This window comes from Ostrea edulis, chromosome 9 (genome assembly GCF_947568905.1).
Source record: "Ostrea edulis chromosome 9, xbOstEdul1.1, whole genome shotgun sequence".
NCBI classification, from domain to species: Eukaryota; Metazoa; Mollusca; class Bivalvia; order Ostreida; family Ostreidae; genus Ostrea; species Ostrea edulis.
Genome location: NC_079172.1, coordinates 43,764,606 through 43,908,784, shown reverse-complemented (window position 1 = coordinate 43,908,784; position 144,179 = coordinate 43,764,606). Strand labels below are relative to the sequence as shown.

Below are 144,179 nucleotides of genomic sequence, written 5' to 3'. Positions count from 1 at the left end.
GGGTGTGACCGGTCGACAAGGGTTGCTTACTCCTTCTTGGAACCTGATCCCACCTCTGGTGTGTCCAGGGGTCCGTGTTTGTCCAACTATCGATTTTGTATTTCTTACAAGAGTTATGAGATTGATCACTGTTCGTTATCTTCACCTTTCACAAAGTCGAGTTGTAGTTTGCCGTTATTCATTTATGAACTCTCTGGACAATGTAGATTCAAGATCCGACAATTTTTGATTTTACGACACTCTTGGGTTAGGGTAAATTGATGGAATTCCAAACTTTTTTGACTTGATGCAAGTAAATCTGACTCAAAACTGTCTAACTCTGGGGTTAGAATATCTCAATCCCTGAGGGTGCGATAGAAATATGGAGTGAAATATTAAGTTAAATTAGACTAAAACTAAAACTTCAACCTTCCATATCGTACCACAGCTCTTCAACATGCTAGCAATAAGAACACAGGATATTAGTTTTTCAATTTCAACCGAACAAATAGTGCACGATGGATAGTCTTTTCTTTTTAGTTGAGATAAATGATGATTGCTTGCAAGTATCTTATGGTGGATTTGACTGAAATATTACAATAATCATTTATTCATTTTTTCCCCGCTTTCATGTGTTCTCTTGAGATCGGCAAATGAATAAAATATTCATATACAAGAATAATTTTTCTTCGACCGCTAAAACTCAATTATGGCTTTATTATAATGTGTTTAAAGAATGTCATATATATATGGACCCTGGATTTCCATTCATGTTACGGTACGTTTTGTAAAGGTAAGGGTTATGCTACATCTATTGTTCTAAGGATTCTGAGTTTCTCAGTCATTGATTTTTTTAATTAAGTGATTAATTGATGATGAGGAAATACATATTCTCTTGTTGTTGGCATTGCTAAATTATGAAATATATCTATGTATCTGTTCTGATACTTACAAACTTAACTGTCAAAATGCATGGGGATATTAAACTTGTTTAATTTCATTCTTCAATGCCGTAAACTTCATTCTTCCAATTTCGTAGCTCCCGTGAGGATCCAGGTTAAAATAAGTCCCCAGTACCCCCATGATTGTCGTAAGAAGCGACGGGAAAAAAAACAAGTTTCCGTGTCACAACAGTTGTGACACGATAAAGATCCTTTACTACTCAATGGCCATAAGCGCCGAGCATAGGCCTAATTTTGCAGCCCTTCGCCGACAATGGTAACGTCTCCAAATGAGTGAAATATGCTCGAGAAGGACGTTAGACAATATTCAACCAATCAATACATGCCGTACCAAAGCTCTTTCATATATCATTTTTTTAAAATGCAGGTGGTTATATCGTTTCAATTTCTACCCATAAAAAGTGCACGATTGGGAATCTTTCATTCTTAGTTGAGATAAATGATTGTTGGATGGTTAGATAAAGTAAACAAAACTTACAGGTTCAAAGCAATACCTTTCAAGCTTACCAAAGACTGAAAGAAAAATTCTTTTTTTAATTTCTCTAAAACGTTTCAAAAAAGCAAAATTAGAGAAGCTCATTTCTTGAGTTGTAACTATCTTACACGGCTGATTTTCGTCTTCTTACCCACTGACATTTTCTTTTGAGTACAAAATACCGAAATAAAATTAAGTGAAGATGACCAACAGTGATCAATGACTTGACGTGAAAAGCAGTAACAGCTAGACTTGGAAAAAAAACCCATCTACACATGTAAACGCTTACCAGTTTCTTGACAAGGTGCAATATCCCAACCGCAATTCTTACTCTACAGAAACGGCTCTATTACGGGTTTACCATTATGATATTAAGTCTGAATTGGACAGAAATTCATCTCTTTCAGCCGCATTTGATGGCATAGACCATAATATTCTGAACAGGCGTATGGAGTATGCTTTTGATATCACGGGATCGGGCCTGTCAGGGGTGAAGTCTTATCTCTTTGGTCAAAGTTAACAAATTGCTGTTGGATCTACAGTATCCAAAGAGTTCCTACTCCACTTTGGTGTTCCACAGGGTTCTGTATTAGGACCTCGTCTATATTTTATGTTCTCCAAACCAATCGGAGAAATTTGCCGGATGCATAACGTAGTATCATTGCTACGCGGATGACACTCAGGTATACTTGATGATAAATCCGAAGGACCGCCCGATTTAGTCGCCTCTTATGACAAACAAGGGGGTACTGAGGACCTATTCTAACCCGGATCTCCATGGAACCCTTCGGATGAGACCGCAAAAACCGAGGTCCCGTGTCACAGCAGGTGTGGCACGATAATGATCCATCCCTGCTCAAAGGCTGTAAGCGCCGAGCATAGGCCTAAATTTTTTAAAGACTTTCACCAGTAATGGTGATGTATCCAAATGAGTTAAAGATTTTCGAGAGGGACGTTAAACAATATTTAATCAATCAATCAACCAAAGTGGAGGTTTCCAGTTTCGATAACACCTTCTTCAAATTATTGAGATGTTCCTCAGTCGTGAAACCAGTGATTGTCATATCGTCCATTATGCAGTGTACTCCATCAATGCCTTGAAGAACCTGGTAGGTAGTGGGTACTGGTCTAAATTGATACACTGGTTCAATGTCACCTTAAAATCACCACATATCCTAACTGTTTTGTCCTTTTTTGCACTACAACAATCGGGGTTTCCTACTCACTGCGATCGACAGGTTTTAGGATTCCTAAATTCAGGGAGTCTATCCGGCTCATTGTCCATCGCTGGTTTAATCGAGTGTGGAACAGGTTCATCTTCCCAAGTCAAGGGTTATTGATTCGTTCCCTCGCACTAACCCTTGACATCAGTCGCTATATAAAAGTTGGGCTCATTAGACAATTACGCAATCCATTATAATCAAAACATCCAATGTAATCTGTCGGCGCGGGTTCGAATCCCGCTCGCGCCGGTAAGTGAGAAAGTTTCCCAGTTTACTTTCGGAAGGTCGGTGGTCTCTTCCCAGGTACATTGTATCTGGGTTCTCTCTTCCACCAATAAAAACTGGGCGCTACCAGATAACTGAAATATTGTTGAGTGTGGCGGAAAACATCAATCAATCAATCCAATTTTATCATTGCATCTTGTTATGGTGTACATGGATACAAATGACGCGATCTCATACTGCTGTATTGATAATCACCCGCAATTGTCATATTTACACCGCTAATTACGTTTATTGAGAGTAGATCAAGTTTGGAAACCTTTTTGCTTAAGTCAATATTGCTTAAACGATTGAAATAACCATAACTGTAGGTATCAACACACGTGTTTTTATTTGAATCTCTCGCTTCGTGTTGTTATAAATAGAACCGCATTTTCATTGGTTTCCACTCTTGTGGAAACCATCAGAACGAGCCCAACTGTTTGATAGTTACTGATGTCAAGGGTTAGTGCGAGGTAACGAATCAATAACCCTTGACTTATAAAGATGGAACAGGTCGAGCTTTACAAAACTTAGGCTTATCATCTGGTTTAACCAGAATTTGGCCTTAATATCATTCAAGGTTCCAAGATCCTCCTCGAATACTGTCTTATACTAATATTTCTCAAGAATACCCTAAATTGCTTCTTGCTGTTAGATTGAATTAATGTGATTCATCGATAGTCTTTGAATCCACTGCTTTCCAAACAAGGTGTTCATCCACTGTCATCCTTGTAATGGTGGACCCCCTACGTATAAGGGCAACATTTCTTCTGTTCCCTTTAACATAACAGGTACTTAAACTCGACCTAGAGGGTTTATGACTTCTCCCGAGTATATCTTTAATGTAATGTCACTCTTCTCCCTCTTCAGTCCTTAGAAATACTGTAAGAAATCTTCCTTGCTAATGACAGACTTTGCGGATCCTTATCCGACTCCATCTTTAAATGCTTTCCATTCACTTTGGGTTCTATACAAATAATTTCTTTGGAGTTTTCACTCAGTTCATAAATTTCCATACTGGCGATGTAATCATCTTCTATAAGGATATATGCTTTCTTCTGTTTTTGTCCAGAATCACTAACCTTCTTGCCATGAAATACACATTCAATGTGGCCCTTTTTCCACACTTTCTACAGTCTGCATTTTGAAATGACAATCCTGCTGATGATGACCCTCCTTTCCACAACGATAACACTTTGACTGTGGTTTCTTCCCTTGGCGTTTCTGATTCACAGTTTTAGCTTGGATTTTGAAAATCCATGGTGGACAAGTTGACAATGGAGAAGCTGAATTCATCCCGTTTGTCATAAAGTTGAGTTGTTAGTTTGCCGTTAATATCTACTTTCAATAAAATAATTCAGTATGAAGCAGAAGTGGACGACTCTGTGATGTCTTTCATTTCGGACTCACAGGAACTATGAGATTGATCAATGTTATCTTCACCTTTCATACAAAACTATCATAATAGCACATTTTTACAACAAAATAAAATGTTCACTTCTGATATTATTAATATTACTTAAAGAATAATTTACAAATTGGAGATAAACTATATGATTGAAGATTTAATTTTCTTCAAGAGTTCTTTTTCAATTACAAAGCATGGCCATTTGCTAGCATGCAAAAATCTAGGAGATAATTTCAGTAATCTGCAGTACCTTTTTGGAGAACTTTGTAAATTTCCGTGAAGTCTGCTTGTGACTGTATCACATTAAGTGTGTCGTTGTTCATTTCAATAGTAAAAGCGCCAAGACTGTCGTTTTCCAGTTGGGAACATACGTTATTGATTATTCCTGTAATTATATCAAAGTTGTTGATTATCAAGCATCAGTTGTCATAAAACAGTAAATATTGTTTTCAGATAGAATTTTTTTTATTAAATATAGTTTGTCAGCGTTTATATTACAGAGTAAACGCCTCTATATTGCATTCCACCATACCCCTATTGATTTTAATCTTTAATAGGCAATCAGTGCTCTGTTAGAATCTTAATATCTAAACTGAGGAATAATTAAATTTTACCAATGTTTAATTTTCATGGGTACCCATCATCCCATTACGAAATATAAAATTTCCCGTATGATTCAATGGACAAAAATCATGTCAACGAAACTACAGTGTATATTATAAGTGGAACTTGTAACAATTCATAGCAATTAATAGCTATATTAATGTATACTTTTCAAATCCTTAGATTTTTCCATGGGATTCCAGATTAGCATTTCCGGGGGGATTCAGGTTAGAATTGGTCCTCAATACCTCAGTACCCTTGGTTGCAAATTTCTCGAGAGACACGTTAAACAATATAAAATCAATCAATCCAGGTTAGTATAGATGCCCAGTACCCCTTGCTTATCGTTAGAGGCAACTAAATGGAGCGGTCCATCGGATGAGACCGCAAAAAAATCGAAGTATTGTGTCACAGCAGGTGTGGCACGACAAAAATACCTAACTGCTCAGAGTCTGTAAGCGCCGAGCACAGGCCTAAACGTTAAAAAGTATAAAACCTAGAAACCATCCTCTTACATTCAGAGTATGTTCTTGGAATAGAACCCATGATAAGGATCGGAATTATAAACAATCAAACATTTTTGTTTAAAAAGATATGAAATAATAACTAAAAAATACGAAGACAACAGATAGAATGATTAAAAACCTCGTCAGGCAAGACTGAAACATATTTTCGGGCGGGGAAGGGGTGCATATAGACCTAGATATCGTATTAGCCAATCATTAAGAGCCTGTCACCTTGGATAAGAAGGGAAAATACAAAACAATTAAAACAATCGAAATATGGTTGAAATAGATTGAGAAATAAATCAAATATATAAATGAAACAAATATCGACTAACTACAGTAACATATTCTTCTAATATGTTGTACGGTGTGACCGTTGAGACGAGCGAAGCCCATTAACATCTTGCAACACGACTTTTATCCGCCTCTTCATTTAACGCGGGAAATATAACGCGCTTGGTGTAAACAGTTACAAATTGTGACGTCATATTAGCTGCAATGTTTTTTCTTTTCTCAAACCAAGCAAAAACAAAACTTTTGAAGCTATGAGAAAGCTTGTCTGGAATTTAAAAACATTAATTGTACTTTCTAAACAATCTAATTATTTTAATTGAAGTATACCACAGTGACGGCGACATTTTTCCGGAGGCATTTATGGGTAGTCCCCATCATTTTTCAGCTGATGAAGAGCAAACCACGTGACTCAATTGCGTAATCATTGGAGCTATTATGCATGCGAAGATGCGAACGAATCTAATATCTGATTTTAATTATACATTGTAATGTAGATTTCATTTTTGAGAGACAAAAATTATAAACACCTCTGTCATATTTCAGTTGCATCTGCCGATTTTCAAAACCTTCTGTACAAATGTTAATTTCAAATACCCAGATTAGCTGACCTCTATTGTGTTGAAGAAATAACCTTGGGATTAACGTTGATGAGACAAGTTATACACAAATCGGTCTTTGCATTATGCAGACAGTTCCGATATACAATTTTGATGAAAAATGTTTATTCATGAAAATAAACTTGATCAAACAAGTGTAACAAGACAAATTATTTCTATGTATACAACACAGGCACTTGTTTCTGTAAATAACTTACGACCTCTGTATATTAATAATAACTGTTTCGTTAGGAAATAAGAAAAGTCAGTGGGTAAATTCAACACGTGCTTTATCTAGCCATTACTATAAACTACAACATAAAACATGACGTAATACACACGTTACCAGTGTTGTATAAAACTAGGAACGAAGGGTTGGGTAAACATAGGCGTGTCCTTATACTAAACATCTCCCCTTTTAAGTAAAGCAAGTCAAACCTAATAAGTCAGATTACTAATGCATACATTGAGAGAGTTCATCTTGAAATGGAACTACACCAGTCAAATGAAATTTGATAAAATTTAACACAATTAATACATATTAAAGTCCTCAAATCTCTTTGGTTTGATGACACATCGTCCCGAACGCGTTTGATTTGGATTATATATACATTCTGGCCCACCAGATGACAGTTTTGGCGCTGTTTGCAAATCAGAATAATCGACGTTTTGAGCGACTGATTCTGACGGCAGTTCACAATTAACTGGTTTGTTGACAGCAGGTGAATTTAAATCATTGGTAAGTTGCAAGTGTCTCCTATTTCTGCGGTACACTCCCTTAGGTGTTTCGACCACGTACGAGCGATTATCATAATCACATTGACGAACTGTCCCAGTAGTGACCATGATTTTTCCTGATCAGTTTTCATCCTTACTTGATTTCCCTCTTCCATTTCTGTCAACGGACGAGTATTGAAATGATGATCATAAGAATTCTTTGTGCGATCCTTGTACAATGCATCGCGAAGACGAATATCATCAGTTTCTGGCCAGGCAGGATCCAAGGTTTCTGGCAAAGCAGGTAACAGAGTACGGATTTTCCTTCCCATAAGCATCTCTGCTGGGCTCATCCCTGTAGCTTCAATGGGTGTTGCTCTGTATGACATCAAAGCAAGGAAGATGTCATCTTGTCGCAATATCTTCTTAGCAATTTTCACTGCACTTTCTGCTGCTCCGTTAGATTGCGGATAGTATGGGCTTGAAAATGTCTGTGCAATATGGTACCTCTCTGCGAATGAATGAAACTCAGCTGAGGTGAACTGTCTTCCATTATCTGAGACTAGCTCCTCTGGGATACCCCAACGTGAGAACATATTCCTGAGTCTTCCGATAACTTCTGAACTGGTTAAGTTTGACAGGTAAGCAATTTCAAGGAATCTGGAATAATAGTCAGTCACAATGAGGTACTGTTTCCCGTCTAGGTCACATATGTCTGCTGCGATCTTCTGCCAAGGCCTTGCTGGTAGTGGGGTAGTCTTCAGTGGTTCCCTTGGCTGAGAGGGTCTATGTTCCTGGCAAAAGTTACATGAAGCGACTTTGCTCTTAATATCATTTGAGATTCCTGGCCACCATACTGATGCTTGTGCTCTAGCTCGACACTTATTCAATCCAAGATGTCCCTCATGAATACCTTCGAGAGTTTCTCGTCTAAGATGGACTGGAATAACAATGCGGTTACGATATAACAATAACCCTTGGGAAATGGACAATTCACCACGAGATGAATAGAAGTCTCTCAGTTCATTTCTTACTGAGGTCACATGACTTGGCCATCCAAACCTGGTGTAGTTCATAGCTTCCTGTAGGATAGGATCACATTCTGATGCTGTACGAATCTTTCCCAATAGTCGGTCAGATATTGGACGTAATGAATCAACTGCAACGGAGTAACACTCAATTTCCTCCACTATGCTGGACTTTTTTGTGTCCTCACTGCTCACTGGGCTCCTTGATAATGTATCTGGTACAATGAGTAGCTTCCCAGGCACATGCTCTGCTTTAAGGTTGTATCCTCGCAATCGCATCAACATCCTTTGACATCTAAGTGGTGCTCTGTCAAGATCTTGGGTGTTGATTAAAGGCACTAATGGTTTATGGTCAGTGAAAAGTCTAAACGAGGGAAGACCCACCAAGTAACGTGAAAACTTTTCACAGGCCCAGAGTCCAGCTAAACACTCTTTTTCTATCTGAGCATATCTCTCCTCAGCTGCTGTAAGCTTGCGGGAACAATATGCTATTGGTTTGAGTTCTCCATTCTCCTCCTGAAATAATGCAGCCCCAAGTCCGTAGCTGCTGGCGTCAGCACTTACAACTATCGGTTTCGATTGGTCATAGAAGGTAAGAACAGGTGTGTTGGTGAGTAGTTCTTTCACTCTGTTGAATGCTTCTTCTTGAGCATAGTCCCATGTCCATGCAATATGTGTCTTAAGCAAATCTGTCATCGGACTAATAACAGTGGCTAGGTTAGGTAGAAATCTGCCCAAATAGTTTATCATCCCTACGACACGGCGTAACTCAGCAACATTGTTTGGTGATGGCATATCTTTGATAGCCTTTATTCTGTCGGCACTAGGTTGGATACCCTTAGCACTGATAATATGTCCAAAATATTCGATTTCTGGTTTACAGAATTCACATTTGTCACGGTTTAGCTTTAAACCACTGTGATAAATTGTCTGCAATACTGAATCTAGGCGAGCATCATGTTCCTCTTTACTGGTGCCATAAATTTGAATGTCATCAATTATGACTTCTGTTCCTTTAAGATTTTTAAGAAGTTCGGTCATTTTCCTCTGAAAGATCTCGGGAGCACTCGTAATTCCAAATGGAACTCTTTTAAAACAATAACGCCCCATTGGAGTTATAAAAGTGGTAAGTTCACAACTGTCCGGATCAAGTGGTATTTGGTAAAAGCCACTGGATGCATCTAACTTTGAGAAATATTGTGCTCCTGTAAGCTTCGGTGCTATGTCGTCCAGGTTGGGTAACATATAGTGTTCTCTCTTTACTGCATCGTTCAGCCTTTTTAAATCAACACATATTCGTACGTTTCCATTTTTCTTGACAACCGGAACCATTGGTGAACACCAGTCTGTAGGTTTCTCCACTTTCTCTATGATTCCTTCACTCTCCAGACGACGGAGTTCAGCTTCTACTTTGGTTAATAAGGGGGAATGCAACCCTTCGAGCTGTAGTAATGCAATACGGTTTATAATCTCTTTTGAGTGTAATTTTAACTGGGTCACACTTGACTAGTCCAAAGCTCCCAAACACTGGTATATTAGTCTGTACATTATTAACTTTCAGAATCAGACCCATGGTACTAGCTGTACATCTTCCTAGCAGGTTACTGTTACCTCTGATGACGTGCACAGGAAATGAGTAATGTTTATCCTTATGGGTAGTTTCAGCATTGAACTTCCCTAAACATTGAAGTCTTCCTCCTGGTCCACTGATTACTGAGGTGTCAGCCCCTGTGTCTATTTTGAAAGTTACAACTTTGTCACACAGTTTCAGGTTTACGTTCCAGGGCTCATCATCATCCTTACAACCGGTCACTGCTCCTAGGAAAAGTGGATCCCCTGCTGCAGGTGAGTGGTGCACATCGTCCACGGCCTGTCGAGTACAACAAACTGCGAAGTGGTTGTAACCATGGCAGCGGCGACATTGCTTCCCTTTGGCGAAACATTTATCTTTGTTGTGTCGCAAGTTGCACTTTGAACATCGGTTCTGTGATTGGAACTGGTCTGTGCTGTTGTTTGTACTACGAGGGTGACGTGTGTTTTTGGGTGGACCACGACGTCTCCGATTTTGTTGTTGACTGTGATTGTTATGGCTAGTACCATCTGTGCTTTTATGGACTCCTTCTACGTGTTTGTGTAATAAGGACTTATCCTTAATTTGTGATTTTACCATCTCGCTCTGTCTCGCTCTCTCAATAGCGCCTTCAAGCTTTAAATCTGCTGTTAGCTGAAGTTTCTCGGAGAGGCCCCGATCTAGAATCCCTAGTACTATTCTGTCTCTGATTTGGTCATCCCTATCTTTAAAATCACAATGTTCAGCAATCTCATATAGATTCCTAACGAAAGTTTCAACGTTCTCACCTGGATTCTGTCTACACTGATGAAACTTAGCACGTTCATGAATTATGTTGCGCTTTGGCACAAAATAGTCATCAAATTTCTTGAGGACTGGTGCAAACTTTTTAGCATCCTCTTCATCATCGAATACGAACGATTTAAATACATGCTCAGCCTCTTTGCCCATCACATAAATCAAGGTACTTATCTGTACACCTTCAGCTTCTTTCCCTAACTTGGTAGCTTCTTGGAATCGTAGAAATCGCTGCTTCCATTCGGGCCACTCCGAAGGATTTCCAAAGTTGAAGCTTTCCGGTGGATTAAATCGCAATGCCATGATGCTGAACTAACTAGGTATGTGTATAAGTCCTAGATCGTTTTGATCACACTGAAGGATCCCACTTCTGACACCATGTTTCGTTAGGAAATAAGAAAAGTCAGTGGGTAAATTCAACACGTGCTTTATCTAGCCATTACTATAAACTACAACATAAAACATGACGTAATACACAATACACACGTTACCAGTGTTGTATAAAACTAGGAACGAAGGGTTGGGTAAACATAGGCGTGTCCTTATACTAAACAATAACACAAGGTACCTAGCTTCAAATGACACCGAATGGCACCCCCTGAGAATGTCGGCCTGCTGAGCTTCCAGGGAATATGCTATGTAAATGTACTTACCACCGTTCTCTTGTACAATCATTCAACTAAAACACCATGTATGGCATGACTGCATTTATTGCCTATTATCTCCGAAAACTGCAACAAAACATGGGTTTACAGCTCGATCTTCCGTTTTATACCACGAAGTGCTATTTGTTTAACGTCCCTCTCAAACGTATAAACGTAATCTTGTTCTTCGTCTTCTTTCAGCTGGATATGTCATTACTGGTGAAGTTGATATTGTTGAAAATGAGGACCCCCTCAGGCAATTAGTTGCGGAGGGGATATAGCATTACTAAGGATTTATTTACCAAACTTTTCAAACTTCTGTGGCATTGTAAGAGGACGAACCCTATTTTTTTTTCAAGTAAATTGGTGAAGTAAGGTTTGAAATATCGCGTCATTACACCTTTAAAAAACTGAAATTTTATGTACGAGTTAACAATAGAGACTTCCTGATAAAGTGAAAGTAAAATTAAAATAGGAAGATAATGGGAATTGAGAGTATCAATTTATTATGAATTCCAGTATATTGACAGCGTGCACGAATTCAATTAAGTTTGTGAGTTAACTTTGTATGTTGTCCTATTACTGACAGCTGCACAAATCTTGATACGTTGTATATGAATTAAAGCTTACATGAATTAATAAATACGTGCACATTCCTCATCTTATCCGCCATCTTTCAGGTAGCTTAATTTACGCTACCTGTACCCCAAATGTGATTGTCACACCTGAGTGATTTTTTCTAGATGGACTCGACCAGTGAACATATTCGATAGTAATATACACTGAAAAGGGAATGAGAAACAAATAAAATCATATTTCAAAACATTATGCTTTACTCAAAATTACAAAATATTTATTGTATACCAATGCAACATTCTGGAAATTTAGATAAGTTAGACAAAAATGCAAACAAACAAAAATGTATAGGGAATGAGAAATAAACTCACGTTTTGAAACATCATGTATTGCTCAAACTTACAAAATATACATTGTATATCAGGGAAACATTCTGAAAGTTTAGATAATTTAGACCAAAAAGTGAGAGAAAAAGATGTCCTTGTATACTTGCAAGTTTTTGTATATTTTGCAAAATACAGGTGCATGTGCACAATATGTAATGCACATAGCATACTCGCCAAAAATGCGGATATCTATTCAACAGGTACCGGAGATGTGCTCTTACCGAAAATTTACATTCTCTTTATTCTGATAGATCCACGAAACAAAACTCCATTTGTATCTCGACAGAACTTTATAACATGTTATCATTCCATTATACAGACTGCAACACGCTTCGCCCGTGCCGACGAGGATGTCTTCAATCAGGGGATATTTCAGAATCTAATATTTTTCCTGTATTGAAGGCTTGACTCATGGTCAGGGGTTTTACAGTTTATAGAAATCAGGAATCTGATCATGTACGTACATATACACTGAGTATCTGGTAGGATACATTGCGCCCACAATTCAAAATTTACCGATGATCACATACAAACGTAGATACATGTATATGAATAAGGGGATTATGATCGGAAATATACATCTGGGTGAAAATACGGGTATTACATTCGCAATTCAAAATAAACAGTTGATTACACAACTATATATGTATAAGGGAATATATAAACAAAAATATAGTGCAACTTTCAAGATTCAAAGATTCGTTGTCTCTTTGGAAATCACACAAGTAATTACGGTCACTTTGCATGTACGTAGTCATTGATTGAACATATGAGAGAGAGAGAGAGAGAGAGAGAGAGAGAGAGAGAGAGAGCATTAAAAATTTCAACTATTTCAAAAGTGATTGACAATACTCGTATTTTGGAAACCAACAGGAGTTGCTTCGGTGCTTATTCATGTACATGTAATTGAATTCATCGTTAGAAATTTAAAAGAAATAATTATATTAGTTTGAATTTACATGTAGAAAACTTCTAACTTTGTATGTTAGAATTATTTTGTCTGCAAGATTCGTCCCCGTTGATATTGTAATCCGGAAGTGACATGCCCTACAAATTACATTCAACGCGCGATAAAAGTCAGAGTGGATCCGTATCTCGAAAGTCCCGTATTTAGAAACATATACTTTCTGTCAGAGCAGAAATGAATTCAGTTTGAAGTGTAGCTACATGTAGATTGAATGCAAATGCGGGTTTCTTTCTTTTAATTTCATCAGACTCATTAGAAAAAATCCATAATTATGCAGCTAAGTTTTTATTGATATCTAACTCAGTATATAAATCTGTATATTATTATGTAATGTTTTTTCATGACCATATAGATGTTGATACTACTAATAAAAATATATGTTTATACTTTTGCCTTTTGCAAATACCACTGATGCATAATAGTATACTGACTATGGTTGGCCATCCTACCCACAATTATTCATTTATACTACCAATAAAATTGATTTTACTACCAGTAAAAATAATTTCACTACCATGCAGTAAAAATAAAACACTGGCCAAAGCTACCCACAATTAATCATTTATACCAGTAGTAAAAATAATTTTACCGGTAGTAAAATCAATTTTACTGGTAGTATAATTATTTATACTACTAGTAAAAATAAATAATATTTTTACTACAATAAGAATTCATGAGTGGTCATCCTACCCACAATTATTTATTCATACTACCTGTAAAATTAATTTTACTACCAGTAAAAATAAAACACTGGCCAAAGCTACCCACAATTAAATATTTATACAAGTAGTAAAAATAATTTTTGCTGCAGTAAAACAAATCGACCAATCACAGACTATGTATTTTATAAGAAATATGTCTTGGTTCTATTTAAATTCAACTAATAAACATTTAGTACTTATCTACATTAAAAGGAAAATCTTGAGTGGACATAGAATTTGTTTAAAAGAAAAAATTACTGCACTATTTGTCCAAAATAAAATGTGCGCGTGATGTTAGATAACAGAGAATATAACAATTGGAAAGCGAGTGTGCCAAATTACAGGTGTATGCCATGCAGGAAAAAGACAGCTTCCGAATTCAAGTCGGGAATTTCCAGTGGGGGATAGCTACGGTAGGCTTATGAATTCATTTCCCCGTAGTAGTACCCACCATAAAAAGTAGGGAGCAGCCCCCCCCCCCCTCCTCTTTAACCCCACGTTCCTGCTGTGTTTATATCTACGTTTGTAACCGAATTCCCATATAACAGATCAAGGAAAGAATTTTTATACTTGAATGTATCCCCACCATAAGTTCAAAAACAGTCATTGATACTTAGTCGAAGGAATAGTTCTGAACGGGATGTCCCCCTCTTGATATGGAGGAAAAAAATTCAAATGATATTTCATGCAAACTTCAATACATAAAAGAGGTATAGCGCACTTGGTATGCAATTTCGCCTACATAAATACCTTTTTCTTGAATATCATTTTTTACAAATATTCTTCTATACAATGTCAGTTTATACTTGTGTTTACCCAAATTACTTGAGTAAGACTACATAAGTCCATTTGAGGAAATTTGGTTTAAGGTGGCCCTCTTGTTGAAAATGGATAAAATATGAAAAAATCGTTCTCAAAATTTACCTTGAGATTTAGCAGCCTGTCAAAAGTTAAACCTTTAAACTTACAAGCCTGGGTGGCCTAGTGGCTTAGGTGCTCGGTAATCTTACACTTAAACCATACATTCCCCGAGTTCAAGTCCAATATTTTTCCAATCTATTTTTTTTTGTGTTTTTTGTTTGCTTTTCATTTTTTTGGGGTCGTTTTCTTGAGGGGGGGGGGGTTAATGTGATACATATATTATAACAAATATTAGTCATTTTCATCATAACTTCTAATATTTGCAAGCTACGACTTAAAGAAAGGGAATTTATTCCGAGATCACTGTTGTTGCGCTTGTTTACACTAACATGTTCCTGTGTGCACAGGAATTTCAAACCGTAATGTGGCTGACGAAAAGCTAAACAAACGCTACAAGAAAAAGGACACAAATGCACAGCATGTAATAAGTAAAAATAAGTCAAGGGAGGAAAAGAACTGTTATACAGTTTGACTTAAAAAAAAACAACCAAAAAAACTCATGTAGCAACTGTCATATGATATTTAGGCAAAGATAAACACTCGAATTATCAACCAAAGGCAAATGAACTGATGACATCTATTAAAGGCGCTGCAATCATGTCAGAACAGTGAGTTAAGTAATGTCATATGTAAAAGGGTTGTTGTGTAATATGAATGCACAGGTCTATGAAAATATTGTACTGTTCATCATTCCAAATAGGGAAATGGTTTATTAAGTAAAGAACGACTCATATAAATGTCAGTAATGCTAAACTGCGGCAGTTATTTATTTTGGTTAACGAAACATCAAAAACGTTGGCCTTATATTTAAATATAACACGCCAGTCTATTATTGGAAACCGGTGTTTTCCATTTAGATTTCTGAGTCGGCCGTATCGTCAGCAAATGCGCTATACCTCTTTCTTACCATATGATATAGAGGGTCATCTGAAGTTGATGAGGTCATTCTAACTACTTAGGAACATTCTTATTGCTTTACATTTATGATACACATAATATTTCTGAAATATTTCAAATTAAACAATTAAAATCTAGACACATACTGCTAGAGAAAAGAAAGACATAAATTATTCAAATCAATATTCTTGATATAGGCCGGAATACCATACAATCAATATAAGTATGTTCTAGACTATAACGTGAACTGGCATTCTATCATATGAAATAAAACCTCAACACGAATTTCACTGATTTATAAATACTAATACCTTATCGAATACATTTGAATTTAAAATTTCGACGTACATTGGTATGCCTATTTTCAGTATATACCCAATGAGCCAGATCTGCGAAATGAAAATATTTATGCATAAATTACACTCAAGCCTGAAAGTAATAATCATTGTGGCAAGTTACAGAAACGTTAAAACGCACATATGCTATAGTCCTGCAATGCATGCATGCGATTTTTCTGAATACATGCATTTATACATGTATATTCGTGAATGAAGTTCCTACGCTTACAAATAATTTTGGTCTTTATGCAGTTTGTTTTGTGATTTTGTGATTTGGTTCACCATTCCTTACACTGTGTAAATGAAGCAATTCTACTCAATAATCAATATACAAGTTTAGTAACGCAAAATATAATAACCTGGCATGTATCCTCATTTTTTTCAAAGGGAGGGTTGCCCCAACCGGAATTTAAAAAATTGGAAAATTGGATTCTTCAAAAAAATTTGCCATGCAAATGATAATGATAATTTAAAAAAAAAAGATAAACAACAACAATAAAACGAAATTAAAAAACCCAAACAAACCAAGATGTTTCGTCCGATGTTCAAAGTCCTAATCCGTGGGAGGAAAGGGTGTGAGTGAAAAAAACCTTTTAGTTTTAATGCCTCAATAATCTCCACACTTCATCTTTCTTAATTGTTGGAGGTTGGGGGTGGGATGGGGTGGTTAAAATCCTCTACTACGAGGGCCTCCTATTTTTACCCAATCTTCATTGGCTGAATTGATGGTAGTGGTGGACGTTTTTTTTACCATTATATCAGAAATTGCAAGCTGGGGTAAAGTGGGGGTTACTCAATATATCTTTTATTTGCATTACAAAATAACAAATAAAAATTGTTAATAAAGGTGGGGCCAGGCCGCCTTGTCCCCTCCCCTTGGTTCTATGTACCTAATAACGATGCAGAATATGATAAACTCAATTATTACATTTGGCATTTGTACAATATGATTGAGCGCCTTAGCATAAACTGAAGTAATTGAAAATAATAATAGTTTATAACATTTTTCTTCGTTATTACATTTTGTGTTGTTCTTATAAAATGGCATAACGCTCGTGGATTTTATATCTATTTTACTAAGAAATATTTTCTTTTTAATATAAAGTGATAGAACACAGCTTCGCACTTTTATTCAGTTTGTGAGTAAAATGTCCGGAGTTTACACATCTTATAATTCCAATTCATTCACTTTATTGACAATTGCAAAAATTTGAATAGTTTCCCCGCACTATGTTATTTGTTTTCAGGCGTGTTTGAATACATCGCGATTTCGGATTTATTGATGTGTAAACTCTTGTTCAGCTTTATTTTTGTCCAATCAAAACAAATTGTAATAGATAACATTGGAATTATTTTTTTTATCAAATCAGTTTGTGAGTAAAATGTCCGGAGTTTACACATCGATAAATTCTTCAAAAATAATGTTTAATCCTGTAACAAATTATTTCAGTGAGAATGAAATACTTTGAATGCACAAAAAGTGCGTCACAATGCATGTTGAGTATGACGCAATATGAGGTGAAAGTGTGACGTCAGCATTGATACTGATTGAGATTAGAAAATGATTTAGATATTTCTGTTAGGCGGATCTTTTTTTTTTCTTTTCTTTTTTTTTTAAAGAGAAACAAGTGTTCTACAATAGATATACTGTACTTCGAATCTTATTTACCGGTGTTTACTATTAATTTACTATCTGTCATTGAGACAGTTTGTATGAATTTGGAATGATTACATGGATTCTAACTTCACTATTTTAAACTAACATATAAAATTTAATTTACAGAAAAATAGGCAAATCTCTACATCGATCACCTTTTAAATTCCCTGTTAAATGAAGTCCTCAATGACCATCCAGAATTTTATATGATGTCTGCTAAGTGATATTCATTAATTTCTTCCTTTAATTCTAGAGAGTTCGCATCAAGGGGGATAATAATTGTGTAAAATAGTAGGCACTAGTGTAGAGTTTTGAGGGGTTTTACAAAAAAAGGGTAAATTGTTTAACTGTTTTTATTTACTATATTGGTAGTATAAATAGCTGTTTTAAAAACAGCATGTAGAATTAATGTCAGCCCTGCTGCGTTTCAGAGAAACTAGTGTCTGAAAAGAAGTCATAAATGGTCTTTTTTACCTTAATTTATGACTTATTATTAAGAATAAGCAAAAAATACACGTTTTTTTAATCACAGGTACAATAATCCAAGTGCTTTCTTGAATTTCCATTCACTGTACATTGTTGGGAAATTGTTTTATTATAAATATTTGTCAAAAGATTAAAAACTCAACATCCAATGATTTAACTGTGGGTACGGTCCGTTGCCATGGAAACACGATGCATGGTTCCAGCAATTTTCACATTTTTAACATGAACTATCACCATACACAAAAGTGTGAGAGTTTCGTTCAGATTTGTGATTTCTGCACTTTCCACTTTTCTAAAAACAATTCTCAATGGTTACTGACAGCTTCTCTTTAAAATAACATAGTTTGTTAGCATGGCTCATTTTTGGTGTGCAGGCACACAAATTGTCAAAATTCTACGTATTTTTGCTAGATTTAAATAATATTATTTAAAGCAAATACCCAATTGGGATTGAAATCGAATACCCCAAGTGAGCGGTTGCTCCTTTGATTTTAGATGCAGTTTGTATTTTATGTTGCACAAAACAGTTTCTTCGATATTAAATCCTCCACTTCATCATTTGCATTATGATGTAAAAACATAGAGCATGACGTCACGTGTCATTATTGATTGTGTGGAGATTGAACTCTATTTGAAACCCGTGTCAAAATATGGCTGTGGTATCCTAAAAAGTGTTCTTGAAGGTGAAAATATGGGAAATTTCCACAGTGAACTGATTACGTGTTTTTGGAAACTTATAGCCTAGCGTTCAATGAGTTCTAGATTTGTTTAAGTGTGAGAACTTCGCTTCTGTCGCTAAAAATTTCAACGAGGACGCAGAGGCTTGTTTTCATTTTGTCTCAAAATGCTCTGGAACATCGAACAGCATGAGGGCAGACATTTTGTTAGTTGACAAATAACTTACGAAAAAATATTAACTTAAGATAGGTCATAGGCTGTCGTGGAGTTACGATGATTTTTTTTAACGTAACTTAAGTTAAGAAGTTCAACAAGACGGATATTTATCGTAAATTAAGGTTAAGATGAAATCTTGAACTTATAAAGTTTAGTAAAACTCAGCCCTGAAATTCAAACAAACCCTTACATAGATACATCGTTGGATCCATTAAATGTTTACCAATTCCCTATCTTTGCTCCTCATGAAATTATTAAAAACTGTGAAGGAAAACGGTGATACGTACTGTGCTACAATCCCTAAGCTTTTCTCAAATCAACAACATCAAAACATTTGACTTTTCAACAATTTACACGACCATTCCTCCCGAAAAATTAAGGACTAGACTTTTTGATACTATAGACAGTTGCGTCATCAACTAAAATGGAAAACGAAAATATTCATATCTAGTGACCAGTCACCCAAAAAATTACTTTGTTAAATACCACTCTGATTCAACGCACAAGTAATCTGAAGTTTAAATTTAAAAAAAATCTGCTGGAGTTCCTCATTGACAATATCTTCGTGGACTTTGGTGATCAGGTCTAACAACAGTCTATTGGAATTCCCATGGGCACGAATTGTGCCCCTTTGGTAGCTGAACTGTTTTTAGCTCACCTGAGCTGAAAGCTCAAGTGAACTTTTCTGATCACCCGTATTCCGGCGTCCGTCCGTCCGTCTGTCCGTCCGTCTGTAAACTTTTCACATTTTCAACTTCTTCTCAACAACCACTGGGCCAATTTCAACCAAAGTTGGCACAAAACATCCTTAGGTAAAGGGAATTCTAAATTGTTAAAATAAAGGGCCAGGCCACCTTCCAAGGGGAGATAATCAAGAAAAGGTAAAAATAGGGTAGGGTCATTAAAAAATCTTCTTCTCAAGAACCACTGGGACAGAAAAGATGAAATTTATAGATAAGCTTTATTAGGTAGTGCAAATTCTAAATTGTTAAAATCATGGCCCCCGGGGATCGGATGGGGCCACAATAGGGGGTCAAAGTTTTACATACAAATATATAGGGAAAATCTTTAAAAATCTTCTTCTCAAGAACCACTGAGCCAGAAAAACTGATATTTATATGAAAGCTTCCTTATATAATGCAGATTCTAAATTGTTAAAATCACGGCCCCCGGGGGTCGGATGGGGCCACAATAGGGGGTCAAAGTTTTACATACAAATATATAGGGAAAATCTTTAAAAATCTTCTTCTCAAGAACCACTGAGCCAGAAAAGTTGAGATTTATATGAAAGCTTCCTTATATAATACAAATTCTAAATTGTTAAAATCATGGCCCCCGGGGGTCGGATGGGGCCACAATAGGGGGTCAAAGTTTTACATACAAATATATAGGGAAAATCTTTAAAAATCTTCTTCTCAAGAACCACTGAGCCAGAAAAGTTGAGATTTATATGAAAGCTTCCTTATATAATACAAATTCTAAATTGTTAAAATCATGGCCACCGGGGGTCGGATGGGGCCACAATAGGGGGTCAAAATTTTACATACAAATATATAGGGAAAATCTTTAAAAATCTTCTTCTCAAGAACCACTGAGCCAGAAAAGTTGAGATTTATATGAAAGCTTCCTTATATAATACAAATTCTAAATTGTTAAAATCATGGCCACCGGGGGTCGGATGGGGCCACAATAGGGGGTCAAAATTTTACATACAAATATATAGGGAAAATCTTTAAAAATCTTCTTCTCAAGAACCACTGAGCCAGAAAAACTGAGATTTATATGAAAGCTTCCTGATATAATGCAGATTCTAAATTGTTAAAATCATGGCCCCCGGGGGTCGGATGGGGCCACAATAGGGGATCAAAGTTTTACATACAAATATATAGGGAAAATCTTTAAAAATCTTCTTCTCAAGAACCACTGAGCCAGAATAACTGAGATTTATATGAAAGCTTCCTTATATAATACAGATTCTAAATTATTAAAATCATGGCCCCCGGGGGTCGGATGGGGCCACAATAGGGGGTCAAAGTTTTTTGTTTTTTGTTTTGTTGTTGTTGTTTTTTTGTTTGTTGTTGTTGTTTTTTTTGATATAGTGCAGATTCAAGTTCGTTAAAATCATGGACCCCGGAGATTGAATGGGGCCTCAAGGGGGGCATAAAAGTTTTAACTACAAATTTATAGGAAAAATCTTTTAAATTCAACTTCTCAAGAACCACTGAGCCAGAAAAGCTGAGATTTATATGAAAGCTTCCTGATATAGTGCAGATTATAAATTGCTAAGATCATGCCCCCCCCCGCGGGGGGTTCGTATGGGGGCCACAATAGGGGGTCAAAGTTTTACATACAAATATATAGGAAAAATCTTTAAAAATCTTCTTCCCAGAACCACTAAGCCAGAAAAGCTGAGATTTATATGAAAGATTTCTGATATAGTGCAGATTCAGGTTTGTTGAAATCATGCCCCCCTGGAGTAGGATGGGGCCACAATAGGGGATCAAAGTTTTACATACAAATATATAGGGAAAATCTTTAAAAATCTTCTTCTCAAGAACCATTGGGTCAAAGAAGTTCATATTTACATGAAAGCTTTCTGACATAGTGTAGATTCAAGTTTGCAAAAACCATGGCCTCCAGGGGTAGGTTTGGGGCCATAATAGGGACTACGGTTTTACATGCAAATAGATATGGAAAATCTTCTGATATGGACCAAGGTGACTCAGGTGAGCGATGTGGCCCATGGGCCTCTTGTTATATTCTTATAAAGCCTAGTATTCAAAGACTTCTGCATGAGAAGAAAAAAATCTCTTGCTGTAGCCTTCAACTCAGCATTTAGATTGATTGATTTGTTGTATAATTTTAACGTACTTCTTGAGAATTTTTCACTCATATGGAGACGTCACCATTGCCGGTGAAGGGCTGCAAAATTTAAGCGTATGCTCTGCGCTTACGACCTTTGATCAGGGAGGGATCTTTATCGTGCCACACCTGCTGTGACACATTTTGGATATACCAATGACATCTGGGCTACTTTTGTCATGTCATGTGATTAGTCATATTTGTGTCATGTGACTAGTCAGCATGTTTTTGGTTGTATGTTTTACACTTTAACTAGTCAATTTGTAGTATTGCTATATTTTGTTTTTTAAGCCCAGCCAATTAATTGTCATGTAAATGTAGTTTAGTTTTTGTCATTTGTTAGATTTAATAAATGACATTGTCTCATGATTTGAGTCCTTTTCTTCATTGATATGAAATATGCAGTATATGAAATTTGATCAAAAACAAGCTGCGATTAGCCAGAATTATTTTCCTATTATTGCAGAAAATTTGTGGATATAAATGACATTTTATCTATCAGTGGAGATTAAATATTAACGGCAAACTAACAACTCAACTGTATGACAAACGGGATGATTTCAGCTTATCCATTGTGAACGTAGCAATATTCCACTATCATCTGCATATGGTTATACAATGTGTGTCTATCAACTGATTCGATACGGAAAAAAAACCATGTATACAGGACGGGGCAAATTTAATTTTGTTCTGCGTCAAACAAATCTATCTATCTCTCTTTTATCTTATAACTGCAATTAATTGGTTTAATACCTTGTAAATTTTATATTTTCAAGGGTAAATAAAAACCTCGAAAAAACCCTGCTCAACATTTTCAATTTCGTTTTACATGTACATACGTCACAGTAAGTATATAATTCATCACTTTTATTATACTGTCAAAATATGAAGCTGTTTTTTATCTACAATTCACGAGTTTTCCGTGAATACACCCCAGAAATCAGAATTTGTTTTTGGAATTCTGGAATACTATCATCTAAAAACACATCATTTGCATTCTGATGAAAGAAGCCCAACTTCAAAGGTTATTGTATTCAGTTGAAATTATTGTATTCTGATGATTTAGTAGAGAAGAGATAAAGATTGGGAAAGAACTTACCTATTTTTTTCTGAAAATAATTCACTTCTGTCGTTTTTTGTAAAACCAGAAAAAGCAGGATAAGTTTTAGAACGCACATGATGCATTTCAAAGCAAGCGACAAATACAGTTACAAAATGTCCCGCAATCGCGAACCCGATAACATCAACTCTATTGATTTTGTAACGTTAACAAAACTTCATTGTTGCATTAAAATTGCGAATTTCTTAATGACTGTACGGTTCAGTGAGAAAATGGTGTTTGTTAATAGTATGAATACAATAATCAGATCGACCTAGTTCTATGGGTAGTATAATTAATCTATAAACCAATACAACATGTCAGTGGGTAAAATGCTGTCTGACATGTTTCAAAACAATTGAGGTCGGTCTACTCCTACTACTACCTGATCGAGATGTAGGGCTCACGGCGGATGTGACCGGCCTACAGGGGATGCTTACTCCCCCCAGGTACATGATCCAACCTCTGGTATGTCCAGGTGTCCTTGTTTGCCCAACTCTTAATTTTTTGTATCACTGCTCGTTATTTTCATCTATCACACAACATAGATTTATGTTCCCAGGTTATCGAGGAGCTTGGGCTCGTTTTTTGTTACAACAGAACACATAAATCGCCATTCAAGATTGAAAAACTGAAGAAAAGTCGCACACAATTACAGAGATAATGATAATAGACAAAACATACAGATCAAATACTAATGTGTGTGACCCTTAAGGTAGCTCATTACACTAAAATTTTATTTAATGGCTCGTTAATACACTTCTTATGAAGTATGATTTCACCATCGAAAAAGTGATACGTACAAGCCCTCAAGTATTTTATATGGATTTCCCCGGAATGATAAAAAGGGTGTTTTGCTTGCAAATAAGAGATTCTTGAGTCCACATTTTGCTGTGATTTGGTGCATGATATGAATATCTAATAAAACATGCCTAAAAGATTTAAGGAATGACTTTAATTCTGGGGCAAGTTATACGAGTATAACCTGGTTTGGGTCAGTTTACGCTTTATAATCCGTGAAGCGGATTATAAAAAAGCGTAAACTGACCCAAACCAGGTTATACTCGTATAACTTGCCCTAGAATTAAAGTCATTCCTTATAATTTAATGCAAGAGACAAAGATGCTAACCTTCGTTTATCAAAATGTACATAAACTCGGAAAACTACAAGTCAACCAAGCTGCGCAATGATTTACTTAGCAACAGCGACACCAAGCGTCTAGCTGCGAAGCCAAAGGTCGCCATCTTTAATCTTAGTTCTACGGAGCCTCGCCATTTATCAAAATATTGTATCGAAAGTGAAGTTTATCATGATGGAAAATATGTGTAGACTATCCATGTAATGCGTATTTCGCTGCCCTTTAAAGATAGAGATCGACTTTGAAGTCGCTCATCTCCGACAGATTGAGAAAATACGGGAAATTGCATTGTTTAAGCCTACCCAAAATAAATCTTCAAATATCAGAAAATGCAAATAATTTACGGCTTTCAACTCTGTGAAAACTTCTACTAAACGAAAACTTACCCTTGTATGCAATGTTGTCGCTAATAGTAAATCCGACACAAGAAAATATGTAAGCAAGTAACAAATAGCGATCAACATGTCAATGTGTCTGACGTCATGTGATAAAATGTGACGTATGAATTTTTGTTTGCTTTGTTGAAAAACGGATCAAGGAATGAAATAACGCACCCCCTCCTTTTCCCCAGTGAGAAATGTATTTCAAAATGAACAGGGTAATGGTTACTTGGCAAATCATTAATTCGTATATAATATCTTTGTTTTAATCTATTAATAATATTATTCGACCATACATACAGAGAAAGATGTTTTAAAAAAGTGATTTGCGTACAAGTATAGGCCTAGATGCTAATATTGACAACGAAAAAAACCAACATGTGTATCAAACCGAAGTATCTTATTTGCGCACGTTGACTTTCTATTCCATAGAAGGCTGAAAACAGTGCTGCGATGTAAATTTAGAGAGAGAAAAAAAAATAGTTCCGACATCTGGTTGTCAAGGGGGTGTGTCCCCATACCAAACCAGGTTATACAAAAATAACTTGCGTTCCTCAATTGGAATTTGACCAATCAGAGACAAGGATACAATAAGAATTAAATTATTCAGATATAAACATTTTAATTTTTTAGAAAAAGATATTTATGAAAGTTGAAAAAAGTATTTGCTAATAGTTTTGAAATCTACGAATAAAATCTTCAAAATATCAGTTAGAAAAGATATATATCGAAGAAATATATTATAAAAAGAAATTTAAACGAAATGATCAAATTTTCGATATAATCATTATATTTAAACTGGAGAAAAAAGTACCAATCCCGATCAAAATTGTTAGAAATCACTAAAATAATCGTATTGTTGTTAATTGTATGCACTATAATCATCAAGAAATTAGTTTCCTTTATAAAGTTGTTTAATTTGTAAACCATTTCACACTAAGGGAATGTAGTTTTCTGATTACAATCCTCTCCATGACAACTTTTTAATAATTCCGTTCGGGCTTGGCTAAAATTAGAAAAATCATAATATTTCTGAATTTTGACTATTGCATTTCAATTTCTTTTTAAAATATATTTCTCTGATATATCTTTTTTTTTCCAAATTGACATGTTTTTAGAACATTTTATCCGTAGTTTAAAAAAATATTAGCAAATAACGTTTTCGATTTTCATGAAAAAATTATTTAAAAAATTACAATATCTATCTGGGTTGTTTAGACATGTTTTCTTAGATATTCAGATTATGCATCAAATCACTGCGAAATTTGAACTCTAGAGTGTTTCATTTGCAAATAAAGTACCTTTTTTATCATTCCAGGATAAATAACAAAAAATCATATGAAATACAATGAACTTTCGATGGTGAAACCATACTTCATAAGAGACGTTTTAACGAGCCATTAAATACAAATTTAGTGTAGTGAGCTACCTTAAACACATACACATATACACTATCAATATAAGGATAGACATTTCTACACCACCTACTGACCCAGAAATTCTAGAAAAAATCAGATCAGCGTGTAATATCGGTTGACTTCCATAGCAAGTTAAAAAGTTTCATTTCAGCATTGATGACATTTTGTCTCTCGCTCTCTCTCTCTCTCTCTCTCATAACAAAACCTATGTAACCTGTAACCTGACCTTTGAAAACCATGAAAATATTTGCAAAAAACACAGTATGACAGAGGATAAGTACATTATGGGGTTGGGGAGCGCTCTGACCTTTAGGGTCACATGTTCTGCGTCTCGAGGTACGCTATTGATAAATAAATGTTACAGGGGTTTCAACAGCCCCATTTCAAGTCAGCGTTGTGCAAATCCTATAGTCGGTATTATGATTTTATGATGTCATAAGGTCGAATGCAGTCTGACGTGTTTCATATCGAGTGGAAGACCGTCCTTTTTGTACTGATTTTGTTTAGGAATTAATCAAGAGAGAGGACTCACAGCGGGTGTGGCGTATCAACCTGGGATGCTTATTTCTCCAAGCACCTGATTCAACCTCTGTTGTTTCTAGAGAACCGTGCTAGCTCTTCACTAGTACTTAATTTTGTATTATTTTCTATAGCATATTTAGATTAAACGCTGTTCGATTTCTTTTTATATGATTGTCCCCTGATGCAACGAATTATGGTACAGTGATATATATGTATATATTCTCTTTGGTTATTGATTGTATTAAACTATATCAAGTGGAAATCAATACGTTTTTCTAGTTTGAACCCATAAAAAGGGAAAGTCGCATGAGGGTAGCTACCTTAAGTGATTTTCAGGATGTAGTACTCCAGTGTACTGTTAGATATAGAATCTACGTGTTGAATTAGTATTTAGCTGTTTATAAATATATTTTGTGGAGAAAAGAGGATTCTATTTGAAGAAAAAAAAAAAAAGCAAATTCCTGACGTTCATTGATTTTCACGGATCCCAGTTCAAGATGTGACTTTAATGTACGATAAGATACAACGCATGTAGTCTGAAAATTTATTGCTATTAAAGTTGTGGGACATTATTAAATTCTAACCTTTTAGAAATATGTGTTGTATGCAGTTCAATAGTACTATTAGTGCAAGTTCTAAGTTTAAGAAAGAAATAAACTTGTCCAAAGAACATTATGTTAAAGTGTATGGTCCTCATTCTCCTTGGTATTTTGATCTCATTTTACGTACAGAAAAATGCTCAAAATGTATTTATAGTTGTATAAATTCTTCAAGCAACATACCATCATCTGTTGAAAAATGGAACTCAAAAGCCATTTAATGAGCATCATGAAGTTAATGTAAATGACATTTTAAGGATTTGTTTTAAGGTATCTAACGGTTCCAGAGTCCAATGTCTACAATGTAGAATATTACATAGAATTCTGCCAGTCAAATATTACTTGTAAAAATTAGAAAAATTGATAACGATGTGTGTTCTTTTTCCGACTGTGAAAGTGAAACTATTGAGCATGTTTTCTTACAGTGTACAAAGGTCATACATGTATCTCTGTGAAATCATCTTAGTTTTCAAGTATACAACGCCACTTCAAAGAGGGTATTTTTTTTTTTATACAAACAATGTAATTTTTGGTGAATCACCATTTCAGAATTCCAATGCAGTCATTAACTTATTGTATGTATCAAACACTACATTTTTATTGTTTGAAAAATGATAAGATCCAAGTATTAAGGGTTTGTTGAACCACTTGAAAAATTTAATAACTTCGAAATTCTTGGATGAACCAATTTGATACTAAAATGGGCAGAGTGGAGCAATTAATTTGAAGTGAAGAAAGCAGTAAATAGTAAAGAAGAAAACATTAATAGTAGTATGGACACATTTTTTGCAAAGCTTTTCATTAAAATTGTGAGTCTGATAATGAATGTTGTCAGTATGAAAGATGGTATGAATGTGGGAGGGAGTGAAAAAAAAAGTGTGTGCACAATTATTATATTTAAGTAACTTTAAATTTGTCATCAGATAGATTGATATGCACAGACATAAAGTATTAAAAACTTATAGAAATAGCAAATCTATTCCCTGAATGTTTTATATAGATTGAATTACATGCATAATATAGACATGTAATGATTTAGATTTTAGGGACTTATCACCATGGTTTTGGTAAAAAGTTTGACATTGCGACAAATATTATGAGATGCTCCAATTCATGAAATTACCCGTGAGGAGCCCCTCAATGTTCGACAAGTGTGTACGGAGGTAAATTTGCATGCTTAAAAACTCATTTCCAGGCACAGGTTTGACTTGGAACTTGTCTGCATTCTGTATTTCCCCCCAAACTATGTGAATTTTTGAACAATTTTGTTGGATATCTATTAGATTTGTGGTTTTTGCATATTTCCGTTTTGATGAACAGTTTGTTTACTTGCTATAAATTCACCCAAGTGAATCGAAAACCTTCTAATGTGATTTCTTTCGTTTGAGGAACGAATTAGACACAAATCGATTTCTACTTGGTAATTATAATGAATGGATTATTCTGGATATTTCAAGTTTTCAATTCGAATACCTGTATAGGTATGTTCAGTCATGCGGTTCAATAGAACCGGTTTTAATCGAGTAACGATGTAAAATTAGTGTTTAGGACGACACGTTTAAATGTTATACTAATCCAACTTGTATTATTATACATGTTATGCAATTATAGTACGTTGTATTGTTACAACATTAAAGCTGCTGCGTGTCGTTGCTAGTCCATTTAGTGTGTTATATTGTTTTTATTACTGATCTTATATCAGAAATGAATGGGTTTTAAAGGGGAATAGAAACAGGGTCACTCTCGAGGAATCAAGAGGCACAGTTTTTTCCAAAAGTTATGTGTAATGTGAGCCATAGATTATTGTTCTGTGTCTACACTTCAACAAGAACAAAATGAGTGAAATGAACGAAAACGATTGTGAGAACATGTACAGCAGACAACCAGTTGATACAGAAATATATGACGAAATAAAAATCCAGTTAGGTCAATATGACAAAGAAACATTCATACAAAATCTCGTGGAGAAATACAATGATGACCCGGATCAAATTAATGAAATTCGTCAAAGTATGTATGATTATGCAAAATCAACATATGAAGAATTTCCCGGTGGATACCTGACTGAGTGTCGATAACTAGGAAGAACCGGTAAAACTATTGGCGAGAAGTACGCTACTGGTGTCTACTATATCTTTGCTTTTGTGAGGGCATTGTGACAACGTCCGAACTTGAAAGAGAAGTTATGTTTGTTTGTTTTGCTGTTTTCCGCCACACTCAACAATTTTTCAGTTATCTGGTGGCGCCCAGTTTTTATTGGTGGAAGAGATAACCCAGATACAATGTACCTGGGAAGAAACCACCGACCTTCCGAAAGTAAACTGGGAAACTTTCTCACTTACCGGCGCGAGCGGTATTCGAACCCGCGCCGACCAAAGAGAAGTTATGAGGAAACACAAAATGAAATATACAAGCGCTTCTTGACAATTTCAGATAGATGACCAAAATTGCGTTGATGCTGAGAAAGTTTTACAAGGTAGTCTTTACGCAGCTATTATGGAGAGCCTGCATAGTGAACTTCTTCCAATCCAAGAACAGTTATCAGAAATAAAATATGCTTTTCAGGGTGATTTGCGTTGCAAAAGTAACGAAATTCGGTCATTTCGGTGTGAAAATGAACGACTAAATAACTGTAGTGCTGAAAAAAGCAGGCATGTAAATTTAGAGGCACAACTGAAATCAGAGAAACGATTCCTGAATCACAAAATAGAATCGTACGACGACGAATACGATGCAAGAACACAAATAAGAGTCCAGAAGCTTCTCCCAATCTACTCTTGTACAGGATCCAATATCGACTGAGGAAATACGGCAACATATTACTGCAATATCAAAGAGGAAAGCAGCGGGTCCAGACTTTCTTACAAATGAACACATCATATACGGCGGAAACAAACTCGTAGATCATTTAAGTATTCTTTTGAACCACATATTGCAATGCATATATGTTCCTGAAATATTCAAGGTTGGTAAAGTAATCTCTAAATAAAGATAAACGTAAGCTTACAAACTACAGAAGTATTCCATTGAATTCTGCAATACGAAAACTATTTGAAAAGGCTATTCCATCTCGCATTGAAAATTAATTAACTGAAAACGCATCTATTTCACATGTAAAACTTATACGGTACCAATTTTGATGCACCAGATGCGCATTTCGACAAATAATGTCTCTTCAGTGATGCTCAACCGAAATGTTTGAAATCCGAAATAACGATAAACTTGCTAGACCTATTTTAGGGAAAAGCAGAGTGCCAATAAAGTGCACCGCCACGGCACATGATACGGCCGTCACATATTGTTAACAGTATAGATTGTACCCATTAAAACATTTTTTTTATATCACCTTAATTAAATGTCACAGTGACCTTAAAGTAGGATGCGACACACCTTTTACCTAAGATGCATTAGTTGACCAATTTCGGTGATTCTAGGTCTAATAGTTTTCAAGTTATGAGCCGGACAAGTTTTTGCCATATATGGCCATATCTTCTTAATGAAAAGTCACAGTGACCTGGTTTTAATGTGAGACACACCTTCTACCCAAGATGTATCTACAGACAAAGTTTGATGATTCTAGGCCTTGTAGTATTTAAGTTACGGGTCGGACACGAAAAAACTAACAGACGGACGGACAGACGGATATCTTCTTAATGAAAAGTCACAGTGACCTGGTTTTAATGTGCGACACACCTTCTACCCAAGATGTATCTACAGACAAAGTTTGATGATTCTAGGCCTTGTAGTATTTAAGTTACGGGTCGGACACGAAAAAGCTAACAGACGGACGGACAGACAGATATCTTCTTAATGAAAAGTCACAGTGACCTGGTTTTAATGTGCGACACACCTCCTACCCAAGATGTATCTACAGACAAAGTTTGATGATTCTAGGCCTTGTAGTATTTAAGTTACGAGTCGGACACGAAAAAGCTAACAGACGGACGGACAGACAGATATCTTCTTAATGAAAAGTCACAGTGACCTGGTTTTAATGTGCGACACACCTTCTACCCAAGATGTATCTACAGACAAAGTTTGATGATTCTAGGCCTTGTAGTATTTAAGTTACGGGTCGGACACGAAAAAGCTAACAGACGGACGGACATGAACGCCATACCATAATACGTCCCGTCTTAAGACGGGCGTATAAAAAGTGGAGTCAAATTCGTCTATGGATAAGAGCTATGTATGAGGGAGATAATCCTTAATTTTGAAATTAATTTCTAAATTTTATCACAGCAATTAAATATACATCCATATTTTCAAGCTAGTAACGAAGTACTTAGCTACTGGACTGTAGAGACCCTTGGGGACTAACAGTCCACCAGCAGAGGCCTCGACCCAGGGGTCATAATTGAAAACTTATACGGTACCAATTTTGATGCACCAGATGCGCATTTTCGACAAATAATGTCTCTTCAGTGGTGCTCAACGGAAATGTTTGAAATCCGAAATAAATGTAATGTACATATATAACTTGGTCCTGTCATTGTTCAGCTGTTGTGATTTTAAAGGTTTTTTTTTATCAACCTTTATTCCCATGAAAAGTTTTGACTCCATATTGTGGCCACAACCTAGTTCAAAAGGACCACAACATAACTAAGATGAATTCACATGACACAGAGATGCCTAACACCAATGAGACTAACATGATCTTGCTGTTTTGGATAAGGTCATTGATGATATAATATGAAGACCTTGTTATAAGAAACCTATATACAAAATTTGAAAGCTAAAATAGTTCATAAGATATTAAATAGGTAAATTTTTCATTAAAGTAGGTAAAACTTCCAGGTCAAGGTCAAGCTTCACAAAATATTAAGGTCTTAACTTTCAAAGAAAACCCATATACATTGTGAAAACACACCTTAAATAGTTCAGGAAATATATAAATCCTGCATTGGTGATCAGATCTTTCAACAGTCTGTTGGGATTTCCTATGAGCACGAATTGTGCTCCCTTGTTAGCTGACCTGTTTCTATATTCATAAGAAGTAGAATCTATTCAAAACCTTCTAATTGAGAAGAAAAAATCTCTTGCTGCGGTCTTCAATTCGACATTTAGATATATCGACGTTTTGTCTATTAACTTTCAGTCATATGTCAATTCGATATATTTTGTTTGTTTTGCTGTTTTCCGCCACACTCAACACTTTTTCAGTTATCTGGTGACACCCAGTTTTTATTGGAAGAGAGAACCCAGATATAATGTACCTGGGGAGAGACCACCGACCTTCCGAAAATAAACTGAGAAACCTCACTTACCGGCGCGATTGGATTCGAACGCGCGCCGACCATAGGTGGGAGGCCATGTAATTTTGAGGACAATGCTCTAACCACTCGGCCACGGAGGCCCTCCGATTCGATATACCCATGTGAGCTCGAAATAAAAGACATCACAGAGTCGTCCACTTCTACTTCATATTTAGATATCTTATTTTAGATATTTTAATGAAAGTAGACATTAATGGCAAACTAACAACTCAACTGTATGACAATGGGGATGATTTCAGCTTCTCCATCGTCAACTTCCCATATTTATGTAGCAATATTCCAATATCACCTGCATATGGTGTTATAGCTCTTAACTGATTCGATACACAAGAGCTTGTTCTGCGTATGGTCAGTTTTTAAATCAAGGCAAGTTACTGACAAACAAGTTGATGGTACAGGGGTTTCAATAGTCTCAATTGAAGTCAGTATTCCGCAAATTATATGGTCGTTATAATGATCTAGCTCGTCAATACAACCTATCATTGGGTCAAATGTTATCTGACGTGTTTCATACAGATTGTCAGGCCCTTCTTGGGACACTGGTTTTGACTACGGATAACTCCGTTTACTTGATCAAGATATAGGGTTCACGGCGGATGTGACCGGTCGACAGGGAATGCTTACTCCTCCTAAGCACATTATCGCATCCCAGGGGTCCGTGTTTATCCAACTCTCTATTTTGTATTGCTTATAGAAGTTATGCGATTGATCACTGTTCGTTATCTTCCCCTTTCATGATATGATATGAAAGATACCTTAAATAGTTCAGAAGATATCAAATACGTAAGATTTTAATCACAATTAGGTCAAACTTCCAGATCTAGGTCACAAATCACAAGAAAGGTCTTTTTTGTAAAAAAAAAAAAAAAATGTATATGCAAAATACGAAGGCCTTAGCTTAAATGCAAAAGATGTTATAAAAGATTACCCCCAGATATCAGCATATAACACCTTGATCTCCCATTTTAGTTACACCCTACCATGACGATAATAAATTGCACAAACTTGGATATGCTCTATCAGAAAGCTTTCATGTAAATTTGAACTTTTAAACTATTTTCCCTATACACGCAAAGGTAAAAAAAATTGATTCCCTATTGTGACCCCACTCCATCCCCTGGGGTCATGATTTGAACAAACCTGAATTTGCATTATGTCAGAAAACTTTCGTGTAAATTTCAACTTCTCTGGTACATTGGTTCTTGAGAAGATTTCTAGGTCTTCTGAGCCGAAGGCTCAAAGAGCTAATCATATGGTCATGTGTGGCGTGCAGTGTGCCTCAACTTTTTGGAAAAAGGGCTATATCTCAAGAACACCTTGGCCAATTTTTGTCAAATTTGTCAATGGGTATCCTTAGCCCAAGGCGTTTTTCATTTATGGCTAATCATTTATGAATACATTTTAGGTTGTTATTTCAGATACCGAGAGGTTTAGAATCATTCAACCTTGTAAGCTGATGCGTCTAGAGGCCTCGAAACATATTTATTAAAAAAAAAGTAGGTCACAGTGACCTACTTTTTTAATTTTGCAGACATTCAATTTCACATTTTCAATTTTAGATGCATATTTTTGACACTATGAAAGCTAGGATCATCAAACTTTGTCAGTTGATGCATCTTGAGTCTTCATAGTTTGTGGACCAAAAAGTAGGCCACCGTGACCTACTTTTGGAATTTGACGGCTATATTTTAATATTTCAGATAATATTTGACTTACAATCATCAAACTTTGTCAGTTGATGGGTCTTGAGTCTTCAGAGTGTGTCGACTAAAAATAGGTCACTGTGACCTACTTTTGGAATTTAACGTTTTTATCTGAATATTTCAAATACTATTTGACTTCAATAATCAAACTTTGTCAGTTGATGCATCTTGAGTCTTCGGAGTGTGTCGACCAAAAAGTACTTTGAGTAATTTACTTTTACAGGTACTTTGATGTAGAATGTATTAGCTGATTTACCCCCAAATCTGATGTTGAAGATTTCTTTCGTCATTTGGTATTGTAATAAATGACAATTTTTCAATCTCAATCACTCTTTTGTTCAGATTTTAATGACAGCAAAAACGAGCTACGGTGAGTAGAGTTTGGGTAATAGAAGCTGATAAACATTAAATCAATAATTTGGAACATAATAACATTTATGTTTAAAGCGTATATATGTGTCTTTACCCTATTGAGGACCTCGCAGAACTTTACCCCGTTGGGGGCCTCAAGTTTGGGAGCCAATCACTGGCTTGGATAAGCATGCGATAGCTTGTGTTTTGCACACAAATTGTAAAGTGGATCAAAGTTTTTTCATTTTGTTCAACCCTCCACCACCCCAACTTTCCGTCCTCAATGTGGAAGTTTACTCCGGTGCTATGCAACTTTTTATAGGGCCTTATTTGTTCGCCATCTTTTTGCTCTTCGGTTGTTTTGATGAATTTTTATGTCATCTTATAGCGTAGCATTATTTAAGTTATTTTGTCTTCTTTGGGGGAAATCAGACTTTGATTCATTTAGCTTTGCAGGTACTTTGATGTAGAATGTATTAGCTGATTTCCCCCAAAATCTTATGTTGAGGATTTCTTTCATCATTTTGTATTGTAATAAATGACAATTTTTCAATCTCAATCACTCTTTTGTTCAGATTTTTAATGACAGCAAAAACGAGCTACGATGAGCAGAGTTTGGGTAATAGAAGCTGATAAACATAAAGTAGGTCACTATGACCTTCTTTTGGAATTTGATGGCTATATTTGAATACTATTTGACTTGTCAGTTGGTGCATCTTGAGTCTACAGTGTGTGGACTTCAGTGCGTGGACAAGATGTGGACTTGATGATGAACATTTCCTATATCATAAACAATACTCTTGTCAAAAGTAGTGTTCAAGTTTTTTTGGTTTTTTTTTTATATACGATGCAGACTTGATGATGGGCATTTCTTGTACCGTAACCAGTACTCTTGTCAGAAATAGTATTTAAGTTTTTCTTAGATCACATTGTAGAGGAGATATATATAGATTGCATTGGCGACATTTTTGTCTTATTCATTGCAGCATTATTTTCAACTACTGTACTTACACTTTAAACTTAAAATTTCCTGTATAATTTGTTTATAACTGTACACATTTTTAAAACCAGCTTGTCATGTAAATTTGTGTTTCAGACAATCATTAATAAAACATATTGCCAAATCTTTGAAAAATATAGAAACATTCATTTAAAATGCTATCCTGTCACTTAACTCACTCTTTGTTTTTTATTTCAACAGAGCTGAAAAAGTTAAAAGGCAATTTTGTTGATATTGGTTTTAAGAACGGTTACCATTCTCCAACAATGGCATGGAATGTAATTGCATTAAAATCGGACAAAATACAATGCGACCCCTTGTTCTAATTGTATGCATAGTAAATTCGGTATTTAACACCCCAACCATCTCTAAGTCCCTTGAAAAAATTCATGTAGAAGAGAAATATGTACTACCCAGATATGCACGTAGGTTAAGTAACTTCATTTTGTAATTATTTTGATTGCCTAATCTAATAGTGTACTCTACGATATCCCCTTCATACACTATCATGTGATAGGTCTTTAAAACCTTGTTAATTGATGAATCTTGGTTAGTTATAATTTTTGCCTGTTCTACAATGTATCAGAAGAGCGATTCTAGGCCCATGGGCCTCTTGTTAAATGACCCCACCCTATTTTTGCATTTTTGTGATTATCTCCCATTTGAAGGGGACATGGCCCTTTATTTGAACAAACTTGAAAGCCCTTAACCTAAGGATGCTTTTGTTAAGAAGATGTTTAAGGATTTCCCCTATATACTCGCGTCTTAAACTTTGATCCCCTATTGTAGCCCCACCATACTCCCGGACACTTGAATTTGCTCTATATCAGGAAGATTTCATGTAAGTTTTCACCGTTCTGGCTTAGTAGTTCTTGATGTTTTTTTTAAAGATTTTCCCTATATATTCGCATGTAAACCTTGATCCCCTATCTTGACCCCACCCTACCTCTGGGGATCATGATTTGAACAAACTTAAATTTGCAATATGTAAAGAAACTTTCGTGTAAACTTTTCTGGCCCAGTGGTTTTTAAGAATTTTTTTAAATGACTCCACCCTATTTTGCATTTTCGTGATTATCTCCCCTTTGAAGGGGGCGCGGCCCTTCATTTGAATAAATTTTAATACCCTTGACAAATGAGTGATGTGTACCAAGTATAATTAAAATTGGCTCAGTGGTTCTGTAGATGAAAATGTGACAAGTTTACAGACAGACGGCGGACAACCGATGATCAGAATAGCCCACTTGAGCTTTCAGCTCAGGTGAGGTACATGTAATAAAAACCAATGGAAGCAAAACAAAGACATGATATCAAAAAGTCATAGATAGTAGTCAATAGCATATGTCCTTAGGGATTGTAGAAGAAATAAACAAATATCATGTATCAATTATAGACATAAGAATATATGAGTAACCAATGTATGGTACTTTTTTGGTCGAAAACATAATGAATACATGCATGTCAAAATGCAGAATAGGAATGTAAATCGATCACGTCTATTTCATTGTATCCCTTTCATGTCCATATATGACGAAAGTACGTCATGAACAAATCCAGATAGAAGTAGTTGTAAAGCGTGATTTTTTTCCTAATGAACTATAAAATGCATGCTATACTAAATATATTATGTACGAATTTCCTGTTTTTATTATTTCTCCCACTACAAGATGGAAATGACTGAAATTCACATTGATTGAAGAATGTTGAGTTTACAGGATTGTAAATAGTCATTGTTATATTCCCTATATCTATTCAATATGAAATGCTGGTAGAAAGACTCCGATACGTATGTGTCTATGAAGGCCGTTTTAATCCATATCAGAGACAGGTCTAGGCTGGCTATCAAGACATATACTCCTTTTTGGAACTGTGCCAATACGCTCACAATCACCGTGGTCTTTTTTCACACAAAAGCCATCTGATAAATGTTTACTACCTTTTTCAAAGAAGAGTACAATGATACCAAACGTTATACCAACACCAATTACAATGAAGGCGGCTTGAACATCGATCAACCTGATCTTTTTAGCCTCTGTCACCACAGATCCTTGGCATTTATCTGCAAAAGGCCAATGTTTCTGCTTGAAGGTCTGTAATATTCCACCTTCTTCTAGGGAGAGAATTCTGTGAATAAAACAATGTAAATCTATTTTTCTTACGGTACACAAGAAAACGTGCACAAAATGAAAAGATGAAGATAACGAACAGTGATCAATCTCATAACTCTTATAAAGAAAATATAGTTGAGAGTAGGCAAACAGGGACCTTGGATGTACTAGCAGCGGAAATTGGTGTCTAGGAAAAAGCATCCCCTGTCGACCGGTCACACCCACCGTTAGCCCTATAACTGGATCAGGCAAACAAAGCCATCCGTAGTAAAAAAAAAATCAGCGTACAAAAATTGGTCGTCATAACAACCATAAAAGTTTCGAAACAATCAACTTATTTGTAACTATTTTGTCTCGATTAAACTCATCATAAGTAGAACAAGTTCTTGCGTATCGAATCAGTTGAGAGAGATAAACATCATATGCATGTGATGATGAAATATGGGAAGTTGAAGATGGAGAATTGTTTATATATCTAAACTGCTTCGATACGCAAGAGCTTGTTCCGCGTATGATCAGTTTTTAAATCGGGGCAGGGTACTGACAAACAAGTTGATGGTACAGGGGTTTCAACATTCTCGTTTAAAGTCAGCATTTCGCAAATTCTATGGTCGTTATAGCGATCTAGTTTGCCAATACAACCTATCATTGTGTCAAACGTCTGACGTTTTTCATACCGATTATAGGCTGTTCTTGGCACACTGATTTTGACTACGAATAACTCCATTTACCCGATCAAGATATAGGGCTCACGGCGGGTGTGACTGATCGACAGGGAATGCCTACTCCTCCTAGGCACCTGATCCCACCTCTTGTACATGTATATCCAGGGGTCCGTGTTTGTCCAACTCTCCATTTAGTTTTGCTTATAAGAGTTATGAGATTGATCACTGTTCGTTAACTTCACTTTCATAAGGGATGAAAAGCAATTAGTATTAGCTGTAATGTTTACTGATATTGTTGAGCTGCTTACTTGTCCGAGAACATTTTCGTGTACAGAGAGTTGTTAGGAAGGCCAACACCGTAGGACATATTCGGAATTTCTTGTGCCGCTGTTACGAGTTCACAATTATTTGCCATTTTTATTTCCATGAAAGTTTTGTCTCCTATGTACGCATACTTTTCGTTGTACAGTTTGTCAATATGTGCTTCCGGATCAAGATTTAAAACATCTGTATCGGTTTTGTTAAATGTTACCACTCCAGCCCAGACCTTCTGTAGAACTTCAAAAGGGGACTCCTGCAAATGAAAATATAGGAACAGGAAAATTGAAATAGCCTTGCACCCTTGGGTAAAATTTGAAATTTAAAACTAAGAGGTATGCTGTGGTAGTTACATTGTATATGATTCGCTAGCCTTTTAAAAATAATATATTTATATTAACTTAAATAGATTATACTTTTTCAGTGGTGTGACAATAGAAAATAGAAACTGATTTCGTGAGCGAACAATCACATTCAATATACATAATGTCAAAGTATCACTATTTTGTTTTAGAATTTGATGAAGATGAAATATTACTGTGTTTCTTTTTTTTCATTTTTCTTATCAAATCATACTGTAGAACAGTTGTTTCAAAAATGACGTCATGTTTTCATTAGATAGTTCCGACATCGTTTCAAAACAGTATGGTTTGTTCTACTAATGATGTATTTAGAGTTTTTAAATCAATTATTGGAACATAGATGTTGGTTGTGTAATGTTTAGCGTCCCACTCTAGAACTTTTTAATCATATGGAGACTTCACCATTGCAGGTGAAGGGCTGCAAAATTTAGGCCTATGCTTCGCGCTTATGGCCTTTGAGCAAGGAGGGATCTTTATCAAGTCACACCTGCTGTGACACGGGACCTCGGTTTTGCTGTTTCATCCAAAGGAGCCACATTTATTCGCCTCCTACGACAAGGAAGAGACACTGAGCGCCTATTCTAACCCGGATCCCCACGGGCCTGGAACATAGATATTAATTCCCTAGCCCAGAATGTACTACATGGATGGTGATGTAGACATCTGACATTAAAACAAACTCTAAAACTCTATCAGTCCATAGTTATTAAAATATCAGTTAGAGATGAAAAAGAATCTAGAACTATATACGATTTTCTCACATTATCACCAGTGTGAGATCGACTTTACCCATGTGAGACAGCCATGTGAGATTTTTCTTTCATATCTACGTATGTAAGATACAGATATTCTATGAAAGAAAGGTATGTAAGATATTTCTATTTTTCGTATCACGTGACGTTTATCTTACATAGCCCGTGACGTCATAATCAATACGCAACTAGCTTGCAACTTACCTCGCCTCGATTGACGAACTGCAAAGCTCTTGTACAAAAAATTACAGATTGTAATGTCCCTGATAATCTCCAGGTGTATGTTACCGGACACAAAAATACACATTCCTTGAACAATTACCGTACACTCAACAACAGTCACAAATTCCTCAATACACCTATGTCATCCGGTGTATTATGCCAGTTCACAGAAACCCAGACCACACGGTCTATTACTCTGTCAATGTCTACTGTCTGTGTCTAAGGTGAAATAAGTGCCTTCAATGTCCATGAGATTCCAGTCCTTGCACGCGTGGAAAACGAAAGTCTAGCCATGCCCATATTCACCAACAAAAACCACTTGGAATCTCTCTTCAAACACTCCTCATTAAATAACTGCTCAATTAATTTCAATACCAACGCTCCTCTAAGAACAAAAACGTGCAGTTGTGAATTCATATTCTGATTAGGTCTGTGAAAATGTTTCGCGCTGATGGACTGTTGAGTTACGTCACGCATCACCCTGATTATTGCCAAAATGAAGGTCGTAGAATTCGATTCTGGTGTTATTTTTAATGTACAGCGAAATATTAATTAATTGGAAAATTCTAAAAAATGGCGTCGCTAGGCACAAGGAAAACGGAAAACTCTAGAAATATGAGAGAAAAATACTCTCTTATCAGTTGCCACGAAATATTAAGGTGATTCCACCCTCGGGGTTGCAAAAAAGCGGTAAAACCCTCGGCAAAGCCTCGGGTTTCACAGCTTTTTTGCAACCCCCGGGTGGAATAACCTTATATTTCATGACTACTTTATATATCTCAACTGATTCGATATGCAAGAGCTTGTTCTGGATATAGTCAGTTTTTAAATCGAGGTAAGCTACGACAAACAAGTTGATGGTACAGGGATTTCAACAGTCTCGATTGAAGTCAGCATTTCGCAAATTCTATGGTCGTTATAACGATCTAGTTCGTCAATACAACCTCGCATTGGGTCAAATGCTGTCTGACGTGTTTCATACCGATTGTTAAGCCGTTCTTGGCACACTGATTTTGACTGCGGATAACTCCGTTTACCTGATCAAGATATGGGGCTCACGGCGGGTGTGACCGGTCAACAGGGGATGCTTACTCCTCCTAGGCACCTGATTCCACCTCTGGTGTGTCCAGGGGTCCGTGTTTGCCCAACTATCTATTTTGTATTGCTTGTAGGAGTTATGAGATTGGTCACTGTTCGTTATCTTCACCTTGCATAAGAGTCTTATATTCTCACATTATCACCAGTGTGAGATCGACTTTACCCATGCGAGACAGCCATGTGAGATTTTTCTGTCTCACACTGCTGCGACGTCATTTGATTGTGACGTCATATATTTTCTATGATTTACGTTACACGGTGAAGATTTACGTTACACGGTGAAGTAAAATATTTTGCATTGTTTTCTTTAAATTTTAATGTAGTATAATTTCTGATGGACAACCTTGGGTTTTTTAGTTTACACTTACAGTGTAAACCATTTTCGGGTATGATCTTTCTGCCTATCTAATTAGTTTTTGCATTGAAGTTCAAATGAGGATTTTCATAATTTAAAATTTTCTCATAGCTCATAAATATATGCACTAAACTGTAGGTAAAATGTGAGAAAAATAATCCTTCATTATTTACTTGTGTGGGATAGGGAAATCCCACCTCTGGAACAAGATTTGCCGTCTAGGACTCGGCACAGCCTCGTCCTAGACTGCGAATCTTGTCCCCTCGGTGGGATTTCCCTATCCCACACTCGTACTAATGAAGGATTCTATTAGTCTCACATTGCTGCGACGTCATTTAATTGTGACGTCATATATTTTCTATGATTTACGTTACACGGTGAAGATTTACGTTACACAGTGAAGTAAAAATATTTTGCATTGTTATCTTTCAATTTTAATGTAGTATAGCTTTCTGGTGAACATCCATTTTCGGGTATGCTCTTTCTGCCTATCTAATTAGTTTTAGCATCGAAGTTCAAGTGAGAATTTTGATAATCTAGAATTTTCTAAAAGCTCCTAATTTTATGCACTAGACTGTAGTTAAAATATGAGAAAAATAACCCTTCATTATTTACTCGTGTGGGATAGGGAAATTCCACCTCTGGAACAAGATTCGCTGTCTAGGACTCGGCAAAGCCTCGTCCAAGACTGCTAATCTTGTGCCCTCGGTGGAATTTCCCAATCTCACACTTGTACTAATGAAGGATTCTATTAATCTTATTAACACAGCATAATATAGACCAATATGTGAATCAAAATGGAAACTTGACCTAGATCTACCATCTACATTTAATTGGAAAAAAGAACATAGAAATATTGTTTAAGCATTTTGTCACAATCATTTTTATCCGTGCGACGTCCGTTTATGCTATCCGGTAAGCTATAGGTACGAATAACTATCCGCATAAGATAAAAATATAGATAACAAAGCTTGCTCCATCTGTTCCTAAGAAACAAAGACACCTATTTGTTTACTGTCCATTTCATGCAAGAATTTGGCCATGCCTGTCCTTTTGGATATTGCAAAAGACAAAAAAGAGTGCATTTTGATTCACAAACAATAATTTAAGCATATTGACTGAAAACGAAAATATTATTCTTATTACTGGGCCATTATCAAATTTCGTAGATTTTCAGTCACTCTAAAGTCTTCTTCATATCCTATGTAAGTGAGAAAAAATAGGACACCGCTAAACCGGTACATGATACACCCGTATACATTATTGACCCAGGAATTTGAACAAGTAAGAAAGGATTATCTACAAAACAATTTCGTCGGAGTTGCAATAAAAATGTATTTTGCATTAAATAAATCTAAGTCCAAGGGCTGTAACTCCTTCAAAAATAGTGGTGCAACATTCCCCTTGTAATATGCACATTTACACATTGTGTACTTCCTTTGTACTAAGTTTCCTTTAAATCCCCCAAATGGTTAAGAGGAGTTGCGAAGACAAGTTACTTACATAAAATAAATATATGTCCAAGGGCCCTAACTCTTTCAAAAATAGTGGTGCCGCATTCCCCTTGTAATATGCACATCTCCATACTGTGATCTTTCTTTGTACCACGTTTCATAAAAAAAAAAACCCAAAGGATTTAGGAGAAGTTGCAAAGACAAGGTATATTGAATAGGAAAAAAAAACCAATTCCAAGGGTCGTCACGAAACATTGGACAGCATTCCCCTTGCAGTATACAAACCTCCACATTGCGATCTTTCTTTGTATCAAAATTCATTAAAACCCCTAAAGGGTTTAGGAGACGTTGTGAAGACAGTATTCTGAATAGAAAAAATTTTAAGTCCAAGGGCAACAATTCCTTTAAACAAGAGTTGTTTGTAAAACACATATGCCCCCCCATGGTGAAAAATTGAAAGGTTTATACACACATCATTTAATTGGTAGCAGTATCATCAATTCAAAATATCGAGCAGAAAATATCTTTCTATGTCAAGAGTGGATTGACCATGTGACCTAAAAATCAATCGGGGTCAACGTATACGTCATTGCCCAACTCTCTATTTTGTATTGCTTATAGGAATTATGAGATTGATTACTACTGTTCGTTATCTCCCCCTTTCGTGCACATGTAATCACTATATCCATTTTGACCCACCTTGTTACATGTACCAAACCCCTATCCCATTCAAAATTTAGGTAAAAGACCCTAATCTGCTCCTTCTAAATATCCAGTTAATTTCACGTTTCTATCAATAGCATTAAAGAAAATGCTACTTAAATTTTATACACGGACACGGGGCCTCCGTGGCGGAGTGGTTAGAGCATCGCGCTCTAAATCACACGGCCTCTCGCCTCTGCTCGACTCGGGTTCGAATCCCGCTCGCGCCGGTAAGTGAGAAAGTTTCCCAGTTTACTTGCGGAAAGTCGGTGGTCTCTTCCCAGATACATTGTATCTGGGTTCTCTCCTCCACCAATAAAAACCTGGGCGCCACCAGATAACTGAAAAATCGTTGAGTGTGGCGGAAAACATCAATCAATCAATCAATCAATGCATATACACATACATACTATATTCGAAGTTTTTGCTCCACCCTGGATTCAGAATCTCTGCCTAAGGGGCGATAAAATGTTAAATTGTGGCAGAGGACTTCCTGCTCTACATGACTCTCCATTGAATTTTCCTTATGAATTTGTGTTTGAAGGGAAAAAATTTGCAAAATGGTCAATTTTGTTCCTCCCCTGAAGCCCCAGGGGTGACGGAGTTCTGGAATTTACCATTTATTCCCCCTCCTCCCTGGAATGCATCATACCAAAAAATTTAAAAGAATTGGAATGGTAGTTATCAAGAAGTTATAAGTGTTCAATTGTTAATGCACAACGGAATTTTCAGGATGAATTTGTGTTTGAAGAGAAGAATTTTGCAAAATGGCCAATTTTTGTTTCTCCCCTGAAGCCCCAGGGGTGACGGAGTACTGAAATTTATCATGTATTTCCCTCTTCTCCGAAAAATACTTCATACCAAATCTTTGGAAAAAAATTGGAATGTTAGTTATCAATAAGAAGTTAAAAGTGTTCAATTGTTTATGCACAACGCATACCGATGGACACATATCAATAGCAATAGGTCACTTGGATGGCTCAGGTGACCTAATAAAGATGAATGCTTGAAATCTGTATTTGGAACAAGTACATGTATGTTGACACTTTTAATGATTGCCTTTATCATGACATCATTTATTATTACATTCATAATGTAACACAAAAACTATTATCTGTGGAGTGCTATAAAGCGATAAGTACATACTCACCAAAATAAGTTACTTGAGCATATGAAATATGGGTTACATCATTGATACAGATTTCTTTAAATGCAAAATACATAGCTCTTACATATGAATAGGTGATGTTACGCTTTTTAAAACTTCTTTATCCTAATTTTTTTTTTTTATTAAAATACTTCATTTTCTGAATTTTAAAAAAAAAATCTATTGTGCACAAATTTTCAACTTGAAACCATATCAAATTGATTACTAATACATATTGTTGTGTATTTAATGTGTACTTTTACAAGAACCTTTGATTTTGCACAGTAAACAAGCATTCTTAGAGTATTGCATGGCAATACATAGTCCCCTACCGGTTGCAAAAATCACTGTACCACAACAATATTCAAAGTTCATTATGTAGGTTATGGTAAAAGGAAAAATTGGGGAACCAGGATAGGAATGATTGGAAATCAACTACTATTCGAGTAGAGACTACACCAAGAAAAAAGACAAATTTATAATTAGGTTTAGGCATTTAACCAAGTCAATAAACTGTAACATGTAGATAATCATGAATAATTTAAATATATTGTAGTATTACTATGCTAGAAGTTTTAATGAGTGTAGTATATTCTTAATTCTTATCGACAGAGATAAGAAACTTGGATATAAACTAACAATTCATGCTATTTTTCTACGTCCAAGGGCTAAGTGAAAATCAGCGGACCGAGACGAAGTTCGAACTTGATCTGTAACTTGTTATGGCAAAGCAATGTACCAAATATCAAAGAATATCTGCAAGCATAACCAAAAATAGTCTGGAAAACTGATAATTCATATTATTTTTCTAAATCCAAGGGCCATAACTAAGTGAAAAATCAACGGACCGAGACGAAGTTCGAACTTGATCTGTAACTTGTTATGGCAAAGCAATGTACCAAATATCAAAGAATATCTGCAAGCATAACCAAAAATAGTCTGGAAAACTGATAATTCATGCTATTTTTCTACGTCCAAGGGCCATAACTAAGTGAAAAATCAACAGACCGAGACGAAGTTCGAAGTTGATCTGTAACTTGTTATGGAAAAGCCACATACCAAATATAAAATAAATATTTGCAAGAACAGAGAAAACAAGAGGTACTGTGAGCAATGCTCACTAAGAATACCCCCGCTTACCCCAATATCCGAAAGGGTGTTGGTAATAGGTATAAACTACCTCTTTTCTGAGTGTAAAAAACAAATGGCATGACAAACCGAACCATACTGCTACTTCGATGTCCAGTGCGCGTGACTTTTGACCTTTTGACCCCAAAATCGATAGGGAACATCTTCATCCCATGGGTAGCCCGTATGTATGATATGGTAACTGTAGGTGGAAAGGATAACGCTTTAGAGCCCGGAAACCATATTGCTACTTCGATGTCCAGTGCACTTGACCTTTGACCTTTTGAGCCCAAAATCGATAGGGAACATCTTCATCCCATGGGTATTCCATATTATGTATGATATGGTGACTGTAGGTGGAAAGGATAACGCTTTAGAGCCCGGAAACCATATTGCTACTTCGATGTCTAGTGCACTTGACCTTTGACCTTTTGACCCCAAAATCGATAGGGAATATCTTCATCCCATGGGTAGTCCATATGTATGATATGGTGACTGTAGGTGGAAAGGATAACAATTTACAGCTCGGAAACCATATTGCTACTTCGATGTCCAGTGCGCTTGACCTTTGACCCCAAAATCGATAGGGAACAACTTCATCCCATGGGTAGTCCATATATATGATATGGTGACGGTAGGTGGAAAGGATAATGCTTTAGAGCCCGGAAACCATTGCATCTACAGACGGACGGACGGACAGACAGACGGACAACCCGATTCCAGTATACCCCCCCCCCCCCCACAACTTGTTGCGGGGGTATAAAAAGTGCGGAAAACTGGACTGACGGATAGACAGACGGAGCGCAAACCTAAAGTCCCCTCGACTTCGTCGGTAGGGGACTAATGACTAATAAACCAATATCATAATTTAACAGACTTCGCAAAAATCATTGAATGTCCATTAATGTTTCAAATATATTGAAGTTGTACCCTTAACTGATTATTTTACTGGGATAAATTGAAAGTTATACACAGTGAATTCAGTTCTCTTTTATTATATTGAATATATTTCATGCCAAAATGTGTAAAAAGCTTATGTGTATACAGTATACTTATTTATGGTGGGTAGTGTATCTTCATCATTTGTACCTACAAGATCCCGTGGGGATCCGGGTTAGAATAGCTCCTCAGTACCCTTGCTTGTCGTAAGAGGCGACTAAATGGGCGGTCCTTCGGATAATACCGCAAAAACCGACGTCCCGTGTCACAGCAGGTGTGGCACGATAAAGATCCCTCCCTGCTCAAAGGCCGTAAGCGCCAAGCATAGGCCTAAATCTTGCAGCCCTTCACCGACAGTGGTGACGACGTCTCCATATGAGTGAAAGATTCTCAAGAGGGACGTTAAACAACATTCAATCAACCAATGTACCTACAAGCAAAACTATTCGTGCCCAATGTTTTTTTTCTTTCAACGGAAATGTGTGAAATTATTCAAAGGATTTGCGTTAATTTATTTTTAGCTTTAAATGGTTTGGGTCCACTTTTGTTAATTTTGTGTCACCAGTGTAGTTTGATTGTCAGTGGTAAAACACATTTGTCACTGGAGTTCAATGAATATTTTTCGTGATAGCAGACAAATATGGTTATCAAACTTTTCTTAAAATAGAATTTAGATAAATTTCTTTAATATGTACTTTATTTTTTTGTGCCATGTAGTAATAAGGTAAGTGTCATGTGAAAAAGAGGTTTAGGTGTATATTTTCATTCTCTAGGAAAGGATTACCTTTCAAGTTTAATGACATTTTAGCTTATTTACAATTATACTATTCACATGAAAAACGTCTTTTCGACACAAATGTCTTTATGAAAAGGTGTTAAAAATGGAAATGTCTTTTTGAATGACTTAATTTTTCAAATAATGTAATTGCTGTTATTTCAAAATGCTACTCATGTTATTTCTCTCAACTGTGTGAATGCAAGGATGAAAGTTGTTTTGTATGTTTACTTATGTTTTAAAAGGCTATAAAATTTTAAAAAAGAATACATTTCTATACAATTCTAAAGATCAGTACGCAATTTTCAAGTTATACCACTCAAACCAACAAACGATAATTCAATGAAATAAACCAGTACATATGTTATAGAAACCAAGGAAAAGCAAGTCTAATATTTCTTTTCAAATTTTTCACTGATCAAACAATTCTATGAAAATATTTATTTGCATACAAGCATCACGTAGGAAATTTGTCAAATTCAATAACAACATTGTGAAAAGCCTTACTTGGAACCATGTCACAAAATATGTTCCCGATACAATCCCCCATTTGTATTCATCTTGCTCTACCAGTTCTTCCAGGGAATCAAATGGGCGTGTTTCCTTTGTCACTGTCAAGAAGGCTATTAAATTCCCACAGTATGTAGCAACCAAAATGATGGAGAATACCCAGAAGAAAGTTATCATTGTGCGGCCGCTCGGTGAATTGGGCAGACTCTCTCCACCTTAAACATATATACAGAACGAATACAATATATATGATCCTTTAGATAGAACCATGAATGACACACTGCTGCAAAACGCAGATCATTTACCCAGATGCACAAAGGTTAGTTAAAGCTGTGCGGTCCGATGTTCATGTATTATTTTTGTACATAATTACTTCAAATCAGATTAATTATTTTATAAAGTTATTAACTTTCCCTTAATTACAGGCTTGAAAACATATGCATGTAAAAAAAAAAAACCAGTGAGAATATTATTTAGAAAGTAAATATAGTGTGGTACATATATAAATCACCTGGAAAACCTCGGGCCTTTCACTCAAATCACGGTGTTTTCGGTAAAAGGCCCGAGGTGTTCCGGAAAACGCATAAATTATACAGTGATAGACATCTATAAATACCCCGCGCGCTTCAGGGGAATCCCAACATGATGTATTAACTCAGACGCAACTGTCTAGTTTTAAGGCTGAAAGAACGTAAAACAACGAATTACAAAGAGGTAATTGATATTTTTATTTCTATTAAGCTTATGGCACGGTACTGTTGTAACAAAATACAGCTTTACACAGAAAAGACCACCGATGATCTGAAAGTTTGAACTGGTCACGTGACTGTCACTTGAAATGGCAGAGTGACGCGGTTGTTTGTAAACACCGATTTAAAATCAAATAATTTTGGTTAAACAAGTGAAATAATATATGACATGTCATACAGCCTCATAACTACATACGTGCGATGATTTAATTGCGTTTTTACGAGATGGAAAAGAAATGTTGTAATTCGGACCATACAACTGTAAGTTTAACTAAACTAACACAGACAGGCAGACAATAGTCAAGAAATTCAAAGGTATTTATAGGTATAAAAGATATTGAAATTAAAAAAAACCAAGAGACCCATGGGCCTTATCAGTAACCCGAGTAGTACTTAAAAGTATCACTAGACCCAAGGGCTATGGAATCTATAATAATTTTCCTTTTCTGAATATCTAAGCTAAATTCTAATATTCAGCACAAGTATTCTTAAAGCACGAATGCCCCGAAAGTGTCTATACTCATGGAAGACTTTATATAAAAATATATGTGGTATTAAAGGACACATCTCGTGTGTTCAAAGTATACATAATTATATGCATTTTGTCTTCTTTATGCTTATAGCAATTAATTGTAATAGTTCGTTCACTGAAGTATTGCGATAATTAGCCACAATACGAACTTAAATCTAAGCCCCTATTTTAAAAAGCCTAGTTAATTAGATCGGTAGTCACGTGGTACAGTGACGTCATATGCGACCTTCGTCGATCAACTTGTTGTAAAAGTAGTGTTAGATATTTTTAAAAACTCAGGTTTTAGGGGCCTAATTTATTTACCATGGATAACATTTATTTCGATGTTGACAAATTTCCCGAGTCATATCTTTTAGCTACCAGTGCATACAAATAGCAACCCAAAAATAGCGAGGAATCTGCATAAATTTGCGAATAAATAATGTTTACATGGGATCACTGTCTAAACACTATTTGGTAATGCCATTTGTGTAAACAACTGTAATTATCGTTGTTGCTTTTCTAAGATAAACAGTGCAATTATTATTAAATTTATTTTTGGAGAAGTTAAATAGGCCTAAATTATGATACGATTATGTATCATGGACAACTAGGCCTATTGTCACGGGTGCATTTCGAAAAAAAAAAAATAATAAAAATGATCAAACTTATTGTGAAAATCACAATACTTTTAAAAAAATTTATTCAAGCAATTTTATTAATCATTATTTTTTGTTATCTACACGTTGTTACTTAGGAAGTGGGAGCGCGGCGTGCTGTTGTAAACACGTACGCGTGGTTATAAAAAAAAAAATGAAAGCATTATAATTCAATTCAAAGTTGGGAAATATCATATTTTATTATTTATAATTGAAAGTTCAATTATCTTTTATCTTTAAATTTCTTTTTTAAAACTACCAGTTGGTAGACACTGCTAGCAAAGTTCTGCCTATATATTGTTACAAGGTGAAGGTCAGTTGGTGCTAGTGTGTATTGAATTTGAGAGCAGAACGGAAAGCATATATGTAATAGTGCGTAGCTTCGATAGAACCTTTTTCTCGCAGTTTATTTACGTCTTTGTCCAAGTGTTTGTTTGAAAAAGTACAGGGACAAATTCTACTGGTTTTTTTAAGGCAAAGTCGTTGTGTCGACAAAAAATATTCACGGCTTGTCCCTCATACCTTCCTTCGAAAATTGAAAAACCCAGTCCAAATCCTCTCTACTGATAGCAAGTACACCCTTAAACGGCACAAAACACCCTAATGCAGTGTTATTTACAAGCCGTTAATGTGATAATTGTTTGTTTGTCAATTAAATATAATCTGTTTATGAAATGGCTAACAGCTGTTTTCAAATCTTCTCGCTCGAGGTCGCATATGACGTCACATATAATGGCGCGTAAATATCGGAAGAAAATATGTATATCGCAAGATTTGAATTCCATCGCTTTCAAACTCAAAAATTACGCAAAACTGTTTAATTTAAAACACAAGTAAAGTAGTTTTAGGCATGAAATGAATTAATTTTGCTGAAAAAATTAAAAAAGTTTAAAAACATGCGATGTGTCCTTTAACACTATATGACTATCTGGGACCAGCCCTAGATTGAGAACCCTGTGGCTGTAAGATTCAGAGTTTTGGTAATCCCTTTCTGCTTTTCTTAATTACGCATTTAGTTTTTATACAGTATCAGCAATAGTAAGGGAGTTTTTCAAATGATAAAGACAATTAATACAACTTTGGTCCCACTCTGGAACCAAAATCCTTACCACTGGAATCATGAAATTTAATGTATAATTTTGGTAAAGGTCAACTTGCTTATTTTAAATATCTATTAGGATTTAGTTTTGCATCAAAAGCAATAATTGACTGCTAAATGGTTGATTGACTGTTTGTCAAGAATTTTTACCTCTATTAAAGCATGGATGAAAAAAGTCAAGTTTGATAAAAAAAAATTAATTAAATTAATAAACCCTCTGATTATGTCGAGTATATACACTCTTCTACGATGCAAAAAATCAAGACAATTTTATACTCTTCTCAATCAAAACTGCACAGAACCTACTGGTAAAAGAAAGTGGAATGAAATATTTGAATTAAATGACACAGAATGGAAAATGATCTTCAGATTGCCTTTTAAAGTTACAAGTAATTGTAAACTGCAGTGGTTTCAATACAGAATTCTGAACAAAATTTTAGCTTCAAACTCATACTTATTCAAAATCAAAATTAGAGATGATAAGAATTGTACATTCTGTCAGATAGAAGAAGAAACAATTGAACATTTGTTTTGGGAATGTGATAGTGTTCAGCATTTCTTAAGAGAATTTGAAGTTTGTTTTGAACATAAGACCAATCTTCAAATATCAATAACAAAAAATAATTTTATTTTTGAATTTTTGGATGAAAAGAAAACTATACAAAATCATCTTGTTCTTTGGCTGAAATATTATATCTATACTATGAGGTGTAAAGGGAAGACACTGAATGTAAATGTTGCGATATCGCTAATGAATACATTTTATGAAACTCAAAGACATATTGCATATAAAAATGGTGAAAAAGATTTGTTTGACACCTGCTGGAATCAATTATTTCATTGAGTGTTTGTTTGTTGTTGTTGTTTATTTTTTTTTTTTTTGGTTTAAATTTTTTTTTATAAATTTCAATATATATGTACCTTTTTAAAATATATTAAATAATGACTGAATTCATCTCTCTCTCTCTCTCTCTCTCTCTCTCTCTCTCTCTCTCAAAATAATGTATACATATACCTTTGATAGTTTCTTATAAACATTTTGTACAAGTTTCTTTGCAGAATGTATGTATATATATATATATACTGTATGTATGTTTAAAAAAATAAATATAAAAAAAAGAAAGAATTTTTACCTCATTGAGACGTCAACAGCTGTAGGCAGGTACTACAAATTTAGACCTATGGTTGGTGCTCAGGGCCATAGCAGTGAGGGTGTTTTTTTTTTTTTTATCGTTTCAACGCCTGTCACGACAAGATTATATCCGAAAGACCCGTGATTCTCACTTCTAAATGCCGATTGGTTGGCGAAGGAGCAATCAATCACTACATAATTTAATATCATGGCACGAGCGGGATTTGAATTCACGACCTCCCTGTTACGACGACCTGAACGCTCTACCATTGAGCTACCGCGACCAGTTCAAAAGCAATAAAGATATTATTTAAATGTTTAACACATAAATACTACAATGTATATACCAAGATTGATCCTACCTTGAAGCCAGGACTTTAACCCGGGGATCATGAAATTTACAATTTTCGTAAAGGTCTTCCTGCTAGACGTGACTATGCATTTAGTTTTTCTTACAGATGTGCGCTTGTAGAGAATACGATGTTTGAAAATTGGTAAATGTTTGGCAACTTTCCCCGCCCCTAAGGCTCCGGTGATGCTGGAGTCGGGTAATGTACATATGTTCCCCTTGTCCCAAAGGTGCTTCAAATCGAATTTGAAGAGAATTGCGGTTATGAAGACGTTTAAAATGTTAAATTGTTAACGGACGATGACGGACAAAGACCAATAGCAAGCTTGACTCGAGTGACCTAAAAATAATTTAGAGATGTTGGGATACAAATTGAGAACTTTATGAAGTCATAGTGGATGTAAAATGCATGCTGGTATATCTCTCGAGGCATTTTAAATCCACTCCGATTTGAGAATTCAAAGAAAAATGTTATTTTCACACAAACCTTGCGTGAGTAGTGCACCAAACATATACCAGAATGACATCTGGTAGTTCTGCCTGCCGTCTGGTCCATGCACTTGATAGTACGGGGACGATTTCTCAATAATGAACAGTAAGAATGCCGAAACTGGAAGTACGAAAATAATGCAGACTATGACTTCTATCCTGAGAGGTTTCGCCAAAGTAAATATTTTGTTCTCATCAGGTCGCTTTATCAGAATCGTGGTGGTGTCGTAATAAAATGGATGGGTATAATCCATTACTTGCTCTCTGGGGCCTTGTATAGAGGATGCTGCGACCATTAGATCCACTTCCTATCAAATGTTAAACAATGGTATAAAAGAATTCGTTAACATTTATATATATCATAAAACAAGGAAGTAAAGCTGTCGAAATGGTTGCAGATGCAATGCAGTAACATGGCTGGTTACCGGAAACTTACACAAATTAGAATGATGTCAAATTAAGCCGTTTAAGATATTTTGAATTTCGAATCATTACAATACATTCCTTATCAGTTTTCCAGGTACCCGTCATACTTCTATTTCAACGCTTACCAGAAGTGTCTCAATTAAAACGAGAATTTGAACAATCCATAAGTATCAGGTTTGATTTTAAATCAGCATTCCATACCGATTCACACCCACAGTGAATTCTTATATCATGAAAGGTGAAAATAACGAACAGGGATCAATCTCATAACTCCTGTAAGGAATACAAAATATAGAGTTGGGCAAACACGGACCCCTGGATATACCAGTGGTGGGATCAGGTACCTAGGAGGAGTAAGCATCCCCTGTCGACCGATCACACTCGCCGTTAGCTCCCTCAATATATTGCCAATTTTTGTTCAAGAACAATTTCGGCAATAAAGTGGGGGTGGCAATATAAAGAATTCACCGTTACAGTTAATGGAACAGTCAAAAGAAATCAAAGTCTGTAAATTTCTATGGGCTGCATTCAGTATAAACATTTAAATAACCTTGAGTTTAATTCAGCAATTATTTGTAATTAACCTGACCACCCGATTACCTTGGCCAACCTGTCATACTTCACTGCACTGCTTGCAAAGTACAGGTGTGATTATTGATGGGTTTTAGGTAATTGTCATGATTATTGAGGATAAACCCTATGAGATTTGACCTTTTGTTTGTGAAAATCAGCGGCATATGGCATTATGCGGGATTGGCATTATAACGGGGTTTTAACACAGGGGGAAATCTTTTCTTTGGAATTTTCAGGCAATAAGCGAGGGTGGCATTATAACGGGAGGGGGCAATATATCGAGGGAGCACTGTATATTGATCAGGTAAACGGAGTAATCCGTTGTCACAATCAGTGTGCCAAGAATGACCAATCAATTAAACACATCAGACGCATAACCCTATTGTAGGTTGTATTGGTAAACTATATTATTATGAAGCGTAACCGAGAGTATATATTAGGTTCTCTATGGCACATGTGCACAGCATCATCTTATGTGATCGGTGTCCGTGAGGATTGTGTTCCTATTAGTACGCCATGATATGTTTACATTCATTCTATGATGTCAAAAATGAAAGATATGAGTCTAATCAACAATCGTTTTACTGTCTCAGCCTAAATGCATTGGCAAACCAAAATACATATTTCAAAAGACTTGCATAAAATTATATCTTACTTCCTGCAAATTACATATATTATCAGTGTTTTTACATCGATAACATGAAGACCACGCATATTCCATATGCATGTACTGTCAGTATACACGGTTAATTGACGAGATATAGCATTAACAAATATATTTTGATTTCAACGTGGCGGACTTGGTATTGCAGTAACACAAATTAATCTGTCACCGTAGTGTGACATTGAGGTAAATGTCGGTACTTCCTATTCTCAAGATGAATTAAGTGCATAAAAATGTTTATTTAAAAGTGTTTTGAAAAAAATATCTTTTGTATTACTGATTATATTTTTGACTATATCACAAAATCTGAGAATATACTGAAAAACTATTGAAAGAGTATCCATTCCCAATAGTGTGTGTGAATTTAAGACTGATACTTCGAACAGGTTTAGGAGGTAATGTTAATCAGTTTTCACTGTTTTTCAGGGAAGGTACCTCTTTTTTGTCCCTTCAATAACAAGAACCTTCACATGATTTGGACACATTAGTATTAAGGGTGCCCTATACTACTTTCTTATAAAGTATGAAGAAAATTCATTAACTAAGATATTTTAATGCCACTGTCTTGTCCATCTTTACTTTTGTATTCTTTATTGGATTTATAAGATTGGTTACTACTGTTCGTCATCTTCAGTTTCTAACACAGTTGGTGATATATCAGTGAACAATTTTCGTATAGGACGGTAAACAACACCCACACAATACAACACTTACTCTCCTCTCCAACTGTCCAACCATTCCACTCCAAGATCGGTTTGAGTATATACGGCCAAACTCCCCATCCAGTGGTTCAGTGTATGTATACCTAATAATGTACATTAAATTCAAGTGTTTGTTATCAATATACTACAAGTTAAAGCACAGTTCACTTTACAGCAACTGTCTTGCTGGGATTTAAAATGTAAAATATTGAAGCAGTACCCAAATTTTATTGCATGATGGTGAGGGAGATTTCTTCACCTAAGAAAAATCATATTCCCCGAGGGCAACGTCCGAGGGGAATATGATTTTCTTGGGTGGAGAAATCTTCATGTCTTCCAACCATTCATGCAATAGATTGTTTATTATACCGAAACAAAGCAAAATTACAAAAAAGCATTTGAAATTGGAGTCCGCTCACCTATGCATTGTGTTGAGCTGAGATGGCCCTAACCGTAACACCGCGCCGCCAACGTATTAGACGGTACAAACAACGAAATACAGTCATATGACAACCAGGTTTTGTATTTTCATTCATCTTGAATGCTGATTTACTTGCTTGTTTTTGTATCAACCAAAATCTGACGATTTAAGTGTGTATCAGAGACCCGCATATTGTCCCTTACGAACTATGAAAGTACAATGACTCGGACTTATTGTGACGTCACAATAAACTTCATCTACCTTGACGTTAAATTGATGGAAAGTGCACGAGGCTGCCCAAGGGGTGAAATATGATGGGGAGATGGGATGTTTGAGAGGGAGATATGAAGTTTTATCTTCCCTGGCACGTGACTGTCTAGATCAATCAGATTACGCGTTGCATAGAATTCTCATACTGATGTTTTATAATATTTAGTTTTATAGGTGTGGGGGTCTTGGTGAAAACTATGTGAATTTAGTTTTTTGTCAGACATTGAAATTTTGATCTCGACCCTTAAACGTAAAATGATTTGAAATACAAATATGTCATAGGCAGAGATGGTGCCGAACTTTATCATTAGTGCAAAGAAAAATTATTCTTTGACAATAAAGTTGGGAGGTATTTGAAACAGGTTGTGAACAACATTTGTTGCTGGCCTTAAATGATCCTTCTTTTATTCAGGAATCCCAAAGCTTCCCATATTGACTAACAATTGAATGTGGGTGATCCCAATTGATAGTCTGTCTTCGAAAAGTGGTTTCAGGGTCAAATGTGATTTTCTTTTTACCTATAGCTACCAACATCCACACATACATTTGTTATAGCATCATGGCAACCCCTACTGATTTTGGAATCAAAAAGGTCAAGTTTACTGGACATTAATATACGAAAATGGTTTTCTGGGCTTTGTGTGATTTCCATCTCAAGTTCCTATCTTATTGATAAAATCTTGCTATGGAATGCCCCATTTCGAGACCAAAGGACCGATGTCAGACGAAGTGAACATTGGTTTAGAGATATGGTATCTGGGTCTTTTATGATTCCCCTGCTTGAAATTACCATAGCATGACGAAGACCTACATATGAAGGCGAGTCAATGAGTAACCAGCCTATCTCATTTCCGATTGACCGAGACGGTCATGATTTTCATGCCTTGGTTTCAATACTGTAACATGTTTTATACCTGAGTACAAAATTGCACGCGTATCGAGTCATTCTTTAATAAGATATTGAATGTCAAACATGGGTAGTGATGCTAAGGCATGCTTTTCATCTAAAGTTGAGCACTGTGCTATGAATCGGTACTTGTATCTAAAAGGTAAGATAGGCAAGGAAAAACACGGCGAGTTAGCCGATGTTTATGGGTCTTCTACACCATCTTATGCTCATGTTCAATTATGGTATTCAAACGCTGTAGAACGTCTTTATAAGATGAAGCCAGGTCTGGATGCCAACGACGATGAAATGTGTAAGAAAATTCGGGATCTGGTATACTCTTATAGGCGAATTTAGATGGACGAAATAGTGCAGGAATTAGCCACTTCACATGGTAAGCGTTTCAACAATCTTACATGATCGTTTAGGTATGCGCAACCTGACAGCCCGTTGGGTCCCCAAATCCCTTAGCCATGAGCAAATGGCAACCAGAGCACCAATATGCAGCGCCTTGTTGAAGCTTTTTAGGTCAAAAGACGATTTTGTTTTTGCGTCTGGTGACTGTAGATGAGACTTGGGTTCATAATTATGAGCCAGAGAATAAAGCTAGTCGTCAGTGGGTAGGGCCTGGGTCCCCGAGGCCAAAGAAGTTCAAGACGCAACCATCTGTTGGCAAGGCGATGACCACAGTATTTTGGTTCGCAAAAGGCATTATGTTAGACCTTTTACCCAAGAGAAGTACAATAACTGGAGTGTCAAACTTGCTAGACCAGCTGAGAACCGCCATCTGTAAAACTCTCTAAGGTGTCTTGCTGCAACAGGACAACGCGAGAATCCACACTTTGCAAAATTGCAATGGATGCAGTAGAGCGAAACGGGTATGAATGAATACCACATCCTGCCAATTCGCCTGAGGTGCTCCTAGTGAGTTTTTCCAATTCCCAAACTTGACAGAGGATACCCGTGGACGTCATTTCCGGTCTGACGAAGGAGTCGTGACTGCAGTTGAGGAGTGGGTCAATGGAGAGGACCCCGACGTTTTCAGTTCTGGTCTCATGGCATTTGAACACCGTTGGTCTAAGTGCATCACACTAGAGGGCAATTGTATCGAAAAAGAAGAGGTGGATCTCAACCGGAAATAATTTAGGCTGGTTACTGAATGACTCGCCCTCGCATATTGACCTCGGATCTAAATTACTTTGTAGTCTGTGATAAGAAATTTTCTCTAGGTACTAATAGTTTCCCCTTTTACATAACTGTTAAAGAAACATGATACCCATTTCTTCCATTTACTACTTTGATCTTTCCCCGATTGCAACTTTGTACGGCGGGAGCATAATAGTCCTTTGAAGGACATATGCATGTGCTAAACGATTTTAGAAAAATTAATTCTTTGCATGCCAAAATGACTTTAAATGTGTTTTAAATGAAATAATTAGTGAAATGAAATAATAAGTGAAATAATAAAATGAAATAGTAGTTGATGATTTTACTTGATTCGTCATTTATTTAGTAATTAATGACCATTCAATTCCAACCTTGTGTTTTTTCTTGGCATTGGTGTCAAACAGAGCACCGCTTTATCAGGTACCCATAACAGTAATTTTGGAGTTTAAGGAGGTACGCTTTACTAGAGAAATTTGATATGGATAAAAAATGGAAGATGTGTACAATAGTATTTTGAAATTGAAAACTTTCATATTTACTTTTATAGTCAAAAATTGTAGTTTTAGTGGAAAGCAATCTGCAAAAAATTGAAAACCTCTGCTGGACTCGAACCCGCGATCTACAGTTCAGCAGTCGACGTGCCTACCTACTGAGACAAATATTACTGATATCTATATTTTCATCCATGTTTTAAAAGGAAGTCAGCCTTTATGACGATGCAGAGTACCTCCTTAAAACCGACAAAATTCAAATCTTGCGATATGCCTATTTACTTATTACTTACCATTTATTAGGGCCCCGCATGAAATGCGGGAAGCCCTATAGTAATCACATTGTCCGTTAACACTTTCTTTGTGACACGATAACTCAGTTTTTATCGCAGTTTTCAAATTTTGTACAGAAATCATTTACAATAAGAGGAAGAGGCCTATAGATTTTGGGGTCATGTCACTCTGTCTGTCTTTCTGTATGGCATGATCTTTGTTATTATGAACACTTTCTTTGTGACACAATAACTCAAAACAGTTTTCGTTGTACATTTTTCAAATTTTGTACAGAAATACTTTACAATAAGAGGAAGACACCTATAGATTTTGGAGTCATGTCACTTTGTCTGTCATCATCTTTCTTATTATGACCGTATCCATTTACCACTGTCTAAGGGGGGGGGGGGTAATTCAATTTGAATTTTGATATGCATTGTATTGATATAGAAAATTTACAAAAAATAACTCTACAAGATTGTGTTTGTGCATATTTTTTTTTTTTTTAATGTGATATAAAAAATGTTTGATGTTACTTGTATATTGAATTAAACACGTCATTCCCAGTCAACAACTTTCGATCGGGATCGGAATACGAAATAAAATATCTTATATCCGGTTGCAAATTGAAACTGCTGCAAGAAATTGAATTATATAGTAATTTGCACGTTACACCTTAGAGAACTGTTTCTTTAAATAAAGAAAGTCACAAAATAGATACAAAATGAGTGTACCTTATTCATTACTGTTACCGAGCTTTCGTCGGTGAAAATCTCGAAATGGCGTGTTTCACTGCGCTTGTTGACGGTAAGGTCCACAATTTCTACGTGGGTATATTGATATTTGCTTATGAATTTGTTTTAGCGCATACATGGTATGTCTCGGCTTGGAATAATGGAAACTTTTTCACCTATGTATGTAAAGACATATTCTATAGATTTCTATTTTTGAAAATGTAGACCACATTTATCAAATGACAATTAGTTTGAAAACGCTTAAAGCCCCGATATCAGAATTTCCTTTACCAAGACATCAATATGTCAAATTCATAATCCTTTTCGAATAGTATGTACCATATTTGTACCAGTAATCCATTTTGAATCCCCTACTACAATGGGATTTAGTTGCACTGTTGTGTTTGAGTGGATGAGTGTGTGTCAAACAGAAGTAATTTAAATATGCTTCATGATTCCCTTTTCACAAATTTGCATTCCAACGTATCTTTGAATATTATTAATTCTAACATATATACCAAACATTGTTCAATCAAATACAGATGTCACTTTCCTCTAATAACCCCCAGCGGGGCCCTTGCTGACCGTGTCAGTTTTCTAGTTACTTAAGTAGTTTTCCAGGATTATTAGGTTTTTTCTACTCGTTCAAAATATCTTCATCCATGTTTCAAGAGCATCTGCCATGTCTTTTCAAATGGTTTAAAGTTAAGAATTCTTTTGGACATTTTTGGGTATGATAGAGAGGACTAGATATCATTTCTGAAAATGATCTTGAAAACGGGAGTATATTTGGACGATCAACAGAAACATTGAGTTATATAAAACTGCCCCTGTGTCTTTTCAATTTGTTTCAAATGATGAGTTAGATTGCTGGATGTGTCGTTTTGTGAAAGAAGCTGGGACACAAGATGGTGAGTAGACATCTTATACTATTTTCGTGAAGTGTTAGTGATATACACCAGAGAGAGAAAGAGAGTAAATATCATAGATTCATATAACTCTATCATAATGTCTGATCTCTTGTTTCTGTTGGTCGTCCAAGCCACCCAAACCATTGTGTGTTTTTTAATCTTTAATATTCCATTCCAATTCTGGTAACTGAAACTTCGTATTCAAAAAGCGTAACATCCTTCCTTGATTGTTACCAATCATTGGTTTAATAATTATAAATACAATGGCATGGTTACCCAACCTTGGGGTGTACCAAGTGATTTGGTACAGGCAAAAATCTTTTGTTCGAGCTGTGAACATGTACTAAACGAGTACTAGGTATGTTGTCTCTCGCCACTCAATTTTGTCGCTCGCTTTGCTCGGCGCCAAATTTCTTAATACTTATACTAGAGAAAAACTTACCAACATAATACCTAATGTTTATTCAACTTCGTTGAAATTTATCTATTTTACCCTTTAGTGTATCAAAATTGGAAATAGTGCACGTTTCTAAAGCCTTGATAGAGAAACATTATAACGATATAATACCTTATTTTCAATCGACATTAATAAATGCATTTCTCAATTTTTGAGAGTTTTAGCAATTCAAAGATATGATGTAAACTTAAGTTGTATCTCATTCCTATTTCTCCCATGGGGACCCGGGTTAGAATAGGTCATCAATACCCCTTGCTTGTCATGAGAGGCGACTAAATGGGCAGTTCTTCAGATGAGACCGTAAAAACCGAGGTCCCGTTTCGCAACAGGTGTAACACGAAAAAGGTCCCTCCCTGCTCAAAGGCCTAAATTTTGCAGCCCTTCACCGACAATGATGACATCTCCATAGGAATGAAAAATTCTCGAGCAGGGTGTGAAACAATATACTATCAACAAATCAATAATTCCCATTTCTTCATTTAGACATTTACAAAATTGGAGAGTTACCAACTTGTTTTGTTCTTTGCGAAGTGAAATGTTATCAAATGATACTCATTAATAACAAAAGCATGCAAACATGTTTTAAAACCACTAATTTATGCTATACATGCACCTTGTTGTAATAGATAAAACTGTACTTACGTAAAATTTAATTCTCTAGCAAGTTCATCTAGTAAGTCAATACAAAATCCAAAATAACCAATGGTACTGCCATTTTTCTCGATTCTTTCAATAAATAATGGCCACTGCAAAAAAGTACATTTTAATGTCTAAGAAAGCTCCTACACAATCGCACATTTAAATAACTAAATGCGATCCAGTAATCAGTGGTATAATTCACATTCTAATTTCTGTTCAAAACAGAACAGAAAGTCATGGAGTGCTAAAACAGAACAGAAAGTCATGGAGTGCTAAAACAGAACAGAAAGTCATGGAGTACTGCGCCCTCCATCCACCACCACTATATTTGAATTATGTACTACTGTCAATTTTTGGGAAGTTTAATTTTTTGCTTTGAAGAGGAATTGTGAAAGAAAAAGAATTTTCATAGTGCTTGTTTAACTTACCAAAGCATAAACTGCAGATATCAATAATTACATCAAATTGATACATATTCATGTCCTCTAACAAATGTAGATATGTAAATATCATTTATAATGTAATTAAGAATAAGTAATGACAATTTGCACTTAAGATACAAAGAAACAAGATATGTTTGTGAAACACAAATGCCCCCGATAATGGCCAATTTCAAAGATAGCCAAGGTCACAAGGGCAAATATCTTGGTACCAGTAGAAAGATCTTGTCAAAAGAAATGCTCATGTATAATATGAAAGCTCTAATATTTACCAATTAGAAGTTATAACCAATGTAAAAAAAAATTAAAAGTAAATTAAATGTCAAGGTCAAAAGGTTTAATACCAACGGAAAGGTCTTGTCACAAGGAACACTCATGTGAAATATCAAAGCTCTATCACTTATTGTTCAAAAGTTATTAGCAAGGTTAAAGTTTTGAAAAAATAGGTCAAACTCCAACGTCAAGGGGTCAAAAATGCTGATACCCAAGGAAAGGTCTTGTCACATGGAACACTCATGTGAAATATCAAAGCTCTATCACTTACTGTTCAAAAGTTATTAGCAAGGTTAAAGTTTTCAAAAAGTAGGTCAAGGTCACGGGGTCAAAAATGTTGGTACCCACGGAAAGGTCTTGTCACAAGGAATACTCATGTGAACTATCAAAGCTCTATCACTTACTGTTCAAAAGTTATTAGCAAGGTTAAAGTTTAAGACAGAATGACAGACAGGACAAAAACAATATGCCCCCCCCCCCCCCATACATACTACGGGTGTTGTCATGTTTAAAAATTTTCATGAGTTGTCTTGCTTCAAAATTCTAGAAGTGTGTTTGGGGGATAGATCAAATTTCCTGGTACATTATATAGACGTTTTTAAGAAATGGTTTTCTGGTTAGAAATATAAATCAAACATAGTTTTAAGTCTCTATTCCTTGGTTACTTTAATAATAAACTATAAACCAAATAAAATCGGAATTTAATATATACTTCGTGATATACTTATTTCAATTATGACGTCACATTGTTTCGCGGATTTTATCCCAGTAAAGATTTTCATAACCTGCCTTAACGAACCCGCGAATGCTGTCCTTTCCAATTCCTTTCAAAATTTGAACTTACTTTAAGAACTTCAGCTTTGACCAATACAAAAATTAAAGCAGTACTTACATGATCACAGCATCCTATGCGATTTAAGCTCAAAACTATGAGCTAATATCTTTCTTAAAACCAGATCGATATTGTTGACCAAACGTAATGTTCAATATGCTTTGAATTTAATGACAGGAAAAATCTCGGTGTCTTAATTTACTTCAGTAGAAATTTGATGCTGTAGTTAGCTATCGTAAGATTTTTAATACTTTGATTTACTATAGCAAAACATGATGCTATAGATGTTATACTATAGTTCATTAAATTTCACAATAGGGGGTGAAATATAACACAAGCAATACAATTAAAAGAAATTGATGGGCTCTGTAGAGAGGGTGGTGTACGTAATCTGTCCTGTCTCCGTTATACTTAATCTTAACTTGACGTACCCCCAAAAATGTACCTCTTGTCATATTTGCTTAAGAACAGAAATCGTATGTTCCATGAATTGTAAAGTTAACTTGTGCTTACGACATAGAGAAGATGAAAGAAAAGCTGCGTTTGATAACATTTCTTCACGCTTTAGTTTGGAAATGATCTATATTAAATGGGTGTATTTAGAGCATACTTTGAAAGGTTTATTCTTATGATAGCACAGAAACCGTATTGTCAATAGTACATTTACCCATAAGGTCGTAACCAGCAAATTCCGTTGGTTGAATCCGTACTCAATATTTGGAAATATGTTCGAATGAAAATGATGTTTTCCTGTGGTTTCAACTTCTCCAATGATTTCAAACTTTCTAACTAGTTCTGTCGTCCCATTGTCCGAGTTTTCTTTCCACATTAGCGTAGATAGCGGATACGTTCGGCAAAATGTTGGGCTGGTCAAACTTCGATTGTATGTGTAGTTCTAAAGCAGTGGTAAACACATTTTAGAACAACTCATTTATGATATACCTTTGCGTAGTTTTCTACTTACATGAACTTAAAAATTGTTGTTCATTGTCTATGAATGATATTTGTTATCTTTCAAGCAGTAAGTATGAATTTGATAACACTATGTCGTTCTAAAATATCTTGTCACCATATCGTGACTGTAATGAAGAATATCATCATACATGTACATGTAATAACAGCTATTCAGTTCATATGTATTTAATTTTCCAAATGTAAACTAGCAAAAATGCTACCAAGAAACTTGTTAAAGACAGATGAGACATCACAGAGTCATTCACATTAATTTTGTATCTAGATATTTTATTGACGAAAATACTAAAGGCAAGCTAACAACTCAACGTTATGACAAACAGGATAATTTCAGCTTCTGCAATGTCAGCTTCCCATATTTATGTAGCAATATTCCATTATCACCTGCATATGGTGCTTTTATCTCTCAACTGCTTTGATACTCAAGAGCTTGTTCTGCGTATGATCAATTTTTAAGTCACAGCAGACTACTGACAAATTGATGTTACAGGGTCTTCAACAGTCTCGTTTGAATTCAGCATTTCACAAATTTAATGGTCTTTAAATGATCTAGTTTGTCAGTACAACCTATAATAGGGTAAAATACTGACTTGTTTCATAACTATTGATAAGCCGTTCTTGACACACTGATTTTGACTAAGGATTACTCCGTTTACCTCATCAAGATACAGGGCTCATGGTGGGAGTGATCGGTCGACAGGAGATGCTTACTCCTCCTGGGCACCTGGTCCCACCTCTGGTTTACCCAGGGATCCATGTTTGCCCAGCTCTCTATTTTGTATTCCTTGTATGATTGATTGCTGTTTTGCGCTACACTCAAGATTTTTAGTTATCTGGTGGCGCCCAGTTATTATTGGAAGAGATAACCCAGATACAATGTACCTGGGAAGAGACCACCGACCTTCCGCAAGTAAATTGGGAAACTTTCTCACTTACCGGCGCGAACAGGTTTCGAACCCGATTGATCACTGTTCGTTATCTTCACCTTTCAGCCATATAACTTTAAAGCTCTACTGACACTTAAAGTAGGGGTATAGTAGCGTGACGTCATGTCCGGATCGAATTCCGGTATTGGTTCACGTACTATTATTATCAAACGTATTTTTACATTTACCTGGATGTTTTTTTAATTTAGTAAAATGAATACAATAACACTCAATCACTTATATTTGAGTAGACTATGGCTCCAATCTTCTTTCCATTTTTTGTCATCTAATTCACAGATAAAACCAGAGGTACATATTTGTTTAATTGATATACAAGGTATTACATGTTAAAATTATCTGTAAATTAAAAACAATTTCATGATATGCAATAATGCACTTGTGGAATTAAATAAAACAATTCTGCGCTTGTTATATATTTGTTATCTTGTTATATATTTGTTATCTTCTATTATGTGAAAATCATCTTCAAAATGGCTATTTTGGCCAAAAAATGTCAATATAAATTGAGATGCTGTGAAAATATTATGCTGAGAAAGGGCAGATTTTTAAAATGTATTTTAACAAGCATTCATATATGAACAACATATGTGAGTTTGAATGAAAAGTCACAAGTCAAATTTTTAAAATATTCATATTAGTGGTGTTGTAGTGCCGTATTTTTCACTGCCGAGGGCCTGTATTAAGTTCAATTTTGTACCACCATTTAATATTAAAAAACATGAAAATGTGTTAAAATTTCACTTTTAATTATTTAGTTAGACATATTTATTTCATATTTGAGGGAAAAAATTGCAGAATCATACCTCAAACAAAATTTTATGGACATATTCTATGACTTCTTCAATGAATTCCGATATTGCCGTTTGACAAATAGGGGTACACGTAATAAAAATACCATAATTTACTCATACTGACAACCCACCATTTTTTTTGTTTTTATCATATCCTCAAATGAACAATCTAAGTATTTAAATTCAAATTTTTGAGAAATTACAATTAGGTTCAGGACTAGGGACCTACCTTAAACAGATATAGCTGTAAGAAACTAAAGAGGAAGTGAGCCATATTTCTTTTATGTCCCCTTTTTTTACTCTATCCATATATAGCCATGATGCATTTGTCAGACCCAACTGATTGTCCAGTTCGACTCGACCATTGCACATAGGAGTGATCGCCCTTTTGCTGCATTAGAATGTAAATACCAAACCCTAATATTCTGGGGGGGAACTATCGACAGCATAATGCGATATTCATAATAATGTTACATCTTGCGTGCATCACTCCGAAATAGTAGTCAGGATTTGCAATGCAGTGTCAAAATCCCAACTATTTTGGTATAGTGCACACAAATATTCACCCAACTTTCCTGTAGCTTTAAAGATTTCTTTCTTGCAAACAAATTATAACCCAATAATGAAAAAAATTTTTTTTTTTTACCGTAAAACCTCGACAATTCCATTGGAAAATTGAATGTTTACCATTTGCATTGGATGCTTGATAGGAAAGATCCACCGGGATTTGCTCATCGTTCGCTAAATATTTCGGTTTCTAATAGACGTAGACAGAAGAGATGGTAGGCTATTAATCTGCTACCCCAGATCCCAATGCATACTTTGAAGTGTAATAGTATTTGTGATCCTATTCACATAGATCTTCTGCGAAACCTCCATGCTAGGTCAAAGTTCTTAGGGCAAACAAGTTTATAAAAATGATATTTCACAAATTTGCTATTATATTGCCAAAACCCATGTCGCTATGTAGGTGGTGATTAGTTACGTGTAGATGAAATTAGGAAAATTAGAATACCAAACAGGAGACCCCTCCATTTACTCTCAAATGATCGTATCAGTCTCGCGACTGGAGATTTCTACAATTCAAAGTTTCTGAAATTAATGGTTTCCAAGCAAATGAAAGATGTCATTGCATTAAAAAAATAAAGTAATTAGTGAGGTAAAGCGCAATTTGATTTACCTGAAGATGTCATAAAAATTCCCGACATCGTTAATATTTGAGTATAAATGTCAAACATCGTCAAATTTAAGGATAATTTTCACAATTATAACGATTATAAAATCTGCGAAGTACAGTGTACCTTCCCCTGCAAGATTCTCAGAGAAACATATAATGAGCAACCCATCCCCAAATCACTTGTGATTAGATGTGTTTTTAAAACGCAAATGGCCTCGAAAGTTTCCATACCAGTCTGATGAAAGACACTGTAATTCCTGGATCGATACCTGTAATGGTTTACCAATAGCACTAAACCCGAAGAAGGTAATTCGGGATTTCTTGCTAGCGATAACCATATTTATGAAGTTTCCGCTATTGATGTAGACCATAATAAGAACCTAATGAGGTCATGCTGCGTTTCAAACTTATCATTTCACAAATTATTACATTATTCCCCGTTGTAACTTGCCGTAACGGTTGGTATCACAGTTTAAAGTAGGGAATGACACTTTCATGTGTATATTCTACTCAATTTTAATATGAGAGATTGTGCATATGGTAAGTTTTTAAATCGAGCCAGGCTACTGACATACAAGTTGATGGTGCAGGGGTTTCAACAGTCTCGTTTAAAGTCAGCATTTCTCAAATTATATAGGCATCATAACGATCTACTTTGCCAATACAGCCTATCATTGGGTAAAATGCTGTCTGACTTGTTTCATACCGATTGTTAGACCGTTATTGGCACACTGGTTTTGACTACGGACAACTCCGTTTACCTGATCAAGATATAGGGCTCACAACGAGTGTGACCGGTCGACAGGGGATGCTTACTCCTCCTAGGCACCTGATCCCACCCCTGGTATATCAGGGGTCCGTTTTTACCCAACTCCCTATTTCAAACATCAATCAATGAATAATCCTTATGAGATTAATCAGTGTTCGTTATCTTCGCCTTTCGTATCTCTGTGGAGCGCCTTTTGTTAAAAGCCGACACTGGGGAGCCATGATTTGATTGAAGCCTTTAATGTGAATTCTAACCTTCAGACTTTATGAATACATGTAGGCATGCATATTTGTCCATTTCATTAGCTCTTACTTTCATAATTGTAAAATGAAAGCAATTATGGGCGTTAACATGCGGAGAGACACGTTTCGATACTTACGAATACCGAGTCAGTCGTAGTTACGTTCAGATTTAACACACAAACGTTATCGAGCAGACTGGAAGCATTCACTAAGTCGTTTAAATCGCTGGGAAGCAGGGTCACCACGAACCAGAAAGTGTGATCTCGAAGTGCTGTACGGCGGAAGTTTGCTGGCAGAGTGTCATATCCATTTGCCTGTAACAATAATGAAACAGTATTTACCATTGACATGGAATAATGATTGACTAGCATTGTATGGCAATGTGTGTTTACGATCTGGTAAACGTTCAGAATAAAGGTATGCCCTTTGTTCATTTAGATTATCATTAACAACTAATGATCAGTGTGTATAAATGTGCGTGCTAAGAACAGAAGCTTTAGGTCCATCTACTGTGGAATCATTATCAGTGGGATCAATATTCCTGAATTCCGGGCCTCCGTGGCCGAGCATCGCGCTCACAATCACACGGTCTCTCACCTCTGTCGGCGCGGGTTCCAATCCCGCTCGCGCCGGTAAGTGAGAAAGTTTCCCAGTTTACTTTCGGAAGGTCGATGGTCTCTTCCCAGGTACATTGTATCTGGGTTCTCTCTTCCACCAATAAAAACTCGGCGCCACCATATAACTGAAACATTGTTGAGTGTGGCGGAAAACATCAATCAATCAATCTTGGATTCCGTGAGTTCAACAAACATTGGTACACAGTGGGATACATTTTTTATAATGCTGAGCGAGTTATTTCCCCCTGAATACAAAGGGCGCGCAGCACATTGAGATCCTCAATTAATGATGTCATAATAGGAAGAGACAGAAAATTTACTATTTCTGATTGTAATTAATTGTTAGCTTAAAAGTTTTTCTAAAACGTAAGTGTAATAACTTTGAAAAAATAGTATCATTGAACAATAAACGGAATACAGCACACTTATCATGGTATACCAACATACCAAATATCAAAGGCTATACTAGTCCAAACTATTCTATTTGACCTTTACTTAAATTGTAAAAGGTCGAGAACAAAGGTCACCAAAACTGGCACACGGCACACTGTCTTATCATGGTTTACCCACATATCAAAGGTATGTCGAAGCCAAAACGATATGGTCCGGATAACCAAAAACTGCTCAATAAATTATTTTATTCGACCTTTCGATAAAAGTTCACAAAAATGGGTCTTATCATGGTAGACAAACAAACCAAGTATCAAAGGCCTAATTCAAACATTCTATTATTTGTCCTTGACATAAATGGTCATAAAATTACACGTGACACATTGTCTTATGGTATACCAACATACCAAATATCAAAGGCTTATCTTATAAAAATAAAAACAAAATTATGGTCAGGACAACATAAATAACAAAAAAGTCTATTTTTGACCGTTAGATATAAGGTCAAAGGTAATTTCAAATGGCACATGACAGATATTCTTATCATGGTATACACCCATACCAAAGACCTATATCAAAAGACAAAATACCAAAACTTCTTAAAATTTCAGAAAATGATACGCGACAGACTGTCTTATCAACCCACCAACCAAATATCAAAGGCCTAGCCCGGACAATCTTTGTATGAGAAGATTCCCATTAAGGTATTCCATGTATAATGAAAGGATAATGAACAATTTTGAAGGATTTAGATCAACATAAATGTTTATTGTTAAATAATGATGAAAGTGAAGCAGATGAAATTCACATGACCGGTGAATGATTAGAAGCTGACCTTTTTGCACTTAAGACTTTTTGGAAGAGTTGTCTGCTCTTTGTAAAAATAAGAAAAATCTAATTTTCTAAAAATGTGTGTGGTCAATGATTAATTTTATTTCCTATTTTCATTAAGAGAAAGTGTATGTAACTTTCTACCAAGAGATTTGTATGAAAATATAATTTCTTTTTAAAATATTGTAATAAAACATGCTTTTCCCATATACTTCAATGTTAAATTCTAGGTGAAATAAATCAAGCAGTAAACAAAATTTTGAAAATTCCTATGGTGAATTATTTTTATTTGATGAACCCTTCAAAATGATACCATGATTACAAAAATTCCACCATCCATTTATTAGATATGAAATATGGTCATTATACATTGAATACCTTAAAAAAAAAACAATATGCCCCCTTTCTAGGAAGGGCACATATAATTATCAGGCAAGTAGTAACAATACATTTGGCCGTTCTTATAACTCCGTTTACTTTATCAAGATATAGGACGCATTGCGAGTGACTGGTCGACAGGGGATGTATTCTCCTCCTAGACACCTGATCCCACCTTTTGTATATCCAGGGGTCCGTGTTTGCCCAACTCTATTTTGTATTGCTTATAGGAGTTATGAGATTGATCACTGTTCGTTATCTTCACCTTTCATTTATGATTATCTTTAATAGTACTATAGAGCCAGCGTCAGGGCTAGAATAGGAACTTATCATGTAATGCAGTTCTTCAAGTAATTAAATTTCTATTGAACGAGAGAGAGAGACACAGAGAGAGAGAGAGAGAGAGAGAGAGAGAGAGAGAGAGAGAGAGAGAGAGAGAGAGAGAGAGAGGAACATAAGTACAGCAGTTAAATATGTTTTAAGATAAGAATATTAGAATTTCACATGGATTTAATTAATAACTTCGCCAATATGATTCTGCAGTTAGATTATTTAAAAATATCGGGGGTGGGTCACCGTGGGTGTTGTTGTTTCAAAGCAATATTTCTTAACGAAAGCATGGCAAATTAACAATAAATCCTTTAATGTATTGATATTAGTACACTTGTTTGTGATTTTGTTCAAATCGATGGTCGTTTCGTTACCCTATTGTTGTTTTTGCTGTTGTTGTTGATAAGTAATTGTATTGTTTCAAATTTCAAATGTGTTAAGCTGTTTGTTTCGCTTTGTTAGTTTCAAACATGAATTGATTGAATATTGTTTTACGTGCCTCTCGAGGATATTTCACTCATATGGGGACGTCACCACTGCCGGTGAAGGGCTGCAAACTTTAGACCTATGCTCGGCGCTTATGGCTATTGAGCAGGAAGGGATCTTTATTGTGCCATACCTGCTGTGACACGGGACCTCGGTTTTTGCGGTCTCATCCGATTGATTGATTGAGGTTTTCGCCGTTTTGGCAATATTTCAGCCATGTTACAGCGGTGAACTAATTGAATGATGTTTGGTTGTGAGTGTTTGAGTTTCCCTGACGGCCCCCAGTGAGCCTACTCTTTTTCGCCCCATTTAGTTGCCTCTTACGACAAACAAGCGGGTGCTGAGGACCTATTCTAACCCGGATCCCTACGGGATGAAGACTTGGATATGAGCTAAATCATTTTTACATACCTCTTTCAATATACGGAGCGCGCAACCCACATGACAGACAATTGTGATGTTGGCCATACTGTCGGAAAGTCCACCGTGAATGAAGTCCAAAACCTCCCAGATATCCTCCCTAGTCCTTAAATTATCAACGTTAAATGTATTTTGCACTACACCGCATTCGTTCACTCTTGCCAAAATTCTGTCCATATTGTTCTCTGTAGGTAGAAAAGATAATGACCATTATTTACAGACTGTTATCACAACAAAAATATTTTTGAAACATATTTGCCACAATGTTACAATATGGGATCGACTTTTTATATTGAATGTATGTAGTGATAATGAAAAATATGTTACTTACTAGTCAGGGGCAACCATATTAAGTATGATCTCAAGATACTTAAAAACCAAGTATAATTATCATCTACTCTTTAGGGGGCACTAGTGTACCAAGTTTGAAGGGTTATCAAGATTCGGACAATATCCTATCCAGAATAATTTGAGCATTGACATTGACCTCAAACTCAATAGGAGTAATCTACTCCTTACAGTGTAGGTAGAACCAGTGAACCAAGTTTGATGTATGTCAAGGAATGGAAAATGGGCTCTCAAAATAATGAGCACACAATATCTTGCTATGATCAGTTGTAGAAGTTTATTATGTCCAGTTTGAACCTTGAAATTTGAACTTACATTGTACATATATATCCTCAAAATCAACAGGGGTCATCTACCCCTAAGAATATATTTGTGTATCACATTTGATGTCTGTTAACAAAATTTTGTTAAGATATGGAGTGAACAATCTCTTATCATATCCAGAGAAGTTTCACCTGAAATTCAATGAAAGGCATAGATTCCTTAGCTAAAAAGCAATTTACCGAGTTTGATGTCTGTCAAGCAAAGAGTTCGAATACAATATCTTATGTACAGAATAATTTTACCATTAACCTTAAAATCCACAAAAGCCATGTGATCCTTAGGTAGAACCAGTGTTCCAAGTTAGATGTCTGTCAAGAAAAGGGTTCTCAAGATATTGAGCACACAATACTTTACAACATATGTATGTCCAGCGTTAGAATTTTTACTACATCCAGATTGACCCTTGACATGTGACCTTGTGATCTCAAAACCAACAGAGGTCATCTGTTCCGTTTAATGTCTGTCAGGCAATGGGTTTTTAAGGTATTGATCAGACAATATTTTAGTTTTACGTCGTGACTTTAAACTCAATAGGAGTCATCTACCTATAGTAGGTTGACTCCTATTGAGTTTAAAGTCACGATGTAAATGTAAAATATTGTCCGATAAATATCCTAAGTTATACTAAGTTAGATGTCTCTCAAGTAAAGGATACTCAAATTACAGAGTAGAGTAGAAAATATATGTTTAATACGTCACTTATTCCAAAGGTAGAACCAGTTCCAAAGGTAGAACCAGTGCATTAAGTTTGATGTGTATCAAGGAAAGATTATTCAAGACATTGAGCATATTGTTCACTGAATATTGTTTTACGTCCCTCTCGAGAATATTTCACTCATATGGAGACGTCACCACGGCTGGTAAAGGGCTGCAAAATTTCGGCATATGTTCGGCACTGATGGCTTTTGAGTAGGGAGGGATCTTTATCGTGCCATACCTGCTGTAACACGGGACCTCGGGTTTTGCGGTCTCGTCCGAAGGACCACCCTATTTAGTCGCCTTTTACGACAAGCAAGTGGTACTGATGACCTATTCTAACCCGGAGATCATTTCTAGGATCCCAGTTTCATTCTTGACCTTAAAATCGATAGGGGTATCTACTCCATCGGATGTACTAGTGTAGCACATTTGATGCCTGTCAAGCAAACGGTTCTCAAGATATTAAGCGTACAATATCTTAAGTTTTACCTTGTGACTTTCAACTTAATAGGCGTCATCTACTATTGATAGAACCAGAATACTAACTTTGATGTATATCAAGCAGAGAGTTCTCAAGATATTGAGCAGAATTAATCCATAAGTGTCCAGTTTGACCCTTGATCTGAACATTAATAAGGATCATCTACTCTCTACGGATAACCAGTGTAAGCAATGTTCGAAGTTTATTAATTGTCATGCAAACGATGTTCTAATTAACACGTTCCACTGTAAGGGATTAGTGAAACAAAAACAACCTCTTAGTTATTATTTACAAGCTATCATCAATGTAAACTAATTTGTTATACAGTGAGAAAAACAGACAGACAGACGAAACGACTAATTAAACAAGGCTACATCCAATTTCTTGGAAAAAGCCATTTCATGAATAAAAGGGTTTTAACGTACCAGTAGAGTTTTCATAAAATATAATTATTGATTTCCATTGGAGTTTTGCCAAAATCTCCTCAACCATAACTGTAATGGCTTCCTCGTAGAAATAATTCTTTCGAAAAGTTACAACTGAGCAGGTTTCGTGGTCCATTGGATGCACTGCATGATCTCGACAAAGGGCATCGTTCTTGTAGGCTACACTATTTTCAACAGTTTCCTGATCGACATCGTTGAGCTCAAGGTGCAGAGTAATAGTAGTGTTCAGGTTGGTGATTGTCATGATGATACGACGATCGGTCGAATTCACATATACGAGATCAGTGCCATTTCTTCTCAAATATATCACTGAAAAATTCAAATTGCGAATGGCAGTTAATATTACTTTCTTATCTTTGTATGTATAGGTATAGTCCCTTTACTGTCCGCTGGCACGTGACTGACATTTGCTGCTTTGTTTGGTTTAAATGTGTAGAATCATTCATTTGATTTTTATGTGGACCACCCAATGCACCGCCTTCATAGAGATGGCTTGTTATGTTGATAATTTACATTGTACAAGAGATGTTTGTAAAACACAATATGCCCCCCCCCCCCCAATGGTGCAAAAGGTTTATACACACACATGATTTCATTGATAGTAGTTATTAAGTATCATCAATTCAAAATATTGAGCAGACAATATCGTCCTATGTCAAGAGTGAATTGACCATGTGACCTAAAAATCAATAGGGGTCAACTACGCCTTATGCTGTACCAGTGTACAATCAAGCAAATAATTCTTAAAATATAGGACACAATATATTACTATTTCCAGTTCAACCATTGCCCTTTAACCACGTGACCTCAAAATCAACAGGGGTTATCTTCTCCTGATGATGCATCGGTGTACTAAGTTTGATGTCTGTCAAGCAAAGGGTTCTCAAGATATTGAGCTGACAGTATATTCCAATGTCCAGTTTGACCCGTGACCTTTGACCATGTGACCTCAAAATCAATAGGGGTCATCTTCTCCTGAAGATGTACCAGTGTACCATGTTTGATGTCTGTCAAGCAATGGTTTCTAAATATATTGAGTGGACAGTACATTCCTATATTCAGTTTGACCCTTGACCATGTGACCTCAAAAGCAATAGAGGTCATTTTCTTCTAAAGATATACCAGTGTACCGTGTTTGATGTCTGTCAAACAAATGGTTCTCTAGACATTGAGTGGTCAGTATATTCCTATACCCAGTTTGATACTTGACCATGTGACCTCAAAATCAATAGGGGTCATCTACTCCTTAGGATTTACCAGTGTACCAAGTTTGATGTCTGTCAAAGAAAGCGTTCTCAAGATATTGACCGGACAGTATATTCCTATGTCCAGAGTAGATTGACCCTTGACCTGAAAAACAATACGGGTCCTCTTCTACTCTTAATGAACCCACATATGAAATACCATTATGATCAAGTGAATGGTTCTCTAGATATTGAACGGACAACATGTGGTCTACCGACTGACCGACAGGTGCAAACCAATATGCCCCTCTTCTTTGAAGGGGGATAATAACATCACCCTTTATCATTGAACTGAAATTTGTTACCCCATTCCTAACATTCCTGTCTAGACTGATTGTATGATGCAAGGTGAAGATAACGAACAGTGATCAATCTCATAACTCCTATAAGCAATACAAAATAGATAGTTGGGCAAACACCGACCCCTGGACACACCAGAGGTGGGATCAGGTGCCAAGGAGGAGTAAGCATCCCCAGTCGACGGTTCACATCCGCCGTGAGCCCCATATCTTGACCAGTAAACGGAGTTATTCGCAGTCAAAATCAGTGTGCCAAGAACGGCTTAACAATCGGTATAAAACACGTCAGACAGCATTTGACCCAATGCGAGGCTGTATTGACGAACTAGATCGTTATAACGACCATAGAATTTGCGAAATGCTGACTTCAATCGAGACTGTTGAAACCCGTGTACCATCATCTTGCATGTCAGTAGCTTACCTCGATTTAAAAACTGACTATACGCAGAACAAGCTCTTGCATATCGAATCAGTTGAGATATATAAACACCATATGCAGGTGATAATGGAATATTGCTACATAAATATGGGAAGTTGACGATGGAGAAGCTGTAATCATCCCGTTTGTCATACAGTTGAGTTGTCAGTTTGCCTTAATATCTACTTTCAATAAAATATCTAAGTTTTGCAGAAGTGGACGACTCTGTGGTGTTCTTTATTTCGAGCTCACAGGGATATCAAATCGACATATGAATGAAAGCTATTATTGTTAATAGACAAAACGTCATCATCGAATTGAAGGCCACAGCGAGAGATTTTTTCTTCTCGCGTAGAAGTTTTTGAATAAATTCTGCTTCATATGAATATAAAAACAGGTCAGCTATCAAAGGAGCACAATTCGTGCCCATGGGAATTCCAACAGACTGTTGGAAGACCTGATCACCAAAGACCACGAAGATATTGTCAATGAGGAACTCTAGAATATTTCCGTTTTCCGTTTTAACAACGACAATTCATGATCTCATTAAGTCAGCAAGTTAAACATCTTGTGTTTGATATATCATTTTTAAGTAATAGAGACTCCGTGACCGCAGCATTCCAATCCTAAATCGGGAGGACTTCTAGCAGTTTATTTTTAAACTAAATACTTGTATCTTAATATTTAGATTAACAAGAGGTACTGTGAGCAATGCTCACTAAGAATATCCCCCGCTTACCCCAATCTCCCAAAGGGTGTTGGTAATAGGTATAAACTACCTCTTTTCTGAGTGTAAAAAAACAAATGGCATGACAAACCGAACCATATAGCTACTTCGATGTCCAGTGAGCGTGACCTTTTGACCCCAAAATCGATAGGGAACATCTTCATCCCTTGGGTAGTCCATATGTATGATATGGTGACTAGGTGGAAAGAATAACGCTTTAGAGCCCGGAAACCATATTGCTACTTCGATGTCCAGTGCACTTGACCTTTGACCTTTTGACCCCAAAATCGATAGGGAACATCTTCATCCCATAGGTAGTCCATATATATGATATGGTGACGGTAGGTGGAAAGGATAACGCTTTAGAGCCCGGAAACCATATTGCTACTTCGATGTCCAGTGCGCTTGACCTTTGACCCCAAAATCGATAGGGAACATCTTCATTCCATGGGTAGTCCATATATATGATATGGTGACGGTAGGTGGAAAGGATAATGCTTTAGAGCCCGGAAACCATTGCGTCTACAGACGGACAGACAGACGGACAACCCGATTCCAGTATCCCCCCCCCCACAACTTGTTGCGGGGGTATAATGATGAGATGACCTTTTAATTCCATTCAAGCATAAATTGTCTGTTAGCCTTTTACCTATTTCATATCTGTTAATTTCTCATACTATGGATCGTAAACTGGTTTTGTTTCAGTCTTTCTTTCCCGATGTATCTCTTCGGGTTCAACACTAATCCGCAGGATGTCAGTAAATGTACAAACTTTCAATTAAACTCATCCCAAATCCTTGATACACATCGGATTCGTTCGCTTTAAAAATTGATGTGATACATAATACATACACTGTACATGTATTATACCAGGTGTATATCTGAATTACTAATAAAAGCAAGTTAGATTTAATAAGGCTGTGTTTGGGGAAAATTGTTTCAATTTTTTTACAATGACGTTTTCGGGGGGGGGGGGGGGTGTTCTTCATTGGATATATAATTTGAAAACTCAAGTCTTTTTCAGTATGATTATTGTTATTTTTTCTTTATTAGTATTTTTCATGGTTAATGATTTTAAAATAGATATGCATTATTATGAAGTATATCAAACGGTGACTTCTGTGGATGACTACCCGCTCTCTATGTAATTTCTGCTTCCCTTGTTTATGATAAACCAAATGCTCACCTCCTCATAATATTATTGCATACAATATTTTCAGTTCGTCTTCCGTTTCATTTTCCGTTCCGCGTTTTAGCAACACGCTATGCTCGGCGCTTACGGCCATTGAGCAGTGAGGGTTCTTTAACGTGCCTCACCTAGTGAGGGTTCTTTAACGTGCCTCACCTACTGTGACACGGGACATCCGTTTTTTAAAGTCATCTCCGAGGACCCGTGACATTCACACCTGATGCCGAATGTTTTGCGATGGAATTGTCACTACCTGTTTTAACGACTTAGGTCTGTCGCGGCCGGGATTCGAACCCCGGCCTTCCGCATGCGGGGCGAACGCTCTAACCTCTTGGCACGTCTCCTTATGAGTGAACGTTACACGACATACAACAACCAACTCTTCCTACTGAAAGGCCGCGAGCGCCGAGCATAGGCCTAAATTGTTCAGCTCTTCATCGGCAATGGTAATGTCTCCATTCTTGAATGGGACGTTACAAATATACAACCAACCATTTTCATAAATACCCGAGATCGTGTTCTGCGTATGATCAATTTTTAAAGCGATACAAGGTAGTGAAAAATAAGTTGATGTTACAGATGTTTAAGCAGTCTCCTTTCAAATCAGCATTTTGCAAATTTGATGGTCGAGGTCATTAATCCGTCGTTAGGTTGAAGTTTGTCTGGCGTGTTTCATACCAATTGTTCAGCCGTTTTAACATACTTATTTTGACTACGGATTACTCAGTTCACCGTATCAAGATAGATCATGGCTGATGTGACCGTTCTGCAGGGGATGATTTCTCCTCCTAAGGCACTTGATCCCACCTCTAGTATGTCTAGGAGTCCATGAATGCCCTACTCTTAATGGGCGCACTTGTTTCAGAAATCCGGGCGACGACCCGGTTCACTTTTATAACATGACTGTTTGACCCGGTTTGTCTTGCGAAACGAGTGGGAAATCGGCCGAATATATATCAAAATGTAAAAACAAAGATTATGTATTTTTCAAAGAACATTTGCATAACAGATTTCATAAAATGTAACTTATGTAAGTTTAAAAATCATAATTGATAATCAGTTTTATATTCAAACATTTTGTTCAGAAACACTGCAGAATGGGCTGTAACTTCCACAGAGAAGCGGTGTTGATCGTATCATCCAGCATTCGGAAACAACAATGTCAAAAAACTTACCTCTTAACTCACTACTTTATGCTAATTGAAATTTAAACTCTTTTTAATGAAAGAAAAATGGATAAATAACGAGCAAGAAAATGTTTATCTACATTTTCCGCATTATTGTTTTCCATGTGCCCGCTCTAAATTTATCGGGCGATCCGGGCTACTTTTCGGTCGACCGGCGGCTTAAAAATACTTGAAAAAAGTTACTTGCCCGCTTCCGGAAGTATCAACCGGCTTGACCCGGGCGATGAAACAAGTGTGCCCTAAGTTACATTCTTTATGGGATTGATTACTATTAGCATTGCCACCTTTCATCTATGGTGTCAAAGGATTCTTTATGATTAAATTATATCGAGCAAAAAATAATTCTTACTTATCAATATATTATAAGATGAAATTTAACTAAATATTGATCGAATTTTTTTTTTCGATTTTAGTGCATAATCATTTCCTGATATGGGAAAATCTTAAGTAATACGTCCAGTAACCAATACCTTTTTGGAGAACTTTGTAAATTTCCGTGAAGTCTGCTTGTGACCGTATCAAATAGAATGTGTTGTTGTTCATTTCAATCGTAGAAGTGCCAAGACTGTCGTTTCCTAATTTAGGACAAGCGTTGTTGATTATGCCTGTAAATAATTAAGACAGTTTTTGTTTTATATTACAAAATGTTGAACATAGGTTGCCTTATAACATTGAATATTTTATTACATTGAATATTTCATTGTCAACAAATAAATTTGCAATATGAGTGAAAAATTCTCGAGAGGGACGTTTAATCAAGATGCAATCAATCAACCGCTAAAAGTTGTGTTCAATAAAACATCTAAGTGTGAAGTAGATATGGAAGGCTTTGTGATGTTATTTATTTCGAGTTCACTGGGATATATCGAACCGACATACATGTATGTATTATTGGAAATGATTATTGTTTAAATAGATAAAAAAAAACATCGTCGATATATCTAAATGTTGAGTTGAAGGCCACAGCGAGGGATGTTCTCTCCTCATGCCGAAGCTTTTGAATAAGTTTTGCCTTGTAAGAATATAACAGCATCCTTTTCATACGCCCGTCGAAAACGGGACGTACATGTATTATGGTATGGCGTCGTCCGTTTATCTGTCCGGACGTTGTGGGCAGGATACCGACCGAACTGTAAGCTCCTAGATTTTATAACTTGGTTCATTTGATCACCATGATCATGAATATAAAACTTATACGGTACCAATTTTGATGCACCAGATGCGCAGATGTGCCTATTGTTTTCCAAGATTAGAGGTCAAAGTCGTAGTATCACTTAGTAGGAAGTCATTGTGGGCACGATACAAACTGAACCGTAAGCTCTAGGATATTACAACTTGATATAGTTGATCACCATGATGAGAGGAAGGTGCCTATTGATTTTCAAAGTCAAAGGTCAAGGTTGTAGTATTATTCAGTAGGAAAACCTTGTAGGCAGGTTACAAACTGAACAGTAGGCTCCAAGATATTGCATGGTGGTACATTTGATCACCATAATGAGAGGAAGATGCCTATTATTTTTCAAGGTCAAGGTTACAGTATCACTTAGTAGGAAAACTTTGTAGGCAGGATAAAGATCGAACTGTTGGGGCTAGGACCGTCAAACTTTACACTTATATTTTTTGCCAAGTGGAGGATGCCTATTGTTTCTCAAGGTCAAGGTCGTAGTAGCATGATACAGAACTGTTGGAGCTTGGACCATCACCCTTGGTACACATATATCTTATGCCAAGGGAAAATATTACATAGAGTACATGATTTGTCTTGCTTTTACGATGCAAATAAAGTATGCCGCACCTTGATTATTACTGATACTTCTTCAGGCCAATTTCTACAAATCATGGTGTAAGAAAAACACCCTATGTTAGCTTTAGCTTTTCAAGGGCGTATTATGTACTGTTGGTTGTCAGTGGCGTACATAAATAAACAACATAAATAAACGTCTAAAGATTGTTTCTGTGTATGCTTTTAGCATTTTGTGACTGATACAATCCGCTCCTATTGCTTTATTAATTGGGAGTAATGACAAAATATGGCTAGTTTTATTCGGGGCGTCCAATTCAATCGTGGTTTATGTTTTCCAGTAGAATTTGTCGTAGTAATAAACACTCTGTTGAGCTTGACTTTTTTTTTTTTTTACGGAAATAGCTTTACGCGAATATCGAGCCCAATCAATGCTTTTTTCAAAGACAACAAACTAATGATACTTTGGCTTAGTGTTTTTTAGCTATCGATATATATTTAGATATATAAACTGTTTATATTTATATGAGAATTCACAATTTTAGGTGCTAAGATACAACACAGTGGTTTCCACTTTTATGACAAATTATTTACAAAATAGATAAATAAGAGTTCCTCCCCAGTGTATATATATTAATAAGCCGTCACACCTTTATCAATTGTTATGAGCATAGTTCCTACTCAAATTGTTAATATCATATTTTTAAAAATATATTTGCCTCGCCTGGGCCCATTTGAAGCCAGAGCCCCTCCCCTTCATTAACACATTTTCTCCAAATGCCATATTAAACCGAAACCGCGCATGTACGTGTAAGATCCTAACTGGTACTGGATATATTCGGAAGAGAGTGATAAAATTTCAGAAAAACTGGACAGTATTTGCATTATATATGCGAATGGATTTAATTTATACCTTGACGTAAGAGTTCTTTAGTATAGATCATTGTTAAACCACAGACTTCCGGCATGGATTATGCACCCCCACCCCCACCCCTTCCTAGTTGCAATAATGTAGCTCTTTTTGGGGGGAGAGGGCTATAAATCCTTAGAATCTCCGTAATGGTGTTAATGCGGGAGTGATTCACCCCCGCAACATTTTCGATCATTCTAAACATTTGCTGACTTTCTTTATGTAAATAAAATGATATTCTATGTTTCTTAGTCAATATAGCGAGATCAAAGGGTCCGCCATTTTGAATCGTATATTCTGTCGTCATAGTAAACAAATGATAATTTACATGCTGAAATTTAGCTGCAAATAGTGTTATATTACTTAATCTTTATTTCAATCGAAATATATACTTTGAAATTACCGGAAAATTAAAGAAAACATTGGTAGGAAGTTTCCAGTGTGTTTAAATCCTAATCCTCACAAACCGTATCACAAGGGATTTTCGGTTTCCTGGACGCGGCCATTTTGGCGTTTTGAGGATGTCATATGATGAATCAGCTGACTACTCCGAGGCTATTATATTCACATAAATGTGTAATACGTCATCTGAAAGGTGAGAATTTTCTCTTTCCGTTGGTACCAACCATTTGTGGAAGGAAAACATAAATTTACGACTTGCCTTTGATTTTGGAGTTTGATAGGTAAAAATTATTTCTTTGGAAAAAAATTGGGTATATCAAGCATTATTTAACATTCCTTCTTTCTGATGAGACAACTTTCAATTATTTTTAATGCAGCTCGTTTTAGTGCCAGGCTCTAGAAGTTGCAGGGTATTATGAAAGGTGAAGATAATTAACAGTGATCAATCTCATAACTCCTATAAGCAATACAAAATGGATAATTGGGCACACACGGGCCCCTGGACACATTAGAAGTGGGATCAAGTGCCTAGGAGGAGTAAGGATTACCTATGGTAAAAAATAGAAAGAGGTATCGTTCGTAGCCATGGTATTACTTTTATACGTTTTGTCATACTTTGTTGATTTCGAGTTATTGTATGAGATAGAATCACAATTTTATTTATTTATGTATTATTATTTTTTTATTTACATATTATGTACAATAGTTGAATAGATGATACTGAATACTTGTGTTACTGTATACATTACATATACATTTTGCATGCAAAAAAGACGGAGGGGGTGTTCTACCATAGTACTGACTCGATGCTGTTCAGATTCAGTAGTCTTGCACATGTTAGTAAGTTGAATTATCAAATGTATTTTACAGTAAACCACTTGAAATAAACAAGGTTTATCTGCAGCATTTTACAACCCCTTTATATCAAGTAAATTGAGAAAAAGGGGTGTGTGTGGGTCTGGTCCACTTGTGTATTTTATATATTTATTCACAAAAGTGTTATTTGATAAATTAGCCCTAAGATTCTTTCCTTTGACTAGACTGCTTATTATAGTTTGTGAGAATGTTTGAAAGAATTAGTTCATGAATATTCTTATTCAATATGGGATCATGATATAAGTCTTATAACCAAGGCAATGACAGGGATCGAACATGTTTAGACTGCAATGCCCCAAATGAATCATCGTTGTGATAGAATACGAAGCTATAATGCATATATTTAAATGATAGATATTCAATCTTTTTTTGTTTGTTTTAGAATTACTTTCCGAAACATCAAACCTCAGATGTTTGCAATCACTAACAGTAGCAGTCCTGTCTTAAGAGGAAATCGAAAGAGGCAACATACTGATCAGAGAGACATGCCCGAGACATCAAAAGTTGGGACTAATTTAGTATAGACATGTTCTGCTTTTGTTCCTTGTAGCACGTAAAAGCATGAATAGAAATATATATGTACATAGCAGTGGCGGATTTAAGGGGCGGGGCGCAATGAGGTTGAGTGCCAGAGAATTTTAATATTGCTACAGGATTCAGAAAATGTCAGTCTCCAAGGGTGAGGTGATATATAAAGTTCAAACTGATTGAGTGCCAGATTATTCCAAAAGATCAAATGAATGTAGTGTTTCCACAATAATCAATAAATTTAGATCTTTAAACAAATCAAAGTCTGTAAAAAACGTAAATCAGATATCGATTCTCTACGCTAAGAAAATATTTAGCCCACCTAAACAAGTTCTAAAAGAGAAAGACAAATGCTTTAAGCGATTCAAATCAGGAAACTGTGAAGAGTGTGGCCTTGAACCTTGTCATAGAGCTGAATGAATCCAAAAGTAGAGAGGAATTTCTTTCGAGAGAAAACAAGGATATAAAAGAAAGGAACAAAGCTCAGAAAAATAATTTTAATTTTAAAGAAGAGTAAATATGAAATGATTTGCATGGGAAAGGAAATAAAACATCTGAAATATCGACTGACAATACCAAAAACTAAAACGGATTCGTGCACATAATGCATATAATTATGCACAAAAATGTATTTAGAAGAAAATGAGAAATTTAACCAAAAACGAAAAAAAACACCGTTTATGGCATCAGAGATTGAAAGCAATGATTTGATAACCAAATTAAAGGAACAAAATAAAGAATTAGTGTCCGAAGTGGATTCTTTGAAAGACGTAATTAAATGAATATTATCAAGTACTTCTCAACGACAAGAAAGTTATCTTGCTTGGTGAGGATGCAAAAATATATTTACCATCTACTCAGCAATAAGTGTATGAACTTCTTAACCACAGTGTGTGTATGAACTTCTTAACCACAATGTTACATTAAGTCATGTGACACCAGCTATCTATTGCATCCCAATTTCGATTTTGAGACGGACGGACAGGAAGTACAAAAACAATGTCTCCCCCTGAAAAGCTTATTAAACATATATGGATATGTATTACGCTGATGTTTCTGTGCACCCCTTAGCTGTAATGAAATGTTCCACAATGAAATTACAAATCATTCGAATAAGATTATTCCATTTTCAACGGGGGGGGGGGGGGGGGGGCAATTTGATTACTTAAATGTACGCCATTTACGTGCAAATTTGGAATGTTCTTTTTTGAACGGTTGATATAAAAGGATGATGCACACCCTGGAATCAATCGGAGTCAGTTCAACAAGTTCCAGCAGCTGTGTTTAACGAGAGGTCGTTCTCTCACATGAAATTCATCAAGAATGGCTAGTACAGACTATTGCATATTTATGATAGAAAATTAGGAAATTATATGCCATCTATTTAATAAAATGGAAGCCTAAACAAGGAGAGTATGTTATACTTTAAATCATTTAGCAGATGAACATTTTTGTAATTGTTGAGTCATTTATTTTTTCTAGATAAAAGATCAAGAATGTCCTCACAAATCTTGTCAGAGACTATGGCTATCAAAACTGAATCCCCAAGCATTCAGGAATTTGACACCCCACTGAAACCATATCCCTCTGGTTGGTAAGTAACAAATAAAAGTCATTAACTGATCAAATATACTGGAAAAATATTGCACATTTTTATAGCACGCGCGAATCACATTAATTAGATAAACCTACTTGAACGGAGATAAACTAACTTTATCGACCGTTAATCCTAGTTTTTCAATTTGATAAATAAGTTTATCGTCGTTAATTCGAATTAACGATCGTTAATTAAATTTAACGACCGTTAATTCGAATTAACGATCGATAATACAAGTTCTTGGTCGTTAAACCCACTTTATCTGTTGTTAATGCCTTATCGATCGTTAATTCGAGTTAACGACAGATAATTCGGGTTTTTCAAGTCGTTAATGCTAATTAATGGACAGCCAATCACAGCCGTCGATGCAGACACAAACAGACACCCCCGCCATTTTAAAATAAATCATTTGGAGAGATCCTATCAGCCGTCTGTGAACAGCATTTTTGAGCGAACAAACACTTCACTTCGAGGCATTCAGCGTAAACTGGAGTACGGAGATTTCGACGCTAATGAAGTTAGGAGAGAACTGGCCGAGTTGGAGAGAAATCTCATTTGTCTCGAGGGATCGGACACCATTCCCGCAGACCGTTTGAAGAAGACGATTCAATCCGTGCAGGATTTGAAAGACACTACCCCTAACCTACCAGTCCGGGCTGATGAAAACACATTCAAAACCTCTAACATATATGGTATATTTAACCTAAAATGTACTAACATTATATATTCCTTGCTAACTAACTGCACTTAATTAATATTGTAATATTTTGTATGATATTCATATAGCTTCAATTAGTTAAAAAAGGGTTGTAGAAGAGATTGCCAGAACAACAATGGTTGCCTTGCCTCTCTATTCATGGTCCTTGCTGAGGAAAGGAATGGCTTGTTATCCTCTCCTCTGGCAAGGAGTATCTGAAAAATTGGTGTCTGGACTAATGAAGAAATTTGATCCCTTGCCAGAGAAAGTACTTGAGCTAGTAAAGTACAACCACTCAGATGACCCAACAGGGAGTATTCTAGAGGAGGGTGTGAAAGGCTTCTTCGAGAAGTATGTTTTGAGCCTGAATAAGCAACAACTTACTGGACTCCTCAAATTTTGGACATCAGAAGACACACTGTGCCTCCAAAATATAGAAGTCTCTTTCAACTCTGCCGAGGGAATAGAAAGACGTCCAATTGCAAACACTTGTGCTGCAACTCTGCAGATAAGCAGGACATACTTTTCTGCAGAAGACCTGGGAAATGACTTTAACTTATATTTGAGCCATTTATCAGCAAGTGTTTTTGACTCTGTGTAAAACTATGTCTTGTGACAAAGCACCATAAGAACCTTGAAAATTAGTTTCTCTGTGAATACTAAATCATATTTATAACTATTATGGATTGGTATATAGGAGCCCTTTTTTCTGTAGAATGGACGTATTGATACAAAACTATTGTCATGACTTGCTTCATATTGGTTTGTTATGTCATTACATTTTTAAATATGTAGTATTGAACACTATAGACTGTTTGGTTGTTATATATAGAAATAAAAATAAACTGCACATTATTATTTTCATTTTATTTCCTGTTCATTTCGAGATCATTCATTGATGCACATTTTCTTTCAATCAAGGAACCTTCCTTTACTTAAAAAGGATAAAATATGTAAACAGAGTATATTTCAAAACAAACATACATGTTTGTGAAGTACATGTAATGTCAAATGTGAATATCAGTTCCTTTGAGAAAAAAAAAATCAAGATCATGATATCAAATATTTCAGAATGGAACCTCCTTCTTAGCTTAGCTCAGTTAGCTATTCATAAGTATTGGAGGAGGGGGGGGGGGGCTTTAAAACAAAATTTTGCATCAGAAACATTAAATCTTGATCATTTTATAATAGTGGAGATACAGCTCTAAGCATTGAATTTGTTTTTAAATTATGATTGCATATACACCATTACCTGTACCATTAAACGTTAATGCATCTTGTCTACTTCATTTTTAAAGTAATGGCAAAATATTTCCAAATTCATTTTGTTAATATGACTGAATTCTAATTTATTGATAATTCTATTTCCATTTTCAAATATCTTTCTCTTCTCAAACAACTTTTAGGACATAAAGAGAAGGTTTTGTGTGTGATTGGCTCGTATGAGGGCAGGGAGTTGCCAACACCAGCAAATTTAAAAATTCGGCATCACAGATCTACCTACTTTCTCTTTCGCACACCACGTCAACCAATCAAAATCAGCGTTACATCGGTAATTGCGAGTGATAAACCCGGTTTATCTATCGTTAATGCGAATTAAAATTTCTTTATATGTTTAACAACAACATTACAACTCATATTAACGGTCGATAATGTGAGATAAAAAATGTAAACTACCGTTTAACCCACTTTATCGACCGTTAATTCGAGTTAACGTGATAAACTAACTTTATCGACCGTGAATTCGAATTAACGCCGTTAAACTAGGATTAACGGTCGATAAAGTTAGTTTATCTCCGTTAAAGTAGGTTTATCTAATTAATGTGGTTCGCGCGTGCCATACATTTTTGCTGTGATTATAACTTGAATTAGTCCAGCAGTAATAAAGTATGTATCAATTATAGTTTTTATACGCCCGTCGAAGACGGGACGTATTATGGTATGGCGTCGTCCGTCTGACTGTCTGTCCGTACCTTGTGGACAGGATACAGACTGAACCATAAGCCCAAGGACTTTACAACTTGGTACATTTGATCACCATAATGAGAGGAAGACGCCTATTGTTTTTCAAGGTCAGAGGTCAAAGTCGTAATATCACTTATTAGGAAAACCTTGTGGGCAGGATACAAACCGAACCGTACGCTCCAGGATATTATAGCTTGATATATTTGATCACCATGATGAGAGGAAGATACCTATTGTTTTTCATGGTCAAGGTCGTAGTATCACTTTTTAGGAAAACCTTGTGGACAGGATACAAACCGAACCGTAAACTCCAGGATATTATAACTTGGTATATTTGATCATCATGATGAGAGGAAGGTACCTAATGTGTTTCAAGGTCAGAGGTCAAAGGTCGTAGTATCACTTATTAGGAAAACCTTGTGGGCAGGATAAAAACCGAACCGTAAGCTCCAGGATATCATAACTTAATATATTTGATCATCATGATGAGAGGAAGGTGCCTATTGTTTTTCAAGGTCAGAAGTCAAAGTCGTAGTATCACTTATTAGGAAAACCTTGTGGGCAGGATACAAACCGAACCGTAAGCTCCAGGATATTATAACTTGGTATATTTGATCACCATGATGAGAGGAAGACGCCTATTGTTTTTCAAGATCAAAGGTCAAGGTCGTAGTATCACTTATTAGGAAAACCTTGTGGGCAGGATACAAACTGAACCGTAAGCTCCAGGATATTATAACTTGGTATATTTGATCATCATGATGAGAGGAAGGTGTCTATTGTTTTTCAAGGTCAAAGGTCAAGGTCGCAATATCACTTATTAGGAAAACCTTGTGGGGAGGATACAAACCGAATCGTTAGCATATTTATGAAGTAGACCATTCTAAGATTATCCCTCTTTATATCTTCATATCCATTTCTACAAGCATAATAATGAATTAGCTCACAGAGGACAGTGCTAACTTCACTAAAATATGAATCCCACTGAAATATATTTTCCTTGAGCAAAATATACGGGCGTATTATGCCACGTTGGCGTTGGTCTTGATCAGTATCAATTTAGGCCACACTCTCAGGAAGACAGAGGAGGCCTGATTTTGCTCGACGTCCAAACACAAAAAGACAACACAAAGAAAGCATACAGGAAGAGACAGGGCAAGTGACAGAGACAGAACCTGTGATAGAGACAGAGACAAGACCATCGACATCTACACAGGACATGGAACCAGAGAGTGAATGTGACAGTGACTTAGATGAAGAAACAGAAACTGAGCTGGGACAAAATGAAAAAGAAAACGAAATTCTAATTCAAAAGCTTGTGCATGAAATTGAAAAAGAATATAATTAAACTATAAACGAATTACCAAATCGAATTTGTGCCTATTATTTATTTCTTAATAACATTGAATATTGCATGTTAAATTTCGGTCTATAGCAATTTGTTGTGGTCTATAAGACTTGAAAGTTAGTTTCGCTCACTGCAACGGGGAGTTTGACATCTTCCAGGACTCGATCATCATTACCAAAATATGTGCACATTTTCCAGCAGAACTTGACGGGGGAAAATAGCCAAATTCGGTCGGAGTAAATGGAAAACTATTTTAATGAAGGTGTTATTAATTGATTGATTGATTGGTGTTTTCCGCCACACTCAACAATTTTTCAGTTATTTGGTGGTGCCCAGTTTTTATTGGTGGAAGAGAGAACCCAGATACAATGCACCTGGGAAGAGACCACCGACCTTCCGAAAGTAAACTGCGAAACTTTCTCACTTACCGGCGCGAGCAGGATTCGAACCCGCGTGACTTTGAGTGCGATGCTCTAAACACTCGGCCACGGAGGCCCCCAAGGTGTTAAGCATATAATAGCGAGCGGAGTCGTGAAGCGACGCAACTTGTTCGCTCCAATGATTACACAATGGAGTCACGTGATTTGCTCTTCATCGGTTGAAAAATGATGGGGACTACCCATAATGATTCAGGAAAAATGTCGCCGTCACTGCGAAATACTTCATTGAAAACCCTGTAGATAAAACAAATAAAGAGTTTGGAAACTACCACAAGTGATTTTAAATTCCAGACAAGCTTCCCCATACTTTTGTACGTTTTGTTGTGGATAATTGCTTGATTTGAAAGAAAAACAGTCGCAGCTAATGATGACGTCACAATGTACTGTTCATATCAACCGCCTTTTATTTCTCGCGTTAAATGAATTGCCTCATGTCGTGTTGTAAGATGGTGTCTTCGCTCGTCTCAACGGTCACATCGTAAACATATTAGCTCAATACTTCTTCTCACTCTCCATTCTATTACGATTCTAATGTTACTTTCACTTTATCCGGAAGTCTGTATTATTAACTCGTACATAAAATTCCAGTGTTTAATTGTTGTAATGACGCAATATTTTCAAAAAATATATCACCAATATACTTGAAAATAAACAGGGATCGACCTCTTACAATGTTATAGAAGTATGCGATTTGTGATAAAGTTTCTCTTTAAATTCTGCCCACTAGCTGTAACGGATACACACACGCACACACACGTACAATACACGTACATATCCCCTTCGCAACTAGTTACGCAAGGGGATAATATTAGACATGGTTTGTCTTTTTAACTCCTCTAACAGTTTAGAAGCTAGGGTCGTTATCAATAACTTGGAAGATGTGCATAGTGCAAGGATTTTGATTCTCGACAAATTTTAATTTTCTTTTGATGTTTTAAATATTTACAGGTTGTTAAATTGGTCAAATTTGGGGAAATAGTTTACACGAAAAACTCTTGGTCACAGCTAAGATGCTTTATTCATACAATGCAAAGAAATTATGTCACAGCCTGATAATGGCGTATACCTGAAGTTCTACAAATTATGGTTTAAGAAAAACACCTTTTGTAATGTAAAACTTATACGGTACCAAGCTTGATGCACCAAATGCGCATTTCGACAAATAATGTCTCTTCAGTGATGCTCAACCGAAATATTTGAAATCCGAAATAACGATAAATTTGCTAGAGCTATTTTAGGGAAAACAAAGTGCCAAAAAGTGGAGTCAAATTCGTCTAAGGATAAGAGCTATGCATGTAAAACTTATACAGTACCAATTTTGATGCACCAGATGCGCATTTCGACAAATAATGTCTCTTCAGTGATGCTCAACCGAAATGTTTGAAATCCGAAATAACAATGAAGTTTTAGAGCTATTATAGGGGAAAACAGTGTGCCCCCCCCCCCACCCCCCTCCAAAGTGGAGTCAAATTCGTCTAAGGATAAGAGCTATGCGTGCGTGAGGGAGATAATCCTTAATTTTGAAATGAATTTCTAAATTTTATAACAGCAATTAGATGTACATCCGTATTTTCAAGCTAGTAACGAAGTACTTAGCTACTGGGCTGTAGAGACCCTCGGGGACTAACAGTCCATCATCATGTAAGTATTTTGTCGGGTGTATTATGTACCGTTTGCGGTACTCTTTTTAAATCGAGGCATACTATTTACAAATAAGTTGATGTTAAACAATCTTGTTTAAAGGCAGCATTTCACAAATCCTATGGTCGTTACAACGATCTAATTTACCAGTAATACATGTCATTTGGGTAAAATACTGTCCGACATGTTTCATACTAATTGCGGGTGTACTGTTATCCCACCTCTGGGACATGTATGTCCGTATATGCCCTACTCGTAATTTTGTATTCTTTCTAGCAGTTATGAGATTGATCACTGCTCGTTTTCTTCACTTTTTCATGATCCTTAAATTACGTTAAATTATAGACTAGTGTCACTTTTAAGCTGTATTAAGAAATTTTGAAAGAATTCTGTTAAAACATGTTTATAATCATTTTTTATGCAAATGACGTAATTTAGTATCAAGCAAGCAGGATTTCTACCTTGACACTCTACTGTCAAAAAATAATTCAGGAAGTTGCTTATTATTTTCTACCCTAAACAGTTTTGGATTTACTGGGATTAAACTGAAATGATCATTTTGTTGATTATTCATTCAAATAATTAAGTCATGATTTAGAGTTCTCTCTATAAGATAGCTATTGTGTCGAAAGGAATAATCATCTACATAATGTGTATGACTGTACGAACAGATAACATATTTTCAGAAATGTCTTGACCTCAATCAAAATAAAAGTGTTACTTAAATTGCTTTTAAACCATTTTAATAGATTTCCTGAGGTTCAATACCTTTTCCAATTGGAAAAGTAGACCTTATCAAAACCTTTTGATAAATCACAAAAATATTTCAACGGCGTTTCTCCGTATCAATATTTATTATTTTTTTTTTTATCTCGGAATTATCCTGTCTTCGAAATTATGCTGATCTAACTATATTGATGAAATTGTAAAGAGAAAATAGGAATTCTAAAAACATTTAAGTTTCTTGTAACACGAAAAACACTTTCTAAATTGGAGACCTTTATAAGGACAATAACTAGAATGTGCAATTCAACTTTGGTCTAATTGTATCGTGCAAGATGATGGGAAAATAGAGCAAGTGCGATTAACAGCATTAAGAAGTGTTGCGGGACTCCTGATGATAGAAGAAATTCTTTATACTAATTAGAAACAGGGTATTGACCACTTGATTAACGACGTGATAGGACTGTACAAGATTCACAACAATTTAGTTCCAGTTTACCTGAGCTTGATTTGAAAAAGACCGTCCTCAAAATTGAATTTTAGTCATCAGAAGTTGGGTCAGAAACAACAGAAACTTATTTAAAGAGCAATTTTCTTTGGGTATATTTCGTCCTTTAATATCTGAAGGAAATTGCACCAAAAGCGGCGATACTGAATTTTCGAATAGGGTTTGTAACACACCAATAGGTTCAGCACACCTGAGGTTTTTACATACTTGCTGTCACAATAGTACTTAATCTTTCATATGTACATTAAGATTTTAGGGAGTTTCAATGACTGACGATATGAAGAAAGCCTGAAAATAATACCAGGACTGACAGTCTATAATTTTTAGCAATTGGTTTTCGCCCGTCGTGACTTTACAATTGAACATTTTTAACTTCTTATTTTCAAAGTTGGTACGAAGCATCATTGGGACAAGAGGGACATAATTTGTAAATTTCAGGAGTCCAGCACCCTTGGGGCCCTAGGGGCGGGGCCAAAATTGACCAATTTTCAAAAATCTTCTTCTCAAGAACCACACACATGTAAGAAAAACTAAATGCATAGTGATGTAGAGCAGGAAAGCCTCTACTAAAATTGTAAATTTCATGATCCCCGGGGTAGGGGTTCTGACCCCAGGACGGGGCCAAACGTGTAAAACACTTAAATTACATCTTATTTAATGCTATTGATACTAAATTAAAAGTAAATAGATTTTTTTAAAGAAAGAACAGATAGTCCTTAATTTACCAAAATTGTAAATTTGATTATTTCAGGGGTAGGGGTTTTGGTATCAGGCTCGGGCCAAAATGGTCAGTTATTAAATGTGAACAATAGACATTTTTAACTTCTTGATAACTATCATTCCAATTCTTTTCAAATTTGATAGGAAATGTATTGGGAAGAAAGGGAACATAAATTGTAAATTTCAGGATTCCTGCACCCCTGGGGCCTTAGGGGCGGGGCCCCAAAAATGACAAATTTTCAAAAGTCTTCTTCTCAAGAACCACACATATGTAAGAAAAACTAAATGCATAGTGATGTAGAGCAGGAAGGCCTCAACCAAAATTGTAACTTTCATGATCCCCAGGGTAGGGGTTCTGATCCCAGGGCGGGGCCAAACTTGCTATATAGTGTTTATTTGTAAAACACTTAAATAACATCTTCTTTAGTGTTACTGATACTAAATGGATATTTAGAAAGAGCAGGTAGTCCTAATTTGATGATCCCCGGGGTAGGGGTTCTGACCGCAGGTCGGGGCCAAACTTAGTATACAGTATCTATCTGTAAGTTTGCTGATACTGTATAAAATTTAACTGCATACTTAGGAATAGCAGAAAAAGGATGTACAAAAAATGGTTATTTTTACTCATCTTGTTTTAAACTGTTGCTGAACATTAGAATTTAGCTTAGATATTCAGAACAGGATCCCCCCCCCCACCTTAGATTTCATAGCCCATTTCATTGGGAGTAGTGATACTTTTTCACTAGTACTCAGGTGACCGATAAGGCCTGTGGGCCTCTTGTTCAGAAAACAAATCGTTATTTTAATATTGTTGGTTAATAAATGGTTGGTTGACCAAATATTGTTTAACGTCCCGGTCGAGAATAAAAAAAAAACGTATTAATAATTAATAAAAATCAATTACGAAAACTGTGTGCTAAGAAGATGGACTCAAAGTAAAAAACCAATTAAACAAAGACAATATCTGATACGCCTCCCGAACACCATGAATTAACTATTTAAGGTGCTTATACAACGAGTCAGATAGAATTTTAGTATGCACACCAAAAATGTACTGAAACAATTAGAGATTTACTGAGGGATGAACAATAAATAAAGGCTTTGAAAGATGTGATCGTTCCCTTAAATAACTTATGTAGAGATGAATACTTCTGTGGCGAACCAAAATTCAACTTCGGTTGAGTTACTAGTTTTAATGATCAATTACCATTCTCTTTATAATTGATATAATACGAAATCCTGAAATAAACAACTCATGCTTAACAAATAACTTAATAATTGTTGTCCTAGGAACGTTGAAAGCGTCATTAAAGTCACTAAATGTCAATTTACATATCATAATAGTTCACGGGTACTCTGGCAATGTATGTGACATCGTAATGGAAAATATGATATGAGTGAAAGGCCCGAGTTAAAACGTCGATGAAAATATAATTACTTTTTTCCAATTATTGAGACAAACGTCATTCTTCAAGAAAATTACTATATCACACTTTGATTCTACTGATCAACATATTGAACATCTCTCTCTTTCTCTCTCTCTCTCTCTATATATATATATGAAAGGTGAAGATAACGAACAGTTATTCATATAAGAATTTCTTTTCTCTCTCTCTCTCTATATATATATATGAAAGGTGAAGATAACGAAAAGTGGTTGTTCATATAAGAATTTCTTCAAATTAGGACTATTTTTTCGTCAAAGTTCTCGATGATTCACGATAGGCTAAAGCGTCAGATACAGTCCTTGGAACGTTCTTCTTTCCCACTTGAACGGTGAACGCACGGTAAGCAAACGGTGAACGCAGAACGCAATCACACAGTGAACGCAAGATGAACTATTTATTTGCAATGTTTCGGATTTTCCCCCTTAGATTGTACTTATTTTATAATCAGATAAAAAAGATAGGTTTATTTAATCAACGAAATAATTAACACAATGAGCCGGAATCTGCATGTTCTGTAGCTCTGAATATATTCAGTCTAAACAAAGCATAGTACATTTTTGTACAAGTACTGATTATATATCGTAAATTTTACATAATTAATGTACGCAGCTATCATGCAGAAACAAAGGCAAAATACATATGTTTATTGTGTACAGTATTATTTGTACAGATACATGTACATTGTATACAAATGCACATGGATAAGTAGCAAAACTACATGTTTCGTATCATCTTCTATAATTATATTTAGAATTCTTGACCTTTTCATGATAAATCAGGAATATTGGGCTTCATCTCGGTATCTTTATATCTTGACAAATGATACATAGTATTTGATTTTTAATGCATTAGTATATACAATGGATGTGAAAAAGTAAAGATTATAGTATAGTTATTAGCACTATTTAGGGCCCCGCATGAAATGCGGGAAGCCCTATTGTAATCACATTGTCCGTCCGTCTGTCCGTCAATACTTTCTTTGTGAGACGATAACTCGAACAGTTTTTATCGTACAGTTTTCAAATTTTGTACAGAAACAATGTACAATAAGAGGAAGAAGCCTATAGATTTTGGGGTCATTTCACTTTGTCTGTCTGTCTGTATGGCATGATCTTTGTCGTTATGAACACTTTCTTTGTGACACAATAACGCATACAGTTTTCATTGTAGTTTTCAAATTGTGTACAGAAATACTTTACAATAAGAGGAAGACACCTATAGATTTTGAGGTCATGTCACTTTGTCTGTCTGTCTGTATGTGTGTCATTATCTTTGTTATTATGAACACTTTCTTTGTGACACGATAACTCAAACAGTTTTCATTATACAGTTTTCAAATTGTGTACAGAAATACTTTACAATAAGCGGAAGATACCTATAGATTTTGAAGTCATGTCACTTTGTCTGCCTGTTTGAATGTCATCATCTTTCTTATTATGACCGTATTTATTTACCACTGTCTAAGGGAGATAATTCAATTTGAATTATGATATGCATTGTATTGATATATAGAAAATTTACAAGAAATAACTCTACAACATTGTGTATGTGTATATATATATATATTTTTAATGTGATATAAAAAATGCTTGATGTTACATGTATATTGAATTAAAACACGTCATTCCCAGTCAACAACTTTCGATCGGGATCGGAATGCGAAATAAAATTTGTTATATCCGGTTGCAAAGTGAAACTGCTTCATGCTTCAAGTTATTGAATTATGTAGTAATTGCACCTTACACATTAGAGAACTGTTCCTTTTAATAAAGAAAGTCACAAAATAGATACAAAACAAGAGGTACTGTGACTCACTAAGAATACCCCCCGCTTACCCCAACCTCCCAAAGGGTGTTGGTTACAGGTATAAACTACCTCTTTTCTGAGTGTAAAAAACAAATGGCATGACAAACCGAGCTATATTGCTACTTCGATGTCCAGTGCGCGTGACCTTTGACCTTTTGAGCCCAAAATCAATAGGAAAAATCTTCATCCCATGGGTAGTCCATATGTATGATATGGTGACTGTAGGTGGAAAGGATAACGCTTTGGAGTCCGGAAACCATATTGCTACTTCGATGTCCAGTGCGCTTGACCTTTGACCTTTTGACCCCAAAATCGATAGGGAACATCTTCATCCCATGGGTAGTCCATATGTACGATATGGTGACTGTAGGTGGAAAGGATAACGCTTTAGAGCTCGGAAACCATATTGCTACTTCGATGTCCAGTGCGCTTGACCTTTGACCTTTTGACCCCAAAATCGATAGGGAACATCTTCATCCCATGGGTAGTCCATATATATGATATGGTGACGGTAGGTGGAAAGGATAATGCTTTAGAGCTCGGAAACCATTGCGTCTACAGACGGACAACCCGATTCCAGTACACCCCCCCCCCCCCCCCCCCCCCACACACACACAACTTGTTGCGGGGGGTATAATGAGTGTACCTTATTCATTACTGTTACCGAGCTTTCGTCGGCGAAAATCTCGAAATGCCGTGTTTCACTGCGATTGTTGACGGTAAGGTCCACATTTTCTACGTGAGTATTTTGATATTTGCTCTTGAATTTTTTGCGCATACATGGTATGTCTCGGCTAGGAATAATGGAAACTTTCTCACTTATGTATGTAAAGACATATTAATCTCTATTTTTAAAAATGTAGAACACTGTTATCAAATGACAATGTGTTTGAAAACGCTTAGAGCCCCGATGTCAGAATTTCCTTTTCCAAGACATCAATATGTCAAATTCATAATCCTTTTCGAATAGGATCTACCATATTTTGTACCAGTTATCCATTTTGAATCCTCTATTAGAATGGGATTTTGTTACACTCTGTTTAGCTGCAATAATGTAGCCCTCTCTGATTTTTTTTTTTTTAGGGAGAGGGCTACAACTCCCTAGGATCTCCGTAATGGTGCAAATGCGGGAGTGATTCACTCCCGCAACATTTGCGCTCATTCTAAACATTTCCTGACTTTCTTTACGTAAATAAAATGATATTCTATGTTTCTTAGTCAATATTTAAATTTACAACCTGCAACTTAAGATTTGTGAGGCTCTATTCTACCGTTTTCGACAATTTCGATAAATTCCAATTTCTCGATTCATATTTGTGCGCCATGTTTGATGTACTGAAGTTTCAACTTCCGATTGTCAAGTCATTTGCATATGCCATATAAGGTAGTATTTACATCAATGGACAAGTATGGAGGCGAAAGCTATTTCGTCGGTATAGAAAAGGTTTGAATTTAATATCAAGTTAAAAACCGAACAGTAGAGTGTAAATTCTTTCTGCAACAATATGATTTTCCTTTCTTTGTCGAAGTGGCTCGAGTAACTACATTTTCGCGCTGATTGTCAATGTTTAGGTTTTTCATTAGATCCACCTACGAGATCTCGCGATAACAAGCATGGCGGAGCAGACGAAGAATTTTGCATGCTGTACATTGTATTTAATGAAAAACACCTTTATTATACATGCCCGAGCACAAAGTTGGTACTCCTTTTGGTGTAAACAACATTTGGGACTAATACACAGAATTTATTATCGGTTATTCATAAAATTATTTTGCACCATTACGGAGATCCTATGGAATTGTAGCCCTATCCCGAAAATGTCAGAATTAAAAAAAAAATGGATAGGGCTACATTATTGCAGCTACACTCTGTTGTGTTTGAGTGGATGTCATGAGTGTGTGTCAAACAGAAGTAATTTAAATTGCATAAGTCTCTCATAAATATACTTCATCATCATGATGCCTTTTTCACAAATTGGCATTCCAATGTATCTTTATATATTATTAATTCTAACATATATACCAGCTTCAAACATTGCTATATCAATTACAGATGTCACTTTCCTCTAATAACCCTCGGCGGGGCCCTTTCTGATCGTGTCAGTTTTCTAGTTCATTTAGCGACAATCAGACTTAACAGGTGTACATGCATGGCTTCAAAATGCACGAGCTTCGTCGTTTGGAGTACATGTAATTTATAATTAACACACTCTCTGAAAGGAGTCAACATAGATGTATTAAACAAACAACACGGACGGAATAGGTACCCCGTGTTAAATCAATTTATGACATTCTGAATGCCTCGTCCCCATGTGACATATTGGTGAGTGATATGCTGTTTTCTTTGAATTTTCAGTTGATAATCCTCAGAATGAAAGCACACGTTTCTTTATAGCTCGCCGGGACAACTATCCGGAGAACTATTGTCATGACCCCAGTGTCGAAGTCACAGTTTAAGGGAAAAACTTTAACCTGGGCAATACAGCTTTCGAACCAAGGGGGATAGGGTTTTGATATTTTCACCTATAGATGCCTCAGAAATAGACCTTTCCTTTGGTACCAATACTTTTGACCTAGTGGCCTTTACTGTGGACTTTGACCTACTTTTCAAAAAAACTTTAATTTGGGCTATATCTTTTGAAGCAAGGAGAATAGGATTTAGATATTTCACATATAGATGCCTTGCATTTGGTACCAAGACGTTTGACCTAGTGACCTTTACTACAGACTTTGACCTTCAATTTTGAAAACTTTAACCTGGGCTTTAGAATTAAGGGGACATGGCTTTGATATTTCATATATATATATATATATATATATATATATATATATATATATATGCTTCATGAAGAGATCGTTCTTTTGGTACCAACACATTTGACCTTGTGACCCTCACCTTGAACTTTGACTTACTTTTTCATAAACATTTACTTGGGCTACATCTTTTGAACCAATGGGGATGGGGCTTTGATATTTTACGTATAGATACCCCATGAAGAGAATTTTGTTTTGGTACCAAGACATTAGACCTTTGTCTTGGATATATGGCATAATCTTCAAAAACTTTAACCTTGGTTATATCTTTCAAAACAAGAATGATAGAGTTTTGACGTTTCAAATATAGATGTCTTTTTACAAGACACTTCTTTTGGTACCAGAACAATTGATCTTGAACTTTGGCCTACTTTTCAAAAATATTAAAATTGGCTATACCTTTAGAACCAAGGGGATAGGGGATCTGATATTTCATATCCAGATGCCTCATGACAAGGCCTTTGATATGGCATCAAAACTTGTGACCTTGGACTTTGACCTATATTTTTTTTTAACCTTTTGAACTGAAGGGACAGGTTAAATAAAGAAGATCGATCATCATTGCGATAAGAGTTGAATAGGCTATAAAACTCGCCGGGAAGTATAACTATGTTTTCTGACAATTAAATTTCATCTCTTAGGTAATTTGATGACCCTGAGTCCATTTCAAGCGTCAAATAACATCTTATCAGAACAGCAGGCTATACACATTGCACGTATGTTCGATAGCTTCTTTTTTTTTTTACGTCCCATCGAGAACTTTCCACTCGTATTGAGACGCCACCAGCTGTAGGTGAAGTATCACAAATTTAGACCACTATATGATTAGCGCTCAGGACTATAGCAGTGAGGGGTCTTTATCGTGCAAACGCCTGCCGCGACACGGGACCTCCGTTTATATACGTCCGTCGTTTTATGGTATGGCGTCGTCCGTCTGTCTGGACGTTGCAGGCAAGATAGAGACCGAACCTTATGCTCCAGGATATTACAACTTGATATATATGATCACCATGATGAGAGGAAGATGCCTATTGTTTTTCAAGGTTAGAAGTAAATGGTCAAAGTATCACTAAGAAGGAAATCTTTGTAGGCAGGATTGTTTGATTATGGTTTTACGCCGTTTTGGCAAAATTTGAGCCATTTTACGGCGGTTAACTAACTGAATACAGGCCGAACCGTATGCTCCAGGATATTACAACTTGGTATATTAGATCATCATCATGCGAGAAAGATGCCTATTATTTTTCAAGGTCACAAGTCAAAGGGCAAGGTCATAGTATTACTTATTAGGAAAACGTTGTACAAACCAATTCATAAGCTCCAGGGCATTACAACTTGGTACATTTGATCACCTTGATGAGAAGACGTCAAAGGGCAAGGTCATAGTATTACTTAAAATAGGAAAACCTTGTAAGTAGGATACAAACCGAACCATAAGCTACAGGATATTGCAACTTGGTACATTTGATCAACATGATGCGCGAAAGATGCGGATTGTTTTGTTTTTAAGGTCAAAGTCACAGTATCACTTAAAGCCTTGTAGGCAGTATACAGACCGAACTGTTGGGGCTAGGACTTTCAAACTTGGTGTACATACACCTTGTGCCAAGTGAAAATATTACATAGACAGTACATGTTTTGTCTGTTTTTACGATGCAAAGAAAGTATGGCACACCCTAATGATTCATGATACTTTCTGAACCCAAGTTCGACAGATCACAGTGTAAGAAAAATACCCTGTATTAGCTTTTCACGTGTGTATTATGTAGCGTTGGCGGTACTCTTATTAAGACCATATTCGAAAGACCCGTAATTCTCACTTCTAAATGCCGAGCAACTGGCGAAGTAACAATCTCTACCTCACGATGTATAGGCATAACGGACACTTTCAGTTGAAACGAGCACTTTCGGAGAAAGCGACGGACACTCCGTTGAATTCCCAAAACAAAAATGAAGTCCTCAACGAATGAGGGTTCTAGCCGAAAAAGGAAGCGGTTAAGTTTTTTTTAACTCGACTTGAACGGAATATTAGTGGTATTACCCTACATTAGGGAGGCATTGTTTAGTGGTATTACCCTACATTAGGGAGGCATTGTTTAGTGGTATTACCCTACATTAGGGAGGCATTGTTTAGTGGTATTACCCTACATTAGGGAGGCATTGTTTAGTGGTATTACCCTACATTAAGGAGGCATTGTTTAGCGGTATTACCCTACATTAGGGAGGCATTGTTTAGTGGTATTACCCTACATTAGGGAGGCATTGTTTAGTGGTATTACCCTACATTAAGGAGGCATTGTTTAGCGGTATTACCCTACATTAAGGAGGCATTGTTTAGCGGTATTACCCTACATTAGGGAGGCTTTGTTTAGCGGTATTGCCCTACATTAGGGAGGCTTTGTTTAGCGGTATTACCCTACATTAGGGAGGCATTGTTTAGCGGTATTACCCTACATTAGGGAGGCTTTGTTTAGCGGTATTGCCTTACATTAGGGAGGCATTGTTTATCGCCATGCATTTGTTATTTCCACCTAATGCACATTACTATTTGACCTAACTTGCTGTTGCATAGATAAGGACCACATAAAATGAAGGTATTTCCTTCAATTTATGACATAACGATATAGTAATATGGATATTTTCTTAAGAATACAAGAAAATTTGCAATGCTAATGAATTTCAAAACTGTGCAGTAATTCCAACAAAAACGGACCTTTATTTCTTTCTTTAAGCAACGGTCCCTTTCTGTCACAAGACTTCGTGGCACCGAACCTTTTCAGACTTTTTCTATACATGCTATATGTATTTCTTATTGAACTTGTAACAAACAAACATACATACTGCACCTATTTTAACGTCTTAGGTCAATCGTAACTACTCAGCTGTTTCCGTAACCGCAATTGAACCTCATCTGTAGATTGATGCCATCATAATCAGTTACTAGGTACACAAATGTACCTAATATGTATACGGCATGACCGTTGGACCGAGCGAAGCATGATATGGTCATTGGCGTGTCCCAAGTGATAATTCCGTTAAGTAAGGTAAATTATAATTTATTCAAAAATATATATATTCTATGAAATTTTCTTAGTACCACTTGCTTGTCGTATGAGGCGGTCCTTTGGATGAGACTGCAGAAACCGAGGTCCCGTGTCACAGCAGGTGTGGCACGATAAAAAAAAACCTCTGCCCAAAGCCGTAAGCGCCGATAGCTTAGGCCTAAATATTGCAGCCGGTCTCCATATGAGTGAAAAATTCTCGAGAGGGACGTTCAATAATATACAATCAATCAATCAACGAGTCTCTACTAAAAAGGACTTCTTTGCATTCAGTGGTCCATGGGCCTCTTTTGTGGCAAAAGTTGTGGATAAATAAATCCAACCAAGATTTTAAGTACTCGACAGCTTAAACATTGAGAAATCATCTGGAAACAAGATATGATTATAATCTACCGATTATAAAGTCGATCTCCCACACGAAGTACTGGCTCTATAAAAGTGGTGTTTTCCGAGTAATACTATTTTCCTCCCTTCAAAAAATCCATGCTGATTTGAACTTCATTTGACAAATCTAGATCACAAAGACTTTAATAATTTCTTCGTAAAACTGGTGTCACTTGACCTTGATCCTAGTTCAAGTTGTAGGTCCCAACATCCTCTCAACATTTTTAATGACCCCACGTCTATTTCTCCCGGTTCTAAAGTTAAACACGTTTGTATAATCAAGGTGAAGGGATATGCTAGTTTGTACATCACTGCATCCTTTTATCATCTCTGAAGATTCCATGTCTCCATCAGTTCCAGTTCTAAAGTTATACTAGATTTATGTTCAAGGTCACTGGATCCACTTGACCCTGATGCCAATTTCTCAGACCTAGTTCTGAAGTAATACTAAGTATATTACCAGAGGTCAAGGTCACTTGACCTTGATACTAATTTGTAGATCTCGTCATCCTCTTATCATTTCTGAAGAACTCGTGTCTCTATCAATTACACCTCAAATATTATACCAGATTTATGCTCAAGCGTACTGGAGTTCCTTGACCTTGATACTAGATCTCGTCATCCTTCCTGAAGACCCCATGTCTCTGTTAGGCTTGGTTCTTAAGTAATACCAATTTTATTATCAGAGTTCAAGGTCACTGGAGTCACTTGACTTTGATAGTAGTTTGTAAGTCATGTCATACACTTGCCATTTATGAAGATCACATGTTGCTTTTAGTCCTGGTTTTAATGTTATACCAGTTTTTATGGTCAGAGGTCTAAGTCACTGGAGTCATTTGACCTTGGTACTAATTTGCAGACCCTGTCACTCTCTTTTCATTTCCGAAGACCTTAGGACTACAGTATATCTATCATTTCTGCCAAGTTATATCTATTGAATTTGGGAATTAATTTTCCCCCATAGTGTTCTGTGTTAAACCTCATCCCCATTTGATCCACCCCCAAAATGTACCCTTACCCCTTCAATCTAAAAACAAAAACATTTTTGGACATCTAGATACATTGGCTTATCATATCGGAAGAGTAATAAGAAGAGTAATAAGAACCAAGCAAAAACAATAAGACTCCAAACTTCGTTTGAGAGACTTAAAGGGACTGATTCACGATTTTCCCTAAAATTTTCTTTTTCACTTTTAATGATCAAAATCTACTGTCTAATGTGTTTAAAAGAGTTCACATAAAAATTAAGTACTTCGTTACTAGCTTGAAAATACGAATGTATATTTAATTGCTGTTATAAAATTTAGAAATTCATTTCAAAATTAAGGATTATCTCCCTCACGCATAGCTCTTATCCTTAGACGAATTTGACTCCACTTTTTTATCACATTGTTTTCCCCTATAATAGCTCTAAAACTTCATTGTTATTTTGGATTTCAAACATTTCGGTTGAGCATCACTGAAGAGACATTGTCGAAATGCGCATCTGGTGCATCAAAATTGGTACCGTATAAGTTTTACATTATCACAGAAGCTCATTTTAGAGAGTTTATTATTTGTTTTGTAAACAAAGATTGCGGTATGTTATTTTTTACGAAATTTTTAAAAGAAATGGATATCGATCTAACTTTATTATATCTTTCACATTTCAAGCATTTTTGGGGCAAAATTATCATCTAGAAATTCAAATTTGAGATTATGCAAAATTAAGATGTTTTATATTACAAAATCAATATTTTACTTGTTTGTATACATAAAAAGACTCGATTCTTTGTTTACATAACACAGATTTAAGGCTAAAATTATATTGCTTTTATTCTTGCATTCAGAAGGTCAAATATTTGGCTGTCAGCATTAAATTCGTTTTATTTTTAATGTTTACCATAAAAAAAGGAAAAATATTTTTATCAACAATCGTGAACCAGTCCCTTTAGTTGTACAAATCGCATTGGTTTTCAATATACATGTCTACATAGATACATGTATAAACGATGATGTTTTCCGTACATGGGACTCACTTGCTGTAGATGTCATGCTCCGCTATTTACAGGCCTAACAGGGTCTATGAATTATGTTACGAAGGTCGACACGAATTTAGTTTTGTAGACAACACAAAATTTATATCTTTCTGTTCACTTTATACATATAAATGGAGTTCCTTGTAAACAATATTTTCAGGAGTAAAATAAAATTTGCATGTGTCCTGCTAAACATTCTGAATTCAGTTTTTGTTTTTATATGTAATGAGTCACAGTGGGTTTGTAATCCATCCTCTTCATGATGGCATCGCAAACATTTAGCCGTTTTCTATTCAAATATACCAACATTTCCATAAATACAACATTCCAGCAATCGCCCTTTGTCAGTCTAAAATGCTATCACCCAAATCCCCCTCATCTACAATCGGATGAAAGAAGATCAACCTGGCATTGTATTGAGATGATTTGGTAGAGAAAAGATAAAGATTGAGTAAAACTTACCTATTGTTTTCTGAAAACAATCCCCTTCTGACGTTAAAACCAGGAAAAGCAAGATGTGCTTTAGAACGCACATGATACTTGTATCTTACAACAAGCGACAAATCAACAATTCTCCAGAATCATAAATTCAATATTGATTTTGCAATGTCAACAGTTTTGTTTGACGAATTAGAAATTTGAATGTCTTTGTGACCGTACAGTTCCAACTAAATGGCATTTGTGAATAGCATCAATACATCAATCAAAGCAACCTTGTCATATAACATTAGTTCTATATTCCGAAGTTGTCAAGGGACAGAGTCTCGCTTTTATTGTATACAGTTGTTAAATTCACTAAGTGCTTTGCAGAATCGAAAACTGAATGAAGAAAAATCTTACCCAAACCCTAATGTCAGTTATAACCAGGTACAATGATAAAAATAGGCAAATACCACATACATGTAAATAAAAAAACTGAATAAAATATTGATAATCAATTGGTATATTTTCACAATAAATGAATACTCATTTCCATCTCAATTCAGGGTTGAACTCATAACCTGCGGAACCAACATCCCTAGCAGTGTGTAACCAGACTAGTGGGTATACCGTAAAGGCATGTTAAAAAATAGATAACTTGGGCTATAAAAACCAATAACTGCTTATGTCTCATCCTTTGCAAGGTTTGTAAGAATGAGTACAACATGGGAAACCATCGATCCACCATTGAAGCAAAGTAAAACAGGGTACCAGGTAGGGAGCATTTCAACCTTAACGACCACAGATGGAATGCAATAGTAGTTATTGATCAAAACAAACAGTTGGTCTGATACAGAGAGAAAAGGTGATCAGTTTTTGATGGACAGACGGAAGTCATTCCGCCCCTAACAACATACAATGTATAAAATGTCAATTAACTAGCGTGTTGATCCAATGTTCACCCGTAATCCTTGTCCGAACTTGTCATTATTACAAGTTCTCTAGTTTATATTTGCTGATGCCCATTTTCTGGGACAATTTTTGTAGACCCGCGGTTGGAGATTGATAGCGAAATGGATGTGTCAGAACTCGAAAGGCTGTTTTGTCTGTCTAAACAGGTTTCGTTGGGTATTTTTCCACGGTTTATTGTTCAACGATTTCTTCCCATATCTTACATCAGCACCATTTAAAAACATAATTGTCTAAGTCCTAGATTTACATATTTTGGTTTTTAATCAAGATTATTTGATTCGATATAAAATAGCTCATTATTAATATAGAACAGACTATCGTCGATATTCATATAGGTTACACAATTTCCCGTGCAAATATCCGTCAGATTCAGTATGTTTTGTCGCACACCGGAACTTACTCTCTTTTCCGAACGTCTATCAATGAACCTTTTACCACGCTTTTTCTTTAGAGCTTGGAAACCCAAGCGAGAGGGAGTGGTGCAGACGAAACAGCCCCTCATCCATCAAGCTGCCAACGACGTCATTTTAGCGGGTGACCGCCCAGTATTCCGACGGCACGATAGTCCGACGGTCCGATAGTCCAAAACTCCGATAATTTGTGGCCACATATATAAGAGATCGCTATGTAATAGGCAGCAGAAAACAGGATTGTGCCGTGTGCCAGAGCGATTTTTTACGTCACAAGAGCAAAACATCGCACAGTGGGAAAACTTTGAACGGGTGCGACCTACATCGGGTACCTGTAAAGTGCGAAGCGAAACGAAATCTACCGAAACGTAACCCACCGAAACCCACCGAAACAAGACGAAACAGATTGTATAACCGAACTCTATTAATTATAATAATTAAAAATGGTGTATAACCGAACTCTATTAAGGTCGCTCCATCCTCATGTGACTTATCAATATTAATGGTTAAAAGTGAAAAAAACTTTATAAATTTCCACTCAGTATAGTTTAATTTAATTAATAACCAAAGAAAATGTGTATGTTGCCACCTTTTTAAAGATGTCAGATACACAAAAACAGAAGTACACATCAACGTCAGAAAATCCCACATTTTCTTTACACAGAATAATAAAAATAGATAAGAACTTGTTGAAATGACAAAATTGAAATATCAACAGTTTTAAAAAAAAACTGCTAACTTATAAATATGTATACATTAATTGTGGATATTAGGGAAACCAATGTATAATAGCAGAGCTGCCAACCCTCACGATTTCGGCGTAAGGCTTACGATTTTAGGGCCGAAAATACGCCTTACGATTTCACTATAAATCTTCCGATTTCGATTTTCGCCTATTTGACATTCCGAAAGTTTCAGAGCTGTCCGTCTTTGGTTTTTACTTTTATAATAAACAAACCATAGTTGTTACTACGTTTGTTTGCGTAGTCTATATATATACAAAATCTCGATCGTTTTAATGCTTGGAAATAAACAATATGGCTACCAAACGAAAAGAATGCGTGGATAGAAATAACAACGACACTCCCACAAAGAAAAAAAACCCCAATGGAGTCAGAAATTTAAAGAAGAATATGCGAGTAAATATCTATTCATTTCAAAATCTGAAAGGGGGAGTTTATATGCTAAATGTACAATCTGCTTATCGGACTTTAACATTTCTCACGGCGGGGAAAAGATATTAAAAAACATATTAGCACCATCAAACACCAACAGGCTAGTGCGAGTTCAAAGTCATCTATGAAAATGGACTCTTTTTTTCGTTAAAAAAAATCTGATTCCTCTGCAATTACTAGAGCGGAATGCCTCTTTACAACATTCATTATTGAACATAACCTACCGATTAGCGTGGCCGATCACGCATCAAAACTGTTTTCCAAGATGTTTCCAGACTCTGATATGGCAAACAAATACAGTTCTGGACGCACTAAAACTATGGCGATTGTGAATGAAATGTCGAAAGATATTATACATCGTATGATCTTAGGCTTAGAAGGAAAAGCTTACACTGTGTCCACAGACGGAAGTAATGATGCTGATATGAAGTTATATCCCATTGTGTTAACATATTTAGATGAAGAACTATCAAAAGTAGTAAATTGTCTTTTATCTGTTCCAAATTTAGAAGGAAAATCAACAGGAGAAAACATTGCAAACCATAATGTGTTCTGAACTAGCTTCAAATGGACTTAACATAAAAAAAATTGTGTTTCACTAGGAGTTGACGATGCCAATGTTATGATTGGAAAGAAAAAAGGAGTAGCAGGTTGTTTACTTAAACAGAACAGTAAAATAATAATCCGTGGCTGTCCATGCCATCTTATTCATTTAGCTGCTGAAAAAGCTGCAAAAACTCTGCCTGATCAATTTGATGAAATTTTGGTTGACTTGTTTTACTATCTTGAAAAATCAGCTAACAAAAAACAGGAACTTGCTCAATTTTAGAACATGACTGATATAGAAACTCAAAGAAATATGCACAAGATGGTTATCAATGGGCAAGTGCCTTAGTAGACTTATTGATCAACGGATTCCCTTGAAGAAATATATTTGAATCAAAAATGAAAGAGGAAGACAAACATTCAAAACAAATGACTGATGTATCAGGTAAACAAAAAGCTGATGGTAAAGAGAAATATGATGCTAAACAAGGAGGTTCAGAGGCAGAAAAATGTAAAAACCCAACAGTACAGAAAGGACAGATTAGTGTTAATGTCCAAAACCAAACAACCTCAAAAACGAAAAATAAAACAAGCAAAACAACTCCAAAGTCTTCTTTCGCGATAGGAAGTCGAAGAAATGCACTATCAGAAGAAAACAAAACTTATTTACGGGAACAAAGGCTGTACAAACTTTTGACTTCTAGACGTTGTGCAGTTTATGCTGTATTTTTGCAGAATTGCATACAGTTGTTTGACAAATTCAACACTTTGCTGCAGACAGAAGAGCCCTTGATACATAGACTGCAGCGGATTTTGTTGTCTCTGTACAAAGACATTCTACAAAGACTTGTGAAGCCTAGCAGTATTGCTGAAAAAGAAAATATCCTGCTGGTAGATTACAAGAAAAAGGATGTACAATTTGACAATGATAGTCTTGTAGTGGGGTATGAGGTGAAACCTTTTCTTGAAAAACTTATTGAAATAAGTTGGTAAAGATGAATTTTATGAACATGTTCGCGAATATTACATGACCGCATTGGATTACATGAAACAGAAGTTACCCCTGTCAGATGTTACCCTGAAGCATGCGGAAGTAGCTGACATTGAGAAGAGAAGTGAACAGTCATTTTGTTCTGTAGAGTATTATGCTGATAAATTTGAACATTTCTTAAAGCAAGAGAACACTGTTCCTGCAGTAATGATGAACAACCTTCAAACAGAATTTAATTCCTATCAGTCGGATAGACTTTTGCAACTTGATTTGAGTTTGCCCATAAGTGAGTGCTGGTGTGTGATTGGAAAGATGAAAAACGAGTTTGGAGAGTTTAAGTACAAAGTCCTTTCAGATGTAATGAAATCTATTCTTTGCATACCCCACAGTAATGCAGGATGCGAGAGAGTGTTTTCATTGGTTCGTAAGAATCACACGGATTTCAGAGGATCCATGAAAACTTCAACGCTCGAATCTATACTCGTGAATAAAATGAACATCTCTTCCAAAGGAAAACCTTGCTATAAGCAATTCCCTGATGAGTTTCTTAAAAAGGCTAAGAGTGCCAATTATGTGTCCTTAAGCTTGCCAGAATAGCTGACATAGTACCTGTGAAATTATACAATGTGTAATATACTAATGTACCAACATTTTGTACCCAAGTTTTAGAAATTAATATCAATTAAAGATGTATTTGAGCTTCTGCAGTTGTTAAATGCTTAACAATCAGTATGTCTAAATTCATTAAATTTGGACTTGAAATATACCTAAAATTGCTCAGGTTACATGCTTATTCATAAAAGATCTCCCCCTGACCCCCGCCTTACTATTTCCCATTTCATAATGTTGGCAGCTCTGTAATAGACATCCGGTAGAGGAAATTCCAGCATAGGAGTTATTGCCCTTGACACTTTTTTAAAAATAATAAATAATTGATTATCTATGGAAAATATAAACTTTTTCAGTATTAATAGTTTACCAGATTTTTTATTATATCCAGTGAATAAAATTCCTAAGAAAGATATATTTCTATCATGTGCAAAGTTTAAATTATTAAGATTTTCGCAAAACCCTATGACATCACATGAGGATCGATCAACCTTAATTATAATAATTAAAAATGGTATCTTAAGCCCCTGTTAAAGTTACCATATATAAATAAAATTCGCCTCCCCATTGATGCAAGCTTTCGGCTTGACAGATACAAAGTTTTAAAAGTTGGAAAGGGGTGAATAAGCACAAAGTTCATATCCGAAGTTGATTGAATACCATGTGCAATTAGTTTCGGATCCATAAATTTCAGAACAGAGGGTTACAGTTCGGCATAAATACACGTTTCAGTACTTTTTGCCCTAAAGGCAAATCTATGTATACATGTGGACATTGTGTATTGGTATGTAGTATATCAAACGGTGGATTCTGAGTATGTCTTAATTCCCGTTCTTTTTGTAATTTCTGCTTCCCTTGTTCATAAGGCTTTTGAGTTTACAAAATGCTGACCTCCTCCTGATATTATTGCATAAATCAAAGGCCTGAAGGGCCTGAGAGTCGACTCGCTCCTCATTGTCAACTGGAATAGGTAATCTTGAAGTAGTAATCAAGGACATCGTGTGTGTGAATTCGCATATGCATGCTTCTTTTAGCAGGATTTATACTTTAATGCATCATGCCTGTGTAAAGTGACTAAATTTGACTAAGTCATGACCACTGCCATTTAAATTACATGTACATATCCAAACATGGATGTAAAGAGTCATTGCTAACTGATGATTGTGCTAAACAATCCATGATGTACAAATGCTAAGAATTGGAGGAAAATCATTATGTAGTCATATAGTACTTTATATCACAACAGAAAACCCTCAAATAAGCACCACAGTGGTTGTAAGAAGATGCCATCCAACAAAAAAGTTTAGCAAATCAATTTCTTGAGCTTAAACTTTAGTCAATGTTACAATGACTATGCAGTTGACATCTGTAAGAAACATCGCTGTTTTTACTGCACTGACTACCCATGCACATTTTGAGAGTTTATTCATCAACTAGTTATAAAATGCTACCATCAAAACAATAAAGAAAACAAGAAATGTTTGACAAACATACAACAATACCCCCACTCCCAACGTGGTGCAGAATTGTAAACGGTTATACACATGCATCATTTTATTGAAAGTAGTACCAAACCAATGCAAGTCAAGATGTTGAGTGGACAATATCTTCCTATGTCCAGAATGGACTGACCCTTGGCCTTTGACCATGTGACCTAAAATAGATAGGAGTCATCTATTCCATAGGATGTACCAGTGTACCAAGTTTGGTGTCAATCAAGCTACTGATTCTTGAAATATACGAGACAATACATATTACTATGTCCAGTTTGACCCTTGATCTTTAACCATGTGACCTCAAAATTCATAGGGGTCATCTACTTCTTAAGATGTACCAGTGTTCCAAGTTTGATGTCGTCAAGCAAAGGGTTCTTGAGATATTGAATGGATAGTATATTCCTATGTCCATTTTGACCCTTGACCTTTAACCATATGACCTTAGAATCATAAGGGGTCATCTACTCCTTAGGATGTACCAAGTTTGATGTCTGTCAAGCAAAGGGTCCTCAAGATATTGAATGGACAGTATATTCCTATGTCCAGAGTGGACTGACTTTTTACCTTTTGACCTAAAAATCAATAAGGGTTCTCTTCTACTCATAACCAACCAACATTTGAAATATCATAACGAACAAGTGAATGGTTCCCAAGATATTAAGCGAACATGTTATCTGCCGACCGACAAGTGCAAAGCAACCCCCCCCCCTCCTTTTCTTCTTTGAAAGGGAGCATAAGTAATTGTTTACAGAATCTCATATATATAGTCACATGAATTTAGAAATATGGCTGAAATGAGTTTCTGTACTTCAGAAAAACGTAAATACTGACTATTACAATGACATTAATGGGCTTCCATAATTCTAGAAAAAACTACAATCGGAATATGCTTATTAATTTACTCTCGTATTTAACCAAATATAATACGCACTTTTTTATTTTTTTTAAAGTGAAGGGACACATTATACATACCACTAAAGGTTTTTGACTCATTTTGTTTTAGTCAATGCAATGTGCACTTGTAATTTTTCGCCGCGTTGTTTACCTATCTAAAAGCGTAAAATTGTTTTTTTTTAAAATTATCTTACACCCTGTAACTATAAATCATTATGAAACTGCCAATTAAAATTTATCATCGTGCAATTTCTAAAACTGCCATTATATTATGATACCGTGATTAGCACATGTTTTGTGTACACGTCCTTTGTCACTTGATTTTGTCAGATTTTTGCATGTTGCACGTTTTTCATGGGTCTGGGAATATGCGATTACTTTTGAGTTTTAACTTTCCTTTTGTGGTAAACGACTGATGTACTTACCCATCTAAATGCAGCGAAATTTTAGAGGGTTATGTTTGAATTCTTCATTTAGTACCAATTAAATTACTGGCTTTGATTATTGATATGTTGTTAATTACCGAGGGGGGTCGTTATATCGCACCTTGGTACGTCATTTTTCGAAGCTTGGGTGATGTTTTGATTACAAAACATTGAATGTTCGCATCGGCTATTTAATTGATATATATATGTGAACTTTAAACAAAGAAAATATCGAGTCTGTTAAAACTTTATTGCTACGAACTCTCGTGCTTTGCTGAAATTAACATTATTTCCCCGAAAATACTGCTATGTAGTGTGTATAAGGACAAGATTGACGTTTTCTTAAAAAACAAATTTGTTGCACTGTATACAAATTCAAGTGCATGCTTTTTTGAGAACCTGCATTATTTCCACCAAGATTTCTCGTGAAGCTAAATGCGATTGTACACACGAACAATGGTATTTCCACAATTTCCAGGCCCCAAAACTCGGCAAAAGGCGATGCGTATTAAAATATATATTCGGCAAAATACGGTAAATCATCGTAAATGTGATCATCTATATCTGACTGTAGAACGAAAACATAACAAACTGAACGTGCGTTCCTCGTCTCACCCCGGTAGATTCCCACAGAAATAGTCACATGGTTCAGGCTTTGACACACTTTCAAAGAGGCCTCGACGGGGAGTATGATTGGTCGTACATTTTCAAATATTTACTATGCTTTTCCAACCTAAGAAAGCGAGATATTACTTTCTTCACTAAGAAATATTTACTTACAAGTTATTTGCTTCATGTTTACGAATCTATTTTTGTAGTTGTTATATTTATACACACGTACAGTACAATCGCCTGTTGCTTACATCGCATGCATGTATTCATGCGCACTATGTTTAGTTTGTTTAAACGTATTGAGGAGACTCATTTAAATTACATTGTTATATGAATGTCAACATACATGTATGATATGTCTTCAAAACTTAATGTAGCTGTTCAAAAAGCAAATGAACAATTTTTGAAGATCTTTGTGCGTGGGATTTATTTGCTGTCGGTGTAAGAATAAACAGAGAGTTTGTGATACGCGATGAATCCGCACGCCGTTGATAGCAAGGAGCATCTCGCTTCGCGAGCCGACTCAAAAAATCTGTTTTCCGTCCCGTTTTCAATTCCCCGTCCTAGCAACAACACAAATGTATAGAGTTATATTTAGACTCACTACATATCAATAATAATTTTTAATAACACATGTATATAGATTTTACCGAATTGCATTCATGCAAGGTGAAGATAACGAACAGTGATCAATCTCATAACTCCTATAAGCAATACAAAATAGATAGTTGGGCAAACACGGACCCCTGGACACACCAGAGGCAGGATCAGGTGCCAAGGAGGAGTAAGCATCCCCTGTTGACCGGTCACACCCGCCGTGCACGTGAGCCCTATATCCTGATCAGGTAAACGGAGTTATCCGTAGTCAAAATCAGTGTGCCAAGAACGGCTGAACAATCGGTGTGAAACACGTCAGACAGCATTTGACTCAATGCGAGGTTGTATTGACGAACCAGATCGTTATAACGACCATAGAATTTGCGAAATGCTGACTTCAATTGAGACAGTTGAAACCCCTGTACCATCAACTTGTTTGTCAGTAGCTTACCTCGATATAATATGGTATACTATCCAACTTTTTCCATTATTGAAAGTACTCGCACCTCAGCAGTTAGAGATAAAATAAAAGGTTAAGAGCTCTTCCTGCTTTCAAATTTCTCAGACACCAGTTTCTTAAAACAATGTATCTATGCCCAAAGGCGGATCCAACGCCAGTGACCCCACCCCGTGTTTAGTGTGTTTCCCCAGACCTCTGAGACTGTAACTCTCCGTTCTGAAATTTATGGATCTGAAACTAATTGCACATGGTATTTAATCAACTTCGGATATGTACATTTTGCTTACTCACCACCTCCCCCCTTTCCAGCTTTTAAAACTGTGTATCAGTCAAGCTGAAAGCCTACATCAAAGGGGATGCGAATTTTATTTATATGTGCTAATTTTCACAGGGGCCTAAGATACCATTTGTAATAAAAAAAGTTCGGTTATACAATCTGTTTCGTTTCGGTAGATTTCGTTTCGTTTCGCACTTTACAGGTACCCACCTACATCTACATGTAAAACTTATACGGTACCAATTCTGATGCACCAGATGCGCATTTCGACAAATAATGTCTCTTCAGTGATGCTCAACCGAAATGTTTGAAATCCGAAATAACTATGAAGTTTTAGAGCTAAATATAGCCAAAAACAGCGTGCCAAAAAAGTGGAGCCAAATTCGTCCAAGGATAAGAGCTATGCATGAGGGAGATAATCCTTACATGTATATATTTCGGCATCGTCGGAAGCCCACAGTTGATTACGCTTCGTTCCTTTTTCCATCACCCGTGGGTTCATTCATTCCTACCCGCTGTATGTATGTATGTATGCTGAATTTAAGGACCATTTTCATCATATATATACCGATATCTATAGGCTGGGAGGGCTGACAGCCGATACTCGTCAGGGACGTAGCAACAGAGGGGGGGGGGGGGGAGGGGGGGGGGGGGGCTGATCCCTTCCCCACTTTTTAAAATTTTTCTCTTTCTTCTTTTTTACATGTTAAAACTCTCTTTGGTTAGGCTGCCCCCCCCACCACCAATCCTTTTTGGCTGGCCCCCAGGTTACCCCTTTCAAAAACGAGGCCACGCGCCTGCTCGTGTCCCCATAACACTTTCAAAAGTAGGGAGTGGGGACAAGAGTATGTATGTGCCCCCTCCTTACACTTCTGGAACCCCAAACGAGATCCTCATCTTTATATCAAATGTTGTTTGATAACATCCTCCCCTTAATTCTAGTGCAAGAATTTCTGTTCAAAAATTGTTATTTGCTATAAAGAAAGGTATACCATAAAATTGGTATAAAATTCGGATATACAGATTTGCGTTGAAAAACTTAGATAGGCTCTGATTGGCGCATAATTGCATTATTGTCGTCCCATACAAAAATTGATTTCCTTATAACTTTTAAGACTGAGCAGGGTGTAGGGATTCCTACCACTTTTAGCTTGTTATTTCAGGGGTTAGGGGTGATTATGTAGGTTACCGTCGCCATCTTCATGACGTTTATAAATATGGAAAATTTTAGAATTGAATCCCCTTTTAGCATGTGCACCAATCGAAGTTTTGTGCTCCCCTACCAACACTTTACGATGTTTGACTACGGCATTGGCGTTGCCTTATAGCTAATAACAAATCGTCCGAACAAATTGCTAATTCGTCCGAACAAATAGCTAATTCGTCCGAACGAATTACTAATTTGCCAGAACCAATTACTAATATGTCCGAAGAAATAGCCAATTCGTTCGAACAAATTCCTTATTCGTCCGAACGATTTTCTATTTCGTCCGAACGAATAATATATTTATATATGGCCTTTCTACGCCACCGTCAGTTCACACTTGAATGATTTTGGTCAGAAATTGATTGTCTGATTTATAATCAGGTCGTGTCGATTTTGGCGGTTTCTGGTAATTTCCTTAAAATAATGCCTGACATGAATAAATTTTAACTCTATTAATTAAAATTTTTGGTGATGGTCAACATGTCGGACTATCGGAATATTGAACCATCGGACTGTCGGACTACCGGCCCGTCGGACTATCGGACCGTCGGAATACTGGGCTTGAACCCATTTAGCGGACAGTTAGAATCCAAGACGTCCCCATTACCACCTACACGAATTGAATTTCAACTAGGAAGAATTGTTTTAGCAGACTAAAACTGATATTTCCCCTATCAATTTCCAAAGTTTAAAAAAAAAAAAACATATTGAGGGATCATCTTTAAAGTGGAAAATTAAGACTTGTAGAAGATTAAGATAATCATGATCTATTTGTAGAATAACCTTCCGATAACTGAATCCTCACGTCTTGGAAGATAGATCCGCGAAATAAAGTTGTAAGAGGTGGGAAAAGCAGCGACACCAGCTGGTGCTGGTGTGGCTGAATTCCCACTTTTCAATATGGAGTTCGCTCCGGGACCACCGCGGTGGCCTAGAGGTTAGAGCGTTCGCCCCGCATGCGGTAGGCCCGGGTTTCAAATCCCGGCCACGAAAGACCGAAATGGTTAAAACAGGTAGTGACAGCTCCATCGCCAAACGCTCGGCATCAGGTGTGCATGTCTCGGGTCCTCGGAGATGACCTTAAAAACGGATGTCCCGTGTCACAGTAGGTGTGACACGCTAAAGAACCCTCACTGCACAATGGCCATAAGCGCCGAGCATAGGCCTAAATTTGAAGCCCTTCACCGGTCTTGGTGACGTCTCCATATGAGTGAAAAATTCTCGAGAGAGACGTTAAGCAAGATTCAATCAATCAATCCCCCGTACATGTCACAATATAAAAGCGGGGGTAAGGGTCAGAGGAATCTTGGATTAATCATACACTTATAATACAAAATTAATTTTTTCGTAAATATAGTTATTTTTATATCAAAATCACTTATTCAAATTTTAAACACACAATTTAGAATATATGTCCCCCTTGTTCCAAATATGTTTCATACCAAATTTGAATAGAATTGGAATGATAGTTATCAAGAAGTTAAATACATGTATGTCTATTGTTCGAATGCTGGACAACTCACCCCCTCTTAGGACAACTCGCCCTCTCTCAGAAAAAGTCGCTCCCTTCTCTTGAGACAACTCGCCCCCAATACTATATGCAAGGTGAATATAACGAACAGTGATCGATCTCATAACTCCTATAAGCAATACAAAATAGATAGTTGGGCAAACACGGACCCCTGGTCACACCAGAGGTGGGATCAGGTGCCTAGGAGGAGTAAGCATCCCCAGTTGACCGGTCACACCCGCCGTGAGCCCTATATCCTGATCAGGTAAACGGAATTATCCGTAGTCAAAATCAGTGTGCCAAGAACGGCTTAACAATCGGTATGAAACACGTCAGACAGCATTTGACTCAATGCGAGGTTGTATTGACGAACTAGATCGTTATAACGACCATAGAATTTGCGAAATGCTGACTTCAATCGAGACTGTTGAAATCCCTGTACCATCAACTTGTTTGCCAGTAGCTTACCTCGATTTAAAAACTGACTATACCCAGAACAAGCTCTTGCATATCGAATCAGTTGAGATATATAAACACCATATGCAGGTGATAATGGAATATTGCTACACAAATATGGGAAGTTGACGATGGAGAAGCTGAAATCATCCCGTTTGTCATACAGTTGAGTTGTCAGTTTGCTGTTAATGTCTACTTTCTATAAAATATCGAAGTATGAAGCAGAAGTGGACGACTCTGTGGTGTCTTTTATTTCGAGCTCACAGGGATATATCAAATCGACATATGAATGAAAGCTATCATTGTTAATAGACAAAACGTCATTGATATATATCTAAAAGTCGAATTGAAGGTCACAGCGAGAGATTTTTTCTTCTCACGTAGAAGTTTTTGAATAAATTCTGCTTCATATGAATATAAAAACGGTCAGCTAACAAAGGAGCACAATTCGTGCCCATGGGAATTCCAACAGACTGATGGAAGACCTGATCACCAAAGACCACGAAGATATTGTCAATGAGGAACTCTAGCATATTTTTTATTTCAACTTCAGAGTACTTGTGCGTGGAATCAGAGTTAGCATATTTTTTATTTCAACTTCAGAGTACTTGTGCGTGGAATCAGAGTGGTGTTTAACAAAGTACGTTTTTGAATGACTGATCACTAGATATGAATATTTCCGTTTTTGTTGAAGAAGCAACTGTCTATGATGTCAAAAAGTCTAGTCTTTAATTCATCATGAGGAATGGTCGTGTATAGTGTTGAAAAGTCATAGGTTTTAATGCTATTGATTTGGGAAAAATTCTGTGATTTCAAGTTTACTTAAAGTTCTTTAGAATTTTTTAGAATCCACATTTGATTAACACCACTTCTGGCATATGTAGTCGCACAGTAAGTTTCTCCTTCACAGCTGTTAACATTTTCGTGAGGAGCAAAGGTAGGGGCTTAGTAGAGCACTTACTGGATCCAGCAATGTATCTTTGTAAGGGTTTTTATGTAGTTTAGGAATCCAGTATAGGTACGGTAACTCATATTCATTCGACCCATTGACTGGAATATTAAATGTGTCTAAAACTGAAGCATGGTTTTGAAATATATTATCACATTTTATTTTTATTTTGTGTGTGTGTGTGTTATTTACACTTTTAACCCTATAAAGATACGTCTTTTTATTTCATACTTTAACACGAATGGTAAATTCTAATAGAATTATACACAGATTTGATTATTGCATTTCAGAAAAAGTTATATTTTTCATAAATCAATTGGCAAGGAAAATTATATTTACTGATCTTCAGGTAATTGATTAAATGTCTCCAATACTGAGAAAAGTTTGGGGGGGGGGGGTATTTTCTTCTTTTTTTTAAATCGATATAGTATACAATGTACCTAAGTGTAAAGGTGAAGCATGGATATTCTGATACATGTAATTATCTTTTAATGCGTTTCTCAACTTATTCCCGTTGAAAAATAATAAAATTCCCATTTTAGAAATTGTATAACGGCTTTGCTTTACTGATTCTTTTTACGCGGCGATTTCAAAGTGTAAAGAACTCTGATGATGAGTACCTCATAACGTTTGAAGTAAATTAATAACAGCTTGGGGGAAATCAAACAGATTTAACAACAGACGCAGATTATTGATAATTATACTACGTCAGCTGTAAACCAAGCTAATACTCTCCCTATAACAAACGCTAACTTGTTTCCGCTGAAATGATATATTTTACATGTACATAAAAGTGATGATGAATACACTGAACCAAAACACTGGATTTTCACGAAAATCTTTCGTCTTGCATAAAAAGACACGAAGTTCGGTGTTTATGTGAACACGTCTTATTGTCTGTGATGTATATACTATCCATAAGAAATTCATTAATTTTTGCTAAAACACCTCTTGGATTTAGACCAAAAATAACAATTGTAAACATGTATTATATGTATGATATGAAGGAGCGAGATATCTCAAGAAAGGGGGCGAGTTGTCCCGAAGAGGGGGCGAGTTGTCGTGAGGGCGAGTTGTCTTAGGGGCGAGTTTTCCCGATGAGGGGGTGAGTTGTCTTGGGGGCGAGTTGTCCTGATACCTATTGTTCACACATTAATAACTGACCATTTTGGCCCCACCCTGATGCCAAAACCCCTACACCTGGAATAATGAAATTTACAATTTTGGTAACGGACTACCTGTTCTTTCTAAATATCTAAATACTTTGAATTTAATATCAAAAGCATTAAAGAAGATGTATTTTACGTGTTTTACACATAAACACTATGTAACAAGCTTGACCCCACCCTGAGGGTCAGAACCCTTACCCCGGGGATCATGAAATTTACAATTTTGGTAGAGGCTTTCCTGCTCTACATCACTATGCATTTAGTTTTTCTTACATTTGTGTGGTTCTTGAGAAGAAGATTTTTGAAAATTTGTAATTTTTGGCCCGCCCCTAGGGCCCAGGAGTGCTGGAGTCCTGAAATTTACAATTTGTGTCTCCCTTGTCCCAATAATGCTTCACACCAAACTTTAAAAGAATTGGACTGCTAGTAATTAAGGAGTTAAAAATGTTGAATTGTTAACGCACGACGGACGAAAACCAGTTGCAATAGGTCACCTGAGTTTATAAGCAGATTAAGCTCTTTCGTATCGAATCGGTTGAGAGATATAAACACCATATGCAGGTGATAATGGAATACTGCTACATTAATATGGGAAGTTGACCATGGAGAAGCTGAAATCATCGATTTTGTCATAATGATGGATATGACCTTATAAACGGATGTTCCGTGTCGCCGTAGGTGCTCAATGGCCGTAAGCGCTGAGGAAAGGCTAAATTTGTAGCTCTTCACCGGTGACTTCTCCATATCAGTGAAAAATTCTCGAGAGAGACGTTAAACAAGTTACAATTAATACAATCAATCAATACAATCTATTCTTACATTCTGAAGCAGCGTCTACAGCGTTCCGATTAGATTGCATCACAATTTTAATGACTTATATTATTAGTATTACAATCTTAATTATTCTGCATTTTTAAAAAATAATTTTATTCAATTCAATAATTATAAGAAATATATTAACATCGAGAGAAAAGGTATGTGTCTGAAGAAGTGGTGTCATTTCCGACCCCAATCATTAGGCAGATGCGCATCAATCGCTTGCTCTTGCAGGTGGCATTCCTATTACACGTTTGCAGTTCCAGGCAATTCTAAGATAAGTTTTTTTTCAGTCCTTCAACAATCTGGCCACATAAGATCACACAGACGGCAACTGAATCAGCAAATCGGGGATATCCAAGAAAGGGGTAGGTGGAGGTCCAACTCTTTATTGCCCTACATCCGACCCCATTAGTGTCAAGTTATCTTTCCACCAGCCACCACGACCACCAGTGTCACACACATACCTCAGCCACAACCCTCACGCTTCACATCCATGCACAATGCATTCTTCAGAGTAATACAAGCCAAGTACGGTCGACAGGGAATGTTTACTCCTCCTAGGCACCTGATCCCACCTCTGGTATATCGAGGGGTCCGTGTTTGCCCAACTCTCTATTTTGTATTGGTTATAGGAGTTATGAGATTGATCACTGTTAGTTATCTTCACCTTTGTGTAGCTTGCCTCGATTTAAATATTGATCATATGCAGAACATGCTCTCGTGTATCTAATTAGTTGAGACATATACACCATATACAGGTGATGGTGGGATATTGCTACACATATAATAGAAATGAGATTGATCACTGTTCGTTATCTTCATCTTTCATTAGGAAAGTTTTAACTCAACTTACGGGCCACCATAATTTTGAAATATTTCTTAGGGTTGAAATGGGACCAGTTGGAGGTAAAGCATATAACACATAACATAAATATCTACAAGAACAGAGAGAAAAAAGTGTGGAAAACTTATTAACAGGACTGACGAACAGAGAGACAGAAAGAAGAAGCGCATACTTAAAAGTTCTCTTCGACTTCGTCGGTGGGGGACTAATAAAATTAATCTGCTATTATAGTAGGGCCAATACCGGGGATGGTTGAGGCCACTTCCATCTCACTTTATTCAAAGATGCCACAGGATCGTGTATGAAAGGTGAATATAACAAACAGTGATCAATCTTGTCACTCCTATAAGCAATAAAAATTAGAAAGTTTGGCAAACAAGGGCGGTAAAATGGCTGAAATAATGCCAAAAACGGCGTAAAACCATAAATAATCATACATTCCAAGGTCAGGGGTCACTTGACCTTGAAACTAGTTGTATGCGGCGAGTCCGCGCGGAAATCGTGGTCAACACTCAAATGAACTTGATTTTCTTTACTTTTAAGGTTTATCGCATGTTTTTTTTAAGGAGATAGCTTACGCACGGCTACCCATGTCCTAAATCATAATGTAACGGTTATGCAAGAAAATTCGTTTGAAGTGTTTCCGGTTATGAGTTAAAAGAGAACAACACGCCGCTTCGACAGGTAGGTAGATCTGAGTTTTTCTTGTTTATAATAATTTAACCACTGTTGACGAAAATCGGGGAATGTAGTCACTAGTCAGCTGTAGAAATGATTAAAGTACACGAAATAACCACAATTACCCATATCTGAAGCGGCAAGATGACGTGAGATGATTTTCCGAGAGGAAAAAGGGGTTGAATTTTGAACATTTCTCACGATTCTCGATTGTCAGGGTCAATATTGGCTCAATCAGCTAACCAGTCGAAATAAGTTGACCACTCTAGGGACGATTTGTGCAAGTTGAAATTAAAATATTCTACTTTTTTGATGTTGGTGTTTGTATTTTGCCAAAATTTCTATCCAAATGGATCAGGTAATGCTTTAGGGGATAAGTTATGATTTAATGAATTGGATATGATTTAGAGGAAAAGTTGGTTAATACACACCACGCTGATGGATACAGTAGTATTACGCACCTGAATGAGTTTGTATTACGTGACGTAATTTAGATTAGTAGGTACGATTCTGGATCTGCAATAACCATTAATGTGTGACTTAGAATTTATTAAAATTAATATCTTTTATTTGTGACGAAGGTATTTGAAAATATTAGTCGTGTTAGGGATTTGAGAATTCACCTCTACTCTTTTCCATGCAAAAAAAATGTATAAGCTTTAGATATGTTTCTTCAATGTACATGCATTGTACTCGTATATGTATATTTATTCTGGAACATATTCACCAAAACTAAATAAAGATGTTACTTATTCAGAACAAAAGACATGGCAATCAAGACTAGACCCAGATAGTATGTCAACTGTATGTATAGTAGGTGCAGAGAATTGAAGAAGATAGAGTGTATTATTCCAAGGTGTGTATAAGCAACTTATTTATGCCTATGTAGAATATTAACGTATAATGTAAATGTCGAATACTTATGTATGACGTTTAATTGTTAAATACTTAGGTAACGCTTATGCTTTCTTGATGAAAGGTGAAGATAACGAACAGTGACCAATCTCATAACTCCTATAAGCAATACAAAATAGAGAGTTGGGCAAACACGGACCCCTGGACACACCAGAGGTGGGATTAGGTGCCTAGGAGGAGTAAGCATCCCCCGTCAATCGGCCACACCCGCCGTGAGCCCCACATCCCGATCAGGCAAAGGGACAGAGATGGGGCGATTACATTGTAAATGTAATTGATTACGATTACTTTGAAAATCTATGATTACGATTACACATATTTTGAAAGTAATTGATTACAATTACGATTACTGTGAAAAGTAATCATGATTACATGCTTTTGAACAAGAAAAACAACAAATATTTACTGGTTTTATTAATAAGATACATTGTATAATACACTTTATATATTTATGTACAGTCTTTCATAAGTATTGGTAACATGATAACTGGTAAACCATTCAGTGACACTTAAAATGTTTATAAGAAATGTTTGTTGCACTTTATGAACATAAGTCTCAACTGTGACGAACAAATATGGTACTTCACCTAGGAGTTTCGTGAGTTTGTTGTGGACACTTTCTGCTTTATTAGGAATGAGCACTGTGCTGAGGTGTTTTCTGCTAGGAACAACAATGCGTTCATCAATACCACTAATCATTTTCCTTAAATCTTCATCTTCAACAACAGAAAGAGACTGGAGGGAGCTAGCTACAAACAGGGGCAAGTTGTCTAGGAATTTAGCTTGTTTGGGGTCAGTTGCAGAGTACTTCTTCATCTTGTACATATAAGTGCTCATGTCTGTCTGCTCTGACTGCTCCCGTGAGCGTTTAACAGATTTCATCATCTGTTCTGAATGTTTTCTCTGAAAAACAAAAATTCTAGCATTTAGACTTTTTTGTCACAATAAAATGTAATAATATTATGGGTATAATACTGCTTGTTAATTAATATAATAATATGTGATAATATATACATGTACATGTAAATTTGAATTATAAATATTGGTTATAACATACATATTGTATTTAATTGCAATGAGTAGGTCATACATGTATGTGTGATAAGGATTATGTGTTATACTATTTGTTAATTAATGAAGCATGAAATTCACTAGCATAGTGTGTAATGCACTGATTACTCTTAACATAAGTGATCACCTAATTGACACATATTATTATATAATCATTATATCACTATCCACTTATATTATTCAAAAGCTGAAGAACATAGACATACCTTCATGTGAGTGATGAGATTTGATGTTGTTTTTCCTGTAGCTGAGATAGACATGGGGCAGTATTTGCATTTTGCCTTAAATTTACCCTTCAGGGATTCTGCATCCTCTGGTAGATTATAATGTTCATATATAGATGAAGACTTGGCAGATTCCATAGTTGTATTTATTTGTCAAGCAATTAATCAGTGTGCCACTCAATAAGTTCAACACATATATGAGTATCAGAAGTCCATGTCATAAATATTTATAGTGAAAGGTAGATCTACTCAGATGAACTGCTTAATCTTCAAAGGATTTTTCCATAGTGATCTATGTTTGAAGTATTAGTATAAACAAATCCACAGAAAAGATGAAAGATGCTAATTAACAATAGAGCACAGTATAGTGAACTACTAATTAGGAGTGAGCTCATACTCATTAAGTAACAATAGATCAATGAGATGTACAGTAAATGATACAGGGTATACTAGTTCAGATTATTAAGTTTAATTTAAACAGATTTAGACCTTAGTTGCTATTGAATACATGCAAATACTGTAAGTATAATATCATATAGATATGGATAAATCTTATGATGGCACACATAACATACATAAGCTCTAACTGTTATCTATTAAATAATTATTTTAATATAAATATAAAGTAATCATTGTAATCATAAATTACGATTACTTTGCCAAAGTAATTGATTACGATTACTTTGCTTTAAAAACAAATGTAATCAATTACGATTACGATTACTTAAAAAAATATAATCGATTGTAATCAATTACGATTACTGATTACGATTACCCCATCTCTGCAAACGGAGTTATCCGCAGCCAAAATCAGTGTGCCAAGAACGGTCCAACAATCGCTACATGATGTTGCACAGAATATGTTGTTACTTTGCATTTTCTGGTCTAGTACTTTACTTCAAATTCAGAACACCAAATGTTAAACTCTATAAAGTCTATAAGGAGTTAGTTCATATTAGGATATAGAAATCTATTGATATCCTAGTAAAATGGTTAAGGGGTCATAGGCCATAGTCAGATTACCGGGGTGGGTGGGGGGGGGTGTTATGTTACACTATATACATGTAGGTGTCGATCTTGGGTCAATTTACTATTTAGGATGAATTTATAAGCATGGAAGCTATCATGATATGGTCTTGTGATTATGATAACATGTTTTCTCTACTTCACAGGTACCATTTAGACAGAAATCGCCTCCAAAAAATGTATTTACCGAATGCACCAAATCGACATGCCAGAGAACAACACATCAGGCAACATGATGGCTACAGAATAAAGGATTCTAAGCTGTTGCAGCCGCAGAGACTTTGACTAAACTTTGATTACATGTCAGAATCTAATGTGTAATAAAAATACTAGTTAATTTTGAGTGTGGTAGAATAATTACTAAACTAACAAAAATGGACATTCGGAATACTCGTCATCTGACCAATAAGATCAAATTAGTTGTTGTCACCATTTGGCGTCTGCTGTCCGCTAACTAAATTCCTCATGAGAACCACTGAATGAAAATTATCCAAACGTGGCAGAGCTCTTCCAGAATTACTGTTTCCCTTAATCAGATTCGTTAAGATGATTGTGAGAGTAGTGCCCTACAAAACCTACTTCTCTCTGAAAAATCATAAAACATTGCTATAAAACAAAGCAAATGTTTTCTCTCTAAACTGTTATTAAGAAAGGTACCTGCAATTTGATACCGGTTTTTCCCATGCAAAGAAATAACAGTCCGTAAAACACTATGTTGACACAAGCGTCACTCGAAACATCCGTGTATACAAAGTGCTCCCCTACTGTAACATTTGCTTTGAAATGTTTTAGAAGAAAGCTTAAGAAGGGACAACTCTCAGATTGTAAAATGCTGATAAATCTGAACGGAAGTAGGTATAACCAGAATCCATACCCAAGTAATCTCTCTTTAATGTTAAATACCAAACAAAAACAACAAAAGCAAAACAAGTAAGTGACCGATGTCAATAAAGCTATGTTGAATTTTCATATGCAAAGTCAGTTTCCCCTTTTGTTGGTAAACTTTGTCGCATCCTTTATCTTCACACTTGTGCCGAGTTCTTTTCATCTGTAAAATACAAAATAATAGAATAAATAGTGTATGTTGTATTGGGACGGAAATGAAAACACTCTATGAATCTTTGCATAGGAAGAGCTGAAGTTAGCGGTAAGAAAAACTTTAGTATAGTATTAGTACTTGTATTTTTGCATGTATATTTTCTGCTCAGGTAGAAAATGGGTCTAAGAAGTAATTGACAGTGTTCTCCGCACACAAAAAGATTGCTTAATAAACACAGACGCAGTGTTAAATGAAATACTACTTGGTTTTCAAATGTTTCCGGTTCCGAGTAATATAAACTTAATCCTAGTCGCATGCGTTGCTTTCCTTTTTTGTAATATTAAAAGATGCAGCGGGTGTGTATTAACCAACTTTTCCTCTAAATCATATCCAATTCATTAAATCATAACTTATCTCCTAAAGCATTACCTGACCCGTTTGGATAGAAATTTTGGCAAAATACAAACATCAAAAAAGTAGAATATTTTAATTTCAACTTGCACAAATCGTCCCTAGAGTGGTCAACTTATTTCGACTGGTTAGCTGATTGAGCCAATATTGACCCTGACAATCGAGAATCGTGAGAAATGTTCAAAATTCAACCCCTTTTTCCTCTCGGAAAATCATCTCACGTCATCTTGCCGCTTCAGATATGGGTAATTGTGGTTATTTCGTGTACTTTAATCATTTCTACAGCTGACTACATTCCCCGATTTTCGTCAACAGTGGTTAAATTATTATAAACAAGAAAAACTCAGATCTACCTACCTGTCGAAGCGGCGTGTTGTTCTCTTTTAACTCATAACCGGAAACACTCCAAACGAATTTTCTTGCATAACCGTTACATTATGATTTAGGACATGGGTAGCCGTGTTACGGGCCGAGGTGGTATGAGGTGCCTAGGAGGAGTAAGCACCCCCTGTCGACCAGTCACACCCGCCGTGAGCCATATATCTTTGTCAGGTAAACGTGGTTATCCGTAGTCAAAATCAGTGTCAAGAACGGCCTAACAACAGGTATAATACATGTCAAAAGACAGCAACGATAGGTTGCAATGGCAAACTAGATTGTTATCACTCAACAATTTTTCAGTTATCTGGTGGCGCCCAGTTTTTATTGCTGGAAGAGAGAACCCAGATACAATTTACCTGGGAAGAGACTACCGACCTTCCGAAAGTAACATGGATGGGAAACTTTTTCACTTACCGGCGCGAGCGGGATTCGAACCCGCTCCTACAGAGGTGAGAGGCCGTGACGTCGCGCACGCTGTTGCTGTCAAAACGTATTTTATAGCATTACGGTAGCATTTACGCTGTTTTATATTAATAAAAACACTTTAATATACGAAAGTTGCATATCATTTTGACGACAATTTTACATTCTACCCATTCGATATCGATACATCTGATTAAGATGCGAATTATTAAAATGTATTAGCTTGGATATTCTGATATTTACGTAAGTATTGTATGTAGACAGGTAACGACGGTGTCGCACACACTTTACCAAAATGTTAATAGCTTTCTTAAAACTAGTGATACAAACATAAAAACTTGCAGAATACTTAAGATGGTGATGTTGATAATATAAGTTATTAAAATTATCATGTCACCTAATATGTACGCTGTAGACGCTGATTCACAATGCAAGAATGGAGGTGTAGATAAGCCTTAACGTTAGGAAAATAGACCATGTCCATGACACATTTTGTAAGTACATTTGGATATTTGAGAGAATTCTGAATTATTTATTCAAAATTTGAATTAATCTTTGGATAAGTGATTTTAATATGAAAATAACTATACTTAAGAAACGGTGAGTTTTGTATTATAGGTGTTTGATATGTGGATTATTCATTGCGGTTATGCTCATTAGATTATGTGTCACAACGTCTCAAGTTACAATTTGAAAATGGCTGTTAATAGAGTTTTTTGGTTATATTGAGTTAACGGTCTGTGTTAAATAAAAACGATTTTAGAAATAGGTTTTTATATTATTTTTAAATATATTTTTGAACAAAATTTTAACACGACATGTAGTTTATTGTAAAAGTTAAAATGGTATTGAATGTATAGCTATGTGTCACAATGATAGTTTGACGTCCAAAACGTCACAGATAATTAAGATATGTATTGAATTAAAGTAACTTAAGAATGCATTTTTTGTAATGTGCACCTTTTGAACATCATTTACGGAATGTGCAAATCAGAATTTCATCGTAACAAAAAAAAACTGAGTTGATTCTGTTAAAATTTGTTTGTTTTTGAGACAATCTACGGAGTCAACACTGAATGTCACACCTTGCCGTAATCGTATTATGTTAATTGAAATTGAATAACTGTTTCCAAATCAATCATCCGTAGAGATTTATAGTAACAAAAATTAAGAAATGTTATGATTTTTAATGAATGTGCATCTCTTGAAAAGGTGTTTTCTTTAATTCAAAATATATGCAGTCTAATAATTACAAAATTCCAACAAAAAATAAACGTCAACACGTTTTGTCACAGACGTAAAAAGAAGACCGTTTTGACGTTACGATGGACATGTGCTTGTAATTACATCTCAATACACGTATATCAAAAGAACTGAAATATCGGTTTTATAACTACAAAATGCAGCATTGTTGTGAAACAGTTAATACAATTATACAACATAATGTTATTTAACATTGAATTAAAAAATATATTTGTATTTAGATAAACTCAAAAAGTTTTATAATGCATTGGTTATGTATACAAGTACATTTTCGTGTTATATTTACATATTACAAGAGACACAATCACATGCACATTGGCAGCTTCTGATCGGATACGAATGAGTAAAGAATAAATGAGGGGGGTGGGGGAGAGAATGCAACAAACAAAATAATGAAGAATTTAGGCAAAGAGAAAACCATTAAAACACACACACACAAAACTCCGCAAATGACAGTGGATCCAAACACCATTTCCTAATTCCAGGTACAAGTGCTCAACAACAAATGTAATTTTTTGTCTTAGAAAGGGGACTTCAAATAAATTTATGCATACATGTAACTTTGACACATTCTAGCAATATCATTGACATGTAAGAAAATAAAAGAGGACCTAATACAGATCCTTTGAGGGATTATAAAAATCATGTAAATTTGAATTAAACATGTGTTTCTATTTCATTTCTGTTTAGATAACTTTAGAACAGTTTTAGCAATTTATCACTAACTCTAAATTTGTATCTTAATAAGATGCCCCTTACGCCATGCATGATTAAATGCCTTTGACAAATCACCATAAAGCATGTACATGTAGCAATGTTTCCTTTTAGGTTCTAAAAATTACATCCTAATTGCTCTGGTAACTGAGGAATGGACCGGGGTAAGTATTTAATTAAGGCCACGAGATCAAGCTGCATGGACAATTTTCGTTCGTGCTAATCATATGAAATCGACAAGTGGGGAGCATCATTCAAGTCCGAAGGCGGAGTTGTTCGTGGAAAATATTTTGTTCAATGCCGGTGTTGTAGCATACAATTTCCCCCACATAGACTCCCCCCCCCCCCCCCCGCCCCCCGGAAAAACGGGCCCAAGATAGACATTCCCCGCGGAAAGATGGCCCTGGCATAGAATTTCCCCCTAAGAAGAATTAACCGGGCCCAATCCCCCTAGGAAAAACCGCCCCCGTATAGAATCCCCCCCCTAAATGACAGTACGCCCCCTTCTTACATTTTAGCTATGTATCCGTTTCCAGCTCTACTACTAGAATTATCCTGCTTATCTAGACCCAGGAATTTTGAGCAGGGTCTTGTGTATCACAATTATCATCTTATGTTTGTTTTTTAAAAAGGAAATTATTCAAATCGTGTAATGGTATATCAATATTCATTTTACATCACAAGTCTTTGCTATTATCTACCAGTATCTAACATCTGAAATAGTGAAGTTGGGAAGAAGTTAATGTCTTTTTAATTTAAAATTAATATTTGTTTCTTTCTGCACCTTTTTTTTGTGTGATAACATGTACATCTTTATAGCAATAATAACAAATTTCATTGATTTTTATCTTCAGTTGCATGGGTTTGCTTCATTCTATATTTATTCAAAAGCTTCTACATGAGAAGAAAAAGATTCCAGTCGATGAAATCCGGAAACAGGAGGGGGGAAATTCTATACCTGGGCGGTTTTTCCGCTCAGGGGGAAATTCTATACTAACTTTGTACATAGGGGAAAATTATATGCTGGGGCGCTTTTTCACCCAATGGGGGAAGATCTATCCCGGGTCCGTTTTTCCGAGGGGGGGGGATCTATGCTACAACACCGGCATGTAGCATCGTTTTTCAAAGGGGGGGGGGCAGTCGAAGAAGATTCGTATAAAGTTCTTGAAATGCAAACCAAAAATAAGGGGGAAGGAGGGGGGGGGGTAGGATCCTCATAAGCTAACACTGCCTCATATTTCCCCAGGCAACGAGGCTGTGGATTTATCCTTCATTACATGTCGTCACATCATAGCTTACACTCTTCTCACTCACTATACTACAATGACATACAGTGGGGAAGAGGGGGGGGGGGGCATTCACGAAAAACATCTTCATTTGAATATAGAAATAACAGATATTGATCATTGTCAAAAAAGGTCCCCCCTTTTTTTTCTACATCCCTGCATTGCCAAACAATCTTTTAGAATTCAAGGTTAACCAGAAAAATATCTGTAATTGTGATTATTTTATAAATGTTATAGATGTATTCTAAAAACGAAATGCAGAATAAAATTGTGATTTTGGAGGATATATGCATGTATTCATCTCAAAATTTTACAGTGTAAGCGTTTGTGTTCATTTCATTGATGTGGTGTTTACACATATATACAAAACCCATCATGTATAGTATTAGAGGCAAGCACTGAATTATGGATAGTAAATTTCACTTAGTCCGCATGCATGCATGTAAGAATTAATTCATACCCAAATCCTCGTAGCATGCTTATATTCAACATTTTATTTTTCTAATTTAACAGAAATCGTATATAGAAATAATATCTATGTGTAACGGCGGTTGACGTGCTAATTAATGGCGCATACATCTGTACCAAATTATATTATTGCAGTCATTTCAGATTAATTTACAATTATTGCATGACAAATTACTGAAAATCACAAGATGAACGAAAACATTTTGAAGAGTTCATTATGGACTTTTCTTTTAAAATACGTAGTATTGTGATGATATATTCCTGTTGGTTTAAAACAGAACAGTTATGAAGATCACGGAGGAAATACAGGCTAATTCTGATTAAGTCGCAAGTTTAGTTTAGCCATTATAATTTACCTAAGTATAATGTCTCAGGAAAAATATTTCATTCGTTTTATGCTGCGTTCGTTTCATTTGTCATACCCCTGTCATATCAATTTTATATATATTTGTTTTCATCAAAACTTCTTGTAACATAAATTATATCATATCGATGTTATTACGTTGCGTTTTAACGTCATTTTGACGTTACCAAAATTGACACCAATACACCTATCAACACTTCGCCGCGAGTTACGTCCCTTTGCGGGGTCAGCCAAAGGTCAATCGGTGAAAAACCAAGTTTTCCTTCTTTACCTTACCAAATGTAAGATGTTATTACTTTGAATTTTAGCCAATTACCAAGTTTTCATACAAGTTAATGGGTTGCCCCAATATGGGGCATATTGTAGTTGACTGCAATTGATGGAAAAATAACAGATGTCAAAGCTACAGATAGGAAAATTACAAAGGCCAACGTAGGGAAATACGATTTTTATCCGGGAGATGGTGGACAAGGGACGTAACTTTCGCGAAGTGTTGATACGTGTATAGCGTGCGCGACGTCCGTATGATTTTGAGCGCGATGCTCTAACCACTCGGCCACAGATTCAATAAATAATATAACACGGGCAGTGGAGGTTATTATATATTGTATGGAGAGGCTCTGCTATTTTAGCGGGTATTTAAAAGAAATACCCATAGAGCAATTACTCTCTAAGACAATAGATGGCATGACGTCCATACATCATGAATTAATGATTTTTAAAGTTGCTGATATCACCCCCAAAGGACTTTTATCATCAGCACACAAAACAAAGTTAATGAAAAAATTCGCATTACTTGCACATGAACAGTAATGACATTCCGAGTTCAATAACTGGTCGTTCCCTTATGTACAAATGTATTTCAGGTGCAGATACAGTAGACTTGAAACTACTGTAGCGGTCTAAAATTCAGTTTCGACTGAGTTAACAATTTAAATTATCGATTACAGTTATGTTTATAATTGATATATATGAAATATAGTAATAATTAACTCCTGTAAATGTACACAAAAACCTAATGAATAAATAAATTGCTCGCCTACGACATTGGAAATTACTAAAAGTCACATGGCATATGATTTATAAATCCATCTTAATCGCAACCAATATGCATAGTAACCATGTGCAAATAATGACAATGTTCCCTATGAAACCAAGATTTGTGGAAAGCGAAATGGACTTAAATTCCTTGATTCAATGTAGTGTCACAATATATGCTTACTCTGTCTACGCTTCAACTCTCACTTCTTTTTTTTTCTATTTTTTTTTTTGCATATGGGAGTCATGAGATTGATCGTTATTTTCACCTTCCATACAAAATTCTGGTAATCTTCTTGTTAAGTATTATCGCGCAGACACTTCATATGGGTCAGATAAAAATATCAAATTACTCCAGGCAGATGATTCAGCAGGGGAAACATTGATTGATTGATTGAATATTGGTTAACATCCCCTCGACAATTTTTCAATCATATCAAGACGTCACCATTGCCGGTGAGGGGCTGCAAAATTTAGGCCTATTCTCGGCGCTCACGGCCTCTGAGCAGGGAGGGATCTTTATCGTGCCACACCTACTGTGACACGGTTCCTCGGTTTTTGTGGTCTCATCCGAAGGACTGCCCCATTTAGTCGCCTCTTACGACAAGCAAGGGGTACTGAAGAATTATTTTAACCCGGATCCCCATGGGATTCAGAGGAAAGATGATGAAAAATTAAGTTATTTAGATCTCAACCGTCGTAAGTATATACTGGGAATTTTCTGCGAAACTGCAGAATGCCTTGCATATCATTTTTGGCGGACTATTTATCTGATGTAATTTGTCCTTGTTCAATGCAAACTTTACGTAAAGTAGCTTTATTTCTTGTTAAGTCTCCAAAACGATTTGGAGGCGTATTGTTTATGCTCGTTCCGGGTTAGAATAGGTCCTCAGTACCCCTTGCTTGTCGTAAGAGGCGATTAAATGGGGGTGTTCCTTCAACCGTAAATTGGCTGAAGTAATGCCAAAAGATACAAAAAACAATAAACAATCAATCATCTGTTCCGAGGTCAGAGGTCACTTGACCTTGATACTGGTTTGTAGGTTCTATCATCCTCGTTAAAGGACGACTAAATGGGGCGCTACTTCGGATGATACCTCACAACCGAGGCCCCGTGTCACAGCAAGTGTGGCACGATAAAGACCCTCAAATTTATACTGCATCCCTTCACCGGCAGTTGAATGATTGATTATATGTTGTTTAACGTCCCTCTCGAGAATATTTCACTTATGGAGACGTCACCACTGCCGGTGAAGGACGGCAGGCCTATGCTCGGCGCATACGGCCTTTGAGCATGGAGGGATCTTTATCGTGCCACACTTGCTGTGACATGAGACCTTGGTTTGTGCGGTCTCCTCCGGAGGATCACTCCATTTAGTAGCCTCTTACGACAAGCAAGGGGTACTGAGGATCTATTCTAACCCTGATCCCAACGGGATTCACCGGCAGTGGTGACGTCTCTATGTAAAACTTATACGGTACCAATTTTGATGCACCAGATGCGCATTTCGACAAATAATGTCTCTTCAGTGATGCTCAACCGAAATCTTTGAAATCCGAAATAATTATGAAGTTTTAGAGCTAAATATATCCAAAAACAGCGTGCCAAAAAAGTGGAGCCAAATTCGTCCAAGGATAAGAGCTATGCATGAGGGAGATAATCCTTAATTTTGAAATGAATTTCTAAATTTTGTAACAGCAATTAAATATACATCCGTATTTTCAAGCTAGTAACGAAGTACTTAGCTACTGGGATGTAGAGACCCTCGGGGACTAACAGACCACCAGCAGAGGCCTCGACCCAGGGGTCATAATGTAAAACTTATACGGTACCAATTTTGATGCACCAGATGCGCATTTCGACAAATAATGTCTCTTCAGTGATGCTCAACCGAAATGTTTGAAATCCGAAATAACTACGAAGTTTTAGAGCTAAATATAACCAAAAACAGCGTGCCAAAAAAGTGGAGCCAAATTATATGAGTGAAATATGTTCGAAAGGGACGTTAAACAATATACAATCAATCAATCCTTAACAGACATTAAGCATGGCACACTGATACATTGTGAGGAGTAGATGACCCCTATTGATTTTGAGGTCACACGGTCAAGGGTCAAACTGGACATAGGAATATACTGACCGCTCAATGTCTAGAGAACCTTTTCTTTTACAAGACATCAAACTTGATACACAGGTACATTTTCGGGAGAAGATGACCCTTATTGATTTTGAGGTCACATGGTCAAAGGCCAATGGTCAAACTGGACGTAGGAATAAACTGTCCGCTCAACTTGATATCTTTAGAACCCTTTGTTTGACCGACATCAAACTTGGTACACTGGTACATCATAATTTAGGTTCATATGGTTAAAGGTCAAGGGTTAACATATTTTCTCCTATACTTTACGAATCATTTGCTGGATTGGCACCAACTAGCCATTTGTTCTTATACAACTTATTTTGCTTATTTTATTGTTATTTAAATAGTGTCTAGAGCAATATGGATTTTACGATTTACAAAATAAATTTATTATCTATTAAACTCGGTACTTTGGTACAGCAAAAAGAGTAGATGACCCTTCTTGATTTTTAGGTGACATGATCAATCCACTCTAGAGATAAGATATTGTCTGCTCAATACTTTGAATTGGTTTGGCACTACTATCAATTAAATGATGCATGTGTATAACCCTTCTTAATATTGCACCGGGGGGGGGGGGGGGGGGGGGGGGGGGGGCATACATGTTTTACAAACATTTCAAGTAAAATCGAGGCAGACAAACAAGGTGATGGTGCAGGGGTTTCAACAGTTTTGTTTAAAGTCAGCATTTCGCAATTTCTATGGTTGTTATAACGATCTAGTTTACCAATACAGCCTATCATTGGGTCAAATGCTGTATGACGTGTTTCATACCGATCGTTAGGCCGTTGTTGGCACACTAATTTTGACTACGAAAAACTGTTCACCTGATCAAGATATAGGACTCACGGCGGATGTGACCTGCTTACTCCGCCTAGGGACCTGATCCCACCTTTAATATATCAAGGGGTCCGTGTTTACCCTACTCTATATATGTATTGCACACGTGTGTGCCAAGACTCGTCAGTCAGCATTTTACGTAACGAAACGTTGTATTGGCAAAAATGATCGTTCTAACGACCATAGAATTTGCAAAATGCTGACTTTAAACGAGACTGTTGGAATCCCTGCACCATCACCTAGATCTAAACTTCCAAACGTTTCTCAACTGAGTCTTCGATGTAGCGATCCTTGGTACTATCCATCTTCCAGTGCCCATGACGCTTCAAACACAAGTCACCCACTAACAAAGAAGCATTAACAGCTTGTGTAGAACCACCTGATCGCATAGAATGCAAATCTAAATCTGCAGACCCCCCCCCCCCCCCCCAACCGTCTTCAATTTTTATACCATGCTAGCTCTGGCTGCCGTGTAACTGATTTCATCATATCTTAAAAATCTTGCAAAGCACGACAAAATCATGGTAAAGGTTTCTACCTATTTAAATAAGTCACTACTATATTTTACAGTTTTACAAGTATATCTAGAGTGACGGAATCCTTCCTGCATGTCTTTGGCTTGGTGCGTCTCTTTGTGGATTCTTGTAAACTTTTAAAGCTGTATGGTCCGACTTACGATATATTTTTCCATTTCGTAAAAACGCTATTAAATCATCGCACGTATGTAGTTATGAGGCTGTACGACATATCATAAATTATTTCACCTGTTTTAATCCAAATAATTTGATTTTAAATCGATGTTTACAAATAACCGCGTCACTCTGTCATTTCAAGTGACAGTCACGTGACCAGTTCAAACTTTCAGATCACCGGTGGTCTTATCTGTGTATTTTGTTATAACAGTACCGTACCATAAGTTTAATAGAAATAAAAATATCAAATACCTCTTAGTAATTCGTTGTTTTACGCTCTTTCAGCCTGAAAACCAATCTCTACCCAGAGTTATCGTTCCCGCTACGCTCCACTAATACCTCTGTCAACGTCTAAAAATCATATCTAAACGTACTAAAACTAACTTAGCATATCAAACTGTAATGATCATATCTAAGCAAATCAAACACTTGTCGGGATTTTATAAACGCAGAAGCTGGTAAATATGAGACACCTGAGCGAATTAAAAGGTTTTATATAAATATTCATTCATCCAATAATACTAGAATAATCATGGAATTCGTTGTTTTTGTGAACTTACTGTAAGATTTTAAGCTTAACACTAAAACTTGTAAAATCATACTTTATAATGCAATAGGTAGAAATAAGTTTTGCCAAGAATCTTGACATTCAGACGTTGACAGAGGTGTTGTAGCGCAGCGTAATACGCCCTCTTGTGAGAGATTGCCTTAAAACTAGACAGTTGCGTACGAGTTAATACATCATGTTGGAATTCCCCTGACGCGCGTGGGTCTATTTATAGACGTCTATTATGGGATGATTTATATATGTACCCACTATATTTACTTTCTAAATAATATTCGCACTGTTTTCTTTTACATGCAGATGTTTTCAAGCATGTAATTAAGGGAAAGTTAATAACTTTATAAAGTAATAAGTCTGCTTTAAAGTAATTATTTACAAAATAATACATGAACATCGGGTCATACAGCTTTAATGAACGAGTTGTTTCTAGGATCACTGTGACAATTCAAACCATGCACCCACTTTATACAACAAACTACAAGGTTAACGGTATTCGATGGTGTACCGGAATTTAAAAGATGGGTTATGTTCAGTGCAATATGAACAGGAGTAGCCGGATGCGCGGAATGCCCATGCGCACAAATGAAACGCTGTTACTTCTCAAAACCATCTGAATCAATCTGAATCTGAATCAATCTCTACCCACTTACATGAGATAACGATAATTCTGGGTAGAGATTGCATCTGAATAGGATGTACACGTATTTTCAGTACATGAGCACATGATTTGACAACTTGTACTTCTGTTAAAGAATGTAAGTAAGGCCCCTTTTCCGCAACCACATTGTTTAGATGTTTATCGAGTTATATTCCTGAAAAAATAAATTGAAAACTCATGCAAATCTTAACGCAACAAACATAAAATTCTGAATTTTCTTTCGACCATAATGCATGAATTTTTTTACCGCTAAAATACTGGTGTATGAAAGGTGAAGATAACGAACAGTAATCAATCTCATAACTCCTAAAAGCAATACAAAATAGATAGTTGGTCAAACACGGACCAGAGGTGGGATCAGGTGCCTAGAAGGAATAAACATCCCCTGTCGACTGCTCACACCCGCCATGAGCCCTATATCTGATCAGGTAAACGGAGTTATCCGTAGTCAAAATCAGTGTGCCAAGAATGGCCTAACATCGGTATGAAACATGTCATACAGCATTTGACCCAATGGTAGGTTGTACTGACGAACTAGATCGTTATAAAGACCATAGAATATGCGAAATTCTGACTTTAATTGAAACTGTGGAAACCCCTGTACCATCAACTATTTTGTCAGTAGCTTGCCTCGATTTAAAAACTGACCATATGCAGAACACATATATGAACATATACTTTATATATGGATTTGTTGTGCCTAAAAAGCAATATCAAAATGAAAAGGGGACTGATTTCCAAACTGGAATGACGAGAGTTGCGTGTGCCTTTTCTTTGAGAATCTTTCTCAGAACCATAGTCATCAACGCTGGAGGTGGGACCAACCAATTATTTTCACCCGTCCACGGCACGACTGTGACCCTGCATTAATGCATGAACAAGTCAACTTTTGCATCAAAAGTTTGAATTGAATTTATCACAATTTCCAAACCGAACTAGAACAATTCATAATGTGCAAGAACATGTAAAGTTGTTGGAACTTCTAGGGTAGGCATAGCTTGAACATTTCCATCATGGTATAGATAACAGAAAAGAAAATTGTTTTGAAATTTTTATAACATTATTTAGTGTTGCATATACTGAAATAATCGCATCACAGGGTCATATATTGAATCAATGAATAGACTAATTCCTTTCATTATACTGGTGTCAAAATCCAATCTGTTTTTATGAAGCTCGATCCAACTTAAGAATTTTTGTTTGCGCAACCTGGAATGTACGGTGGTATATTTAGAACAAGCAAATGTTTTTCCCCCAAGTTTTCATATTTCGTCCGGGCCTTTTATTGAAAATCTCCCTGGAAGTTTATGTTCATCTTCGTTTGAAGATTTATACCTGTGATGTTGTGCCCTCTGAATCACACTCGTTCTTTAGTTATGTGTAATTGAGTCTACACCAGCCAGCGTTTTGGACCTTTTCACAATAACACCCTGGCTTTTGTTTGAACCTAACTCAGTCAGCATACTTTTTATTTATCTTTTGACATTGTGTAATACCGTGGGGATCCGGGTTAAAATAGGTCCTCAGAACCCCATGCTTGTCGTAAGAGGCGACTAAATGGGGTGGTCATTTGGATAAGACCGCAAAAACCGAGGTCCCGTGTCACAGCAGGTGTAGCACGATAAAGATCCCTCCTGCTCAATGACCATAAGTCAATGACCTAAATTTTGCAGCCCTTCACCGGCAATCGTGACGTCTCCATATGAGTGAAATATTCTCGAGAGGGACATTAAACAATATTTAATCCATCATTTGACATTGTGCTCTATATGGAGATCTTCAGGTATGGAAGAATCCAGATGACCTTTATTGTTGACAACCAATCCATGCACTGTGTGTCACTATTAATCTGTATGACGATTGTAGAAATCACAGAAATCCCAAAATTTCAAATTCACATTATTAATCTGTATGACGATTGTTGAAAACACAGAAATCCTTAAATTTCAAATTCACATTCGTGACTTTTGTAAATCTTGGAAACATCATCATATACCGTATAAGCAGAATGTTTAGCGAGGACCTAATTTTGGCATTATCAGCGAGTGTGATAAGGTCGTTAAAATTGGGTATCGCTAATAATATACTCCATATCGGAAGCAATAGCTATCTTCCTTGGAATTATTAAGTCGCTAAAATTTGATCTCGCTATAAATATATATAGATAGATTGATAGATATGCATGTACAATATATATATATATATATATATATATATATATATATATATATATATATATATATATTCAAATCGCTAAATTATATATATATATATATGGAAAGTCGTTGTGGCCGAGTGGACTTACGCACTGGTTTGACAATCTTGCTAGGCGGTGGGTGCCGTACATCGCTGGTTCGACCCCGGGCTGGGGCGAAAATTTTCAGTACCTACATGTAGTTGTGATTATTTAGTGCTTTATATATATATATATATATATATATATTCAAATCGCTAAATTTGTGTATCGCTAAAATTGTCACTTATATGGTATTTACATAATATAATATCTAAGTACAGTGAACAATCTTTGTCTGATGTTTTGCACACATCAAGGAACTAGATGAATAATAAGACTAACTCCTTGACAATTCCATAATCATATTAAAATCACTAGGTAATTGTACATCAACGTTGTTGAAAAAAGGTATAGAGAAAGACATTTGGTAAAGTAACTTGTTGCATTACAAGAGGAATTCCAGCACAGCTGCTATTTGTATTTGTCCCAAAAAATCTTTAAAATTTCCATGAACATTTTCGTCTGCATCAATGCTGAACGTTTTTAGATGGGGTATCAGTAACTTCTCTCATACTAAAATAGCCCAGCATACCTTTCAGTAAATAGCCCCGAACAATCTTTGTTGTCATCGTACATTGTCTTTTTAGACTCACTTTCACTGATTTCAAAATCCCCTTTTCCAATCTTGCTTCATTCATCAAGACTTATACAGCAATAGTAGGAAATTCATGGCAAAATCAAACAGTTCATATGTTATACACAATATCCGACTTGCCCAATAGTTATTTCCCTTTGTTGAAGTCTTACGCACGGTGAGGCGCAAAATGTTTTCGTATCCACAGTGGGTACAAATGTTTATCGTGGCGGTCATATATTGCGTAAAGAATGGTCACCAGACGTCATGCAATCACCCGAACTGCAGGTTCAGTTCTATTTTATTCTCTCAAACCATTAATGGTACATGAGGAACAGGAACAATATATGTAATAACACTGGTCAGAGGTACAAAGCAAAAAGTAAATACACATCTTGTAATCAGGGAGGACAGACGGTATCATAAATTTTCAAAATAAACATATTAGAGTTTTTTAAAACAATTTTTTCTTCTTCCATTTTTCAAAATAAACAGTTTTTTAAAGCAATTTTATTTCTTCAATTTTTCAAAATAAACATAGAGTTTTTTAAAACATTTTTTTTTTCTTTTGGGTTGACATAAGATCTTTGAATTTGATAACATTAGGTCTATGCGAATAATATTTGCCAAGGTGTAATTTCCTAACATCAGACATTTTTTTACATTCTAGATTATAGTGAAACTTATCTGCAAATTGGTTATTATTACATAATGAACAGTCTCTCACAGTGGTATTCCAGGCCATATCCCAACCTCAAATGGTATTCGATGATTTGTGGTACGAAACTTTAAAAATAATTTTTTGAATTTCGGGGATAGCTTATTAATATAACTTTCAAAACCAAATGTTTGTTTAAAGATTCTGTACAATTGCCTTTTTGAAGAATTATTTATGTCACTGGACCATTTTTGTATAAACTGATATTGTAATGTTTGTTTAAAAATATAATTTCTCCCTTTAACATTAATACTGCGACCTTGTTCTTGCCATCTATAAGATAAACCACACATATTAAGAATGTTCTGTATACAATCTAACCATGGATTTGTTAAAATTCCATCATAGTGTAATTTGAATAGATGTTTATACAAAACATGTACACTTTTATTTTCTTGACATGAAAACAGTTTGGCCCAGTATGTAATCATTCTACAGTATACTAAAATATATAGAGGGAAGCGACCTGTTTCGCCATAGACCATGTACGCTGTCGTGGAACTTTTTAAATTAAATACATGTTTCAAATTTTTTTAATGTATTTGTTCTACAACATCGAAGTTTTCAAAGCCCCATACTTCAGAACCGTATAGTAATACTGGAACTACATCTTTATCAAAAAGATCAAATTGACAATCTACTGGTAATTTAAATTGTCTCATTTTTCTTATGATTCCATACATGGCTTTTTGTGCTTGTTCACATAGATGTGTTTTACTCTTGGAAAAAGAACATGTGCGAGAAAATATAATGCCTAAATAATTGAATTCTTTAACATTTTCTATCACCAAATTATTGTATTATTTTGTTTTCAACATATAATCCTTTGAAAATACTAGGATTTTTTGGTTTGTCAAAAATCACTTTCAATTTCCATTGTGAACAATATATCTGAAATTCATGTAGTGCATGCTCTAATTCACAAGCAGTTTCAGCCATAATAACAGTGTCATCTGTTAAAAAAAAGATCTAGAAGTTTAAAATACATTAATAATTCATTCTCAATGGTACAAATAATACTTTGCAGTCCTACCACATTCTTATCCAATAAAAATTCCTATAAATCTTTTACATACAAGGAAAATAAAAACGGTGAAAGATTTTCTCCATGCCTTACTTCGACATTACAACAGAAAAAAGTTCTTGACATACCATTCATTTCTACCATTGACTTAATACCTTTGTACACGTTTTGAATAAATTGAAAACATTTGCTGCTTATACCACATATGTCCATTTTGGTCCATAGACCCTCTCTCCATACTGTATCAGATGCTTGCTTAAAGTCAACAAAGGCACAAAATAATTTGTTCTTCCTTTGCATCAATAAGTGTGATAGAAAATGCAATGTCAGTATATGATCTAGTGTAGAATATGTCTTCCTAAAGCCCACTTGATTTTCTTTAATTAAATTAATTTCGTTTGCATAGGCTTCAAATCTATTATTAAGAATGCAGGTGAATACTTTTCCTGGACAGCTTAGTAGCGTACTAGGGCGGCAATTATAGGGTTTCGTAGGATCGCCTTTATTTTCATCTATATATGGGTTTCACTAAACCAATCAGCCATTCTTCTGGAACAAATCCACTGTCAAATATTATGGTGTTTTGTTTTTTTTTAAATAAACTGGCATAAATAGAGATAATGTTGATGAAATATGTTCGTTCAATATGCTGTTAAATCCAGGGATTTGCCGTTTTTATACGTCCTTCATTATTCATTAGATGTATTATGTTATGGCGCTGGCTGGCTGTCCTTCCGTTCGGGGGCCATGTTTTTCGGACTTTTTTCCGTAATGGATGCGTGTACTACTTTGAAATTTGGTCACAATTTCTCCCTCAAGAGATGTAAGAGTGAGTTTGTATATCAGCTGGATTGGTCCATCCTTGACCTACTTTAGGGCTATAAGTGTAATATTGCCCAGATATTTACACATAAGCTTCCTTTTAGGGGAATACAAGTTCAGTTTGCATTTCAGCTGGATTGGTCTGTCCGTCCGTGACCTACATAAGGACTAAACGTAGGTTAAACAGTTTTCCGGGCTTTTTTCCATTATGGATACATATATTGCCCTGAAATTTAGTAACAGGCTTCATCTTGGAGGATTACAAGTTCAGTCTGAATTTCAGCTGGATTGGTTCGTCCTTGACCTACTTTTAGGCTCAAAATAGGTTAAGCTGTTTTCCGGGCTTTTTTCATTACAAATACAGATCTTGCGCTGAAAATTAGTCACAGGCTTCCTCTTGGAGGAATACAAGCTCAGTTTTAATTTCAGCTGGATTGGTCCATCCTTGACTACTTTTGAGCTAAATCAGTTCAAACAGTTTTCCGGGCTTTTTTCATTACGGATACAGATATTGCCCTGATATTCAGTCAAAGACTTTCTCTCGGATGTAGACAAGTGCAGGTACATGTAGCATTTCAGCAGCTGGATTGGCGCACTATGACCTACAGTGCGTTAGGGGTAGAAGTAGGTCCAACAGTTTTCCAGATATTGTACCGTTTGCGGTACTCTTGTTAATTTTTCTCACGGCTTTTGTGATATCATTTTCATTAATTTCGGAATTCAGAAACTCTTCGGATATTTGAATAACTTCATCAGCGGTGTTGTTGAGTAATAATTATCTTGATAATGTGGTTCATCAGAGTCGCTTTCATTGACATATTTTTAAAAAAAAAATGTACATATCATTTATATCCACAGCACACTTTTTTTTGTTGTCTTTACTAGAGGCATTTAATAAATTTCCAATAGTCTTTCGAATTTTTTGAGCGTAAGTTTTTATGTTTCTGTGACAAGTGGTACCTATATTCATGTATATACTTGTCCATAACTTTTTTTTATTTTCTACTGTTGTATGACTATTGTGTATTCTAGCTAAAAGAAATTTTCTTCTAGCCGTTCTGCAATCTTTATTAAACCAATTTTGTTACGCTTAATTAATATTGCCTAATGTTATATTTTTGTGCAATCCAAATGTTTCTTCAGCTGCAGCAGTGAAGACATTACTTGTATCTGTTCTACCTTGGATTTATCTGTTCCGTTTACTGAGTGATTTGTTAATTGAAATCTTGAGAAACATCTCATTGGTATGGTACAGTTATATAATAATCAAGTAACAATTTACTAGTGAGTATAACCATGTGAAAAGAACCATGTTACCAAATATGGAGGATGGACAAACATATGATATCTTATAAGTTTCTTAAGTTCGGTGTCGTTATCAAAAACCTTGCTAAATTACATTATGCTTTTCTGTTTCTTATTGAAAAAGTTGCACAAGTTTGAACATAGA

The 144,179-nt window shown here is 36.0% G+C and overlaps 1 protein-coding gene across 1 annotated transcript; it reads right to left on the bottom strand.

Moving 5' to 3' along the window:
- Positions 1–36,929: 36,929 nt before the first annotated feature.
- Positions 36,930–124,124, bottom strand: LOC125660127 (uncharacterized). Its single transcript, XM_056150750.1, has 13 exons — positions 123,969–124,124; positions 123,279–123,594; positions 79,103–79,237; positions 73,548–73,877; positions 71,262–71,455; positions 67,956–68,132; positions 63,588–63,815; positions 61,379–61,482; positions 55,140–55,230; positions 52,761–53,070; positions 47,772–47,989; positions 38,321–38,586; positions 36,930–37,363 (listed from the first exon to the last, which is right to left on the bottom strand). Exons 1-13 carry the CDS (start codon positions 124,122–124,124, stop codon positions 37,048–37,050), a joined length of 2,841 nt encoding a protein of 946 aa, XP_056006725.1. The 3' UTR covers positions 36,930–37,047.
- Between the last annotated feature and the right edge of the window lie 20,055 nt (positions 124,125–144,179).

Bases quoted from the DNA above. Each gene is read 5' to 3' on its own strand.
- LOC125660127 (XM_056150750.1), bottom strand. From the start codon at position 124,124: ATGGAATCTGCCAAGTCTTCATCTATATATGAACATTATAATCTACCA. The intron at 61,483-63,587 runs GTAAATGTACTA...ACTTTTTTGCAG, and splicing joins TGCTGGTTACGACCTTATGG to TGGCCATTATTTATTGAAAG. The intron at 47,990-52,760 runs GTTTGTGTGAAA...TATATGTTTAAG, and splicing joins TGGTGCACTACTCACGCAAG to GTGGAGAGAGTCTGCCCAAT.